General features: G+C 43.0%; 1 protein-coding gene and 1 pseudogene across 3 annotated transcripts; one reads left to right on the plus strand and one right to left on the minus strand.

Annotated features, from left to right (window-relative positions):
• Positions 1 to 14,895: 14,895 nt before the first annotated feature.
• ABCG1 (ATP binding cassette subfamily G member 1) lies at positions 14,896 to 108,876 on the plus strand. Of its 3 annotated transcripts, none has more exons than XM_053310891.1 (15): positions 14,896 to 15,065; positions 23,593 to 23,836; positions 61,503 to 61,620; positions 62,228 to 62,360; positions 67,406 to 67,456; positions 72,183 to 72,328; positions 73,223 to 73,346; positions 82,493 to 82,607; positions 85,570 to 85,718; positions 86,936 to 87,037; positions 87,794 to 87,962; positions 88,729 to 88,829; positions 91,261 to 91,419; positions 96,811 to 96,929; positions 100,219 to 108,876. In XM_053310891.1, the coding sequence occupies exons 1-15, from the start codon at positions 15,024 to 15,026 to the stop codon at positions 100,445 to 100,447; spliced, it is 2,001 nt and encodes a 666-aa protein (XP_053166866.1). In that variant the 5' UTR covers positions 14,896 to 15,023; the 3' UTR covers positions 100,448 to 108,876. The 3 variants fall into 3 exon arrangements, with proteins under 3 accessions (XP_053166866.1, XP_053166867.1, XP_053166868.1); XM_053310892.1 differs by having other exon boundaries at positions 23,648 to 23,836; XM_053310893.1 differs by lacking the exon at positions 14,896 to 15,065 and adding an exon at positions 15,554 to 15,773.
• A 3,695-nt stretch (positions 108,877 to 112,571) lies between these two features.
• Positions 112,572 to 112,690, minus strand: LOC128352616 (uncharacterized; annotated as a pseudogene).
• Between the last annotated feature and the right edge of the window lie 31,489 nt (positions 112,691 to 144,179).

Here is a 144,179-nt window from a genome sequence, read left to right on the forward strand (position 1 = left end):
TGGTTCCATGTAATATTCTAATTTTCTGGGATTGTGGATTTGGGGTTTTCATGAGCTGTACGCCATGATCATCACAATTATAACAAATTAAGGCTTGACTTATCTCGCTTTGCATGTAATGCGTCTGTCTCATATATCAGTTTCACCTTTTAATTTGCATTACTGAAATTAATGGACTTTTGCACAATATTCTAATTTTCCGAGTTTCACCTGTAGGTGTTTCCTATAGTCTGGGAAACATACCAACTGCGATTCAAAACAGTAACCTCTGACTTCCTAGTCAAGCCACTGCGCCATTAGGTGGTTTATTGTGATGTACCTTATTTATTTTGTTACTCAGGAAATGATAGGACAAAGAATAAGGTAGCAATATAGCAGAACTTTTCTTGAATTTATATTTCTGGTGTCACATAGGTGACTTTGTTTATATAGATGGGTGTGTTTATTTATTTATTTATTTTGAAAATATTTATACTCTACCCACCACCTTAAGTGGCACAGCGGAGAAATGCTTGACTAACAAGCAGAAGGTTGCTGGTTTGAATCCCCACTGGTACTATATCAGGCAGCAGTGATATAGGAAGATGCTGAAAGGCATCATCTCATACTGCGTGGGAGGAGACAATGGTAAACTCCTCCTGTACTCTACCAAAGAAAACCACAGGAATCTGTGGTTGCCAGGAGTCGACACCTACTTGATGGCACACTTTACTTTACTTTACTTTACTTTACTTTACTTTACCCATCCAGTACACTACTGCTCAGGGCAGTTCACAGCATGAAATCGACAATTTAGGGTTCCTATGGTGTTAATGTTAACTTTATGGGCCAGTTCAGATGAAAAACGCCCCACAGCAGCCCTACATGTGATAACATTGGGGGCACGAAGTGAACCTGCCACAGCATAACTCAAGGACGTGTTGAAATCGTGTCAGCGTGTTGAGATCGTGTTGAGATCAATGTCAGGGCGGGCACATTCTGTTGGAGATGCAGTTCCTGATGGCATCAACTCTTAGCACCAGCAGTCCTATAGACCACTAGGGGCACTAGGAGTAGAGAGAGTGAGTAAGGAAATCTCTTCTCTGACTACACTTTCTCTACTGTACTTCCCCTTTATTAGACTGATAGTCTCAGGTTTCATTCTCATACCTGAGAAACAGATGTCCTCTTCCTCCCTTCCCTACTTCCCGTATGTAGCTAGCAACCAGACATGTAGGCTTATCTATCTCCCTGATGGATTTCCCAAATAAACTACTTTATTTAGAACTTTAACTCCATTTCTCCAGACAATATTAATTAGCAGTGCTCCCCTTACCTATGCAGGTGGGGTAGATAAAGAAATCTCCCCTCCAAGCTCTCTAACACATTCAGAGATCAACCTCACATGCAGGGCTGCTGCAGGGCTGTTGATCATCTGAATTGACCTTGTGTCAAACTTAGGTAAATAGGAGAAAAGGCTTGAAGCAGGACTGATTGAGTGGGATGGAATATTCAGAGGGGAGACAGAGTGAAAGTTATTCATAACTGGAATGATTGTCAGGGTAAGAAACTCAGTGGTGTTTATAAGGGACAGTTGGTAGGAAGCCAGTGATTTTATAAAGCCTGACCACCTATGAGAAAAGATAGGACTTATCTGAAGTGGTTTTACTATGTGTCAAGAAAGGTTAGTTGTTGGAAAGTTAGGTCTGGATACATTTGTTTGATTCCCCCCACCCCCATAAGCAGCCTGACTGTATTAGCTTTCAGTAAAGTAAATAGACCAGTGCCAGGGGCGTATCTAGGGTGGGGCAGGCAGGGCACATGCCCCGGGTGCCACTTGAAGGGGGGCACAATTTCTTAAAACTAGTTGTTGTTTGTTTTTAAAAAATGACCGCCAAAAACAAAATGGCCAACACACATGCTCAAATGGCCTCTGTGAGGCCCTAGGCCATGCCAGGCCTTGCAGAGGCCATTTGAGCATCCATGGTGGCCATTTTTTTTTTCAGCAGCCATTAAAAAAAAACCCAATTATTTTTAAAAATGGCCACTGCACATGCTCAAATGGTCCCTGTGAGACCCTAGAGGCCAGCGGGGGGAGGGGGAACCTTTGCAGACCCCCCGGCCTTTAGGAAGCCCCCCAAAGGGGCTACAAGTAAAAACTTTTTTTAAAAAAATTAATATAATTTAAGTCACTGTACACATATTCAGATTGGCACTATGTACAGAGAATCAGGGCTTGTGAATACTGAGCCGAAGCTTATGAGCTAGGATTGTATTCATTTGCTCTTACTTTGCTTTTTGTGATAAGTGAGTTAAATGTGATGTCTTAATAATATGGCTATTATTGGTGCGTTTGTCTTTGAATCAGTGTGAAATCCTTAGTAATAAGGCCCACTGGGAGTTTCTTGCTCTCTTTCTCTCATTTTAACTGTCTTTCTGAAGTACTAGAATATATTCCAAGCAGTGACACAGTTTACTCTGCATATCCTTTAATTATTTACGGAGTATCTGGGGAAAGCCCAACTCTCCATTTATTTTTAAAACTTATGTAATAGTGATGCTACAATGCATAGTAGAGAATTAGGCAGGCACTTCTGTTTAGTTTTCCAAGTACAGCTCCACATATTATTTGGGTATTTCATGAGCCCCAGCATACTGAAATTTATAGTTTTCCAGAATTTTTTGGTCTGGCTATGTCCACACTGCTAAATAGTTCTTGAAATATTAAAAGATTAACGAACTTGACTTGTATTTTTCAGATGATATTATAGTAAAGTTATCTGAAAGATGAGTGTCAGATGTTTGGACAGGGGGTACAATTTCAGTGCTTGCCCTAGGTGCTATTTTCCCTAGATACACCTCTGACCAGTGGTTCCCAAACTGGGAGCCTCCAGATGTTGCTGAACTACAAATCCTATCAGCCCCTGCTACAATTTATTGTGGCTAGGGCTGATGGGAGTTGTAGTTCAGCAACATCTGGAGGCTCCCAGTTTGGGAACCAGTGGATTAGGCACTATATTTGTATATACAGTTATCAGATGAACCATTTGTTGTTAAAAAACCCCCAGTAAAATCTGATTATTTGTTTTAAACTGATGCAGAGTTCCAGTTTGCAAAACCCCTGTTAAAGCTGCATCACACTACATAAGGAGAGAACGGAGGCAAAAAGAGAAGCCAAAGTGAGGATGCATGTCATGCCCACCTCCACCCCATAAGTAGTCAGGATGGTGGCAATGAGAAGTTAATTGGGTAAACTCAGCAGTCCTTACAGGGACATTCTCAGCAAAAGGGAAGATAATTGCTGGTCATCACAGTTTCCATTTACATGTTAAAAGCAGAATGAAAAGAAATTCTTTATGTATACATAGGAAGTTGCCTCATTCTGAGTCAGACCATTAGTCTGTCATCTAGGTCACTATTGTTGGATATGGAGTTCCAGTGAATCAACCTTTTGCACCAACTATCCCAATGACCACTAGGAGCATTGGGAGTAGAGACAGTGAGTAAGGATCTCCCTATCTGTCCCTACTCTATGAACCCTGATCTGACTCTTCAGCACTTCCTGTGCTGAGTCACAATCCTTCTTTTCCTCCTAAAGAGCAGATGGAAACATCTCTCTCCCTCCTTAACTATACATTATGTAGTCCTTTAGATTAGGATTAGGACTTTCCTATCCAAATGTACTTAACTAATAAATACTTAGCATTTAGTTCTACAAGAATCTCCGTGTGTTTTCTGTAAATAGCTGCAACAACGAAATCATCCTCTGCTACCTACTCTGTAACTGGAGTGTGTGCTCTCTTCCTTAGTGCTCTTTACCTACTGGGGGTAAAATTAACAGCTGGGAAAATGAGTCCTGGTTTCCGTTGATCCAAGCTGCACAGAGCAGCATGGATCATCTGGGCGCATGGCAGTGCACCAAAGATGGAGTGACAGATTGTCTGGAGGGAAGGTAGGTGAAACCCTGCCTCTCTGCCCCACTGCCTGCCCGCTCATGAGGATAGCCTTAATATATATGTATGTAAGCACAAAAACAGGGAGCCATCTAATGGTGCAGTGGAGAAGTAACTTGCCTAGGGAGAAAGAGGTTGCTGGTTCGAATCCCCACTGGTATGTTTCCCAGACTATGGAAAACACCTATATTGGGCAGCAGCGATAAAGGAAGATGCTGAAAGGTACCATCTCATACTGTATGGGAGATGGCAATGGTAAACCCATCCTGTATTCTACCAAAATAAAACCACAGGGCTCTGTGGGCACCAGGAGTTGATACCGACTCGACGGCACAACTTTACCTTTAAGCACAAAAACAGATGAAAAAATAGGCTTCTTACAGATTGACATTTTTGGTGACTAACCCAGCCTTGAGGCATTATGGGCAAGTCTGTTCACATATAACTGTCTTAGTGAGTGGTGGATATACAACGTATTTTGCTTTCTCTATAAAGGATTTTAAAAAGTCCTTCAGCCCAAATATTTTTTCACAGACAGATCCCAGGGTGGTACAATAAAACACTCAAACCTGAACCTAACTCAGCATAGACCACCCAGGAGAGAAGAACCAATGCTACAAGTCCAGCAGATACAAGTCAAGAAGAGTAGTGAGTTCAACCACTAGCACCTCCTTGCTTTAGGTGGAGCAATAGTATATGTTTGAATCATCAATACGTGCCTGGTTATAAAGATAAGTACATGTACTGAGTTGTTTACCAGCTATTTATGACCTGTAACATCATGTGTGAAGATGTATACTAGAGAATTGTTTAGATTCAACTTTTCTCAATGGCCCAACATGCACATGTAGTCTTGTGCAGCCCAGTAATCAATACCAAAGCAGGCCAGTGCTTGACTTTGTCATGCCAGATATGAGACACCTCGAGATAATTTGGGCTACGCTACAGTTCTGATGTTGATGGGTAATTATGGTAGTCAGTGATAGAATGAAAAAATCACCATCAGTTCCCTTCCTTTAATTCCAAATCACTTAGGCTAAGCTTCCGAAAGTCACAGGGCCAGCGTGCAATTGCACATGCTACACTGTCCCCATTGGCTAATGTCCACAAATGTCCCCATTGGCTAATGTCAATGAAATAACATTTCTGTTTACTTCTAGGCCACCTACCTGTAATCCTTGCATCCAGGTGACTCACTGCAGGGAAGAAACTCTCAAGAGGTAACCTCTACAGTTTACTTCCAACATAACATGGGGGACACACAGCATCCACTCAGGGATAAAACTAATTTTTGCAGGTGCAGAATTTGATTAGGGATAAAGAGGCAAGACCAACCCTTCTGACCTGTTTTACAAGAAGGAACATAGCCCTGCTTCCTCCCTTGCATTGTACTGGGCAAATGGTCCCACCTATCAACCATGTTTAATTAACAATACTTGTTAATTTATTTTGTATTTATTTTATTTATTTTGAAAGCTGAACTATGGAAATCTAGGTTTAATAAACTGTTAGTAACAAAACATACTTCACATTTGTACTGTGTTTTTGAGAACGAAAAGCACTTCACATACATTACATAAGAACATAAGAACAGCCCTGCTGGATCAGGCCCAAGGCATATCTAGTCCAGCATCCTGTCTCACAGTGGCCCACCAGATACCACTCAGAAGCCCACAGACAAGAGCTGAGGGCATGCCCTCTCTCCTGCTGTTGCTCTCCTGCAACTGGTATTTAGAGGCAACTTGCCTCTTAGGCTGGAGGTGGCCTATGGTTATGAGATTAGTAGCTATTGATAGACTTGTCCTCCATGAATTTATCTAAGCCCCTTTTAAAGCCATCCAGGATGGTGGCTGTCACCACATCTTGTGGCGAAGAATTCCATAGGTTAATTATGCTTTGCGTGAAAAAGTATTTCCTTTTGTCGGCCCTAAATTTCCTGGCAATCAGTTTCATGGGATGACCCCTGGTTCTAGTGTTATGAGAGAGGGATAAAACTTCCTCTCTATTCTCTCCACAGGATACATAATTTTAAAGACTTCTATAATGTCTCCCCTCAGTCATCTTTTTTCTAATCTAAAAAGCCCCAGTTGTTGTAGCCTTATCTCATAAGAAAGGTGCTCTAGGCCCCTGAACATCTTGTCTGCCCTCTTCTGCACCTTTTCCAGTTCTATAATGTCCTTTTTGAGACATGGTGACCAGAACTTTACACAGTACTCCAATGTGGCCTCACCTTAGATTTGTATAGAGACATTGTGATATTAGCCATTTTATTTTCAGTCCTCTTCCTAATGATTCCAAGCATGGAATTCACCTTTTCCACAGCTGCCACACACTGAACTGACACTTTCAACAAGCTGTCCGCTTTGATCTCAAGAGCCCTCTCCTTGTCAGTCACTGACAACTCAGATCCCATCAGCATATATGTGATGGGATATTTTTGGTCCCAATATTTTGCCCTTTACCCTTGCTAACATTGAACCACATCTGCCATTTTGTTGCCCACTCCCCCAATAGGGAGAGATCCTTCTGGAGCTCCTCACAATCTGTTGTGGATTTCACTATCCTAAATAGTTTGGTGTCATCTGCAAATCTGGCCACTTTGCAGCTTACCCCAACTTCTAGACCACTTATGAATAAATTAAAATGCACTGGTCCCAGTACAGATCCAGGGGGGAACCCACTTTCTACTTTCCTCTATTTAGAGAACTGTACATTTAGTCCTACCCTTTGTTTCCTACCCTTCAACCAGTTACCAATCCATACATGAACCTGTCTCCTTATCCCATGACTGATAAGTTTTCTCATGAGTCTTTGATGAGGAACTTTGTAAAAAACTGTTTGAAAGCCCAAGTATACTATGTCAACTGGAGCACCTTTGTCCACATGCCTGCTGACACTCTCAAAGAACTCCAAAAGGAGTTATTGGTGTAAACTTGATGTAATTCTTACAACCACCACCCATATTATCCCATATTGCAGCTGAGTCTGAGAAGTGACTTGCCTAATGCCACCTACAGAGTTCACAGCAGAGATGAGATTCAAACTAGGAGTCCTGTTCATCAGCTCAGTCTCTTAGTACCACGCTCCACAATGGGGATTTCTCTTAAATCTCATATAGCATTTTTAGTAGTATTACTCCATTAATCAGCTCACCATTAGGAAGTGTTCTGATTTTTTTAGTCCTACATAAAGAAGTTTGTTTTTAAAACCTGTTTAAAAATCCACATTTTCCTGGTAAAGCAAGAACACTCTCCCATTGGTTGAGGTGATTATTACATCAGTGGTGCTCAGCCTCCCTGATCTCTCCTGCAGAGTGTTCCAGGCTTGTTTGTTTACCATATTTTTATACCGCCTAATATGTATATCTCTAGGCGATGTGTAAAGTAAAGTGTGCCGTTGAGTCGGTGTTGATTCCTGGCGACCACAGAGCCCTGTGGTTGTCTTTGGTTGAATACAGGAGGGGTTTACCGTTGCCTCCTCCCATGCGGTATGAGATGGTGACTTTCGGCATCTTCATGTATTGCTGCTGCCCGATATAGGTAAACACACCAGTGGGGATTTGAACCGGCAACCTCTGTCTTGCTAGTCAAGTCATTTCCTGTTGCACCATTAGGTGGCTGTAGGCGGTGCACAAAATGTAAAATATAAAAAGTAAAAACAGATTAAAAACCCATAAAACACAATTATAATATTCATAATACAAATTGTTAAAAACAAATTATTAAAATTAATTCCAGATAAAAGCCTGCGAGAACAGGTGCATCTTGAGGGTCTTCTTATTTCAAGAGAGAGCATATTCCAAAGCCCCGAGGCAGCCACAGAGAAAGCCCAGTCCCAAGTCGCCACCAAACAAGCCGGTGGCAACTGTAACCGGACCTCTCCAGAGAATCATAGCAGGCGGCAGGGTTCATGACAAAGAGAGCACTCTCTTGTCATCAGTACGACTTGTTTCATACTGATTCAAAGGACTGAAAAAGGATTTTCCAGAGGAAATTCAGGAAATCTTGGTGTTTTCCTGCATGTTAGCATGTTTCTTTGCTGGTAACGAAGTTTATAGGAGTATTAGAGCTGGTTTTATAACTCATAACCCCACCCTCTCTTCTCAAAATCATCCTCTTATATGGCTTGCCAATAGAGGGAAAGCTATTTTTATTTTATCTCCACCCCCTTTTAAAAGAGTGGAGAAGGGAGGGGGAGCAAACCGGGGCTGGTCAGTGTCTCCTGCCCTTTTTTTGTCATTAGCCCTGGAAACAACAGGAAAGTGCTTCTGTCAGGACTGGTGAAATCTGATTCACCCCCACTCCTGCAGGGAAGGAGAAATGTCTTGGAAATAAAGCGAGCATTACATTTGCATAGTTTAACTCATGTCTCTGAGGGATGCTGGGCCTGCTGCTCTGGCACATGGGCCTCAGCTCCTTAGAAGCAGTCACACTGCCATGGCTGTCTCTGGCCTTCTCCTTCATTTTGCATCATTTTACCTTAAAACTTCTGGGCCTCAGAACAGGAGAACCTTGTTATTTGCAATGCCACTATTTGGGGTTTCACGTGGCCGCAGGTGTCTAACAGACACCCATCTCCAGTATCTGTGGATACTAATGGGTTAAAACCCATGTACCTGTGGTTCCTAGAGGGCTGAATGTGACCATGGAGGTCACTTCTGGCTGCCATTTTGTCTTGAGAAGAGAGGAGGCTACAGGAGACGCTGTTTTGTGGGTGGGGGGAGGAGGACTTTTTTCCTGTGATTTTTCATGGGTTTTGGAGGGCATGCCTGGGCACACAGGGGACCCACAGAGCACACCACAGTCAGTTTGGGGGCTTTTTCTGATTTCCCCCTCCACCATGGAACCTACCCGCCTTTCCCCATAGCCCTAATGCCTCATTACTCGCGGTTCTGTTACTTGCGGCAGTAGGTGAGGAATGGGACCCCCACGAGTAACGAGGTTCTCCTTTACTGCCATTTGTCTTCTACCACTCTCTAACCTTGTATCTCATAGTGGGGAGAAACTGCTGAGTTCCTTGTAAAGGCCTGAGGGCCCAGGTCTCTGCCTTGCATGACAGGCAGACATTCAAAAGCTGCAACTTTACCTAGCATAGGATGAAAGCAACACCAGTTGATATTCTGCCTGCACTTGCATGACAGCCAGAACTTCAATAGGTGCAGTTCCAATCTCCAAATGTTAGGAAAATCTCCACCTATTGAGTTTCTGTCTGCCATTCAGCTGTTAGACAAAGGTTTCAAACATAAAAATTACCACTTAAAAGAGAACATTGTTTATTTTTATTTATTTATTTATTTTTCAAATTTGTAGCCCGCCCCAAACTTCTGTCTCTAGGCAGTTTGCAGACTGGAAATGAAGACCTTAAAATAATTTTAAATCACAGTCCAGTTAAAAAGCTTGGGTGAAAAAAATACGTCTTTAGAGACTTTAAAAAAATTTCCAGAGATGGGGAGTCTCTTATTTTAGTGACATTTTGTTGGCATTTGTGGATTGATTAAATATTGCTTAAACAAAACATGTTGCTACTTCTACAAGTGTTTCCCTTAAGCATTTTCCAGCTAGGATTTACTAGAGCTGAGAGACAGAACCTGTTTTCAGTGCCAGATCCAGTCCTTGAAGCTTGCAGTGCAGTAACAAAAGAAGGCAAGTGTGGGAATAGTACACAATACCTTTAAGAGTTTCCTAGATTCATTATCAATTAGAAGAACTGCCTGAATCTGGCATAACAGGTGCCTGAACATGTGAAAAGTGCTGCTCACATCAATGAGTAATCACAAGAAGAGTCCTATGTATCTGGGATACATAGGCCGCTTTTGGACATAACACCAAACCGGAGGTGAAAAGGGCAGAGGTTGCATTTCATGGTTGTCCAAATACATGAAACCGTGATTTTGTCACAAAAGTGACCAAGGTTTCCCTCCCCAAACTATAATTCATTTTGTAGCTTACTTTTCCTAAAAATTGCCTGGTACGCGCGTCTTCAGCCATTTCTGGTGCTATTCCCTGGCGTATTGGCCATTTTGGAGGCCACTGTTCCTGCGCAGTGGGTTCTTCCATGGCCCCGGACCATGCAGGGTCCCACTGTGTAGGCGCGGCAGCCTCCAAAATGGCCAGGGGAATAGCACCGGAAATGGCTGAAGACATCCAAACTGGGTGATTTTTAGGAAAGGGAAGGCCAGCGGGGGGAGGAGGAACCTCTGTGGACCCACCACCACCTTGGAGAAGCCCCCTGGAGGGGGTAAGTTGAAAAAAGGGGGGGAAATAACAAAATATTCATTGAACCCCCGTACTGGGGTGTGTATTTTCAGTTTGGGGTTGAGACGAACCATGAGTAGTTTGGTTCGACCCTGAACTTTCAAATTGAACCAGTTCAATGTCGAACCAGTTCAGATTCGAATCAGTTTGTACACCCCTAGTGGCTACTGCCAAAACCACAGAGAGGGCAGCTCAGACCAGCCCAGAAACATGTCAGCTCTATGCCTGCCGTGCTTCTTGCTGGCTGCCTTTGAGCACTTTCCCCACCTGCTTGCTGTTTCTGCACTCCTCCAGCCATTGCCCACCGCGTTGCCCCACCCCAAGCTTCAAAGCATGTCAAGGGGGAAAACCTCACGGGGTGTGTGTGCCCACTCCTCTCTGTCTCATGCCCCCCCCCTTGGCAGTCTGCAGAAAAAGGGGATAGGATGACAAGTCAAGCACTTTGTGGAGAAGTCTCCACAAATCAGTTGATGAATACACAAGCACATATAGTTCTAGTTGCACCATGAACTGGACAACACGGTTGTTTCCCAACAAAGATAACACGTGACAGGGGAGTGATACCTGGACATTGGGTTGAAAGGCAGCCCCTGGAATTCTTGAGTGGCTCTGCTCTATTTTTTTGTACAAATTAGTAGGGGAAGAGGGCCCTAGCTGCTTCCCCTTGGATGCAAACACACACACTATGGCATCATTACTCATGAGAAGAACCATCTTGAGTTATGCTGGGCTGGATCACTAATAATGTGTGACACCACCCCTTCTCCCAAGGACCGCTCTCTCATGAGAGTAGCAGGCCATCGAGACACGTATGCAGGCCACCACCCAGCATGGTGCTAGGCCCATGGCCTCATTGCAAGCCCCAGGGAAGGGTACCACACCAACACCTTTCCAGGTTGCGGCCACTGATGGAGGTGTGGAAGCACTCAATCTGGCACTATGGTCATCCTTTGGCACATATGCATGTTGATTTTTGCCCAGTACAGCTACCTGGCTTGCCAGGGACTGCTGAAAATAGGGACTCCCCGCACCCACAATTCCTGTGGCAGCCAATCTGCATACGCTGTAATGCTGGTCCAAGCCCAGGAATTTTGAAAGTGTACTAGGAGCCATCATCAATCTTTCCAGACTGAGCCCAGTGGGAAACGGCCGGATACATGGAGCGGCTCAGTCACCTTGGGAGTCTGTAGGGGTTTCGTGTAGATGGGATGGCGAGGAGTATGAGTTCTATTCTTTAAATCAGGGTTTCTTAACCTTGGGCCCCCAGATGTTGTTGGACTACAACTCCCATCATCCCCAGACATGGCCTTTGTGGCTGAGTTAAAAAACCCTGATTTAAATAGATCAGCCGGGGCCCTCACAGTTGGATGCCCTAACTCATGAGGGCACAGTACTACGGAGACCCGAAGCTTATGAAGCCTCTGGTCTTCCCCAGTGAGAGGGCTAATCCCCATCTGGCAAGTTGGGACAGGGACAGGAGTGTTTTGCGGGTTTCTGTGCTGCTTTAATCATGTCTGCCATCACAAGAGCATCCTTTGTTACAGTGGACCAGACCCCAGGATCCTTTGCCCACCCTCATATACAGGTCCCCTCCTAGGAAGTTATCATGGTCAGTTCCTGGAGCAGAAGAAAAATAGTGCCCTTCTACACACACACACACACACACACACACACACACACACACACACACACACACAGACACACACTCTCTTGGCCATGGAGCTCTTGCATGGGCGGCGGTGCAAGTGTTGTGAGGAAAAGGATTTAAATGTCATGTAAAGGGTTTAAATGGCCTTTCTCTGCCAAAAGTAGGTGGTCCATGGTGAAAAGGCATGATCAGCATGCACCTTGAAGATCATTGCCAATGGCTGCTGCTCTGCTAGCAGTCTGGTGACACGAGCGTCATGGAGCATGCTGGAATGCGACCTTGAAGGGGCTCATCTGACCTGAAACCAGAAGTTGCCTGACCCAGGCTGGAAGACAATCTGTGGGACAATTCCCGGTTTCAAGATTTAAGTGCAGGTCCATCAACTTGCATTTGGCATTATGTGTGAAGGCAGCCATACAGACAAAGTAATTTTGAGAGGATAAAGGCTCTGATTCTCATGCAGCCTTTGCACCCCATGATAACCCTGATTCAGAAGCAAAGCTCTGGAAATAGGCCAGGGGCGTGGCAAGGTTGGAGCGGGCCCAGAGACAAGATTTTAAAATGCTCCCCCCTCACTGAAGCTCAGCTTATGAAGTAAAGAAATCTTAAATGAGGCTGAATAGTGCTAACAAAAAGCATAGTAATCATATATATCTATATATCTACACACACACACACACACACACACACACACACACACACACTATGTGCCACAATAGAACATCATCCTAAATTATTTTTTAAAAGGTTTTGTAAAGTGTGGACGATGCAAGTCATTTAATGGTACTAGAGAAAGACATGCTGTTCTGGTAGCTCCAGGTCTTAACACTCAGATCAATTTCGGAGGATGAATACAACTGAAGGAACTCCGGGTTGGTGCGCGGCTGTGGGAGTCAGTCATGTGACTTGCCTCTAGGGGGGCCCCCAAGGCAGTGGGCCCCCAGACAACTGTCTCCCCTTGCCCTATTATAGTTATGCCCCTGAAATAGGCATAGCTTTCCTATCGCCATCCCCAACTCCACTGCAGATCTCAGTTCTGCTGCTCGGGAAACTTTTGCCCACTGGTTCTCTTTGGACCAGACTTCCGGGCAAAAGTCCGGTCCTCTATACCCTCTGGGGCCTCCCCATGCCCCTTGGGGCCTCCCAATTCTAATTTGTCTGCTGTGCTGCTGCCCATCTGCCAGTGAACCCAAGCACGACTGTGAGGGGTAAGGGCAGCTGCAGCCCAATCTCCTCCTGGCAACTGCCTTCCTGATCTCCCTTGCACTAATTATCAGCTGCTCAATTGGTGGGCAGGCTGTTTGGAAGCCTTTCTGCCAGAGGCCTCTTGAAGCATTCCAGACAAGCTGCCTGCAGGGTGCAGGTAGTGGAGAAAAAAGGAGTCAGAGTGGTGGCTTCCTCTGGCCTGTTCACACACCCTGCCTTGCCCTGCCCTTTTGTGCTGAGCCTGTTCCTGCCTTGGACATCAAACTCTTCCTCAGACCAAGTATGCAATTTCCTTTTTGTGGTTATTCCCCCCACTTTGAAGATTAATGGAATAGCTTGCCATAAGGCTTTGATATCGGGCACAGATGTAGGGCAGGTTGGGAGGGCTCTGAATATTGAATTTGAAATGGATTGGGCATTTCAATTATTTTTAATTTTTTATTTTTTTTAAAAAAATATCAAAATAAGTCCTATAAGTAGCTTGTTTCATGGCAGAAAACTACAAAAAAAATTCTGGAACTGAAGCCCCCTCCCCACATATGGAGGAATCTATCCTTTGCCTTCATAAAAAGAGTAAAACACTCCCCTTTTTACCCCACCATTTAGATATCCTGGAATGGATGAGCATAGGGCTTTGATATCGAACACAGATGTGATTTTTATCTGTTTTTATGAATTTTAAATTGTATTATGTTTTAATCTGTACACTGCCTAGGGATTTCTATATTAGGCGGTATAGAAATGCAATAAATAAATAATATTTATTATGGCAGGCTCTGAATATTTAATTTGAAGTAGACTTGTCAATGAGTTGGTTTTTACTCAATTTCCCCCCTACTGCAGTAAAGCTGGCAGAAAGAGTTATCTTTATTTGAGTACTTCTCACACCTTGTGAAAGTGGAACTGTTAACATCCAAATAAACAAACAATATTTTTTTGAATAAATGCCCTATGATCAAGTTAGTTTGCAATCCAGAAAATCTGAGCGAGAACTGTGAAGCAAGGGGCATGTGTTGTGGTTTTAGCTTTCCCCCTTACAAATGCACTATATGTCCAAGCTGGCTTGTGATCCAGGTGTGTATTTGAACTGTGGAGCAAAGGACACATGTTGTGTCCCAGTTGGTTTGTGAATGATCAAGAATCCATTGGGGGTTGCACAGTTGTTGTTTTCCCTTTTTCTTTTTTACAAAAGCACTCTGGCCCATCACCTATGTAATGAATGAGCAAAAAGGTGTGTAATTGGCCAGGATTCAAGTGTTAGGACTCTCAGTGCAAAATATGGTATGTCTGTGCAGGTCCATGTTTAGTATCTTCTGCAGACACTCCCCCCAAAACAAACAAACAAACAAACAAAAACCCCAAAACAAAACAACCACCACCACCAAGTTTCCAGCTTTCCCTGAGCATGCCAGAAAAAATACATTGTAGCTTATTTGGTGGTGGCGGCAGCAGTGCGGGGCCCCTCCAAAGGTCTTTAGGTCTAGGCTCCAAAATTGCCTAGGTGCACCTCTGCCTTACTGTCTTCTGAGCACTGTTGTCTTTTGCTCGCCTTAGCCCTTCGGTGCTGCCGGCGAGGGGGAAAGAAGACAGCATACTTGACCTGACTGATTTCAGCCCCGACAACAGGAAGCCACGCCACGCCACCACGCCACGCAGGGCTGGAGGAAAACAAGAACACGTTTACCTGCAAGGCACAAACCCCGCCCCTCCTGCTCCTCAGCCAATCGAGGGCAGGCGAGAGCCGCGGGAGAGCCAGTGGGACGGCGAGATAGTGCAGCCAGTGTAAACAAGGAGCCGGTACCCGAAGCAGCCCTCCCCCTCGGTGTTGGGGTTTTTTTTTTTTTTTGGTGTTGCTTCTGGTCTATCTTGCCCCAGCGACGGCTTACCGTTAGGCTGCTGCAGCTGCTCCGGGACCGCCCCCTTTTGCTTCTGCGTGTGCCCTGTTCATCTTTTCTTCCTTCTCGCTTGCCACCTCTGGGGCACATGGCATGTCTGATGGCAGCTTTCTCAGTGGGCGCAGCTTTGGTAAGTAGATGCTTCCTTGCCCTCTTTCCATCTGTGACCCTAGAGCCAGAGTGTGAACGAGCACTCCTAATCCGGAGTCCAGACATTTCTGGATCCGACCGTCTTAACATTTTCTCTTGACTCGAGGAGGAGGCGGCGGGGAGGTTGAATGTCTTGGGGAGAATGCAAAAAGGGAGATGGAATCTGCTAACCTGGGTTGAGAGAGAGTGTGCTTGTGTTTGGAAATGCTACCACCTCCTTCCCGATGCGAATTCATGCAGTTTAACCATTTGGGCAGTTTCTGGTTTCTTTGAGAAGGATCTTACTCTTGGGAGCGGGTTTCTCGTTCTGCTTTGGTGTTGTGGTTGAAAACACACGAGCCAAAGAGGAACCTCTGTCCAGATCAAACGTAGCCCAGCTGGTTGCTTGATCGTACTCTAAGCGGAGTACTTAAAAGCGAAAGAGATAATACCAAGGAGGTTAGAGCGATGGGTTAATTCACTGAAGCGAGAGGGGAAGGAGAGAAGGGACACTTCTGCAAAAGTGACCTAGAGCCTGCAAGAAACGGAGTCAGGGTTGCCTCCTTAATCGGAGCGTGGCCGAGATGATGGAGCAGTCCTTCTCTCCTTAAGTGTGTGTGTGTCCACTGAATGAGAAGGAAGAGGAGACCCCTTGTTCTGTTTTGCGTGAATTAAGAAATCTTGGTGCATCAACACTGAAATTGCTTTGGTAAGGAGATCTCTCTATTGTCTTTTGTTTCATGATCCGTGCTTTGTTCCCTTGTCAGTGGCTGTGATTTTATACGTAATTGACATGTGTGAGTATTTTATAGAGTAGAAAGTTATTGGTGTGCCTCTTTTTCCACAGCCCGAAGGACAAATTTTCTGGGGCTCTGAAGCCTCCCAAAGTTGTGTTCAGGCTGTCGTTTTTTGTGGCATAAGTGTGGTCACCTTGCAGGTATAGGCTGGTTAGAACTGCGGGGATTTATTTTGTGTTTGTTTTTTTGTTTTTTGTCATTGACATCATCCTGGATTTGAAGTCAGCTGCACATAGCAGTGTTTGACCGAAAGTTACCTCTGCCTTGAGCTCATAAAAAAGATGGAGCGAGGGGAGGGGGTGGTGGATGGAATTAGATGGTTTTCTGAGCATGCTCAGTCTTTCACAACTGCATCCTATGATTTGAAAACAGATTTACTGAGGCACAGATAGCCTCTCCAGCTTATTATATAACGGATTTGATATAAACTTGAGAAAAGAGAGTGAAAGAGTAGGGGGTTGAAAGTAAGTTTTGGGGTTAAAGGACACAGTTTTTTCATATGGGATTCCAGACTGGTCATTTTGACTGCTCTTAAAGAATGCATTTCTTGCTCATTTTGCTGTCTAATACGAAGCAATTAAAATTCCAAAAGTGAAATTGGAATGAAAACCCTCACAGTAAACTAGATGCAGCCTTTAACATGTTGGAGATGGGTTATATAAACTGAGATTTAGAGCATATGTTTATTGCAATCTGTCAGTTTAGGTATACATTACTTTGAAGTATTTTGTACATATTGGTTCTAAAATTAAGTGGTGAGATTTGAAGAGATAGTGATGTCTGCATTGTCATTTGACTTTTCTAGGCCCCCCAGCATCTCAAAATATTTATTTATTTATTACATTTATATTCCTCTCATGATTATTTTTATCCTCACAACAACCCTGTGAGATAGGTTAGGCTGAGAGATGCATGACTGGCCCAGAGTCACCCAGTGAGTTTCATGGTTGTATGGGGATTTGAACTCGGGTCTTCCTGGTCCTAGTCCAGCACTCTAACCACTATGCTGTGCTGTCATAATAAGAAGCCTCTTGATTTGACTTGACTATGACCTTCTAAATTATACTGGGATAACTTCAGTAATACTTCTGAACAATAAATGTGCTTTGTTTTTTCATCTCACCACTGAACAGAGTTTTATACTGAGGAGAGGGGAGAGAGATTTAGTCACAGAAATAGCCCCTATAGAATATAAATCCCTGAGTTAGTTATTGCCCACTTTAACTGGTATTTTAAATGGCATTATTTCTCAAGCTGTCTAAACATCCTGAACAAATTGCATATCTCCTTCCCCCATTGCCTGATTAAAAACTCTAAACAAGTGTACAAAAATAAACATCAAAAGTATCTGCTCTTGAACATGTTATATTTTTAGAAGGAATTATGAGTAACCCAGGAGCTTTAGAGTGTGTGTATACTCAATAATTTAAGAACAAGTCTCTTGAAGCTGCATAACCCCTGCTAACTGGGCAAGAAGCACCTTTTAAAGTAGCAGCCACCCCTCACTATGCATTCAACCTAGCATAGTGTCTTTCCAGTGGCTGTTGCTGTTGGTGACTCTCTTAGACTGTGAGTGGGTGTGCGGGAGGCCGTAACTCAGTGGCAGAGTGTGCGCATTGCATACACAAGCTCCCAGGTTCAATCTTCAGGTTTCCAGCAAAAGAAATCCCAGGTAGTAGGACTGGGAAAGACTCCTACCCAATTCCCCGAAAAGCAGCCAAATGTCGGAGTATACAGTATTGGGCTAGATGGACCAATGGCCTGACGCAGTGGCTGACATCCAGAGTAATCATGTGCTGATGTGCCAGGCTTTTCCATATCTAGTGTGTGTGTGTAGATCCCTCTTCCCTCTGTAGCTTGCCTGTGCTTTCTGAAACTATGTCCCTGACGGTTCCCAATCCCTTCTCTGTCTCTATCTAAATATGTTCAGTTCCACCTGGATGAAAAGAATTTGGCAGAGGGATTACAGAGAGGTTAGCTAGAGATGGCATTACATCTGTGGCTTACCCTATATCTCTGTGCCCCTCTTGCTTTTAAAATCAGTTGCGCATCTCCCTGTTTTTGTGATAGTTGGGGAACTGCTGCCATCCTATCTAGTTGGGCGCTAACCCTTTAGCTCTATGTTTAATCTTCAACATTACCTTCTTTGAGGAACGCACATGAGTTCCTAGACTAGGGACTGTCAAATTCACAAGCTACTCTAAATCAGTGAGGAAGCCCTCCTGAAGTTTCCCCAAGATAATAACATCAAAAATAACTCCAAGCAGCTCAGGTGACCAACTTCATTCTACTTTCCGTAAGATGGGCAGACTGAAAGAACAGGAAGGAATTGTACTCTTGGTTCTTGTATTCTTGGTTCTAACTTCTAAACATCCAGTTTTGAAAATAAATTCATAAACATTCATGACTAGTCCACAAACAGCTTTACTATACCAAATCCTCCCACAAACCTATATTTGCTATTAGTTGTGCATTGAGGGTTTGAGAAGAAAAACATTCCAGTTTACAAAAGTTCTTCTGCCTAGTTGCCCTGAAAGGATTTTCACTTGCCACAGGTGACCAACTGAGTGGCTGTTTTAAAGCCTGCCAATATCAATCAATGACATAGGCTTCATGTCATGGCACACTTGAAAGTAGACTGAAGTTGGCCAGCTAGGTAATTCGGCATTACAAATTATTGGTTCCCTCCCAGGGATGTCTTCAGACTTTGAGAAGCATGGCCCTTGATGCTGTACAATGGAGCATCAAACTCAAATGAGAGAGCCAAACTCAAACAGACACATTTGCTACTCAGTAATTGCTTCAGGGACTATCACAAATATTTTGCTTTTTAAAAAAGAAAAAAGAAAAGAAAAATATTTTATTCGTATTGTGTCAGAAATCAAACAAACTCTCCCTCAAGTATGGGGTAACACTCCCCCAGAAGGAGCAGGTGCGCAGCTTGGGAGTACTCCTGGACCTAGGCCTCACCCTGGTATCTCAGGTGGAGGCTGTGGCCAGGAGTGCTTTCTATCAGCTCCGGCTGATTCAAGAGCTGTGCCCATTCCTTGAAGAGGATGACCTCAAAACAGTGGTGCATCAGCTGGTAACTTCCAGGCTTGACTATTGCAATGCGCTCTATGTGGGGCTGCCTTTGTACGTAGTTCGGAAACTTCAGTTAGTTCAGAATGCGGCAGCCAGATTGGTCTCCGGGGTAACCTGGAGAGACCATATTATGCCTGTTTTGAAACATTTACACTGGCTGCCAATATGTTTCTGGGCAAAATACAAAGTACGGGTTATTACCTTTAAAGCCCTGAACGGCTTAGGTCTGAGTTATCTTAGAGAGCGCCTTCTTCTGCATGATCCCCACCACACATTAAGGTCATCTAAGGAGGTCCGTCTCCAGTTACCACCGGTTCGTCTGGTGGCGACTCAGAGGCGGGCCTTCTCTGTAGCTGTTCCTGGGCTATGGAATGCACTCCCAGCAGAAATCCGTAATTTGAGTTGATTGCTGTCTTTCAGGAGAGCCCTTAAAACCTATCTGTTCGGCCTAGCCTTCCTGCGTTTTTAAACTGTTTTATATTGTTTTAAATGTTTGCCCTGGTTTTCCAGGGTTTTTAGCTGTTTGAATGTTTAATTGTTTTTATTCTGTTTTTATAGTTTTGATTTTAATTGTTAATTGTTTTTAATTGTTTTTATTCTGTTGTAAACCACCCTGGGCCATTTTGGAAGGGTGGTATATAAATCAAATAAATAAATAAATAAAATAAGTACAGTTGGAAAAAGTAGAAATCATTACCACAGTTGTCATGACACTGACAGCCAAAAAGTATCATGCATATACACATTTGCTTTGAAATAACAGAGTTGAATGCCAGCTTAAAGACTAGCAAACTGTGAAATTCGCTTTCATGGACCAGAGCCAACTTTATCAGATGCATATGGTGGTCACTTAAGTGGATATATACCATGAATATAGAGAGAAGAGCAAAGAAAAAAAATTGCCAGAGGTTAAACAATGCAAGAGATAGTGTATATGTCATATGGTTATGGAAAGCGCAGATTAATACAGACTCAGTCAAATTAACACAAGGTCCAGTGTGATGTGTTTCAGTATCAACTAGTGGTGGTTGTTAATAAAAAAGTAATATAATCAAACATACAGGGACACTGAATTTCTGCAGTGAGTAACACTTCCCAAAGTACAAGTTCCACAGAGTAAAACCTGCTGTTGAATTCCAATACAGTGTCTTCATGCTGGAATCTCCCTCTGAAACTTTTTTGTGGAAGCATGATGAATTTAAAGTCTGCTACAGCACACAGTGGGAAATGACTTTCCTAGCAAGCATGAGGTTGCCGGTTCGAATCCATGCTGGTATGTTTCCTAGACTATGGGAAGCACCTATATCAGCAGCGATATAGGAAGATGTTGAAAGGCACCATCTCATACTGGGCAGGAGATGGCAATGGTAAACCCCTCCTGTATTCTACCAAAGAAAAACCACAAGGATCTGTGGTCACCAGCAGTCAACACCGACTCGAGGGCACACTTTACTTTACAGCATGGCCTGCGAGTCTGAAATAGCCCTTGTGGGTTTAAGTGTTATCGCATTCATCTTGCTGTTCCTAGAGAAAGCGGGCACAAACATCTCCCACTACCAAGTCAGCTAAAAAGAGGGACCAAAACACTCAGCTGTGGCATATAGCATCACTAGCTAGGTCAGTCAGCCCCTTTGGCCTAAGAAAGACAACAGCTTCCTAGTCCTTGAATTGATTCAGTAATTTCTATGGATGTAGTAGGGCTGCCATAGGCCACCACACTGGCAACCCCTATAGGGCTTAATATGACTCACTGGGCTTATGCTTGATATGCCTGCAAACATTCTAACCAAAGGAATGTATTACTGAAGAGCAAACCTAAAATGTTAGTACATATTTTTTTAAAAAGAAGTCTTCAGCAGAATTCTGTTAGTCTTGTGGAATGTGATACTTGTATAGCGATGACAATGCTTACCTGATAGGGATGTGCAGAATGGTTCACAGTCAGAACATTCTGACTGCAAATGGGCCATTTCAGGTGTTCTGAGCTCGGAACAGAATGCCTTTCAAATGAAGGGCTGGTTCTGAGGTCAGAACAGAACAACCCCATTCCAACTTAAAACACTCTAAATATTCTGAGCGCCATTTTGGACTCTAAAATGATGCTCTTCTGGCCTCTGTGCATGCGTGGCAGCCATTTGCGTGGTCAGCACCACCACATAAATGGTTGCTGCACGTGCACTGAGGCCAGAAGAGCACCATTTTGGAGTCCAAAATGGCGCTTGGAACATTCCGAGTTGGAACGGGGTCATTCTGTCGGAACTGGCTTGACTAGTTGTTCTGACAGAATATCTTGCGTTCCGTTCCAAGCTCGAAACAGAATGTAAAATCCGTTCCGTGCACATCCTTACCTGATACTATTCCCCTGGAAACTAAGAATACTGGTTTATGTAACTGGAAGGATTCAAATAAATGTTGACCTTGATGGGTTCCAGTGCAGAGTGTAATATCAATGAGTTTCTGTGGGGAAGAAGCCATCACTCAGCCCAGGGCTAGACAAATCCAGGGAGCTGTGGCACCTAGAAATTTAACCATGGTATCTAAACTAGGACATTCAGAGACAAAGTTTTTAAATGAAATCTTTTTGTCCTAGGTAGCCCTGTTTCTGTTCTAAGTATGTTACTTGTAAAGGAGATAAAGAGAAGTCCATTTACTGCCTCTGCACAATGTCCATCACTAAATCCAGCAATTTTGTCAAGTGTCTATGATCTGGCTCCTAAATTCCTGGGCTGGTTCCTAGATCTAAAGAAAATTTGTCAAGGCCTGACACAGCGAATCTTTTGAAAGCAATGTTATTCTTGTAAAGTGCAAGCCATGCTTTTGGCACTGCACAAACCAATAAGGATTGGTGTATGCCCAAAAATGGCTCTAGGAAATGGCTCAGCAGAGGAAGCGAATTGAACGTGGATTCTCCAACTCCCGCCCAGAGCACCCAATACTGGGAGCCCAGCCCTCTGCCCTTGGTCCCTGCTCTTCAGGCTCCAGCCCTGTAACTTTAATCACCAAGCTGGAAAGCACACCTTCCATGTCTAGATTTGGTTATGGCCACCCGTGGTCCTGACCAAGTTCCCAACACAAGACTCTAATCCTAAACAAGCTTAGTAAAGGTAAAGTTGTGCCGTTGAGTAGGTGTTGACTCCTGGTGACCACAGAGCCCTGTGGTTGTCTTTAGTAGAATACAGGAGGTGTTTACCATTGCCTCCTCCCGTGCAGTATGAGATGATGCCTTTCAGCATCTTCCTATAAGTAAATTATGTTTGAATCAGTGGGTGTTACATCCCAAGTGAATATACTTAGGATTTTGGTACAAAAAGGATGAGAAACACAGAAATATATAAAGGGTGGCTTACTAAAAGTGTAATCTGATTATAGAAGCACATTTTGATATAACATGTGTGAAGTCCCTTTTCTAAAAATATGCAGCTTTGCTGAGAATTATTTTAATTTAGTGGTATAAATGGTAATTTAGATCTTTTTAAACAATTCCTGAAGAAAAAGGAGTGAGTTCTGCTTGTGCATATGACATTTATCAAAGTACAGCCAACTGCACATTGCCAGAGACATCCTCTGAAAGATTATTTTGTGTTCGGCCAGCTCAGTGCATTGAGACAGTACATTTTTCTTCTTCTCATGCGCAGAGCTGACCTCATCCAGCATGCAGTTCTGTGGACAAGCATATAATGCGAACTATACTTTCTCTAGCCATCATGGCCATGATAGGTGCTGCTGGCTGTAGCCCAGGCCTGCTCAAGTTAGGCCCCCTAGCTGTTTTTGGACTACAACTCCCATAAGCCCCAGCCATAGGGGCCAATAGCCAGGGATTATGGGAGTTGTAGGCCAACATCTGCAGGAGGGCCAAAGCTGAGCAGGCCTGCTGTAGCCTGATTTTCATATTACGGTTAAATATCCACAGAACAGAGACACTGGGGACTTCTTGTGCAAATATGAGGCTGTGCACATGACCTCCGGCTGCTGCTTGGGAGAGCTCATACCCGGCAGATGAGCTGTGGCCATCTTTGCCTCTGATACTCTGCGCACCCACATGAGTGGCAGTAGAGTGGAGGACAAAGTTGGGATCGGAAGAAGGAAGTCCTCCCACATCACACAGCGCCCCATGCCAGCAGTGCAGTGGCTGCTCTCATCAGAGCAGCCGCTGCATTCAGTGCGGCCACTCCTCTCCCCCCACCCAGATGGCTACCCAAGATGGCGGTGGCCCGGGGAAGCCTTCTATCCAGTGCTGATTGCCCAGATGATTGCCTGCTGAGGTAGAACAAATTCATGGATCAGTCTACCTTTGTAAAAAGCCAAGTGAAAATATTGGGCTACCCTCGGCTGGAGCAGAAGGCTCCAGGTGGCTGGTGTCATGAAAATAGCCCTTCTACATTGTACAAACCAGCCCTTCATGTGCTTTTCAAGGGAAAACCATAACCAATACAATTGTTTTATGATAGCCACTTGTTGGCACCAAATACTCCTTTTTGTATGAAAGCTATGCTCACCTCTAAAGTAATTTGCAGACATAACATTAGCAGAACTTACACAACCTAGATTTGTTTTCTATTCTTTTTTGACACTACTATGACAGAGCAAATGTTTTCTGGATGCACTTTCCCTGGAGAAAGTTGTGAACACTGTTTTTTGGTCCTCCAGAATGCCAGCAATTCTGCATCTGCTATGCCTGAGCCCAAGTCCGTATGTGTTTCAGTGGATGAGGTGGTCTCCAATGGCACTGACACACAAGATGTCCATTTGTTGAACGGCCATTTGAAAAAGCTGGACAATGCTTTGACAGAAGCCCATCGCTTCTCCTACCTTCCTCGTCGACCAGCTGTGAACATTGAGTTTAAGGAACTCTCCTATTCTATCCAGGAAGGACCATGGTGGAGAAAGAAGGGTAAGAAAACAAAACTTTTACAAGGATATTGAATAGAGTTGATGGGTGCACTTAAAAACATGAATGTTGAAGGTGGGACCTAGTGATGTTGCAAGCCTGCCACCCCTTGAAATCTGGTACTGGAGCAGAGCCCAGCAGTAACGCAATGGAGCCAAGAGGTGTCCCCAAAATGACCTTTGCACCTTGTCCAGCTAAGAAACAGGCAAAAAGCTGGAGGTCATATTTGGTAAGCTGGTAACCTTAATATTGAAGGAAACATTCTTTGTATTGCGACATAGTTCTGAAGTAAACAACATAAGCTTGGTTGATGATAAAACCAGTAGTGAGGGCAAAACATAGATGGTTATAAAAAAACCTGAGCCTTTTATGTTGAGAATTCAGTCCTTTTGCCGAGACATTGCAATGAGTAGCTGCCTTAGTGATTTTCTCTCTGTTCATTGGCACCATGCACAATTTTAGAGTCAAGGAAAATCCTGCTGACTGAATGGACTAATGGAAACGTTGTGCCTCCAACATTCCATTAGTCTGTTTTTTTTTAAATGGACTAATGGAAATGTTGTGCCTCTCTGCTTGACTGCAAGGTGGTAGGCAATAAGATTAACTCCATCACTGACCATGAGACCCTGCTAAACATTAGATGTAATTCCTAGAGGAACCTAGGAGGACAGCCTATGACACTGTAAAGCTCTTAGTAGCCAGTCTTACTAGTAGTGGCTAAGTGGAGAAATCTGAAGATACTAGCTTGTTTCCGTTCCCTATGAAAATGTGCTTGGAATGGTAGAAACAATCTGATAAAGAAAATTATTCAGCCAATGACGGCTACGTGGTTTTGAGAATGGCCCTCAGATACAATAGGGACTGAATTAAGATGGGTTCCATTTCCAAGTGTATGATTGTAGAGTAATTAGGAATGGTGCTTATTAATGAACATCTGCAGCTGGCAGAATAGATCACAGGATTTCTCAGGTTAAGTCTTAGTTCTACAGATCTGTGAAACCATTGTCTGGCCCATCTATTGTTTTCCTGCTGCTTATTTTAGATTTTAGTAAGCGCCTTGGAATCAGGGATCTGTCTATACTGCCTGTGTAACTGGGTAAGGTGCCCAGTACACTGATGACATGGCATGATTAATAAATAAATGAATATTTGAGATATTTTATCAAGTATGGGAGTGGGGTGGGGAATAGCATCACATTTCTAGTCTTCAGAGAGACTGTAGCGTGTTCTATTATGCCCAAGCCACTTACTCCTGACAGAACCCAGTGAAATAAAAGGAACTGTTCTGAAGTAAGCATCCTGTGGCTTGTTTTTTCTTCAGTGCATTTATTTTCATATAAAATCTTTATGGTCAGCATGTGCAGGAAGTGCTCAGTGTCTTCAGACTTAAGTGTATGTTTTCAAATGTACATGCTGATGAGAATTCCCTTGGATTGAGTTAGAGTTTGGTGCAATTGCATTTAGAACTGTTGAATGACATGTGCTTGTTTGAGGTGTGCATGGACCATTTGGTGCAGTTTAGTCTGAATTTGAACCAAATTCGGACAGAACTGTGGGTATGTCGGATGGGCCAGTTGGTTTGACGAACCGGCTCTGAAAGGTTTGACGCAGTTTGTGATCAAACCAGCTTGGGGCGGCCTGGTTTGCTTTCGAATTGGTTCTGCACATCCCTAGCGCTTGTCTCAAGTTTGTTACCCAACAAAATAGAGGAGACAGTCAAACATAAATGTCTCAACAGGATTTACATTTTTCAGTGGTGCTACCAGGAAAAAAGGGGGGGAGGGGCACAGAAGGGGTGAAGTGAATTTATGGGTGGGTGAGCTGTAACCTGAGTATTAGTTGTCAGAAACAGAAACGAAGGGGAAGTTGGGTCATACTACTTGTCAAAGGCAGCACTCCCCCACCCCCCGCTGGAGCTGCCCTTGCCACACCATGCCCTGAGCTGTTCTGTTGGTTATTGTTCTATAACAAGCTTCTGTTGGTGATAGGATACTGTGTGAGATGGATCACAAGTCTGGCCCAGTAAAGGTACTCTTATCTTCCAATGTATTCCAGGGGTTCTCAAACTTGTTCCCAGATATTGTTGGACTACAACTCCCATCACCCCCAGCCACACCGGCTTTTGACCATTGTGGCTGGGTATGATGGGATTTTTAGTCCACCAATATACAGGGACCCAAATTTGAGAACCTCTGGCATATGAGAATACTCTGCAAATTTTTACAACCAGAAAAACATTATCGATCAAAGTATCATTACTGTCATTTGTAGAAACTCTTATGCGTCTGCTTTATCACAGAAGCTTGATAAAGTTTAGGGAGTATTTTCTTTCTTTCTTGCATTTTTGTTGAAAACGAAAAGTATTGTCAGCTGAAAAGATTGGTGGACATATGGCCCAAACAAATGGTCAGAGATGAGTACAATGAATACAACTGTTGCCCAGTAAAAGGGGGATCTCTTGAGTCTGAAATCAAAAGTGAAAAATTCAGGCTAAATTGTGGATTTCTGAGGCTAACTCCTAGTTGTCTAACTTAGCTGAGCATGTTTATTTTGCCAAGGAAAACCTCCAATGTGTAAAGTTGGAAATGAGGCAGCCCATCTATACTATTTTAGAAATAAAATACAAACTATTGGTTCATTACTTAGTGCATATGACTGTGTGGATACACCTGCATCAGGAGTTTCTCCTGCACCTGGCAAAATGCTACTTGGGGCCTATAGAAATGGAGCATTTATCAATGGAGTTGTGCGTGTGTGTGTGTGGTTGTAGTACTCTTTATTGTTTTCATATGTGTATGTTTTATTTTAAAAATGTGAGACCTCCCTCCTATTGGAAACCATACTGTTCATGTGGTGTCACTAGCATCTAATAATGATGATGTAGTAGGGATTTGATTTAAGAAAGTTATTGATTTGCATACTAGTTATTTGCCAACACTGATTGGAAGATGCTGATGGTCAGAACAACACTGTCAGTCACTATTCTAGAGAACTGAAGGTGCAAACAGGAGAATTTTCTATTGAAGTTTTTGTTTCCTTCATGTGATCTGCATCCTCCATGGAAGGAAAAGAGGATGTATATTGGATTCCCAGCAGCAAATGGTTCCACAGAGAAAATTACCCAAGAGAAAAACTGTAGCTCTTGAGGCATTTGTCACATATTTTAATGAAGTAATTAAATTTGCACATGGGATTATCTCCATGATATAAGCTGGCATGGCTGTAAGTTTTCAATTGTATGCTTCATTTTTGACACAAACTGTCTATTTTCAATGTGTACAGCACTTTTGACATGAACTATCTATTTTTTGATGTGTAAATATCAGTGTTTGCTTGAAAGCATACTGAATATTCAGCCATTTTCACTAGCTGCTCCTTTGTGGGGAAATAGGAATTTTCCATAGTTGCTAAAAACCTGTTTCCCTTCTTTTCACACGCAGTTAGTTAACAGAAGCTCGACATGCTGTAGAAGTTGCTCACACCTGGTGAGTTGAAGTCCACTTTGCCTGAGGGATGATGGGAGAGCAAAGTATTTCCTGCTGAGATCTCTCAAGAGCAGACTTATAACAGGGCCATGTTTGGACCTATGTGTTTGTTCCTGACTCACCTGGGTGTGAAATCTCCCTCTTGTAGTGCTACAGAAGAGGAATCTGGGCAGCCTGACCATGACTACTGTTGCCCAGTGATAATGTTGCCCAGGAACACCACCTGGTAGTGGGACAGACCAAACCCAGAAGTCCGACTGTGGTGGCCAGCAGAGATGATGGCCACCAGATCTCTGGAGGGTATGCCCCACTGGGCAAAGATGTAAGAAGCACCGGGGCAGAAGAAAAGTTAACAAACCTGTTTACATAGCAAGAGGATTGAGATAGTTCTCTGTCTAAGATTGTGCACAAACCGAGGCTTGAGCACTGGTTCGGCGCCATGGGGAGGGGAGCAGCGAGCGAAAGAGGAGGAGGCTCCACCACTCCATGCAGCCACCTGCTGAGACGGCAATTGCCCCAGGTACCCACGGGCAGCACCAACATGCACATGGTATCCATGGGTGCCATTTGCGTAGTTAGCAACACTATAAGAACAGCTCTGTTGGATCAGGCCTAAGGCCCATCTAGTCCAGCATCCTGCTTCACACAGTGGCCCACCAGATGCCTCTGGGAAGCCTACAGGCAAGAGCTGAGGGCATTCTCACTCTCCTACTGCTACTCTGGTATTTAGAGGCATCTTGCCTCTGAGGCTGGAGGTGGTCTGTAGTCCTCAGACTCATAGCCATTTGTAGACCTGTCCTCCATGAATTTATCTAAACTCCTCTTAAAGCCATCCAGGCTGTTGACTGTACAAGCTGACCACGCAAATGACCACGCCTGTGCCTGCGTGGATGCCATGTGCTTGCTGGAGCCACACACGGATACTTGCCACAGCAGGAAGCTGCATGGGATGGTGGAGAGCAGATTAGGACCTGCTCTCCTCTTTCTTAAAGCTCCCACTTGCTGCTCCCCTCCCCATGGAGCCGGACAGTTCATACCTTGGCTGAACTAGTGTTCAAACCTCAGTTCATGCACATCCTTATCCCTATCCCAAAGGAGTTCACAATCTAAAAACACAAGAGAGAGACTAACTACAGTCATGGAGGAGTATATTATGCTGGGCTTAGTAGGGGCAGTTGCTCTTTCCGCTCTAATAAAAAAGAAAGCCATTTTAATAGGTGAAGATATCATTGACACAAACAAATTTGCTGCCAAGGTGAACTGAAATAGAAATTGAATTGGCTGGTGCTATATAGTTAGGTCACATAGAAATATATCACATAAAGAATCAATGGCAAAATGCTGTTCAAAAAACGAAAAGATGAGCTTGTCCTTTCAACACAGAAGAAATATCAACAGGTAATATAGCTGCAGGTACTATTAATGATTTAGTCAAGAAGTTAGTGCTCCATTGTAGGGATGTGCAAAACATTTCAACGTTGAATTTTTTTGACTCAAAATGGGCCGTTAAGAGTGTTTTGAGTAAGAAACAAAATGCCCTTTAAATAAAGGTTCTGTTTTGAGCTCAAAACAAAACAACCCAGTTCTAATTTGAAACATTTTGATGATTCAAGCACCATTTTGGAGGTCTGTTTTCCCCTTGCTGATTGGTTTTCTGTCACTGGATTCTGATTGGCTTGTGATCTCTTTGCTTCTTGGTTGGCTTGTTATCATACAAATCAAGTGTTGTCGTGGGCACTGTGCCTCCATTGGATGGGGGAGGGAGGGGGAACACAAAAGGAGAGGAGTTTAAAAACGTATTTAAAGGGACTAGGAGGTAGAGATGTGTAGACTGGTCCGGCGGTCCGGTTCGGGGGTTCAGGGTCGAACCGAACCGAACCATCCCCCCAGTTCCGTCCATCTGGTCTGTGAATTTATTGTTGTTGTTTTAAGTAAATTATTTTTAAAGTACCATTAGCCCCTTCGGGGGGCTTGCTGAGGCCGCGGAGGGGGGGCGGTGTCCGTGCAGGTTCCCTCTCCCCCTGCTGGCCTTCTTCATCACCGCCATGGCCGGGTAAATGAACATTTTTGGCCCTTTTGGGCCTCCGTAGGAGCGTGCAGCCGCCATTTTAGTGGCCGCCACACATGCGCCAATGGCATTTTGTCTCTTATGACTATCTCTGCTCAACATATGTAGGGCACCTCCTCCTTGAGAAAAGCCTTGATAGCAGGGGTTCCCAACCTTGGGTCCCCAGATGATGATGTACTACAGCTCTCCCCAGCCACAATGACCTTCAGCTGTTGTGACTAGGGACAATGGGAGTTGTAGTCAAACAACATCTGGGGATCTAAGTTTTAGAACCCTTGCTTTATAGTATGTTTGTAGTTTTTGACCTCCTCGTTGTGCTTCTCTTCTTCTGTGAAAGTTCTCAACCATGTTAGATCTGAAACTCCATATGTGATGTTTTGTTGTTTGAAAATGTCTGTTTAGAAACTGAGTATGTACAGCTTGGTCTAGTCTTACTGTCTGCTGCTTCCCTATATCTGATGCGCTCGTACCTGTACTTCCCCTTTTGCATGGCAGAATGTTGTAATGTGCATAAATGAAAAATTCTTGTTAAATTATGATCTGTATTCACCCCTAAACTCAAAACATGCTCTACTAAGAAGTTATTTTGCACAAGACCCATTGAAATGAATGGGAGTTGCATAGGAGCAATTCTGTGCAACTCCCATTTGTTTTAACAGGGTTTATACAGGAGAACTTCTCAAATGATTATGCCCATAACCTTTACATGTTCCGTGTCTCTCATTCTTATGGACCAAGCATGGCAACGGTGCACTCTCCTATCTATCAGAGAGAAAGTGTGTCTCCAGTAACCTCAACTTCATCATAAATACTTTTCTTATCCATTATCTTGTTTTCCCATAAGCAAAGAACTGGTATAGCTCACCCTTGGCAAGACAATACATGTTATAGCCTCAACACCAGCATATTAATCACATGTTCATCCAGAAGATCATCAACTAAACACTGCTGTTGATCTTCTGGATGAAGTCTGAGTTTCTTCTACTCCTTCCTCGTTTGGTTCTGATTTTTCAGTACCAAAGTACAGGTGAAACTCGGAAAATTAGAATATCGTGCAAAAGTCCATTAATTTCAGTAATGCAAATTAAAAGGTGAATGATATATGAGACAGACGCATTACATGCAAAGCGAGATAAGTCAAGCCTTAATTTGTTATGATTGTGATGATCATGGCGTACAGCTCATGAAAACCCCAAATCCACAATCTCAGAAAATTAGAATATTACATGGAACCAAGAAGACAAGGATTGAAGAATAGAACAATAACGGACCTCTGAAAAGTATAAGCATGCATATGTATTCAGTACTTGGTTTGGGCCCCTTTTGCAGCAATTACTGCCTCAATGCGGCGTGGCATGGATGCTATCAGCCTGTGGCACTGATGAGGTATTATGGAAGACCAGGATGCTTCATTAGCAGCCTTCAGCAATTCTGCATTGTTTGGTCTCATGTCTCTCATCCTTCTCTTGGCAATGCCCCATAGATTCTCTATGGGGTCAGGTCAGGCGAGTTTGCTGGCCAATCAAGCACAGTACACTGTATAGTTTTCAGAGGTCCGATACTGTTCTATTCTTCAATCCTTGTCTTCTTGGTTCCATGTAATATTCTAATTTTCAGGGATTGTGGATTTGGGGTTTTCATGAGCTGTACGCCATGATCATCACAATGATAACAAATTAAGGCTTGACTTATCTCGCTTTGCATGTAATGCGTCTGTCTCATATATCAGTTTCACCTTTTAATCTGCATTACTGAAATTAATGGACTTTTGCACGATATTCTAATTTTCCGAATTTCACCTGTATATTCACACTTTAGGGTCAATGGACGCAACATCTGTGTGCACATGTTTGGATCTGTATGCGGGTACAGTTATTAACATGTTCAGTGCACGTACAATTGTAACGTTCCTGTCCGTACTCTGCAATAGAGGGGGGCTGTATCTTGGTTCACTTTTTAAATGAGCACATGTACAAAAATAATGCACAGATATCTGTGTGCACATAAAACATAATGTCTGAATAAGCTTTATGTAAATTTCCATATATAAACCAAACTCAAGAATGTTTGGAAAATGATATTATGTTGCTGCATAATAACCATGCCTTTTCTGTCTTAATTCTGGAAACCTAAACAAAAGCAAACTTTCACATCTATATTGACACTGACATCAAAAATATCTATGCTCCCACAACCTTGTCTGTCTATACAGAACACAGGATCATAATAATAGAACTCATTTGGTATAATTACCAAAGAAGACCTTCGTTCCCCATCCCAAAGAATGTGAATGAGATGATAAATCCTTTTATTACAGAGTACTCATATTCAGTTTGATGGCATCATTTTCAGGGTTTGCTTTTGCAGAAGTGAATACACAGGTAACATCAAACACTTGCACAGTTTCATTTACCAGTTGGTATCTTATCATCATGCTAATATACCCATTTGGCAAACTGGTCATGTGCATCACCTTGTTGATGAGAAGAATGTTACCACTTTCCCCCAGATTTCTGACAGGTGTGGATATAGATTACATTTCCCTCATTATTTGCTGAAGCATTAAAGTGGATCAGTTTACTAAATGGTGTGATAAACACCATAGTACATTTCTCTTGTTAGACCATCTTTATGTACTCTTAGTTTTGTGCACATAATTCTCTATGTCAGGAGCCTGCCTAGTGCAGGGGTTCTCAACGTTTGGTCCCCAGATGTTATTGGACTTCAACTCCCACAGTCCGCAGCCCCAGTGGTCTTTGGTTGGGGATTATGGGAGTTGAAGTCCAACAACAAATGGGGACCCGGTGTTGAGAATCCAACAGAAGTATGTTTGTAGTGATACAGGGTCACACTTTTTCTTGATGGACTTTTGATTTGCAAAGGGAAGTCTCAGATTAAATCTATTACATTCATTAATGATGAAATTACTAATCAATGTAATAGATTTAATTTGTCTACCCAGTTGACAGGCCACCTCTAATAGCGATTCAATTTCCAAAAGGATGTTTAGGTTCACTGGCTAACATCCTGACTAATGAAGCACATGGGTAATTAGGAACTGTGGGGGTGTGACTGAGGTCAACAAAATACAGAAGCAAAATGAATATACAAGTTAACAATGTGATCACAGTTTTGAGATCAAATCAACTTTAACCTCAGTATATAAAGCACAAATATATACATTTAGCCAAATATGTATTTTCAAAAATTCTGATGAGTCATCTAGCTCTTTAATCTTTCAAAAAACTGGCAAGTTACACTGCTTTCTGGTGACTTTAAAAAACACACACACCCTGAAAATGGTGCTTTAAAACTGTTGGGGAAATCAGCCTTCACAGTTCACTCATACCCATTGCTGTCAAAATGACAAAACCCATTTTATATGTACCAGGTTACTCTGGGTTTTTGGAGGTACTGTTACAAATTTACTCTGACACATTCATTTAAACAAACACATATTTTGTTGCATTGGTTCCTGCAAGATTCTGTACCCTGAGCCATTTAAAGATGCAAATGATCAAAAATAGGATTTGCACTCAATTATTTGCTAATCCTAGTTAGCAGAGTCAGAAAAAGCCTGTCCTTATCATAGCAGGTGCACTGCAGTAGAGGTGCCGCATGAACCAGCTCTTACATTCGTGCTCGGTTACTGTCGGTCAATGCACTATAGTAACCTCAGACTGTGATGCTCAAGCAGGGAGGAAGCAGATGCTGATTGGCTGCACTATGTCTGTTGCTAAGATGAGAAAGGAAATGAATGTACAATGTTAAGGGCTAAAATTATTGCTAGGAAAAGAGAAAGATTCCTGTTCTGCAAAGCATTTGGATCACATTGTTTGTGCTCATATTGAAGCCTGCATTTTCTAACAGAGCAAATGTATGTATATTTTAGTTGACAAAAATCATTTCTCACATTTCAAAAAGGGAAATAACTAAACCAGTGAGTCTGAATTAACTGCAGAAGCTGTAAATGTCCCTTGGAGATACAGTTTTAAAGAAATTCTTTAACTATATTTTTATTATAAGATATATTATACAAGCTGTATTTCTGTTGTAAACACTTTCATAAATTTTTATCAGGAAAAAACAAAACAATACAAAGCATACAAAAAACAGTAACTGCATGGTAGAAAAGATACTGTGTCATATTACTAAAATGGGACATAGTTTAAAGCTTAATTATATAATGATAACAAAAGGTTACATCACAATTATATCTGACTAAAATGACTTTTGTCTCTCAGGAGGATATTTCAACGAATGGCTCATTGTTTACAAATGAGATTAATGGATAGTAATCATCCATTAAAATAGTCAAAGTCATATCTTATTACAGGCTTGGATTTGCTTGCTTAATTTCTTCCATTAATGCTGAAGACCATACTTGTTGACACCATTTTTCTATTAAGGGGATTCCTGACTCTTTCAGTGGCCATTTAATTTCTGGTCTTGCTGCCAGCAAGAGAAAGACAACATCCAGACTAAGAAAGCACTGCTGCAACTAATGCTGAGTGCACCATGGCGAAGGGACAATTTTCATCAATCTTCCCTTTCCTCCCAAGTCCTCTGTGACTCCTGAAAATAAGCACCTGAGGGCTGCACAATCCTCAGGGACATATTTTCAGAGGGCACAGTGGGCTTCAGAGAGATGGGAGATTGGTGGAATTTGTTCCTCTCCCATAGCATGCAGACAGTGCTAGCATTGCCCTGGTGCTTTGATAGTCTGGGTCTTGGCCAAGGTTTTTGTGCACAGTGACCTGAAGATGTAAAAAACCCCACAAAACAATGTAGTTGTTGGTTCAAGACTATACCGCATAATTTCAATAAAAACCTGTACCTTATTAGTTGTAATTTTTTTTCCATTCTAACCAAAACAAGATGGACACAGCCAGTCTAAAATTGTTTATCTTTGCTAAGAGGGTGCACAGCATTTTAGCACCTAATCTGTATAAACAGGATTCTTTGATCTGGGGAATTAATTAGAATATTGTGTAATTGAGGTAAACTTTGTAGCAACTCTTCCTTCCCCTTTCCTCACCTCAAGAGAAAATGGCCCAAACCCTTGCTCCTTTTTAATAAGAGACATTTTTTTATAAACAGCACATTCTTCTCTTGTCTAGAAAAATGAACAGTAAAGTAATATGATACAGCATCTCAATGGAACAATTCTAGGTCACTAGTCCATTCATGTTGTCCACTGTGTCAAAGGAGAAAAAAGGTTGCTCATAAGTATTAAGAATATGCTCATTTTAAACCACCAACAAATCGAAGAGCCAATTCATACAAATCGGTATGATGAGAATGTGAGTTGATGGGATCAGTGCAAAGTTCAGCAGATAGCAAAACAGCCAGTGATTGTTTCATGCATCCAGCTCACAACTCTCAGCAACATTTATGAAATTGCTATCCAGTACACTTCTTGTAGCTTTGGTAAACATGGTCAAGAGTGAGTTGAGTGCTTAGTAACATACCAGGCTCCACCCTGGTTTGCATTTGAATGGGAGACTACATGTGTGAGCACTGCAAGATATTCCCCTTAGGGGATGGGACTGCTCTGGGAAGACCACCTGCATGCAGAAAGTTCCAAGTTCCATCCTTGGCGTCTCCAGGACAGGGCTGAGAGAGACTCCTGCCTGCAACCTGGGAGAAACCACTGTCAGTCTGTGTAGACAATACTGAACTAGATGGACCAGCTTCCTATGTTCCTAGGTTCCACAAGTTAAAGGGCTTGAGCCACTGGTATCATCTCCTGGGGAACTGATATTGAAATGAAAAAGGGAAAGTGCCCAGTCCTGTTAAGAAGGCACAGACCATAGATGTGTCAAGAGGACACAAGTCTAGCAAGTGGTCTAGAACAGAAGGAAAGGACAGACATTTAATGGATTAGAAGTGTTCAATCCTGGATCAGGACTCACCAGAAGGCTTGTTCTGAAAAGATCCCAAAGGCAAATGACCTATTACTTTAATCATGTCATTGGCCCTGGTGTGCTTTCTTCCCACCCACTCCCACCCCCATAAATGGGTGGAAGAAGTGTATTGGGATGGGTATAGGGTTAGAGTCCACCTAAATAGTGGAAAGCTGGACATATAGACCCTGCTCTTTAAGATGTTATGGAGAGGTCTGCTTTACAGTCCCCTTTGGCTCATCTGGTGACTGTCTGGAGTTGGGCCTGCTTGATGGCTGCTGCTCCTGAGCTCAGGAATGCGCTCCCTGCTGAGCTGCAGGGTTTGACTTCACTGTCAGCATTTAAGAGGACATTTGGTTATGTATCATTGCTCTGTTCTATCGTTTTTATGACTTGGTTTTAATTATTTTATTCTTTTTAAAAATTATTTGCACATTGCCTAGAGACGGCTGTTTGAGGTAGTATAAGAGGACATCTTCTTTGCTATTAGCCCCATCACCTCTTGAAGTCATTTAGAGAGGATTCATCTGCAGTTGCCACCAGCTCATCTGGTGGCTACACAGGGACGGGCCTTCCCTCTTGCTGCCCCGAGACTCAGGAATGCATTCCCTGCTGAAATAAGAGCCTCCCTGTCTCTAAAGACTTATTTTTTTTCATCCAAGCTTTTTAACTGGACTGTGGCTTTAAATTGCTTTGAAGTTTTTATTTTTAGTATGTTTTATGTTGTTGTGAACTGCCCAGAAATGGAAGTTTGGGGCAGTATACAAGTTTGCTAAATAAATAAAACATATACATGTAATGATAATTTAATACATAAAAATATAAATCCCTAACAAGTAAATGATAGAGGTGCTTGGAAGCAGCAGTGCTTCCTGCTAGCTCCAGAAGTGGTTCTACAGCCCATCATGAATTCAGAGATGAGCCTTTGCCTGCGTCTCACTTTGTGCCAGAGCAGGCACTTACCAGATTTAAAATGTCATTCGTTCAGTCATTCTGCTTTTTCAGCAAAATTTACTCAAAGTCATGTAAAGTATTGCAAAAGCATTGAGAAAGTGAGAAGGTTCCCTGTCCAAAAGGGCTCACAACCTAAAAAAGAGAAACACAAGCGGTAATATCCAACGTGTTCTGGTGGCACAACAGCAGTACACGTTGCATCAGGGCAAGTCACACCCCTCCCATCTCCTCCAGCCTACTAAAATTCAAATCATTGCTAAGGGTAACAGGACCTTCAGCGCCACCATGGGATGGCGGGGGGGGGAGGGCTGAAGTGGGAGGGAATGTACCCAGAAGCCTTGAAAGGGTTTCTGGATATTCTCCCCTGCATTGCACCCGATGCCAAAGGCAAAGGCCCCTTTGCCCTCATCAGTGTGAGCCAGTGTGGGGTAGTGGCTAGAGTGCTGGACTAGGACCGGGGAGACCCGAGTTCAAATCCCCATTTAGCCATGAAACCAGCTGGGTGACTCTGGGCCAGTCACTTCTCTCTCAGCCTAACCTACTTCACAGGGTTGTTGTGAGGAGAAACTTAAGTATGTAGTACACCGCTCTGGGCTCCTTGGTGGAAGAGTGGGATATAAGTGTATGAATGAATGAATGTTTCTTGGAGAACTCAGGTAGCTTCAGTGCAGGCGTGGGGTGAGGAAGATGCCCTGTGCTAACACATGATGCACCAGGAGAACTCTGGATGTTGCCCAAAAGAGACCAAAGCAACAGCCTTATTAGGGATATGCATGATTTTAAGTTCTGTTTCTAGCTTGAAACAAAATGGAAATAGCTGTCAAAACAACTGGTCCATCCAGTTGTTTTGGTGGAACAAACATGAAACATTTTGGGTGTTTGGGCCATAGGGAAAAATGAGGGAAGTTGAAACACCCCATTATCCCTCATGGATAGTTCCTAGGGACACCAAAGTGGATTGTGTGGTAGGGCATAATGGGTGCTACCTACCAAATGACCCACAAAATAAGTGGGCAAGTGGGAGATTTTTTAAAACACATTTTTAACCTCTCCTCCCCCCATTGGATCCTATGGGGGGTTTGAGGAAAGGTTCAGATTTGTTCAAAATCCACCTGCTTGCCCATTTCTTTTGTGGGCTGGGTGGTAGGTAGCACCCATCACCCTACCAAACAACACACTTTGGTGTCCTTAGGAGTTACCCATGGGGAACAATGGGGTGTTTTGAATTTCCCAGTTTTTCCCTATCACCAGAACAAGCAGTACTCACAGAGTGCCTGCACACAAGTTTTGCATTGCAAATTTGCAATGCGTTTTGCAGCCCTGCCTTGAAAACACTGCAAAAGCACACAGTAAGAGGGAATATGTCGCTCCCAATACAGAACACATATTTCAAACACAGTTCAAAGACAGCCAAAAAAAAGAATCACTGACCCAGAATCCACTGTCAGCCACAGAGCCTGTGCTGCAGTAACATCATTGGCACAAGTTGCTCTTACACACAACTATGACTTCTTACTTCCTAGCATTGTAAATGCTGCAACAGCAGCAACCTTACTTAGCGACAAGCGTAGCCATAAGCTGAACTAGAGCAAATTCAGCCACATTTTGACTAAGTACAACAGCTTGCAATGCAGACTGTAGAGCAGACCAAAGCAGCATGTGAAGCGCAAGTTAGTCTCAAGGCCAGACATGGAGCTCATCATAGCAATCACCAAGAAATATTACAAAGAGAAAGAGAGAAGAAGAAAAGAACTGCCACTGTCAATTTCTTGCCACAATACTACCCACAACTCAAGAAAGGCAGGCACCCAATGTCTGCCTTTGTCAATCTGAGATCCATCAAAACCCAATAGTTATAGCAGCAATAGCACAGCATATCGTAGTCAGTGCTGAGAAAAGAAAACCACAAAATCAAATCTGCATTTCTCCTCTTCTGATGTATAATCTTCTTCTTCAAGAGAGGCACAGTATAAAGTCTCTCTCTGCCTCCCAGTCCCTTTGAATACATTTTGGAATCCCCTCCATTTGTGTTCCTCCTCCCAGCCAATGGGGGCACAGTTGCCCATGACAGCTCTTGATTTGTATGATAACAAGCCAACCAAGAAGCAAGGTGATTGCAAGCCAATCAGAAGCCAGTGCCAGAAAACCAATCAGCAAGGGAGAACAGGCCTCCAAAATGGTGCTCAAAACATTGAAACATTTTGATCGAAATGAGGTTGTTTTGCTTTGAGCTCAAAATAGGTCCTTTTTTAAAAAAAGTGTTCTGTTTTGAGCACAAAACACTCAAAATGGCCCATTTTGAGTCAAAACATTCCACCGCAGAAATGTTCTGCACATCCTTAAGCTTCATCCTATGCTCGGCTGAATAGTTACTCCCTCCTTGCTTAATATAAGAGACCCAGCACTTTAAAAGGTGCCTCCTCTCATTTAGAAGGGGTCTGCTAACTGCCACGAGTGATGTGGTGAGTGCATTTGTGCACCCACAATAAAAGTGGTGAGAATGATGCTTGAATTGTTCAGTTATGGAAATGACATGGTAATAGCTCCACAAAACAGCACTCTTAACACTGTGAATCTGCCAGAAGCCCGAGCAAAACACTGTTAGTTCTGTGTACTTGAACATGCTGCTTCTCAGTCCCAGTCCTTCATTATCACTTACAGCTTTTCTGACTTTCAGCAGAAATAGGATCATCATCAGCAGAACACAAATTGACACTCCACAAGGCACTTCTGTCTGTGGAAAAGATGGTGATGTAGTAGTCCAACCCTTAAAGCAAAGAGGGGTAAAACGATATCGCAACTTAAATAGATCAACCATTTCATTATGGAATATTATTTCCTCAGATCTCTGTACATTTTAAGCAGTGGTTGGTGTGTGTGTGTTGATGATGGGTCTGAAATGCTAGCACTTCTTCCTCTCAGCACTAATAGTCAGCACTAATAGTTAATTGTGCACACAGTGTGGTGATCGAGGTGCAGGTGCTGTTCTTTGGAAATGAAGGACTGTGAATACCTTCTTTAAAGGGAAAATTAGTCAGTTCAAATAAATGAGTTGGAAACAGAGTTGCACAAATGGACATAATTGCCTCCCGATCCACACAGCAGCTCCTCGTACCCCCACCAAAGGCCACTTTTGAGGGTTCGGGACCCTCTAGAACAGAGTGAGGTGTGGTTAGGGGGCTGCAAGGGAAGGGGAGAATTGCCAAAGATCAAGTAAAAGTACTTTACTCAGAGAAACCTCTGCCTGATTTTCAGTCACTTGCCCTCCTCCTGGAAGGCCCCTCAGCCTCACGTGTGGCTTTTCTAGGGGGTATATGAAACTGCTGTGGGGACGGGGGTGGAAAATCCCCATTACATAAGCAGATCTTTTGCTGACAGCTCTGGATCTCACCTGAAGACGTGCTGAATGTCATCAAAGAGGGGTCTTTTCCATAGTGTTTCCAATAAGATCTTCAAATATTTTACCCGTTGGCTTCTGTCACTTAGGCATCTATAAAAAAACACATCTCATTTATTACAAAGGCCTAAAACATAAGATGTGACCCTGTTTGAAATTGTTTGGTTCAAGTCCACCCTGATCTGAAACTTAAAATCCTTATTTTTCCCTTTAAGCAAAGCTTTATATCTGTTTCTTTCTTGAACTACAGCCTGTTAAGTTTGTTTAGGTTTCTGCAGTCTAAATATCCAATTGATTTACCTCGTTTAGGTTTGCAGCAGTTCTACATTCACTATCCAACCACCCCATTCAGTTTAGGGTTTAATCACATGGGATTAGATTGAGAAGTGGTTTGAGTTCCTGATGAATACCAGCATCATTTTCTAACATTTCTGATTGGAATTTTATTCATTAACTTCAGTAATTTGGGCAATAAAAGAGTGTTTGCAGCTTGAGCCTGAAGATCTTCATTTATGGGAGTGCGGTCAGAGAAGGCGCCTTCTTCTGGGGCCAGGTCTGTATTGGGAGGAGGATGTCTGAAAATGTTCAGAAGCTGACTATAGTTCTGAACCTTGTATATTTAGTTTGAGATACTTTTGCTAGGTTGATGCATAAATACTTGAATGTAGACTTCAAACATTACTTCATGATCAGATCTCATCCCCAGGAGGTACAGTTGTACAACTACTTAGTAATGTTTACATTGCTAAATGCCTTTCAAAGGGTAAGTTTATCAATACAATTTTAAAGAATGTGACTGACATGGTGAGGAAAATTACTCAAAATACTTCCATTGAAATTAAAAGGACAAGTTTGGCAATGTCATTTCAATGGGATTACTTTGAGTAATGTTCCTCATGTCAGCATATATGTATTGATTTGGTTGATTTTCAGCCAGACTGAACTCTGATAATATTTCTTTTAAAAATTTCTTAACTGATATCTCAGATAAAAAATACTAAAGAAGAGAGCATATAGCAGCTCACAGAGGCACCATTGTTCACTTAACAATACATTAACTGGAGATGTAACCTCCATAAAGTCTGTGTTCTCATGACCAGAATGATCAGGGTTAAAGAGTTAATTGTGATCAGCGAGCCTCATATATTCCCATGAGAACCCAGAATTTCCAGGCAATCCTGGTTAACCACAGCAGTTGTGCTGGTTAACCACAGCAATTTAACCAGGATTGCCCAGAAACTCCAAATTCTCACGACATACTCTGCAGCAATGCAACCATGTTTAACTCTTTAACCGCAATCATTCCGGTCATGAGAATGCGGCCCTAAGTACATAATCACAAAATGGAGAGTGGTTCTTGTCTATTACAGTATTTATTGTCTGCTATTCCAAGAAATTATAACCCACATCCCCTTTTCAGCAATTGCAAAAGGAAGAGCAATTGCTATGTATACATATTGTATTAGAAAACTGCAATTGGTGGAGGAAAGTGGAATTTTGCTTCCTTTCAGAATATTTGCCTTTCAGTTGGATATCTAAGGAAGTGTTTTAAGAAAAGTTCTAGAGTGAAAATATTGCTCAACTGAAACAGGTAAATTGGAGGAACCGCCGACTGTGGTGTGTTATAATCGGAGTGACTTTGTACGACTGAATGTCGTATTTCTTTCCGATACAAATACCAGTGCCTCACATCTGGTGGCAAATTCTGCATGGCTGCAATTAAGATCTGCACATGGTGTGTTGGAGGTGGTTAATACAGGCCCTTAATTTTTTAAATTTATGTTTTTGGTTATCTTATTCCATTTTATATTAATTTTATGTAATAGTTCTTAATTGTATATTTATATATACACACACAGATATTGATATTCACTTTTAAGGACCCTTATATCTGGCTCTGAACTGTATATTGATCTATGATTGTAATAAACTGATTCTGAATTTGATTGAATGCTTATTTTGCTTCTCATACACAAGTCCTTTTAAAAATGATCACAGCTTGGGACATGGTAACCTTGATTAAATACATGACATGGAAACTGTAGAAATATTTCCAGTTGCAGTAAAAGTTAACATACTGCTCCCTGGCCCAGCAAAGCCCCCAGGGACTCATGCCTTGCTAACTGAGGTGCTTTTTAAAGTGGTGATTCTCGTATATTTAGTAAGGGGAGAACTAGCCCTTTCTAACCATCGCACAGTATTCCACCAGTGGCTGTTGTTGGTGTCTGCCTTATGTTTCTTTTGAGATTGCGAGCCTTTTGGGGATGGCGAACCACCTTATTTATTTATATTTATATATTTTATCTATCTATCTACGTAAACTGCTTTGAGAACTTCTGTTGAAAAGTGGAATAAACATATTAGTATTAGTAGGAGGAGGAGTGACATGGGGCGGGGCGGGGGAGATTTATACGATCTGAAGAGAAACCAGAGTATAGGAGGGACATATTTTCAGGAAGCACAGTGGGCTTCAGAGGGAAGGGGAGATTGGCAAATAAGGCCTCTCCCTGCACACCAGTGTTGTGTTCATCTGGATATCAGCTAGTCAGGGTTTGTCAGCAGCCCTGGGAGAAATGCTGCCCTGCACTGGCCACACCCTTTCCCCTGGCATTAACCCCTCACCCTCTCCAGCTGGCAAAGAAAGTGGTTTGCCAGCTGGAGAGGGCAAGGGGCCCAGCTCCAGCCACTCCCCCTGTGTTGGTGAGTGACTTGGGGGAAGGTGTGTTGCCAGTGCTGGATATCACACCAACCTCAGCAGTGAGGGGGAAGTATGATGGGGGGAGGGATGATGGAGCGGGAGAGAGGTGCCCTGGGAGGAGCAAGAGGGGCACTTAGCAGTTCCTGGAGCCCCACATCCTAGGGACATTTGAGCCCCCCCCCCCGCAACTTGATTATCCCTATGCAACTGCAGCCCATGTCTTTCTGGGAGCATTTGGAAGCATTTTCCTGGATTGCTTATCCTTGATACAGTCTCTAAAGAACTAGCTGTTTTGCATTAAAATCAACAACCCGAGGCTGCCCTCCTTTCCCAAAGAAGATTCATTAGTGTTTTCCATGCACAAGTATAAATACACTGCATTTATATCATCCAGTGCAATTAATTGCAGGGTCCATCACTCAAACTAGGAAGCTGCTTTTACAAATGAGAGTCAAGTAACATAATCTACCAGGACAGTTAAGAGGCCAGAGTGACTGAAGATAAGCCAGAAATGAGCCTTCTCTTAGATTTAATGTAAGCTAAGCTGACCTTGATTTAGACCTACCTAGTGAAGCAGAATTTCAGCTGTATGTTTGTGCCTACACAGAACGTTCTTGAATGTTACAATTGCACATAAACATGTTCTTACAAATATGTCTACTTCCTAATCCAGGATACTGCTGGAAAAAACAATTGTGTTGTGTGCATTTTGTTGTACTGGAAGGCAGGAATAACAATTACATTTAGAAATTGTCCTGTTATTTTCTGCCATTTGATTAGCCCATGTAATAAGTTGAAATGAAAGAAAGAAGAGTGTAAAGAGGAAGGATTAGTCTTAGGAAAAAAGGAGAGAATTTTAGTAACGGTCCTCAATAGCAGTTTATTGTGTTTCAGATTATAGAAAATATCTCTTCTTTGTTGTCATCCCTCTTGATCAAGGTATTCATCATAATTTGATGTACCAGACAAGAGTCATTCAGAAACTATTTGGCAATAAGTATAGGCAAAAATTCAATAGATCATGTTTTGAAGTCACCATCAGTTTGTTATGTAATGAAGTTTTTTGTGCCATGCTGTGATTTGTTCTCAACTAATATAAATGGGGAAGTGCATTCTTTGGAAGAGTGTTTTTACTCCTATCCAGATGAAATAGGATATTCATGCTTCCTAACAAAGAGCTGCTGACATGCAGAGTTTTACATGAAAGCAGAGGAAGAATGCATAGAGATAATATTTGGTCACAAATATTAAATCATGATACGTCAGGGATATAACTGGCTTAATGGAAAAGATTTTGCAATGTGATAAGGGGTTTGAGGCCACACTCCTCAAACTATTTGGGTAAATATACACCCAAACTCTTTGAAGTAACATTTGGAATCACTAACACCCACTGTTGGATCTGATTGTTTGTAGTTAGGAAGTGGTTTCCACCACCACACCCATATCCGACAGGGGAGGTATTTGATTAGCAGTTTGTGGGACCAGTGGTAGGTGTGTATTCCTGGAGCATAACATGTTGTCTGAAACATGGGATTTTGTGTTTCTTTTTAGACTGTGAGCCCTTCGGGGACAGGGATCCATATTATTTGTTTGTTATTTCTCCGTGTAAACCACCCTGAGCCATTTTTGGAAAGGCGGTATAGAAATCAAATTAAATAAATACAAAAATAAAATAAGATAACTTCCTGTATCTCAGGATATAGCTGTATTTCTTACAGGGAAGTCAGAGATGGGAATTGTGTTGGTGATGATAGGGACAATTGCTCTCCCTTTCCTGTATATAAGGGAGCCACAACAAGAGTATCCTAATATCCCTTGCTCTTGTCAGGCAGACTGTCTGTGAGGCTATTCACACGAGCATTCAAAACCAGGCTAAGGGAGCCCAACCCAGTTTTGCATGCTCATGTGAATCACCAGGATCGCACCCAATCCCAGTGGCCACATGGTGGCAAACCCACCCAAGTAGCCTCCTGCTAAAATGAAGTTAAGGGAGCGAGCTCTCTCTTGACCTAACTTTTTGATCACGTGTCTGCTGCGGCTGCTTGCAGCCGTGCAGGCACACTCGTGGGGCAGGGAGGGGGATCCCAGTAATGCACCGCACACTCGTGTGGTGCATTATTGGGGCTATAGGTGTGGGACGCCATGTGGTGGTGCTTCTCTGCATCTGACTGCCGAAGCTACCAGGCGAGCCACTGGGGAAGCCACTGCTCGTCTGGGCGGGTGATTCGCCTGCCCAGGGAAGGGTGAGTGATCATCTGTGGGGAGGGTTCAGCAAACCCGCTCTCTGTCTCTCCGCAAACTGCCCAGGAGCTCTTCTCCATGATCGTGAGAAGAGCTCCTTTGTGTTGAGCAAAGGAGAGGATTTCAAGCATCATAGTGGGGTCAGGGCTTACAGGGAAGTTTCAGCGAGTGCTGTAGCTGGAGTGAACATTTTAACAGGGCTTTAGTTATTAATGTATAGATCTCTAGTCTGGAGTAACTACTGCTGGTTAATGTGTGCAGAACCCTATTGTTCTGAAGTGAATCAATAATTCATCAGATGTATAAAGATTTTTGGATCAGTGATAAAGCTGAAGTATCCTATTCTGTTCCAGCTTGCTGGGGGTGGGTACAACACTTTTTTTTACATGAATAAGGTCCCAGGTTGAGAGAGACCTGTGCTTGAGATCCTAAACAGCTATTGCTGCCAATCAGAATAGGCAATACCAGGCTAGACAGACCACTGGTTTGATCCAGAATGATGCAGCTTCAAATGTTCATACATGTGCCTGGAGTTGTTCACTTCAGGAGGGGATAGGTGCTCTCCTAGGGACCCTAGATCCAGAAGATCTTCTATTCCAATGTTAATTTTTTGCAACTGCCCTAAAACCCTGTCTGCTTTTCCTTATCTTAATGGTTTCAGAGCGGATTTGCATCTATCTATCTATCTATCTATCTATCTATCTATCTATCTATTTATTTTAGGATAGGGTGGCATAAAAGGTCCCCTCCCCATCCCCTCCAGCCTTTCAGCCTCACAACAGCCCCATTGGGTACATAAGGACAGCCCTGCTGGATCAGGCCCAAGGCCCATTCAGCCCAGCATCCTGTTTCACACAGTGAAACACACCGTGCCTCTGAAAAGCCGACAGGTAAGAGTTGAGAGCATGCCCACTCTCCTGCTGTTGCTCCCCTGCAACTGGTATTTAGAGGCATCTTGCCTCTGAGGCTGGAGATGGTCAAAAGCCACCAGACTAGTAGCCACTGAAAGACCTCTCCACCATGACCTCCATGAGTGGGTTAGACTGAGAGTGAATGACTGGCCCAAGATCACTCAATGAGCTTCATGGCTGAGTGGGGAGTTGAACCTGGGTTTCCTAAATTCTACTCCAGCATTCTAATCTCTCCACCCCACTGGCTGCCCCAGACAGAGCAAGAACAAGGCAACTCCCTGTTTCACATCAGTCTCAACAAGCACTAGGTTATGCCCACTCAGCTGTATTCTAAGAACTTCTTACAAATACCCAATATGGAAGGGTGATTTTCATGCATTCGCTCCTTCCTTTTGCAGCCCCACTTTGTCCTCCGCCCCAAAATCTGCCCTGAGCGTTGTGGATGGCAATTTTCAGGGGTCTGCATAGGGAAAGGGAGATTGGTGAAAATAATCTCTCCTCCCCCTCATATGAATGCAACATCTTCCACAAATGGAAGAAGTTCTTAGGAGACAATCCATTATATTTGCATGCATCTCACTCTTTATATAGGATCAATGTCATCCTGCGCATTTTTATGAGAGTGTTTTTTTATTTGAAAACCATTGACATATTCAATTCCTCCCTTCAGTTTCTCCTGCTTAGTCTTTGAAACAGAAATAATCAGATTAATATGTGTGCAGATTATTTTATGCATAGCGATTATTTTATGCATATGCGTGTCTATTCCAAGTGTATATTGACTTTATTTATCCTTTTTCTTTAGAGTGCTGCTACAGTATATTACAAAAAAGCACATTGGGCCCTTTCACATGATCAGGGACCTGGGTGGGAGGATGCATGGGGAGGAAGGCTACAGAAGCTTACCTCCCCTGCAGACAACCAGGTCCCAGTTGCTGGGCACACGAATCATGCATCCAGATGATCCGCTGCTGCCCTAAGCAACACAGAGATGCAGAGGCCGGGATGCGTCATCCTGCCCCCATGCGTGGTGCATTGTGGGTACCCCCCCCCCGGCGACAGGTGGGCACCCCTCAGCGCTGACTGAAAACAGCTGGTGCTGATACATGGTGCTTGCTCCCTTTACCTCATTTAACAGCCAGGCTTCATAGCTGGGTCTACTGCCGAGGCACTGCCAGGAGCCGTGCGGCTCCTGGCAGTTCTCACAGGCAGCCAAACCCAGGCTTGGCTGCCCATGAGAACAGCCTCATTTAATTACAAGACAAGGCTTTCTACATGTTTATCAACTTTAATCAGCCCAAATAAAAAAATGTAGATCAGCTACAGTTCTTTGAAACTGTAATAATTCAGCATTATTAGGGCTGCTCATTTCTGAATTCTGAACTGCAAAGATGGCAAGTAAGCGTCTGAAACCCACTTAATGCAATTCATTTTCATTTTCCTTGCATGGATGTACTGCACAGTTGGGTTCTTTTTAATCAGAGGAGCTCTTACCCCCAGACATTGGGGCCCCGGTCCATGGCCTCCAAGGTCCGGGAGGGGGGCTTCAAATGTCCGCTGCCACCGTGCGCCTGCCCCGCCAAACCACCAATCTTTTCTTTAATTTCAGCCGCCATGTGCGCAGCCGGGGTGTGTGTGACCTGAGTAGGCCTCCTCCCGCGCCCCCCCCCGTGGCGGCAGCAGTGGTGGGCAGAGCGGCTGCTGGGCCTGTCCATCCGGCCCAGCGGCCCTTGAGAACTGGGAGGCGCTCCAGTATGCCTGCACAGTTGGAATACATCGACACAAACCTGTGATGTTATGGGCTTGTGATGATCTAGTCCAACTGCGCAGGTGCGCTGGAGTGCCTCACAGTTCTCAAGGGCTGCTAGGCCGGATGGACTGGCGCAGCGGCCACTCTGCCCACTGCCACTGCCACCATGGGGGAGGACACCTGCTCTGCACACACACACCCAGCTGCACACATGGTGACTAAAATTATAGAAAAGATTGGCAGTTCAGTGTGGTGGGGCAGCAGCAGACCCCAAAAATACAGGTTTCATTTTTTTTATGAAGGGGGAGGCCTCGTGGTGGTGGTGGGGGGTGCATCATGGCGGGAGTGGTCCGGGCACCAAAATTACCTAGGTGTGCCACTGTGTTTAACGCTTCTATGCGTTTCAGAAGAAATTATGATGGTTAATTAGAATAGTTGAGCTTTTTTTTTTTTTAAAGCAGATTCTATGTTTAGTCTGTCGACAGTGAAAATATTTTCATTTCTCAGACTTCATTTAATGCAAATAATTCTGGGGAGAGCTGAAAACACAGTTGTAAATGTTCTAGACCTAAACCAAAGAGCTGGAAGAAATCCATAGCTTGTTGCCACATTTGTTCGAGGGCTTATTTTTAGTATTCAGGATCACAGATGCTACGATTGCAGTAATTTTTAGGAAATTGGCGGGAAACTACCCATTTCACCAAGCCTTTAGTGTCTCAGTTTTCTGGCAGTGATGATGGTGGTGCTGGTTTTGAAGGGAATTTTGTTTAACATTGTGGCTATCTTAATTGCCTTTCATGATGCCTTTTATCCTTTGTCTATAATGCTGGACATCTGGATAAGTGGGGTTTATACATTTAAAATGTATTAAATATAGTGAAATGGCTGGCAGCATGATTGTCATAGTCAGGTTTCTGTTTCATACCCAGCGTTTTGTTCTACCCTCATGAAGATTTGAATGTGTCACACATGGGTGTGAATATGGACATACCTGGTCCAGAATGACTTCTATTGATAAACAAACTGAAGAGTCTATGGGGAAAAAACCCTCTCAGATTTCTAAAAATAAATGCCTACAAAATATTTGTGTAAGTCTTCATTAATTTGAAAAGAATTATTACAAATTCACAGAAAATATTAAAATAATGAACCATGCAAAAATGATCTCACGTTTCTACTTCTCTGGAAAAGAACAAATGAGCAGATAATGTTTTTGAGCAAAACACATGATGGCTCTAATTCTTCAAACTTGTAAGCATGAGGATAGCCCTGTGGAATACAGCATATACACATACTGACTCACATGAAGTCTGGTAGGAGCAGGGTTATTATCGTTCATTGACCCATTTAAGAGGCTGTCTCTCCAGGATGCAGGCGTGTGGCTGTACCTGCTTATATCGAAAGGCAGAGCCTGGCTTTATATTTCTCACACAATCCTATTGTCTGCTTTCACAAGTCAGATTCCAGCAGAATTCTTTAGAAAGGATTTGCCTAATTAAGAGTTTTGTTTCAACAACTCTTTAGGTAGAATTTAATGGAGATGTATATCTGTTTTGGTTAATGGGTTTTTATTTTTTAAAAATCAGGAAGCTTGATCATTTTCAGTCAAATTTTCAAAAGAATTTTAGTGCCATAGTCACAGCTCAGAAGATCTAATAAAACATGATTTGTTGGATTATGAACACAATCTTAAGGAGCTCCAAATCCATCACTCTGCTGCTGCTCCCCTTTCCTCTTCCTCTTGCATGCCCAGCTACAAGGGAGGAGTCCTTGTTCATTAAAGCACAAGACTGCATCTTGTTGGAACTCGGCTGTTCTGTAATTATGGTTTACAAACCAGGATAGGAAACTGGGATTTTGATCACCTACAGGTGAAACTCGGAAAATTAGAATATCGTGCAAAAGTCCATTAATTTCAGTAATGCAAATTAAAAGGTGAAACTGATATATGAGACAGACGCATTACATGCAAAGCGAGATAAGTCAAGCCTTAATTTTTTATAATTGTGATGATCATGGCGTACAGCTCATGAAAACCCCAAATCCACAATCTCAAAAAATTAGAATATTACATGGAACCAAGAAGACAAGGATTGTAGAATAGAACAATATCGGACCTCTGAAAAGTATAAGCATGCATATGTATTCAGTACTTGGTTTGGGCCCCTTTTGCAGCAATTACTGCCTCAATGTGGCGTGGCATGGATGCTATCAGCCTGTGGCACTGATGAGGTATTATGGAAGACCAGGATGTTTCATTAGCGGCCTTCAGCTCTTCTGCATTGTTTGGTCTCATGTCTCTCATCCTTCTCTTGGCAATGCCCCATAGATTCCCTATGGGGTCAGGTCAGGCGAGTTTGCTGGCCAATCAAGCACAGTACACTGTATAGTTTTCAGAGGTCCGATATTGTTCTATTCTACAATCTTTGTCTTCTTGGTTCCATGTAATATTCTAATTTTCTGGGATTGTGGATTTGGGGTTTTCATGAGCTGTACGCCATGATCATCACAATTATAACAAATTAAGGCTTGACTTATCTCGCTTTGCATGTAATGTGTCTGTCTCATATATCAGTTTCACCTTTTAATTTGCATTACTGAAATTAATGGACTTTTGCACGATATTCTAATTTTCCGAGTTTCACCTGTACAGAGCAACATTTTAACAAATTAATATTTCTCCATCATAACTCTGTAGCTGAGGAAAGGGGAAGAAGGACCATGCAGTCTCAGAACTTCTTAGACTCATGTTGATGACCCAACAAACCATGGTTTGTTTGATCATCTGAACCAAGTTCTACTTTTTCTCCATCAAGCTTCTATCCCTGCAACATACTTTATCTATCCCTTAGCAAGATAGTTAAGACACTAAGGCTCTCCATACGAGCAATGTGGAGAGCCTAAGAGGATTCTGCAGGGAGAGTGGGCTTGACCCGTTCTCCCCGCAGATGAGCAGGCAGCTCGCCCTGGGTGGTCAGATCGGCTGCCCACACAGTTACTGGTTCCGTCATGGAGCCAGTTGGGGTGGTAGGGATCGGGGGCTGCCTGGCCTTCTGAAGTCCCAGCATGCCCTGCGTGAGTGTGCAGGGCATTCTGGGGAGCCTCTTGACGCCGGGAGGCTTGTAGCCTCCCAGTCAGGGGGCTGCTTATGAGTCGCTGTGGCAGAGAGTCACGGTGACACACGGTCAAATATATAGAATTAGTGGAGCACACACTCTGCTAGCCTCATTTAAGCGGGAGCAATTAAGCGGGCTGTGGTTGTGGTTCCCAGCAGGCCACACTTGTGGTGGAAACCAGTCTGGGCTCCCTTAGCCCGTTTTCCACCAGGCGTGAGAATAGCCCCCCCCCTCTATCTCCGCCCCCCCCCCCCACTATGGTAGAACTGAAGCAACTAATAGATACTTCTTGACAGTGGCCTGAAAGAAGCAAAAGCCGGTAGTGTCAGTCAAGCCTTGTTTGTGCTTTACAGATACGTGAATTGTGTGTTTCTGATTCCCCACTTCATTTCACCTGTAGCACCAGACGACCCATGGATCTTACTGGGTACGAGAAATTTCATGACTCCTTAGCTCCACTTATTACACAAGTGCTGTCCCTGACAACTCAACCCTATGCATGTTTACTTGGAAGAAAATCCTATTGCGTTCCATGGGGCTTACCCTAGTTAGTGTGCATAGAATTACAGCCTCAGTTACTTCTCAATAAAAAGAAGTGATCGATTTTAAACTATTATATATTTATGTGTTTATGTGCTTATATTGCATTATGCATTATGTATTTTAGTGCCAGCCATCACAGTTATGGCACATCCCCCTTCAGTCAAACAGCACCATAAACATGAGCACCTGGCTGTAGTGATAGCTATGGAGTGGGGCTTCTTCCTTGCTTCTGCTGCTGCAACTGTGAGTGCCATGGCACTCGGTAATGTCTGAATAGGGCCTTAGGTGTCTGTCAGACTCAGTGTCCAATCTAAACAATATTGCTCTTCTCTGTTCTCCAAATTATTATTTTTTTAAAGTGCAACAACAACAACAACAACAACAAACCAGGTTAAGAAGCACTTACGAAAAAACGTACATTCATTCATTCATTCATTCATTCGATTTCCATACCGCCCTTCCAAATGTGACTCAGGAAATTGATTCTCTGTTTCTTTTTGGTGGTGTTAGTCCATCCCAATATGATTTATGGGTGAAGATGTTTAATTCTCACCAGAAGATGAGATGCCACTATTTCCTCCCCCAGTTCCTTTTATCACTGATAACACTGACTGCAATAACAATGGGAGTTAATGTGATGCTGTGGTTAGAGAAACTAAAGAGATGTGACCTAGCCTCCCACACAGGGCTTTTGTAAGGATAAAATGGAAGAGGACAATGTATGCTGCCCTGTGCTCCTTGGAAGAAGGATGGGATACAAATGTAATAAATAAATAAATAACCAATTGCCTTTTTTCTTGTTTTTTAATGTGTAAGGTGAGAGGAAAGCTGAGCAGCTTTCTTCAGGAGAGCTGAAAAGTTTCATGTCTCAATATTTTTTAATGAAATTCTGCATTGGAATATGTGCACGCCTCCCTCTTTGAAGTAATCTCTGCGGCCTGTTCGGACATTATGTAATGAGATTGAGAGTGATCTTTGGGTTCACCTGTTGCTTTCCACCTCCTTACTGTTCACAGAAGGCAACATCTAAACTGGGAGATCCCATGTTCGTTTGTGTTTTTTTGAAGGTGAGATATCCCTTGCACTGGATAGAGCAGCCAGGTCTTCCAAGGGAGATCTTGCAAACAAATCCTCATGCGATCAGACATTACTTACAGTATATAGTGAGGAGAGTGGAAGAGCAAGTACATTGCACATAGTGATGAGACAGAGGCCAAACAGGCCCATACCTCTGAAACATCATGATTTGCCACCATCTGTTCACTTCTTTTCATTTTACTTAGTGAATGGGTTGATATTTTGTCTCCATAAATATTATTGTCTGGAAATGCCTTATAAGTTGAAGTAATCTTAAGATGCCAAGCTTAAAAAAAAAAAAAAAAAAAAGACCTGAAGGCCATTGAATTCAATTGGAATGAAAGTACAGAAAACTGCAAATCCAATCAAACCACTATTTATTATGTCAAATACCAATAGGTTGCTTAGCTGAAAAGCTAAGAGTCCTTTCTCATGACCAGTGAGAAAGGGCAATAGCATTAATGGGGAGGAAGCCCTGAAGAGCTTACCTCCCCGCACATGAGCAGCTTCCTCTCCTTGGGCAGGCGGATTGCCTGCCCAGATGAGCACCGGCTGCTGCTTGTGAGTCCGAGAGTCGGGGCGCTGGGATGCGTTGCCCGCCACCCCCAGGAGCTCCGATAGTGCTCCACACAAGTGTGCAGTGCATTATGGAGATCCCCCTTCCCCTCTCCAAGTCTGCAAGCCGCGTCTGCTTGCAGACAGTCCAAAAAACGACACGGCTGACAGACAATCTGAAAAACGAGGTTAAGGAAGTGCTTTCTCCCTTAACCTCAGTTTAGAGGAAGGCTCCATAGGTGGGTTTGCTATCATGGTGCTGCCTGTCGGGATCGGACTGACTGATCCCGGCGGAACACATGAACGTGCGAAACCGGGTTGGGCTTCCTTAGCCCGGTTTTGCATGCGTGTATGATTAGCCTCTAAGAGAGGATGGAAGAATTACATCAAAGTTCTCTCAAACAGTGATCTGTGAAATCTTTTTGCAAGGCTCATTTTATGAAACCTATCTTCTTTTCTTTCCAAGATGTTCTGGTCAGATTTAAAATATGGAATGCACCTGGAATCTGAATTTCAGTCAAACCTTTGAGAATGTTGATATTATACTAATCTGAGTTGTCACTTTCCTCAAGGTTGGTTGGGTGCGGGGACCCACAGGCAGTGCACTTTAGCATATGTTAGATAATTGGAATAGGCAACACTAACATATCCAGTGGTCACATTTCACGTTGAAACTTAAAAAAACAACAACCCACCACCCTAAAACTGTTAAGAGAAAATGCAGGCTGATCAGAAAGTGACCTGGTAGAAGTTCTGAAGTTGCAACTGAAACCTGTGTTGTACATAAGTAAAAGTCATATTAGAATGACAGATTGAAAAAGCCAAACTTTCACATAATAATCAATTTTCTTACTGTTCTGTTGATTTTGAATAACTGCAGTGAAATTACTGATATACTATGTATAGGAAGCTTTGTAAATTGTTCTAGAATAAGGACTTCTAAAGAACTTCATGTTTCCTCAGGGGATGAGTTAAAGTGCGTATAAAATCCTAATATGAGTGAACAATTGATTTGCAGCAAATGACATGTAGCAAGGCAGAAAAAGTGAGGTCACACCATCTGCTAAATTTTGCAGCTACAAATACTGTAGTGTTAAGGGTCTAGCTGCCTAGTGAGCTGTCACGTCTCATTAGCTTCTCTGAAGAAAAGCATTATCCAGTTATTAAATTTATACAATGAACAGACTGCTTTTCAGGGGGAAAGGAATGGCGTACATAGCTTTAGGAAGAACCATAAACCTTATTTAGTGAAGACTTTGAGAACACAATGCAATCTGTCAGATCTAATGCCTCGCTGATGTATAAGATTTAATCTGTGCCTCTGAGAGAACAATCAAGTTAAGTCTATCAGAGTTTCTGCAGTCTATATTCTAGTTCAATTAACTATTTTAGCTGCATTTTTCACTTCAAGCCATATTTTGTTACCTGCCTGATACTTACTGTCAGTCAAGGACATATATATTGCCTACTAGTATTATACTGTACTAAAGTCTTAATTAAAGGATCAATGCATGTAATCTTACTCTAGCTTTCCATCTCTTGAAGGTAAATAGCCTGCCTTGTGAAAAATGTTGGGATACCTTTTTCATTAATTGTTTTCTCCACTGGTAATCTAATCATTTGATACCCATGTAAGGTTTAAGAGTTCTGAGGAAACTTTCTCACAAGAAAATTCTCTCCCCGGCTTGTATGCTTCTGGTAAGGGCTGGTGTACATGCACAGATACAGATTATTGTCAAGGCTTTCATTCTGAAATGTGAGAAGCAGAGGCTTGTTTGCAAGGTAGTTTTATTACATTAATATTGAGGAGGAAGGTAAAACACCTTATGGTGTCTCTTCCCCAAAATTTGACCATTCCAGTTGGTGCTGTTTTAGCAATGCAAGATCTGCTCAGGTTCTCCAGCACCAGATTGTTGCTTCCTGTGTCATCCACCAAGTTATTAACTCCAGGAGTATGTAAGTTGTTCCTCCATCTTTTTTCTAGCTCTTGTGACGCACCAAAGATTCTTTTTGAGTTTGAAGTTTGAGCATTTCACTTTGGAAAGCCCTGACTTAGAGTGCCTTATTAAATATCCAGTCCAGGTTAAATAGCACTCAAATTTGTTTGCTTGTTTGCTTGTTTTCAGTAAGTATGTATTTATTTTTCTCATATCTATACCAGGGTGTGTGTTTACTTTCAGGGTAGAAGTGTGCCATGTCACAAATAACACTTCCCATCTTGTTGGCTGACATCAACATATCAAAGGAGACATAAGGACATGGGTGTGTGTGTTTGCGTGACTCTGAAGCAGTGTCCTCTAATTTTTTTTCATCTGTGTGTGGAATGAATTTTGTTCTGGGCGGGAGTATCAAGGCAGTGTGTGCACACATGCATTCAGAATGAGGCCTTCCTGATTCAACCTGAGCGGCATCTAAAATTGAGTGAGCGGACAGCAAAAAAACCTTGTGAGCGCGCGCATGCGCGCACACCTTAGAGGGAACAGTGCTCTGCAGATAGCCTAGGAGATGGTGCCTTTATTAATCTCATTTCGGATGCTAAATCTTAATTATTTTAAGTAATTTAATAACAAATCTTCCCCAATACATGTTAAAGCATAAACATCTGGGCAATGCGGATTCCATCATTTTTTAATTTGAAAAATCAAATGTTTTAGAGCCAGGTGCATTAAAAATAATACATATCCTTGAATGAAATGGTAATATCACTAGATATTTACATATTTGGTAAGGGCTATAATGTATTTCTTGTCATTTTGTGCAAGCTATCCAGGATTGCCTGGCAAGAAATTTAGTGTCAAACAGTGGTTGCTATGTACATAATTCTGGTTATTGTTTTAACAGTAACTACAATATATATCTTTTCTAGAATTCTTTCAGTAACTTCATGCTGCACATTAATAAAAAAAAATACTGAAATGAATAAATGACTGTATTCAGAGTCTCCATATAAATTGATTTAACATCCTTCTAAAATAGAATAATAGTCTTAGTCTTACACCAGGTTCCAAGTACTGTATGAATTTGTTTTGTTTTATAGATAGGCAGTAGCTTTATTCATTGCCACCAAAGGTGTGGCTGAAAAAATCTTTCCATTCCCTACATGCGTTACCTGCAAAACCATTTGAGAGAAAAAAGAAATAAGCTACTAGGGTTATTGATAAAATTTACATATCTAGTCCAAAATGAAGCAGCCTCCTTGTCTTGATGATGTCACAGAGAAAAGTTGATTATCTTGAAACACCTGAGCTAAACTAAAGACGACTCACGTTGGAACAAAAACACTCTTGAGTGTTACTTTCCTCCTTGCTTGAATTAGAAGAAACTCTTTCTTCTAAACATTGAACAATGAGTTATTTAAGAGAGCAGTACTTTTCTTACAGTGGTTCTACGTGACCCATGTGTTCTTGTCTGCCTGCCTGCCTATCAAATAAGGTTTGCGTATCTCCTTCAGCCTTTATGCTCCCTGTTACAGTTTTAAGTGAAATGCTTAAAACTTCATATACAGTGATTGTGACTTCTTCATTTGGCTATGAGGACATGTATATGGTTAATCCATGCTTTCTTATGATGTTTGCTTCATCTCACAGAATGACAGTTCTGTTACAGGCATTAGGCAGAATGGAACTGTTAGAGATGCATTTGTTGAAAACAACTGCTTGTTCTAGTCCCGTCCTGGAGAAATCGAGGGCCTTCCTTGCAATATTAGTGAGATCAAAATAAATTAGCCTCAGTGATTCTGAAGCACGGAAAAAAATTGAATTTTATTTTCTTGAGAATAATGGTATGTACTAAGCAGTGTTCCCCTCTAACAGGGATTCCCATATGTTGTTGACTACAACTCCCAGAATCCCCAAAGGCCACTGCAGCTGGGGATGCTGGGAGTTGTGAACAACACCTGGGAATCCCTGTTAGAGGGAACAATAGTACTAAGGCAGGGCTGTGCAACTTCACTCTTTCAGCTGTTGCTGGACTACAGCTCATCATCTCCGGCCACAGTGGCCACAAGTCAGGGGTGCTGGGAGTTGTAGACCAACCTCTATAGGAGGACTGGACTTGTGCAGCCCTGTACAATGTTTTCAAGAGAAGGTAGTGCTTTGAACAGAGTAACTGGGGTGATTGGATGGACTAGTGCCTGAGTGCAATGTATTCCTTTAACATTTTGTTGCAAAAATATGACTGCAGTAAATGATTGCAAACAATTGGGTTTGTAGCAGGATGACTTTAATTTAGCTATTTTCAAACCTGCTACCAAATAAATAGCATGCGTCTCACAATGATATTAAGCTTCTCAGGTGACATGGTTATGTGATTCCTCTCAGAATCTGTTTGCACAGCAACTGCCTACAATGCTGTTATATTTATAGGAACATAGGAAGCTGCCACATACTGAGTCAGATCACTGGTCCATCTAGCTCACTATTGTCTACACAGACTGGCAAAAGCTTTTCCAAGGTTGCAGGCAGGAATCTCTTTCAGCCCTATCTTGGGGAGGCCAGGGAGGGAACTTGGAACTTTCTGCTCTTCCCAGAGCGGCTCCATCCCCTAAGGGGAATATCTTATAGTGCTCACAAATGTAGTCTCCCATTCATATGCAACCAGGGCAGCCCCGGCTTAGCTAAGGGGACAAGTCATGCTTGTTACCACAAGATCAGCTCTCCTCCCCTGTGATTTAGTACTGTAGTTCACAGTCAGAAATGTTTTCAGGAATATTCTGGGCTCTTCCTAGCTCTGATCAGGGATGCCCAACAGGAAGTTCTACATAAGAACAACATAGCTGGCACTGGTCTCATAATCCTATCTCTCCATCACCTGTGTAGATAGGAGGGAGACAAATAAGGTGACAATGGACCACTCACTATGCAGAACAGTTGCATTAGACAATATTATACAGATGCGATGGTAGAGAGAAAGGCTTTGCTTTCATCACAACAGTGTGTTTGTTTTGGATTCTGCTTGAGTTGTCTACCCACTTGCACCTTAATAGTCTTCTCAAGCTTTCAGAACCCTTAGATTGGTAAATCAAGCAACAGTTCTTGATGATGCCATGGGAGAGGATGCTTAGAAGCTATTTTATCAATGGTTGGCTGGAGCAACCAAGTCATCCACAGTGAAAGGTCCCAGCATTTTTTGGAAGCCTGTTGGATCCTTGAGTTGCTTAAAGTGGACCATTCTAGTAGGTACATTATCCCTGTAGAAGGTATTGGCTGGTTTTATTCAGATCTTTAGAAATACTTTATTTGTTATTAGTATTATAAATACTATACTACCTGATAGTTTATCTATCTTAGGTTTGGAACAATGTGACTCAAATGAATTAGGACATGAATGTTCTATTTTCTTCTTACTGGAATATGACACTGCTCTGGAAATCAGTATCTTCATGAGAAACATTCGTGTTTCCAGATATATAATCAGAGGAAGTGTGTGTTGCCAATATAGAGTTTATCGGTCAACAGATTCTAAGGAAGATTAGCCTCAATGTTCTGCAACCGAAAAACTAGTTATTTATGTCTGAATATTTTTAATCCTTGATGAGGGATTTATAAAGGCCACAGTGCTGTTTTTACATAGGCAAATAACCTCTACTTGATTGATGACCTTCATAAGCAATGAGACCTTTCACCCATTTCCAGATGGGATAATGTATGTCATTGTATTTTAGGGTATCAGTAGCCTGAAATGTTAATTAACAAAATCCAATTCTGCCATTCAACCTGTGACCTTCTCCACTCATAAAGAGTGCTTTTTATTTGTGCTGTATGTTATGAGGATGATTTGTGGAGATTTAGCCAAATGGGTATTAAAGTAGCAGGGTATGAGATGCTTAATGTGGCTAGGCTACTTTTACAAACTAGTAATACAAATACAAATATCTAAGGGTTTTTGTTGGGGGTGTGTGTGCTTGCGTGAATGAGTGAGTGAGTGAGTGAGAGAGAGTATTTAAGGCCATTTCCAAGCTAGTGAAGGTTTCTGAACAATGGTTATATGTTGCAGTCCCACACACAATTCTTGCTCAGAGGTGAATATCGCTGACAGCTTTAGTTGTAAACCCTCTTTTTTAACTGGCAGTTTAGCTCAACTTGAAAAACATACTTCAGGCTAACACTTTAAAATGGTTCGCCATTAGGACTGTGAAGGATGAATTGTTTTTTGTTTGTTTTAAAGAGTGTAGTCATGGAATGAAATTTTATCTTGCTTTTATTACCTTTTCACACTGCAAGGATTTATAAAAATCAGTGATGGTGTGTTTTCAAAATAGCTTTGGAACTGAATGCACTGGAAACTTGTGACATCTTCGTAAAAATCTGTTTATTTCAAGAATGATAGGAAAGCAGCTGGCATTTCCACACACACACACCTCTGGGCCAATAATTGTTCCATGGCTTATTCAAGATCTGTTCCATTCACCACTTGGGAGGTCGTCTTTTGGCTTGATGTGCTGCTGGCCAGTGGACTTTTATTTTTTTCTCTCTCACTCAGCTAATTTTCCCTAGCAATTGAGAAGTAGGGGAAATTGGCTGTATGAGATAATGAGAGATAAAAGTCTGATGGCCAGTAGTAGTTCCAAGGTGATGCTCCCAGCTTTCCTCAAGCATTGACCAACTAGAGAACTCTCAGAATTCTCTACCATCAAAGCATGGCATCAAAGATAGAGATGGGGGTAGCTTGGATCTAAGCAAGTGATAATTGGGTGCCCAAGAGCAGGGCATATATAACCACATCATCCAAATGCCACACTACCCCAGCAAGCAAGAATCCATAGCTTTTTGACAAGCCTCTGGGGCACTTGAAAATCCAGTGGAAACTTTACAAAATCTGTAACAACTTCTCTGTGTAATAAAGGTTGTCGAATTCCTTGACTCTGGTGCAAGTTCCACTTGCCAAAAGCCTTTGGTAGGATCTGACTTGGCAAAAATCTCTGCACCTTGCATAGCATGTAAGATATTATCTAGGGTTGGTAAAGGATGACGCTCTTGCACCACAGCTTTGTTCACTGCTCTCAGATCACTTCAAAGTCTGATTTCATTGTGGTCTTTCTTTGGCACAATCATATTTGACACCCAGTAACTACCTTCATGTACTTCTTCTATAATGCCATTCCCCAACATCATGTTTAATTCACCATTCACAGCTTCTAAAAGGGCATATGGTAGATGTCTCAGATTCTGAGCAACAGGTGAAACAGACTCATCTACCATAATTTTGTGGGAGTATTTTATTATCTGCCCATGGCTGTTAAACAAGAAGCTAAACTGACCCACCAGAGCCAAGCAGGACTGGAAATGAACAGCTGCATTTGCAGTATAATAAACTGTGGCTGCATTCGCATGTAAAGCGAAACCAGAGGTCATTTTTTAAACTGTGAATCACATAGCAGAAGGTTGTCCAACTGTGGTCCGGCAACCTCTGGATTTAGGGCAACCCCTCCCTCTTCCTGGTCCACCAAGGACGCAGCCCAACAAGCTCCATAGCACTCGCATTGCCAGCACGTCTCCAGGGCAGCAGCCATTGGCCACAATCTTCAAGGTGGTGTGCCAAACATGATTATGCCTTGTGAGTGAGTGAATGAGTGAGCATCAAAATCTCCTTTGGGTGCGTGAAAGGTTTCCCAGGAGAGGAGGGGTGAACCTCCTCCCAAATTCTAGTTCAAGGGAGGGGGGCAGATACTAGTCCCCTCACAACCCTGAACAACTCTGTTGGATGTGAACTCGCAGAGGCAATACAGGCAGAAAAGAACTGCTTCTTTGCCACACGTATTGCCTGAGCATAGATCTTTAAATGTGCTCTATGCCGCAATTCGTCGGATTTGAGTCGAGTCTTTCTCCACGTGCTCTCCAGTCACCTGCTTTGCCGCTTCAGCCCATGTAGATCTTGCGTATACCAAGGGGCCAATTTTGAAGCGGGTTGGAGGGGACGCTTGGGAGCAATCGTGTCTACTGCCCTGGTGAGTAAGTTTTCCAATTCTCAACCAGGGCATCAACAAGATCACCAGCAAAGCCAACACTGAAACCCTCTAAGGCTTCTTGGAACCTACAGGATCCAATAATCTCTTCAGGTGGACCATTCTAATAGGCCCCTCGCCCCTACGGAGATGGGAAGTGGGTTTAAGTCAAACCTTAACCAGATGGTGGTCTGTCCATGACAATGGGGAAATCACAGGAGTCCCCACCCATGGAAATTTGCCCATAACATGTGGTTGCTTTTTGACCTGGTTGTGTAATGCATCCTTAGTTTTTGTTTTTTCCCCCTGACAGACATAAGCAAATGCCCACCTTTTTTTCATTATAAGCAAGTAGTATTCAGGACACCACACTGTTCTCTACTATGGTTCAATAAGCCACAGCAATAACATGGCGTGTCTGTACTTGGCTGATTCCTATCATGGAATGCTGTGTCCTTGGAAGTTCTAACAGATTGTTTGGTGTTTACTTGATGAGTGACACAGTTAACAGATGTGTTTGCAGAGTCATGACCTGGTGCAGACGTTAAGTGGGTTTCTTCTTGAGCACTTGCATACAGCTTGCCCATTTTAATTGCTTTATCTAATGTCAGATCATTTTGCTACAAATATTTATCTCGTAGATCTTTGTGTATGCATTTCCCCACTACTTGATCCTCCCAAACCATATCGGCTTCTAACTCTCCATCTTCACAGGATTTAGCTAATTCTACAAGTGCATTAATATCTGCATCTACAGATTCATCAGGTAGTTCCTAGTGTAGCTGGTACTTCCTACCTCTGCTGCACAGACTGCTGGGATCAGGAAAAACTGTAAGCAGTTATACTACATCAAACACATAGATACCTGAAGAAACAAAATCAAGGAAGTCTTGAGTAGTAAAATGTGGTAGTAAAAGGACAGTATGAACCCACAATAGGAAAGAGATGCAGATAACATGTTGAAATTTTATCCACAACAATTATGTATTCCCAATTTAACAGGAGTTTTTGCCCTTCTCTCAGGTTTCAAGACCCTATTGAAAGGAATTTCTGGGAAGTTCAGCAGTGGAGAACTTGTAGCCATTATGGGCCCTTCTGGAGCTGGGAAGTCAACACTCATGAATATCCTGGCAGGATACAGGTCAGTAGAGAGAGACCAGTGTGATCGTAAAAACATTGGAAACGCCTTCAGTTGCAAACCTGAATTTGGTGTCTTGTATTGTGTAAAAGAGTTCTGTGTCTCATTTATGTCTAAAAAATATTTCCACTTCATATTTATAAGACATTTGTGTTTCCTAAAGCTTAATGATGTCATTTCCACTGTAAAAATCTGTTCCTGCAGACTAGATAGTTCTCATTTTCATTGGGTTCCTTAGTTAAAATTCTTCATTAAATCACTGAAGTTTCAGTTCTGCAAACATTTTCTCCAAAATGTTGCATGTACTCTAATAATTCTAGAGATACAAAATAAAGTGCCATGGTTTTGAGGGCTGGCTTGCACGTTGTTGTTTGTGAACATAGGACTTATCTACAGTCTCATGTTTTCCAAAACAGAATTGGCACTGTTGATGAGACAGACACATAGGTAATCATTTCACACATAATTACATCTGTTTCTTACATCCGTAGAAACAAGCTTGAGTCACCCATCTGTAAAAATGTAATATGCAAGTCACTTTTTAATTTTTCACAGCCAAAAGAATGTGAGATTAAAATCCAGCCTATTTCATTTAATTGACTGATTGCAGAGAGACTGGGATGAAGGGTGAGATCTACATTAATGGACAACCTCGTGATCTGCGTTCTTTCCGCAAAGTGTCCTGTTACATTATGCAAGATGACATGCTGCTTCCACATCTTACTGTTCAAGAAGCCATGATGGTAAGTAAATAAATAAATCCTTTTAACTTGAACTCTTATTTTCACCATGACTTAGTGTTGCTTCACACTTTATTCAGCATAACATCAGAAGAGCCCTACTGGATCAGGCCCAAGGCCCTTCCAATCCAGCATCCTGTTTCACAAAGTGGCCCACCAGATGCCTCTGAAAAGCCCACAGGCAAGAGGTGAAGGCATGCCCTCTCTCCTGCTGTTGCTCCCCTGCAACTGGAATTTAGAGGCGTCTTGCCTCTGAGGCTGGAGGTGGCCTACAGGTGAAACTTGGAAAATTAGAATATCGTGCAAAAGTCCATTAATTTCGGTAATGCAAATTAAAAGGTGAAACTGATATATGAGACAGATGCATTACATGCAAAGCGAGATAAGTCAAGCCTTAATTTGTTATAATTGTGATGATCATGGCGTACAGCTCATGAAAACCCCATATCCACAATCCCAGAAAATTAGAATATTACATGGAACCAAGAAGACAAGGATTGTAGAATAGAACAATATCGGACCTCTGAAAACTATACAGTGTACTGTGCTTGATTGGCCAGCAAACTCGCCTGACCTGACCCCATAGAGAATCTATGGGGCATTGCCAAGAGAAGGATGAGAGACATGAGACCAAACAATGCAGAAGAGCTGAAGGCCGCTAATGAAGCATCCTGGTCTTCCATAATACCTCATCAGTGCCACAGGCTGATAGCATCCATGCCACGCCGCATTGAGGCAGTAATTGCTGCAAAAGGGGCCCAAACCAAGTACTGAATACATATGCATGCTTATACTTTTCAGAGGTCCGATATTGTTCTATTCTACAATCCTTGTCTTCTTGGTTCCATGTAATATTCTAATTTTCTGGGATTGTGGATATGGGGTTTTCATGAGCTGTACGCCATGATCATCACAATTATAACAAATTAAGGCTTGACTTATCTCGCTTTGCATGTAATGCGTCTGTCTCATATATCAGTTTCACCTTTTAATTTGCATTACTGAAATTAATGGACTTTTGCACGATATTCTAATTTTCCGAGTTTCACCTGTATAGCCACCAGACAATTGATATGCCTGTCCTCCATGAATTTGTCTAAGCCCCTTTTAAAGCCATCCAAGCTAGTGGCCATCACCACATCCTATGGCAGAGAATCCCATAGATTAATTATGCACTGTGTGAAAAAGTACCTTTGGTTGGTCCTAAATTTCCTGTCCTTCAGTTTCATGGGATGACCCCTGGTTTTAGTGTTGTGAGAGAGGGAGAAAAAAATATCTCTGTACTCCATGCATAATTTTATTCACCTCAATCATGTTGCCCTGTAATCCCCTCTTTTCAAACCTAAAAGGCCCCAGATGTTTTAGCCTTGCCAACAATCATGCTTGTCATGGATGGATCATTGTTACACCAGTATACTTATGGCAAACATGAAGTGGTCCTTAAACACACACAGTTATCCAAAACCATTTATTTTAAGATGGAAATTAAGAAGCTTTGAATTTTCACTAATGTTCTAAACAGAATGGAAATTGTGAGTTACTTTGCCCATCTTAACTTCTGCACCATATAAACTGGAATGACTTTGTACTATCTTGTCTGTTATGATGGCTTTAGAAATTAGGCTCCATGCACCCACACTTTGCCTTCCTCTTTCAACTGGACTTTGGAATGGGGAGGGATGCAGCCAGGCAGATAGTTAACAGGTGCAGCTACCCCACACTTGCTAGGGATGCCTCAATGGATTTTTGCCTGGTTCATCTCTTTAAAGTACGTTTCCCCAAAATACCACCTTGGTAAATGTCCAGACAGAAATTCAGCACTTCCCCAACTCAGCCACAATAACCTCTTATAAATATACCTGATAGATTTCTGTCTGGTGCTTCAGGTACAGTTCATCCCCCAAATGCTACGAATTATTTATTTATATTTTTAACTGCCCAGGGGTCTTAGAATGAAGGGCAATATAACAAGCTAAAAACAATAATAAAGTTTCAATTTAAAAACCCTGAAGATAAAATAAACACAGCTACTTTTAATGAAACTGTTCAAGAGTACTGCCTTAACATTCCAGTTGTACTTTTGGACTAGTGTGAGGAGTCAGCATGACTATATGGAATGATTCATTACAGTAACAGTTTGTGCAAAGTTTTGGTCTGAAAATGATGCGAAGACAGAAATATGGTGCAAATCGGATTTATTTGGGGATAATCAAGGGGCAGTAAAATAAAAAGATTGATTAGGCAAGGTGAGGAGGCAATAAAATATTAACCAACAGTATTAACCAGAGTATCGCGTAGAAGTGTTTTAGCTTAAGGTCCGAATTGTCAATGAATCCGATTAAGGCTTTACTTGAGGAAAGACCCAGATGTAGACTTAAAGAGGAGAGAGAAGGGAGCGAGGAGTTTTAAAGGCATCGATGGTTAAGTATTATTGGTCTCAATCCATTAGTGCATTGGGTGCACTTGCAGGTTGGAGTGCACAGGTAGATTTTCTCCGAGTTCTCTGTTGTGTTTTCCCTCCTCCTCTTTCATCTAACCATGTGTTGGACTCAGACATACAAATTGGCAAAATCATGCCTTGGGGTAATGCAAAAGTCACACTCCCTGACTGCACGGGCTGGAACCCGCATATAACAAAGAAGTTCATGTCTGTATGAACCAATCAAGTGGGTGTGATCTTTAAGAAACAAAAGATGGAATGGCTGGTTGAGAGGTGTGTGCAGAGTACTGAATGTGTGAACCCAAGAGCTTTAAAGAGCCCCTGGTGCGCAGCGGTAAAACTGCTGCCCTGTAACCAGAAGGTTACAAGTTCGATCCTGACCAGGGGCTCAAGGTTGACTCAGCCTTCCATCCTTCCGAGGTCGGTAAAATGAGTACCCAGAATGTTGGGGGCAATATGCTAAATCATTGTAAACCGCTTAGAGAGCTCCGGCTATAGAGCGGTATATAAATGTAAGTGCTATTGCTATTGCTATTGCTATTTATCTTAGACTGGGGCATCTCTCCCAGGGAGAGAGAGAGAGGTTTTATTTTCCTGTTAACAGTCCTACGTTTGAGTCCTGGCAAGAGGTTGTGATAGGAGACTGGGGGTGTGCCATACTTATCTGGGTTGTTGTACAAACTTTTCCTGGGTAGCCTTTCCTCCTACCTTGCTTCCACACAATGAGGCTGTTCTCACGAGCAGCCAAAACCAGGCTAGGGTCACTAAGCCCGGGCTTGGCTGCCTGTGAGAACCACCAGGAGCTTCCTGGCTCCCGGCTGTGCCTCAGTGGCAAACCCACCTACGGTTAGGGGTTAAGGGCCTGAGTGCAACCCGGGCTAACTGCTCGTGTGTCAGCGCTGGCTGCTCATGTGATGCATTGTGGTATTTTCAGGGGCCGGGATGACGCATCCCGTTCCTCAAACCTCTGCGCTGCCCGAGGCAGCCGCGGCTCATCTGGGCGCACAATCCACATGCCCAGCAACTCTTTTAGATCATCTGCGGGGAAGGTAAGCTGCTGCAGCCTTCCCCACCACCCACCCACAAGCCCGCTCATAGGATTGTGAGAAATCACTTCTATCCCTCAATGTTTCCCCCTCAGTAAGTTCTTCTATGCTTTACTGGGGGGCAGGGAAAGGGGAAAGGAAAAGAACATAGGAACATAGGAAACTGCCATATACTGAGTCAGACCATTGGTCTATTTAGCTCTGTATTGTCTTCACAGACTGGCAGAGGCTTCTCCAAGGTTGCAGGCTGGAATCTCTCTCAGCCCTATCTTGGAGAAGCCAGGGAGGTAACTTGGAACCTTCTGCTCTTCCCAGAGCGGCTCCATCCCCTGAGGGCAATATCCTGCGGTGCTCACACATCAAGTCTCCCATTCATATGTAACCAGGGCAGACCCTGCTTAGCTATGAGGACAAGTCATGCTTGCTACCACAAGACCAGCTCTCCTCTCCCAAGGTTGCAGGCAGGAATCTCTCTCAGCCCTATCTTGGAGAAACTTTTCCAAGGTTCCAGGCAGGAATCTTTCTCAGCCCTATCTTGGAGAAACCAGAGAAGGAACTTGGAACCTTCTGCTCTTCCCAGAGCGGCTTCATCCCCTGAGGGGAATATCTTGCAGTGCTCACACTTCTAGTCTCCCATTCAAATGCAACCAGGGTGGACCCTGCTTAGCTAAGGAGACAGTTCATGCTTGCTACCACAAGACCAGCTCTCTTCTCACAACCAAATTTTTTACCTAGGATCTTTGCTGGTCCTGTTTCTCTTATATGTGTTTACTTAGAAATAAGCCTCAGTGAAATAAAAGACCTTACTATTCCGTAAGGTCTTCCAACCTTTGCTAAGGGGCTTTGCTTCTTCACCACCTGCCTTTGGTGGAGGACAGAGAAAGGGATCAGAGGGAGAAAGCAAATGCCCATGAAAGGAAAGGGAACAATTCAACTATACAGTACAAGTGCCAGAATACTTGTAAGACTCTCCTTATCAGGCAGTTGTGTTCAGAACCAAGAAGTCATTCTAGAACTGGCCAGGACTTGTCCTTTCCATCTCAGACTTTAGAACCCATCAGTAGGCAAAATTGGCAATAAGTACCCTTAGTTCATTTAACCTTATGCTGTGGGCTTTAAACAGTAATTACTCAAAAAATACTGGATAGATGTTTTTCAAACAAGCAGAAGGCACTAGTCCAGTGTGGACCTAAATTATTAGAGAACATTAAAGAGGCATTAAAAATTTAAAAAGGTACATTAACTGTGGTGAAGAAAAAGTAGTCAAGACTTCAACCCCTCTTTTTAGGAGTTTATATCTAAGCTGCTGTATCCCTGCCAGTGGAGGGATGGTGTCTCTTATCACCTATAGTTGATGTCTACAAATGGCCAGGCAGATTTCACAGACAGTTCTGATTTTTGTGACCAGTAGATTAGACTATAGCTCCTCAGCCAATGGCCTTACTCAGTTTTGTATCCTGTTTAAAAAGGACTTTTCTCAGCATCATGTAGATTCATGTCATGATAGAGTCACCCAGAAATGACTGTTTTTAACAAGCATTATATGTGTGCTCATATTTCAGGTATCCGCTCACCTGAAACTTCAAGAAAAAGATGAAGGCAGGAGAGAGATGGTACGTATATTAGTTTGCTCATGGGATACATTTGATACAATTTGTATTTTGTAAATGTAATTATAGAGACCAAGCTGAAAAGCGGCAGCTCTTATCTTGTAAGTGAAAAAGATATGCAAGTCACTATTTATAACTGAAACTAATGGAGAGCCGGTATAGTGCAGTGGCTGGAAACACTAGGATCCCTTCACGAAATGCACTGGGTGACCTTGAGTCAGTCACTCTTTCTCAGCTCAACCTACTCTACAGCATCCCTAGGAGCTACCCATGGGGAACAATGGGGTGTTTTGATTCTCCCTATTGTTCCTCATGGCTAGAACAATCTACACTAACGAAGTGCACTTCACACAAGTTTTGCTTTGCAATTTGCAATGCAATTTGCAACCCTGCCTTGCAAAACTCTGCAGAAGCATACAGTAAAGGGAAATGTCTGTCTCTCCCAACACAGAGCACACATTCGAAACACATTCCAAAAATGTCCAAAAAAGAATCACTGACCCAGAATCCACAGCCAGCCACAGTGCCTGTGCTGCAATAACATCACTGGCACAGGTTGCGCTCTCGCACACAATTATGACTCCTTACTTCCTAGCATTGCAACAGCTGCCACAGCAGCACTCTTAGCAGGAAGCATAGCCATAAGCTCAACCTAAAGCAACTTCAGCCACGTTTTGACTGACTACAACACCTTGCAATGCAGATTGCAGAGCAGACCAGAACAGTGAGTGAAGCACAAATTAGTCTCAAGGCCAGACATAGAGCTCATCACAGCAATCACCAAGAAATACTACAGAGAGAGAGAGAGAGAGAGAGAGAGAGAGAGCTGCTACTGTCTATTTCTTGCTACAACACTATCTCACAAACAAAACAAACCACTACTCAAGGCAGGCACCCAAGTTCTGCCTTTGTCAATCTGAGATCCAGCAAAATCAGATAGTTATAACAGCAGCAGCACAGCATATTATACTCAGTGCTGAGAAAACCACAAAATCAAACTTTCCTTCCATCCTGCCTCTGCCACAGAGAGACAGGAAGACAGAGCAGTCATGGCTTGGGCTGTTCAGCTCTGAGCTCAGCTATCTTAAGACTCTGAGCAGGAATAAATGTGAGCAGCACTGTAAGTTATTCCCCCTGGGGGATGGTGCCGCTCTGGGAAGAGCATCTGCATGCTTATGTGCATGCAGAAGGTTCCAGGTTTGCTCCTTGGCCTCTCCAGATATAAGGCTGAGGAAGTGACTCCTGCCTGTAACCTAGGAGAAGTCTGACTCTTGTGTACTGCAGACAATAATGAGCTAGATGATCTGACAAGAAAGAAAGCTTTTTGACTCTTACCATGAGAAGAACTATGAGGGCTCTCTCTATCTCCTAGTCCTTTTAAATACATTTTGCAACTCCCTCCTTTTGACTCCCTCCCCCTAGCCAATGGGGATACAGTTGTCGACAACACTTGATTTCTATGACACCAAGCCAACTAAGAAGCAAGGAGATCGCAAGCCAGTTAGAAGCCAGTGCCAGAAATCCAGTCAGCAAGGGAAAAACAGACTTCCAAAATGGCGCTCGAAATGTTGAAATGTTTTGATCCAACATGGGGTTGTTTTGTTTCAAGCTAAAAACACTCGAAACAGCCTGTTTCGAGTGGAAACATTTTGCACATCCCTATTTAAAAGCACTCTCAGATGTTCACATGTGATAGATGTTCACATGTGATATCTGGAATCAGCATTCAGTGGGTAATAATCATTGAACAAGAACAAAAATGTGGGGGCACAGATAGTATGCTTAATTAAAGTGTTCACAGAAGTGCTTAAGCACTTTTGGGGATGTTTAATTTAATGCCTGGATATTGTATGCATAGCTAGATTTGCCCCTCAGGTTTTGATCTTGAGTACGGTCCTCATCAGATGATTTTCTCCACATATTCAGTGAACATGTAAGGGGAAGAGTGGGACTGCATTCACTGGCTACACCCAAGATATCAACATGCCCTCTAGTTATGCCCCTAGTGTCTGTGCACTGAACTCATGGACATCAAGGATGTGGCCAGAAAGCACATGGACATTAAGGATGTGAGCACTCCTTTCCCCCTCAATACACTCAACAAATGTGTGGAGGAGATTGCATGAAGTGGGCTAAAATGGCATTATAACTGCTGGTTAGAGATAAGCTCAGAAAGTTCTTTAATATGCAGTGGACAAGGATGTTAGGAGCAAAGCACCAATGAAATTAAGATCCCTTGTGCTGCCTGGAGTGACTTGTTCTCTTTTCTAAAGAGACTTAAAGTGGGACATGTAACTAGAAATTGTTTGGTAAAACTGAAGTGATCTTTTTCTCTAAGAATAGGTCTGCATGATAAAAGATCATACTGAGGGGAAAATGCATTGAAAGTTAAAGTCCTATTTCATCAAAAGGTTTCAAACCAGGGGCGTATCTAGGGTGGGGCAGGCAGGGCACGTGCCCCGGGCGCCACTTGAAGGGGGGAGCAATTTCTTAAAATAAAACAAATTTTAAAAAATGGCCATCAAAAACAAAATGGCACTGGGCATGCTCAAATGGCCTCTGGGCATGCCACTCCTCACAGAGGCCATTTGAGCATGCACGGTGGCCATTTTGTTTTCAGTGGCCTTTAAAAAAAAAAAGATTATTTTTAAAAACGGCCACTGCACATGCTCAAATGATCCCTGCGAGGCCCTAGAGGCCAGCGGGGTGAGGGGGAATCTTTGCAAAAAAACCCAGCCTTTAGGAAGCCCCCCAAAGGGGCTACGGGTAAAAATAATAATAATAATAATATAATATAAGAAACTGTACACATATTCAGATTGGCACTATGTACAGAGAATCAGGGCTTGTGAATACTGAGCTGAAGTTTATGAGCTAAGATTGTATCCATTTGCTCTTACTTTGCTTCTTGTGATAAGTGAGTTAAATGTAATATCTTAATAATATGGCAATTAATGGTGAGTTTGTCTTTGAATCAATGTGAAATCCTTAGTATTAAGGTCCACTGGGAGTTTCTTGCTCTCTTTCTCTCATTTTAACTGTCTTTCTGAAATACTAGAATATATTCCAAGCAGTGACACAGTTTTCTCTGCATATCCTTTAATTATTTTCAGAGTATCTGGGAAAAGTCAAATTCTCCATTTATTTTTAAAACTTATGTAATAATGATGCTAGAATGCATAGCAGAGAATTAGACAGGCACTTCTATTTAGTTTTTCTAAGTACACCTCCGCATAATATTTGGGTATTTCATGAGCCCCAGCATACTGAAATTTGTAGTTTTCCAGCATTTTCTTGGTCTGGCTACATCTACTGCTAAATAGTTTTTGAAATATTAAAAGATAAACAAGCTTGACTTGTATTTTTCAGCTGACATTAAGGTAAAGTTATCTGAAAGATGGGTTTCAGATGTTTGGACAGGGGGCGCAATTTCAGTGCTTGCCCTAGGTGCTATTTTCCCTAGATACGCCTCTGTTTCAAACTAAAGCTAACTCCACAGTGCACATGGTATTCTTCTTTGCTCTGCTTTCTGGATTGGAAGTAAGCCGTCCCAGATTGGACAAAGGCATCCAGGGAAGTGGTAAAGTGAGCCTTACTGTGGTACTATTTACATAGACAAAGAAAGGAGTACTGCTTAATAGTTCTCTTTAAAGAGGACTCTGTGGTCTTACTTTAACTACTTTACTGGGAATAGCAAAGGAGTTAAAGTGCATGAAAATCTATTAATTAGTTTAGCATTTGAGAGGGCACTGGGGTGATCTTGCTCCTTGAAGACCAGAAAATCCATTTAATTTCATCCTTTAATGGACCCATCCCACATATCTTCTCATTTTTCTTTGTGTATGCCAGGGGCATCGCTAGGGGAGAGGGGGACTGTGTTTGCCCCTCTCCCTGGCGGCTCCTCCGAGTGAGGGAGATAATGAAGAAAATAGTGGAGCTGGGGGACCCAGGTTCTTTGAACCCATCTGTTCAATTATAGCTACACCCCTGGTGTATGCAAACATTGGCTGACATCCAGTCTAGGTTTCTCAAGAATACTACTCAAGAGTTACTCTACTGCAGGGATCCTCAACGTTGGTCCCCCAGATGTTATTGGACTTCAACTCCCATAATCCCCAACCAAAGGCCACTGGGGCTTGGGATTATGGGAGTTGAAGTCCACTAGCATCTGGGGGCCCAACGTTGAGGATCCCTACTCTACAGGGCTACTTTACTCCAATAAGACTACCCAGGAGCAATTTAGTCTGGCTGTCAGCCAATTTCTCTTAATAAAACAAAATACAGGTACTCTCAGGAAGCTAATTCTGTTTTAGATTTCATATTCTATATTTTACAGCACCACATATGGACAATACATAGGAACATAGGAAGCTGCCATATACTGAGTCAGACCATAGGTCCATCTAGCTCAGTATTGTCTACACAGACTGGCAGCAGCTTCTCCAAGGTTGCAGGCAGGAATCTCTCTCAGCCCTATCTTGGAGATGCCAGGGAGGGAACATGGCATCTTCTGCTCTTCCCAGAGTGGCTCCATCCCATGAAGGGAATATCTTACAGTGCTCACACTTCTAGTCTCCCATTCATATGCAACCAGGGCAGACCCTGCTTAGCTAAGGGGACAAGTCATGCTTGCTACCACAAGATGAGCTCTCTTCTCTTGTGGAAACTGTTTGGAATATTATTGTGGAAACTGTTTGGAATGTTCTTATTCTGATGTTCCTTTCCCCAGGTAAAGGAGATCCTGACAGCTCTGGGTTTGTTGCCTTGTGCAAACACTAGAACTGGAAGTCTGTCAGGAGGGCAAAGAAAACGTCTTGCTATTGCTTTGGAGCTGGTGAATAATCCACCAGTTATGTTTTTTGATGAACCTACCAGGTAATTTGTGTTCTTAAAAAACAAACAAACATAGATGGTTGTTTTGGTATGCGTTTTAAGATGTATTATTCTCTTCAGCACCCCAAATATATGAAAACTGAAACCTCACTTTAAAATCATTGACTTCAGAAGTGTGAAAGATCTTCCTAAGAAAATGTAGCCATTTATGAATGGAGACATAGGCTCATCTATGTTCCACAATGTACGTGTGTGTGAGAGAGAGAGAGGGAGGGAGGGGAGTTGATAGCTACTCCATGCTTTATCTTTTCTGTTCAACTGAGTGCAAGGAGCTATGTGGACTGTAATTCCCGGTGTTTGGGGCATTAATGTGTGGCAGTAATGGCGTACACACCCCTTCCTCATATTTCACATAGTTTTTTTTATCAGCATACCAAAAACTCTACTGAAATCAGAAGGCTTTGCATGACTCTTCTAAAATGTGTGCCATTTCTTCCAAAGGTCCTAATCCCAAAAGCAGAATTTGGTCTATTGTTTAATAAATTATAGCCCATAGCCATACATTTTCTGCGATGCATAAGGCACTTTGGAAACTGGATCTTTAAAAAAGAAAAGAAAAGCGGGCCATATATTATGGGCTTACAAGCATACAGCAGAAAAAAAGCTAAAAGGGAGAGTACTTTAGGGAACAGAAATGGTTTTGCTGTAACAAAACACAGTAAGAACAACCTTGTAATTGACAAGGTAAAATGTGAACAAAAAAGCGAGCCAGTGGTGGTGCTGGGCACCATCCAACTGGAAATGTCTCCCACTCAAGCCAAAGTGCAATTGCAGACTTCCATTAATTTTGCTGGGACTTGGGAAGGAACAATTCCAAGGGACAACTGTGAACATTAGTGTGTGGCAATCAAGACTGACAATGTCCTTTTCCCCCAGTGGGCTGGACAGTTCATCCTGTTTTCAGGTTGTATCCCTGATGAAGGCTTTAGCACAGGGTGGACGGTCCATCATCTGCACGATACACCAGCCCAGTGCCAAACTCTTTGAGCTCTTTGACCAGGTATTTTCCTTTTATTTTCCTTTCCTCTACTTTGATGTGTATGTTGTGGTCACAGCATCCTTCCGAGGCCATATAATTTTAATTGGTCTTATCATATTTTGCATGCATCTTTTTTCACATTAAAACTGTCCGCTTTCAAGTCTCAGTTCATCATCAAAGTATACTCCCGTCCTCTTTCTCTTCCTGCATTAGCTTCCTGTTTTAAAATTCTCACTGTATGTGAAGCTTTTCAGAGTGTCTTTCTCCATTACGTATTGGCAGGCATCCCTGTGAGATATCAGAGACAAATCCTTGAGAGGACTTGAAGGAAGGAGAGAGCAGGGAAGGCTATAGCTGCCAATTGCAGCCCCCACCCCCGGAGCAAAAGCCGTTCGTGGGAGGGATTTTCTTCAGGTCTACAGCACAGTTAGAAAGGATGAACCTCCCTTTCATTCACTATGGTCCCAGATTAGGGCTCCCATGACTGCTATTTTAAATAGAAAAATGAAAATATAATGACATTCTTGGTGTCCTATGTAGTTTGTCCTGAAATCTCCCAAGGAAAACAAAGTCCAGAATTTGGGAGTAGTTTAAGTGCCACCAGGTGTAGTAAAGCCAATTAAAATCTGTAAGGTCTTCTCATGTGACATTCCCTAATTAAGCATTACCTACAGATTCAGGTGATATATTCATGTATCTTGAGGGGGCAGAGAATTTTGGGTTCTCAGAGGGCCTAATTAAACATTACCTGCAGATGTATGCAACTTAATCTTGATGACTGGCTTATAAAAAGAAATAGAAGCCTTTGAGAGGGAGGGAGCAGTTTAGAGCTGAGAAATACACGGAGGATGTCAGTCCTTCTCCTGCAATTTGTTTCTGTGCCTGAAATCATCCCTTGCCCCATCAGCTGCTTTTTCCTCTGTGGTAAATACATGATTGGAATCACACAAGGGGAAAGAGGTTGGGGGTGTGGGAAGGGTGAAGGATCAATCATCACTTCCCTGCTCTAAATTGCCTCCTCATTAAGCTGCTTTAAAAAAACAAAACTGTTGAGGTTTAGTTCCTTACTTCCACATGATATGCTTTTTTAGCAGATGTGCCCCCAGGGATAAATGGAACACATTGCACAGAGAAAATGTCAGATGTCTGAACTGTTGTAGGGCAGGGATTTAGCTATCCCAAGTATACAGATCCCAAGTGTGTGAGAGAGGAACCAAGCCCAATAAGAGTATCTTGAGACAGACATTTGAGGTCCAGATGCTTGTAAAGGTTTATTAAGGCAGTTACATACTTGGACTGAAAGCCTGTGTTTTGGACTGAGCTGTGTTTGGACTGAGTTGTGTTTGGACTGAGCTTTCTATATATTCATAGTGCGAGAGCAGAACAAGGAAGAAAGTGAGAGTAAAATGCAACAAGCAGGCAGTGGAGGTGGTTTCAAATAAGCAATAAACAACAGATTTAATTGTACCATCACAGAACTGGACTATATTGGCAGGTTTTTTGGGGTTTTTTTTTGCTCTTAAAACCCCCCAGCCAGTCAAGTCAAGTAAAAAATACAGCTAAAAGCAAGAGATCTGGATCGAGATCCGTCAATACCCATAAGAATGGGTTCTGCGCCTGCGCAGGAGTCACGCGGTAGCCATGCCTGAGCTTGTCGAAGCGCCGAAGCCACGCCCCCACGCTGAGCGTTCTATATAAGGCGTGTCTTTGGCGCGAAGTCCCTCAGTTCTTTTCCGACCGCCTTTGCGTTTGGACCTCGGTCTGCCGCCTCAGCTGTTGAAAAAGTTCCTCTCTATATTAAGAACGAGTTCATCTTTTACTGATTGATTTTTGGTTTTGACGACGGACTGGAAAGCGACCTTTGTTTGGATTTTGACTCGGACTGGTTTCTCGGTTTTTCCTGGTTCTCGACGCGGACTGATTGACGACGATCCCGGCTCTTCGACCTCGGAACGGACTCAACTACGAGCGTGAATATGACTGAGGAGAAAAGATCTTTTAAATGGTGTGAAGGCTGCAGGGCGAAACTCCCCTCCAAGGACCTTCACGACCTTTGCTTATTATGCCTCGGTGAGGAACATAATGTCGCCTCCTGCAAGATTTGCCTCTCTTTCTCGAAGCAAACGAGAAAAAACCGAGCGCTACGCCTTCGGGCCGCTATTTATGACGAGGTTCTGAGCCCCTCCACTCCGGGTACTCCTCGTCCCTCAACGTCGACCTCATCTTCGAAATTACCCCCGAGGGCGGAGTCGGCACCTCCATCAACGTCGAGCCACCACCGAAAGTCTTCCTCAGTATCGAAGAAAGTTGATTCTTCGAAGCCTACTTCGATGCCGAAGAAACATTCTAAGTCGAAGGAATCTCCAGCTCCTTCGCGTGTATCCAAGTTGTCGACTTCGACATCGAAACCGGAAAAGTCAGCATCGACGTCGTGTACATCTTCTTCGTCTTCCCCGTCGAGACCGGATCTTCGTTCAAGAGGGCGTACCGACTCTCCTTCTGGGCGTCGAAACACAGATCGACATGGTTCTCCACCTAGAAAACGTCGAAGATCCCCAGACCTGCTTCCTCGTACTCCATCTCCAACAAGAGTACAATCTTCGCAATCATCGAAGTCGTCGGCTTTACCATCAACATCGGGGATTCCATCGACCACTACAGTGCCACCGATGTCGACTGATCAGTCGGCGCTACCTGCTCCCTCGATGTCGACAGCTCGGTCGATGCCGACAAAGCCTTCGATGTCGACGGCTCCTTCAGCGTCGACAGTTGCCTCGATATTGACTCCTGCTGTTCAACCAGTGCTTGCCTCGACGTCGATTTCGATGCCGATTGCTCGAGCTCTATCACCAGCTCCGACCCCGCTGGCCTCGGCTTCGCCATCTACACCGACGGTCGGTCTTCTTGCTACTGTACTGCACACCCCGGTCCTTACTTCTCAGGTGACGCCACGCTGCCCATCTCCTGCTTTCGAGATCATAGACGTCGATGCCGAGGATATTCTACCATCAGCAACTCGCTCACTGCTCTCGCTATTAGATTCGACGTCGAGTAGACGGACAACCTCTACCTTTAAGGGTTTCTTGCCAACAGATGCAGGCCCATCTCAACCTTCAGACTCCACAGCACACTCCTCCAGACCTCAATCCGCCAGCCAAGGGCGCTCCCCGCTAACATGGCACACCTGTGAATACCCCCATGATCCCATGGGTACAGCTTCACCTGGAGAACCATATGTGTTTGATGACACCGGGTCTCAACGATTGCCACTGCATTCTGTGTCTACTGTATCTACCCAGACGCAGTGCCCAGAACTATTTCACCGCGCTTCACAGACTTTTCCTATGAGCACGAGATCTGCCTCCATTCAAACAGATGCCCTGCCACACTCATCTGTCAGTACTGAAGAGACACAAACCATTGCTCAAACTAATGTAAATGAACCACCTCCTTGCTCCCCCTCTGAACATTATGGTTCGTCCGATTTTGAGTCGGATTCTGATGAGGACAGTAATATTGTGGATCCTCCAGTGGATGTGGCTCCACCCACGTATGTATCTCCAAATGATGAGCTAAAAGCTTACCACAAGCACATTCGTGCGATGGCAGATTCCCTGGGGTTAGACATTCGCTCTCCTTTGGCAACAATAGACGATCCGGTATACAACTTTATGCTTCAGTCTCAATCTACCGCTCCGGTGGCACTCCCTATGTTACCAGTGATCACTAGAGCTGCTAAATGTGCTTGGGAGGTACTCCACACCTCCACGCCAACTTCCAAGAAACTTGAGAGCCTCTACCGAGTACAAGATAAGGACAATGAATATTTGTTGAAACACCCGGCGCCCAATTCTCTTGTTATTGATTGCGCCACTTCTTCCAAGTCAGGTAGACGCCATACAGTTCCTCCGGATAAAGAGGGCAGAAAACTAGACCTTTTAGGCAGGAAGATGTATTCGACTTCATGCCTTTCGATCAAAGTGGCCAACTATGCAGCCTGCACCGCCAAATACACACATGGCCTCTGGGAACTTTTGGAAAAAGACCTGGAAACTTTGCCTATACATGAGTTTAGAGCCAAGTTCCGCCAGACCTTGGAAAACACTGGGGATTTAACTCGTCGCCACTAAGCATTTCTAAACACCTAGCGGAGAGTGAGTCCAGGGCCATGACAGCGGCTATCACTCTACGCAGGCATGCTTGGTTGCGGTCCACTAATCTACAGATGGACATGAAAGAAAAGATCGAAGGCCTCCCTTTCAGTGGCTCGGGTCTTTTCAGCACCACCACAGACGCCACAATGGAACAGTTAAAAAAATCCAAGTTCACGGCAAAGACCTTCACCGCTGCCCCATCATCCTCCGGGCAGTCATCAAGATACCGACCCAATTATGGAAAATACCGGCCCAACTATCGAACCCAAGATCGCCAGGATTTCAGAAAGCCATATACCCCATATCAAAAGCGTGCCTACCAGCAGAGGCATAAAGCTTCTCAACCCCAATGTTCCAAGACGCAGGACAACCAAAAGCGTCTTTGAAAATTGCAATTGCCCATTGACACCTCCTCCTTTCTCCCCTTCCCAGCCAGCGGGGGTACCGTCCTCACCACCGACTATTCCGTCCCAGCCAACCATCAGACTGGCCAGCCATGTCCCCGCATGGCACCATATAACATCAGACAAATGGGTCCTGAAAATTGTGAGCTCAGGCTATGCACTCGAATTCAAGACCGTTCCTCGGTTTATGGGGATGAAGCTCACTCCTGCATCGGATCTCCTGAGGGAAGAGGTGAAGGATCTTCTTCGCAAAGGGGCAATATCCCCGGTGTCATGGGCAGACAGGCTAGACGGGTTCTACTCCCGTTACTTCCAAATTCCCAAACGGGATGGGGGTATACGACCCATTATGGATCTCCGTCGCCTGAACAAATTCATTCGCGTCCGAAAATTCCGCATGATGGCGTTGCAGCACATCCTACCTCTCCTTCAAGGAGAAGAGTGGCTTGCAACGCTGGACCTCAAGGACGCCTATTTTCATATAAGTATTCGACCTTGCCACCGAAAGTATTTACGTTTCACCGTCGGACGGGAAGTGTACCAATACAATGTATTGCCCTTCGGACTGTCTACCGCACCGAGGGTTTTTACAAAATGAATGGCTGTGGTGATTGCACACCTGCATACCAGAGGGATTGCTATCTATCCATACCTAGACGACTGGCTTTTGGCAGCGAAGACCAAAGAAGAGTTACTTTCGCATATCCGTTATGTGATAGATCTTCTCCACGACCTAGGTGTTCAAATCAATTGGAAAAAGTCACATCTACAACCAGTTCCAGTTATCCCCTACATAGGAGCAGTTTTGGACACCAGAGTGCAGAAAGCATTCTTACCAGAGGACAGGTTCAACTGTATTGGAGACCTGATTCATCTCTTCCAGCATCAACCTACCCAACCAGCCCTTGCCGTCCAACGCCTCTTAGGGCTGATGGCCTCGTGCAATGCGATTATACACTTCGCTCGCCTAAAAATGCGCAAGCTTCAACTATGGTTTCTTTCTGTCTTTCACCCATGCAGGGACAATCAAGACAAACGCTTGCTAATACCTCCTCAAGTCCTTCGTTCTCTAACATTGTGGACGCGCCGGGACAATCTGCTCAGTGGGGTCCCCTTTCAAAATCCCTCCCCTACTGTCTGGCTGACCACAGATGCATCTCTACAGGGTTGGGGTGCACATTGCAACGGGCACAAGATCCAAGGCAGGTGGTCTCCTCAACAAGCCCTACTACACATAAATTTCCTAGAGCTACTAGCAGTTTTTCTGGCTCTGCGAGCTTTTCTTCCAATCATACAAGGCCAGATTGTTCAAGTCCAGCTCGACAACACAACTGCACAAGCATACATCAACCGTCAGGGCGGAACGGTGTCTCGGAGCCTGTGTGCCCTCAGCGTCCAGCTGTAGCACTGGTGCATCCAACACCAGATTGCCCCTATAGCAGTACACATCAAAGGCCTGGAGAATGTATTAGCGGACGACCTCAGTCGGGTCTTTTTGAAAGATCACCAACACGAATGGGAACTACATTCAGAAGTCTTGACCCCGCTCTTCGACCAATGGATGTTTCCCTCCATAGATCTCTTTGCTTGTTCCACGAATACAAAATGTTCCCGTTACTGCTCGAGAGCGGGCCACGATGCTCGTTCTCTAGGGGATGCCTTTCAGCTGAACTGGTCCGAAGAGACTCCGTACATGTTTCCCCCACTCCCACTGATACCCAGGGTAGTGGCACGTCTGCTGTCTCAACCGACCACCGGGATCTTGATTACCCCGTGGTGGCCAAGACAACCTTGGTTTCCGCGGCTACGCAGACTGTCCAAGAACTGTTACCACCACTTACCTCGGCACCTAGATCTGCTGACACAAGACGACGGACAGATCTTACACCCGGACATACTCACTCTCCATCTGACCGCCTGGCGGATACTCTCCTAAAACGAATTCTGCTCAACCAACGGAAGGCATCCACTCGTAAGAATTACCAGAGCAAATGGCACCGTTTTAAAATATATGCAAGGTCAAGAGGGTTTTTACCCAAGCAGGCTTCGATCAAGGAAGTCTTACGTTACCTAACGATACTAAAAACTCAAGGTCTTGCAAATGTCTCCCTTAAGGTCCATCTAGCTGCCCTCTCCGCACAACACCCGGGCAGTGGTGGAAAGACTTTGTTTTCCCATCCGTTGAGTAAGGCCTTTCTAAAAGGTCTCTCGAATGCGTACCCGCCAGTTAAGCCTCCTGTAGAACCATGGAGCCTATCTCTGGTTCTTTCATCCCTCACTCAGCCTCCTTTTGAGCCCATGGCCACATGTTCATTAAAACTGGTCTCCTGGAAGACTGCTTTTCTGATAGCAATTACTACCGCTAGAAGTGTCAGTGAACTCACAGCACTCAGGGTAGACTCTCCTTATACTATCTTTTATCCAGACAAAGTCCGAATGCGTCTGGATCCTTCATTTTTACCTAAAGTAGTGTCTTCCTTCCACCTCAATCAGGATATCATCCTGCCTACGTTTTTCAGACTTCCTTCCACTTCCTTAGAGAGATCCTTGCACACTATGGATGTGCGCTGTGCTCTGCTGTTCTATATGTCCAGAACACAAGACTTTAGAGTCTCCAAACGTCTCTTCGTGTCATACCAGGGCTCTTCCAAAGGCTCCCCAGTCTCCAGACAACGACTGTCGAGATGGTTGGTGCAGGTGATATTGTTCACATACAAGCTACAAAACAAAGCACCTCCAGAAGCTATACGGGCCCACTCCATTAGGGCCCATGCTTCCTCAGCTGCACACCTAGCGGGGGTTTCTTTCACGGACATCTGCAAAGCAGCTACATGGTCCTCTGAGTCCCCATTTATCAAACACTATGCCATAGATGTACGTTCTGCTGCAGAGGCTTCATTCGGGAGAAGCATCTTAAAAAGGGTGCTGCCTTGATTCCTACTGCTCCCCTCCTCCTTTTTTTGGAGCTCGCTAGACACCCATTCTTATGGGTATCGACGGATCTCGATCCAGATAAACAGGTTGCTTACCTGTAACTGATGATCTGGTAGAGATCCGTCGATATCCATAAGACCCTCCTGACCTCCCCTCTGCAGTAGGACTACCTTTATCTGCATTGCAGTGTGCAGCCCTTTGCAACGTCCTTTATTGAGCACTTACCTTGGATGAACTCACCTTCGTCTTCTGGATGGTCGTCCTCCACGGCGGTCGTCCAAGAACTGAGGGACTTCGCGCCAAAGACACGCCTTATATAGAACGCTCAGCGTGGGGGCGTGGCTTCGGCGCTTCGACAAGCTCAGGCATGGCTACCGCGTGACTCCTGCGCAGGCGCAGAACCCATTCTTATGGATATCTACGGATCTCTACCAGATCATCAGTTACAGGTAAGCAACCTGTTTATGTGCATGAAACAGATTTTGTGTTTTGTTTCGAGCTCGAAATGAAGTGTAAATGCTCAGAATGTTTTGTCAAAACAGCAGCCAAGTGGGCTGGTTTGATGAAACAATCTCAAAATGTTTCAAGTGTCATTTTGTAGGGCTTTTTTTCGGGGTGGAGCTAGTCTATCAATTAGGATCGGCAGGTAGACCAGACCTCTGCTCTGGACTTAGTGGGTCATAAGAACAGTTCTGCTGGATCAGGCCCAAAGCCTGTCTAGTCCAGCGTCTTATTCCACACAGTGGCCCACCAGATGCCTGATTTTAAAAGGGGTTAACATAGGGATGGATGGACCTCCCTGTTTCCATTCCAACTACATTTTATCTGTTTTTCTTTGCTTTCTGTTCCATTATTTTAAGCTAAAATTCCAGGGGGTGGGATATGGGGGTACATCACAAAAGGTCTGCATTTAAATGCATATTTAAATGTTCATTAAATAATATTTTTTCAAATGTATTTGCATAATTGCTGTCCAAACAGTGGGCACAATAGTATGTTACAAGATATGCATTTAAATATGTATTTTCCCATACCTGTAGGGCAGGCTTAGAATCTGTAGAAATCTCTGTGTTTTATAACACCCCATCTTCTGGGATATGTGGGATGCAGGAGGTGTCCAGGTGTTTTCTGTCACAAACTGTGGCAAAAGTGGAATTTAATTACATTTTTAAAATTAGCATGGTATACTGGTGCATATTAGCATGTACAAGCTGTAATATGTTTGTGTTTAGGAATGATTTACATTTACTTTAATCTGGGTCCTTGGAGTATAAAATGAGTTTGCAAAGTCAGTAGCAAGGCCAATAGTGAGAAGCACAGAGCTGCGGTTTGACCCCTCTGTTCAGTGGTTTCATTTTCACAGGGGGGGAAGCCTGTTTTCCAAAGTATTTTGAAGAGACAAGTTAGTGGATAAAATGTCAAATGTTTTCTAGAAGTTAAAGGTGCAATTCTAGAAATTCCTTTACTTCTCAGAAATTGCACTGCTTCCTGGTGTAGAGTACTAACTTCCTACAGGTGTAACTATGTTACAGTGCTCCCTGATTACAAATTTTAGCAAGAAATCTTGCTACTTTTTTCCTAGTCAGATAGCAGTTCATGGAACAGATATGTACTCTGTGCTCCACTGAATAATCCTGAAGCCACTCTGAAGCATTCTTTCATGATTTTCTTTCAGCTCTACGTCCTGAGCCAAGGGCAGTGCATTTACCGTGGGAAAGTGTTAAATCTTGTTCCCTACTTGAGAGATTTGGGTTTAAACTGTCCAACATACCATAATCCAGCAGATTTTGGTAAGCAAAACGTGTGTGTTTGTGTGTGGGGGGGGGGTTTCCCTCTAAAACGTGCTTCTCTACATTACACAAGCTTTTTCAGAGTGAAGCCATGAGATATCTGTTTCTTGTTAACTTATACCCTCTAGTGGTAGATAAGGTTGTCAAATGCGATTCAGGATAGGACACTGCTTTAATAACAGGTTCTTCTGAAGATGAATTTGGGCAAACTTCTGTCCATCTTCACAGAGCTGCAGTGGTTTTTAGTATCCACAACTGGGAAATTGTGACTGGTTTTGTCAAACATGACCTGAGTATCTGCAGTGTGGCGAGATTTTTTGGTGATTGGGTGGGTGGGGGGTCGCAATTATGCAGGTTAAGAGGTTCAATCTGCTCATTCCTCTTGCTGACCCTGCCAACTACTCACAATTTAAAATTACTTTTAGCAATGGGGGGGGAGGGTTTCAGAAGCAGTGTTCCCTCTAACAGGGATTTCCAGATGTTGTTGACTACAACTCCCAGAATCCCCAGCTGCAATAGCTTTTGCTTAGGGATAATGGGAGTTATAGTCAACAACATCTGGGAATCCCTGTTAGAAGGGACACTGTTCAGAAGCACCTTTTAGCGATTTGAGGAGGGGGTTCAAAAAATGCCCAGAGGTCCAATCTGCTCACTCCTCTTGCTGACTCTTGGCTATTTGGGGGCTGTTGTTGTTTTGGCACTTTTATTTTATTTTTAGCTGGTTTTGCATTTGCAGTTCCCCTAGCTTCCTGTTTCCCATTATTTTCCATTGCTTACCAACTGTGAATTTATACAGCACAAGGTTTTCCTAGAACGGAGCCATCGCAATTGGCAAAGGATGACTGTACATAGACTCCCAGTCCCATTTTGAATCCCACAACCCTTGTGGTTGGACCTGCTAATAAGTTATAACCTTCATGTTTTTTTAATTTTTTAACTGAATTGTAAACCAACCTGTACATATGTGCGCACAACTGTTGCTGGGTTGTATGCAAAGAAGTTAGCCATGACTAAGAGCCATTAATATTGGAATTTACTGCATAAGTGAATATTGGAATTTACTGCATAATTTACTGCTCTTGTCTAGAGGCATGCTTGTCTGTATATGTTTGTATTTATGTTTGGGTGGAGACTAAGCTCCTCCCTCCTTCTAGCTTCTTACTTGCTGACTTGAATTCAAAGGTTCTCCCTCTCTCTGCATAAGAGACTATTAGTCTGTTTATTGTTTTCTTAGCCTATGTTTTTAGTTAGTAATAAATATCAAACTCTTTGTTTCTCAGTTAAAGTTGGCTTCCTGTTCAATTACTTATAAAGTATAAGTAATTACTCTGTAATGGTTAAGACCAATGAGACAAATTTAGTCACTACTTACTTAGAGTCCATTAATTTCCATGAGATTAGTAGCACAAGCCTATACATGTCTTCTGAGAAGTAACTCAGTGGGACATAATCTAAGATAGGTGTGTATAGAATTGTGAACTTAGTCACTAACTTTCTTTGGATACAACTCAACTGTTTTTACCATGAATATGAAAATCACTGGGATTACATTTGCTATTCCAGCTGGACAGTATATATTTTGAGTTTCTACTTTTCTCCTACAAACATTTAATAACTAATTATGAAGGATTCAAGTATTAATCACTTTAATGAGTAGATTGTTAATTAAGGCCAATATTATTCATTCAGTTATTCATTCATTAGTTAAATTTTCTTATATACCACCTCCTCCAAAGACAATATTACTAACTCAGGGCAAATTTTTAATTTGTGGGGCTGAGAATAAAGAATACAGTTGTTTTTGTTTTTTTGAACTATTTAGTTCTGGTATGTTACTGTGATAGAGAATGAAAAATAAAACATTGAAGTAGTCATCTTTTTTGACAATGACTGGTAGCTTATGTTTTCTTAAAGGCATCAATATTGACACTTTGAGAATATAAACTTTTAATTAAATATAATCAATAAAAATTCAACTCACTAATCAACTAAAATTATTTAACTAGATGACAGTCTGAATTATTAGCTATATTTAGTAGGTCTTCATCTGCAGGGTGCCATGCACCCACCCACCCCAGCTCTGTTAAGACTTCACAGAACTGGGATTGTGCAAGATTGAGCCCATAACAAGTTTCAAAGCTGTAATAATTACAGTATTACACTTTTAAGTATTTCTGTGGTACCACTTTCTCCTGAGGTGCTGGGTGTGCTATGTATTGCAAACCTGACGTGAAGACATTTTCATCCAGGAACAATTATTTGTTGAGTGCCCACTCACTGGGTGACTCGGGCCAATCAATTTTATCTTAGTCTAAGCTAAGATGTGAACCTTAGACTTGTACCCCACCTCCCCAAAATGTTGCACTTTCTGAGGCAATTCCAAAATGCGGTTAGTGCCTCAATAGCTGCACTTAGATAGTGAAATAATATTATATTATTTCCTTCCTCACTGTGGACACAACTTCACATCCACAAAATTCCATGGGATAGAAGCCTAATCTAAAACAAACAAGAGTTCTGTGGCACCTTAAAGACGTAGAGACGTAATGTGACATAAGCTTTTGTAGACTAGGCCCCACTTCCTCCAGTGCATGGTAGAAGACAGACAGATGGATGCCTAAATCTACTTATATATAGGTACAGAGAAAAAATGTTCATGAACTATGGAGCTAATAGATCATAAAATGCAAAGTAAGATGGTAATTGTCACATTTTTGTCACTTGCAGAACCCAGATATATACAACTGTATCCTGTACAAAGAAACATATATATGTATTTGAATTTGTTCATGGCCTCTTAACCTTGCTGTTTGCCAACTGGTGTGTGTGTGTGCGCGCGCGCGTGCGTGCGTGCGTGCGTGTTGGAAATTGGAAATGATGCTTCATGCATTCATTTTGTCTCTGGCATGAATAATTCACATGAAGATGAAGTAAGTGACTCTCTTCTGTATGCTCTGTTTAGTGATGGAAGTGGCCTCTGGAGAGTATGGAGACCAGAACAGCCGGCTGGTGAGAGCAGTCCGAGAGGGAAAGTGTGATGCAGGTTACAAGAGAGACAGTGGGGGAGAAAGTGAACTTAACCCCTTCCTATGGCACAGACCATCTGAGGAGGTAATTCAGAAGAAAATTGTTATATTGAAACGGGAAGAAGATTGAGAAATGGCAATCAAGCTAGTTCTTACAGTCCTCTGGGCAGCATATTGTGGGGTAATGCCAATGATGATAATGGGCTCCAATCAGCAGTTCAAGAATAACAAGTGTGCATGACTCTTGGTGTCAATGAAATAAACAACGAATAGAAGCATGCTAAAAGAATGAACCCCAAATGGAAATGGGCTCTGTTGCTCATGCTTTGTATGACTCTTTTATTATTTAGAGTCAGGGCTAGATAAATCTGGGGGAAGTTTGCAAGCAATTTCTCCCAATGAATTTGTTTGTGAACATTTGAATTTATATTCTCTTAGTTTGATTTCCCCTCAATATTCTAGTATAGTATATTCAGGATACTAATATAGTCAGGGTTTTAGCTGGGTGGGCAGGAGTTGTACATTTACTGAACTGGGCAAACTGAGAATAAAAATTTGTATCTTAAAATGAAACCGCATGATTTAAAATTGGGATTTATTTATTTTAAAAATATACTTCAGAGTTGAATTTCATAAGTGAAAATTTAACACTTTTCAACATTTTAAATGTAAACATGTGCTGAATGATGAGACTTTGTGAAATTTGTTTCATTCAGAATGTTTTCTAGTGTTATTGTTCATTCTAATTTGAGACAGAAGGGAAACCAAAGTCCCACATAGAGACAAAAGAACGCACTTCTTCACACCACGCATAATTATTCTCTGAAATTCACTCTCACAAAATGTGGTGGTGATGGGCACTGGTTTAAGATGGTTTTGAGGGGGAATTAGATAAATTGCTGGAGAGTAGTTTGGTTAGCAATTATTAGGGATGAGAGTTATATGGAGCCTCCAGGTTCAGAGGCAGTGCCCCTCAAAATATAAGTTGCTGAGGTGGGGACAAGCAACAGGGAGGGGCTATTGCCTTTAGGCTTTATTTGTGGACTTCCCAGAATCATGTGGCAGCCCACTGTTGTAAACAGGATTTGAGATGAGATGGATCTTTGTCCTGATCCAGCAAAGTTCCTCTTATGTCAAGAATGTATTACTTCCCCGATGCTTCAGGGTGAGTTTGTGGCAAGATGGGAGACTGTGTGCAGAGATCCACATCCAAGCTCTGTGTTCATTGGTGTTTCTATTGCAACTTGAAAAACAAAGAAGGTTCAGCATGTAACTTCATGGTGTGTGTGTGTCTTCCATCAGGATTCTTCATCCACGGAAGGATGTCATAGCTTCTCAGCCAGCTGCCTTACTCAGTTTTGCATCCTGTTTAAAAGGACTTTTCTCAGCATAATGAGAGATTCGGTAAGGCTGGTTTTAAGACTTTCTTTTAAAAAATCCCAAAGATGTATTATTAACAATTTTGAAACATAACACTACATTGTCCATACTGTGTGCAGAACATGAGTAGAACAAAAAAAATCAGTTTGTTGCCTTCAGTTCTGATTGTTGCATAATCTAAGTTAGGGATGTGCATGGAACCGGCTGGCCCAGTTCAGTTTGAGTCCAAACTGGTCTCAAACCTGACTGGACCAGTTTGGTCCGGCACCCCTCGACCTCCCCCAACCCCCCAGTTCGGTTCGGTCGGGGTAGGGGTGTTTGTGGATATTTTTATTGTTATTTTTTTTTAAAAAAATTAACCTTTTCTCCCCTCCGGGTGAGTTCCTTGGGATGGTGGGGGTGTGTGTGTCTGCGGAGCTTCCCCTCCCCCCCAGCCCGCCGGCCTCCGAAATCACCGCCTCCGGCCAGTTTGTCCTGGGCCATGCCAAGCATCTCAGAGGCCATTTGCATATAATTGCACATTGCACAGAGGGCTTCTAGGAGAAGGGAAGATAAATGAAAATCACCCCATCCCACCTCCGCACATGAGCAGTCATGCTTCAGAAGTGGAAATACAGTCCCTGTGGTCATGCATCCTTTGGTTGCACAGCCACAGTGTGTGGATGTAGGCCACCATCTGTATACTACATACCTACCTACACAAATGTGTACAACATGTCTTGCAGCAGTTGCTGAACCTAAAATGATGTCATCAAAAACATAATTTTGCCTTCCATTCAGGTCTTGACGCATCTGCGGATCACATCGCACATTGGAATTGGGCTGCTTATAGGACTGCTCTATTTGGGGATTGGAAATGAAGCAAAGAAAGTCCTGAGCAACTCCGGCTTTCTCTTTTTTTCCATGTTGTTTCTTATGTTTGCTGCTCTCATGCCAACAGTCCTTACATGTGAGTAATAATAGTGCTACTCTATAATCTACGATAAAGGCATTGGAGATGACATGAAATAAAAAGTTGGGGGCTTCTAACTCACAGTGCAGTGTTGTTGCAATTTGTGGGAATTTTGCTAATTTGGTCAGCTGACTTGGCTTGCATTCTTAGAATATTTTGAGCGTTTTAATTGATTTTGGGCATGCCAATTTAATGAACATTATTGTAGTGATTATTTTCTAAAACCTACCAGTTGGACATTGTTTTTATTCAAGGTCTACCACTTGGTCTGATCTAGAAGCCTTTTCAGCCTTTCTTCCTTTCTTCCTTTATTTATTTATTTATTTACTTACATTTTATATCCCACTCTTCCTCCAAGGAGCCCAGAGTATGTACTACATACTTAGGTTTTTCTCCTCACAACAACCCTGTGAAGTAGGTTAGGCTGAGAGAGAAGAGAATGGCCCAGAGTCACCCAGCAAGTCTCATGGCTGAATGGGGATTTGAACTCGGGTCTCCCCGGTCCTAGTCCAGCACTCTAGCCACTACACCACACTGGCTTCCTCCAGTGTTTTCAACCTTTAGTGTTTTCAGCCTTTACTAATCATTTTTCTGCTGGATAAATGAGGATTGGGAAGTATTTCCTGGGATCTGCTGCTTCCTGCTGTCAGTGAAGAAAGATCAGTGGGTTAGCACACACAATCAGTTGTCACATGTGCAGTAATGTAATACAGTATTGCTATAAATTTGACTTATTATTATTATTTTTAATTATTTGATGTAGTTCCTCTTGAGATGGGTGTTTTTCTTAGAGAGCATCTGAACTACTGGTACAGCCTGAAAGCTTACTATTTGGCTAAAACGATGGCTGATGTCCCTTTTCAGGTAAATATGGTTCTACATTCCACAAATGTACTTTTGTATTATAACAAGACAGATTATGGCACTTCCTAAATGCATTCTTCTGATGTGTACTGAAAGTGGTGAGGAAATGAGTTTGTTCATCATTTCTTACATGTGAGCAAACAGCCAGTTCCAGCCTCTCAGCTGTATATCACTGCTATAAGTTCTATTACTTGGTGCCTCAAGACTCAAGTGTCTTGAGTCTTTCCCATAAAAAGATTTAAACCCCTCAAAATCCAAAGTTGATTTTTTACAGGAAATACGTTCCCAGCACCTATTTGCTTGAAATGATGTGGGCAATATGCCCTCAGAAGTGGGTACCAGTCCTTGCTATTCTCATTCCATTGTTAAATAGCAAGAATGAACTACAGGTGAAACTCGAAAAATTGGAATATCGTGCAAAGGTTCATTAATTTCAGTAATGCAAATTAAAAGGTGAAACTGATATATGAGATAGACGCATTACATGCAAAGCGAGATAAGTCAAGCCTTAATTTGTTATAATTGTGATGATCATGGCGTACAGCTCACGAGAACCCCAAATCCAGAAAATTAAAATATTACATGAAACCAATAAAACAAGGATTGTAAATAGAACAATATCAGACCTCTGAAAAGTATAAGCATGCATATGTATTCAGTACTTGGTTTGGGCCCCTTTTGCAGCAATTACTGCCTCAATGCGGCGTGGCATGGATGCTATCAGCCTGTGTTATGGAATCAGCCTGCTGAGGTGTTATGGAAGACCAGGATGCTTCAATAGCGGCCTTCAGCTCTTTTGCATTGTTTGGTCTCATGTCTCTCATCCTTCTCTTGGCAATGCCCCATAGATTCTCTATGGGGTTCAGGTCAGGCGAGTTTGCTGGCCAATCAAGCACAGTAATCCCATGGTCAGTGAACCAGGTTTTGGTACTTTTGGCAGTGTGGGCAGGTGCCAAGTCCTGCTGGAAAATGAAGTCAGCATCCCCATACAGCTCATCTGCAGAACGAAGCATGAAGTTCTCCAAAATCTCCTGATAGACGGCTGCGTTGACCCTGGACTTAATGAAGCACAGTGGGCCAACACCAGCAGATGACATGGCTCCCCAAATCAACACAGACTGTGGAAACTTCACACTGGACTTCAAGCTTCTTGCATTGTGTGCCTCTCCATTCTTCCTCCAGACTCTGGGTCCTTGGTTTCCAAATGAGATGTAAAAGTTGCTCTCATCAGAAAAGAGGACTTTGGACCACTGAGCAACAGACCAGTTCTTTTTTTCTTGAGCCCAGGTAAGACGCTTCTGACGTTGTTTGTTGTTCAGGAGCGGCTTGACAAGAGGAATACGACATTTGAAGCCCATGTCCAGGATCCGTCTGTGTGTGGTGGCTCTTGATGCACTAACTCCAGCCTCAGTCCACTCCTTGTGAAAGTCCCCCACACTTTTGAATGGCCTATTCCTGACAATCCTCTCCAGGCTGCGGTCATCCCTGCTGCTTGTGCACCTTTTTCTTCCACACTTCCACATAACTTTCTATTGATGTGCTTTGATACAGCACTTTGGGAACATCCAACTTCTTTTGCAATTACCTTTTGAGGCTTTCCCTCCTTATGGAGGGTGTCAATGATGGTTTTCTGCACAACTGTCAAGTCAGCAGTCTTTCCCATGATTGTGATTCCTAATGAACCAGACTGAGAGACCATTTAAAGGCTCAGGAACCCTTTGCAGGTGTTATGGATTGATTAGCTGATTGGAGTGGGACACCTGGAGCCTAGACTGTTGAATCTTTTCACAATATTCCAATTTTCTGGGATTGTGGATTTGGGGTTCTCATGGGCTGTACGCCATGATCATCACAATTATAACAAATTAAGGCTTGACTTATCTCACTTTGCATGTAATGCGTCTATCTCATATATCAGTTTCACCTTTTAATTTGCACTACTGAAATTAATGAACTTTTGCACGATATTCTAATTTTTTGAGTTTCACCTGTATAAGGCTTCCGCCCTCAAAACTTTAAAGTTTATTTTTAGGAAACCCTGTACCTATTTACCTGAAACTTTGCAGGCTTCATGCCCTCATAAGGGACCACCCCTCCTGCTGTTTTCATCCCATTCTGCCAAAATAAAAAATATATATAGAGAGAGACCTATTTTTTTTCTACAGATTACTTAATATCAAAATACATTAGTACGCATGGAGAAGATGCTAGTAAACACTGACAGAGCAGGGCAGGTATGACATATGATGAGATGTTAAAAGGTCATAAGCATCACTGGATATTGGAAGGAAAGTTGCTATCCAATCAATATTCTAAAAGAATGGATATACCAAATTCATTTTGCCAAAATAATGACAAAAGTATATAACTTTTTATTTCACTTGTGACATAAATAACAGCATATTCACTGACATTCATTTGTTTGTTTCAGATTATGTTTCCTGTTGCTTATTGTAGCATTGTATACTGGATGACAGCACAACCATCAGATGCTCTACGGTTTGTCCTGTTTGCAGCTCTGGGGACGATGACATCACTAGTGGCTCAGTCATTAGGACTTCTGATTGGGGCAGCTTCCACTTCACTCCAGGTCCTAGCTCTGGATTTTTGGAACTCCTGCTTTTTTAGACAATTGTAACTTAAGATTTCATGCCATGCTTTGGAATTCTGGAAAAAGTTGTCTATAAAAAATTCTGGGAAAAGCTTTGAAAAGGGAGAAATGCTGTCCCTGAGCTAACCTAAAAGACCCTTTTCAGGGAAGTTCCTTAGCCGGACTGTTCCAACCAGTATATGCACTTTGTTTAAACTCATCCCTGGTCTGTTTGACAATGTGCAAGGCCAGAACTTCTGGAAAACATACCGAGATATCATACACTGCTATTGCCATGGAGCCATGGTCTAATTCTTAGCGGGGGGACCTGCGTTATTTCACTCTGAAAAGCACCAGATAACACTGTAAGCATGATTGCACCCATTTCCATTATTGGGAGACGGGGTACCCCACACTCCCAATCACAAAAACAGGCACAGTCATGCTTACAGTGTTCATCTCTTCAGAAAAATGCTGCTGTAAGCATCAACAGGCTCGGAGTGGCCCACAGGGCAACAGGGCATATTCCTGGTGCACCCCACCCGTGGGGTGCCCCTGCTCCCTGACTCCCACCCTTAATTACCCATTCTGCTCAAAACCTGGCACCCTCTTCATATACAATCCACCGCCCTCTCAGTGCCCCCAGTCCGGCCCTGAGCATCAAGAGTGGGAACAGGAAGCTGAGTGATAGACTGGGGGTGGGGGAGATTCTGCCCCACTGTAAGCGTGTACAATGGGAGTTCGGTGAACACCTGAACAGGGCTATAAAGAGCAAAGAATTCACAACAGCCCATGAAGAGCAGCACTGAAGTGCTCTTGTAGTGCAGGGATTATCAACGTTGGGTCTGCAGATGTTATTGGATTTCAGCTCCCATAATCCCCAACCAAAGGCCACTGGGGCTGGGGATTTTGGGAGTTGAAGTCCAAAAACATCTGGTGACCCAACATTGAGAATCCTTGCTGTGGTGTAATGAAATTGCATCACCCCAAAGGAAAACCTGGAAAAGTAAAAGCAGAGTACTAGATATCTGCAATGGAAATGTCATTTCTAAAGCCATCACCACCCAACTGTCTGTAATAGGATCAGGGCCAGGCTCAGATGAGGTATTGTGGATAGCCAAACCAGAACAAGTTTGTTCATTTTAGACATTTATCATTCATGGAGTGTCTAATGAAGCTGAAACTAGAAAACAGGTCAGGAGTAATTAATCCAGTAGAAAAGGCATGTTGGTAAGGTAATGAGGAAGATGGGGATCCAAGCAAGAACTCAAGGAGACTTGTTGCATGTGAGAATTGTATTTGGAAGCTGAATACTGGCAATACACGAAAGCTGAACTGAGTTCTTGGGATAAGATATAGACCAGAACTCTGCTTCTAAGTTTATTCCTGTACAGAAGCAGCGAACACCCTGCAAACAAGAGCCCAGAGGAAGGGGTGGAGCTCTTAAGCTGCTGTTCTAGGGATGTGCAGAATGTTCAGGGACAGAACGTTCTGAGCTCAGAATACGCCATTCCAGGTGTTTTGAGCTCAGGACAGAACATCCCTAAAAAGGGGGACCTGTTCCAAGCTCGGAATGGAACAAATCTGTTCTGTTTGGAATGTTTCAAGTGTTCCAACTTAATTTTTTCTTCTTCTTTTAGATAGAGCAGACCTGCTAGGTGGCAAGAGGTGCCTTTAACATTAAATTAATGGAAGCACTTACAGGTACTACAGGTACCTTTTAAAATTAGATTAATTGAAGCCTTCTCTTACCACCAGCGGTAGCACCAGCACTATGCAAGCTGCCGCAGCACTCTTAGCAGCATTCCGGTAACGCCAGCACTGTGCAAGCTGCCGTGGCACTCCAGCCAGTGTCCCGCGCAGCAGCAGCATGTCTCTGACTGGAGCTCACCTGGCCTCTGTGCACGTGCCGCCGCACAAGATGCCAACCGGAGCACCAGAGGGGCTTGCACAGTGCCAGCATTACTGCTTGCTGATGGTAAGAGAGAGCTTTGATTAATTTAATTTTAAAGGTGCTTGTAAGTGCTTCCATTAATTAAATGTTAAAGGTACCTCTCACTGCCCCCCAACACCACCCTTAAAGGTAAATTGTGCTGTCAAGTCGATTTCGACTCCTGGCGCCCACAGAGCGCTGTGGTTTTCCTTGGTAGAATACAGGAGGGATTTACCATTGCCTTCTCCCACGCAGTAGGAGCTGATGCCTTTCAGCATCTTCCTATGTTGCTACTACCCGATACAGTACCAGCGGGGATTCAAACTGGCAACCTTCTGCTTTAGTCAAGCATTTCCCCACTGCGCCACTTAAGGTGACAACACCATCCTTACTATCTTTAAAAAACACACAACATTTTAAGCCGCAATGCCTTCCACATGCAGCCTACATGTGAGAAAACTGATTGCTGAGCAAACTTGAGATGAGTGTTGCACCAGAGTAAATCCTTCTCCAGCCATGATTTCCTGAGTTAAAAATCCACTCAAAGAGGTTGGTTAAAATTGAAAAGAACAAAAAAAGAAAAATAAACTTTATTCAAAATACTACAGACTGTTTCCATCGGAGGCAGCTTTTAGTTACAGGTAAAAGGAACACTCAGTAGCTGCAAGAATACTTCTAAAAGCACCCTCAGATGATATTGGGGTAGCACACTTTAAAAATCATGGTTACCCAGCCACAAAGTACATCGATGTAAGAAAATACAAAAAGCACCTTTTAAGAGTTTACAGAGACTTTTGCAACACCCTGTTGGAATGGCGTCAGTTCAGCATTTCTTAGCTTCATTGCATTACAGATAAAACACCATAGAGTAGTTACAAGGATTGGTAATGCACGCCGAAGGAAAATAAGTTTCTCACGCGAACTAACTAGCAAACTGTTCCCTAGACTAAATCCCCTTTTCCTTGAAAACTCACTCCTCATTTTATGAGCTTCAAGTATCCTGCAATCCTGTGTCTCAAGGATCTGCATTCCTTTTCAGTAACCAACTCCATGGCTACCCATCCTGTTGCAAGCTGAGCCTGGTTTCAACTGAACAAAGGGGAGTTCTCTTCTTGCCACATGGCCCACAAGCTCCCACCCACCGTGTGCTGAGTGGCTGATCCCTAGCCTGTCAGTCAGGACAGGGTACACTTCCGGTCCATTCTTTACAGGAAAGGAAAGGCTGTTACTGCCTGATCGTTACACTCACTAAGTTCCCAGCCTGAGGATGCATTATACAGTATCCATGTTACACAGTATCCATGTTACACAATATCCACGTTCTGAGGTTTGGAAGGGAAGATACCATGGTAAAGTCTTAGCAGCAAACTAGATGTAGTAGTAGTACAGTTGGCCTTCGCCAACCGTGAGGGTTCTGTCCCGGGAAACCGTCGCAGTTGGTGAATTCGTGGTTGTGAAGCAATAGGGAATCACTGAAAATGGGGTTAGGGGAATCATGGTCGCAAAACAACTGAAAAATACAGTAAAAAGTAGAAAAAAAATCACTCCCTGACCACCAGAAATGGCTCCCCGACCCCCCAAATACCCCCAAACATCCCAATTAAAAAAAAAAATGTTGCCAGACCATGGATACTCGGGTTGCAGTTGGTGAATTGGTGAGGGCAGACACAGTTTCCCTGTTACAGATACTCAAATCCGTGATTGAGAAAACAGCGATTGGCAAGGGATGACTGTAGTAGTAGTAATAAAAATAAACTTTTGTTAGCCACCCCATAACAAATTGTTCTGTGGACAGCACACAACACAGCATTAAATCGCCAAATAAAAACACATAACACATTAAATCATAACAGACACAAAGGGGGAAAATAATTTTTTTAAACTTTATTAAAAATCAGTTTTAAAAATCAAATCAAAGATGTGTGAATACATCTCAACATCTTTTGTGTTTTGTTCTGCTAAAAGCAGCCATGCAGGGAAGCCATTTAGATTTGGGCTGTGATTTGGGCTGTGAGGGGGGTTAATCTTTTCCTGCCATATTAATTCCCCAGTGCAAATCATAAACACACATACACCTTAGAGCTACTATTATACATTATGGAAAACATGCACACTGGTTTTGTGGGGGTACATAAGAACAGCCCTGCTGGATCAGGCCCGAGACCTATCTAGTCCAGCATCCTGTCTCACACAGTGGCCCACCAGATCCCTTTGGGAAGCCCACAGTCAAGAGGTAAGGTCATGCCCTCTCTCCTGCAACTGTTCCCCTGCAACTGGTATTTTGCATTTTGCATCTGAGTTGTTCCCCTACAACTGGTATTTTGCATTTTGCCTCTGAGGCTGGAGGTGGCCTATAGCCACCAGACTAGTAGCCACTGATAGATGGATTTTTCTAAGTTCCATTTAAAGCCATCCAAACTAGTGGCCATCACCACATCCCGTGGCAGAGAATTCCATAGATGTATTATGCACTGTGTGAAAAAAATATTTCCTTTTGTCGGTCCTAAATTTCCTGCCCTTCAGTTTCATGGAATGGCTTCTGGTTCTAGTGTTGTGAGAGAGGGAGAATTTTTTTTCTTTGTCCACTGTGTCTATTCCAAGCATAATTTTATATATCTCAATCATGGTTCCCCATAGTCGCCTCTTTTCCAAACTAAAGAGCCCCAGATGCTGTAGCCGTGCCTCATAAGGAAGGTGCTGCAGGCGGTCAGAAGGGTACATTTTACCTTCTGTGGCTAATAGCAGGTTGGGCAATTGATATGGAGAAAAGGGTTAAATCCTCCCCCTCCCCCACATCAAGGCCTCAGGCGCAGGGGAGGAGATGTCAGGACATGCATTCACTTATCCCCACATCACATCTAGGTTGGTTCATAACGTAGAGGATATTGTTCATTGCTTGGAGAATGTTTGCTGAATTAAGCCTCTTGCAGTTATTGAAGATGTTTAAAAGCAAGAACTATATTGATTCTCTTTTGGCTGGTTAATAAGCTGTAATTAATATACTGTATCTGCCAGCAAATAAAGATTTTAGTTAAGTAAATATACTGCTTACCAATGATTAAATCAATTTAATTGATATAAACAAACAGTGATCTGAGGTTATTTTGAAGTTAATTATTGCCGAGAAACCCAGCTTAAGTCTGCAATCTGGCACACAATCTCATGCTTAGGCCCCTCAAATGTCAGAAGTTATTTATTTATTAAAACATTTTTATACCGCCCAAAACTTACGTCTCTGGGTGGTTTATAACAGAAGTTATCTGTGCATAGGTACTATGCATCTAACTGATACCAAGGTTAGACCCCAACAATTACCTTGTGTAAGTAAGAAATGCATGAAGTGTTTACAACAGATACCATTGGCACTACAAAGTCTTTCAATAAGGATAATTCCAACAAAAGCATGACACATTTTTTCATGGTGAATCTTTTGTTTTCTGCCTGTTTTCTTTTTAAAGGTGGCAACATTTGTAGGTCCTGTTACAGCCATCCCAGTTCTCCTCTTCTCAGGATTCTTTGTCAGCTTTGATACCATTCCAGCATACCTTCAATGGATGTCCTACATCTCATATGTCAGGTATATTTCAAGGATGACTGTCACTTCTTCAAGTATACCTGTGATAAGGTTTTACCATTGTGAAGTATTCGTGTGTTTGGTGCTAACACTTTTCAAATAAGATATATTTGTTAAGGGATGGTTGGAAGAAAAACTGAGTGTAGTTTGACTTTGCAGCAGCTATATATGCCCAAGTCAGTTAGACCCAGTGGGTAACATATTGTGCTTGGGTCTGAGATCTCTGTGTTCAAAACTCAGCTAAGTAGACTCCTAGAGTGACCTTGGGAGGTGGCACATTCTCCATCTGTATTATGCAGATGCACAAGTTGGGGTTTTCTGTCTCATAGAGTTTTTATAGAAATTACATAGAACAATAGTAATGGCCCCAGTTTACAGATCCTTGCATATTTGCCTCAATTCCCCAGTGAGGTTCACCTGGCTTCATCATTTTGTTCTTTTAGATGCCAGATGAAGACCTTTTTGTTCACTCAGGCCTTTACATTTTAAATTTTGATCTGATTTTTAAAATGTCTCTTAAATTGTTTTGTACTGTGCTTTGTATTTTCTTTCTCCTCTTTTTTTTTTGGTCCGTTATGATTTAATGTGTTGTGTGTTTTTATCTCATGTTTTAATGTTGTGTTGTTAAGTCGCCCAGAGAACAATTTGTTAAAGGGCTGCTAGCAAATAAAGTTGTTGTTATTGTTATTAATCCAGTCCTCTCACCTGCAACTTAGTGCTGTTGAAGCAGAATTCATTGGCCAGCTGTTTAGTGGGTTTACAAAGCATCAATCCAGTGAGGATGTTGTTTGTGCAATCCTGGATATGGGATTTGTTTTGGTTTGCATGCAGCACCTATTTGTACATGTGAACTTCACCAAAGTGCTCTATATATGGAAGCTGCCTCTGCATGTAGATTGCGCTTACTTAACGGCAGCATCTAATAATATTTGTTGATCCCTCCCCCCATTTTTTTTTCAAAATACAGAGGTCATTCACACAATCAAAAACTGTATTCTACCTGGGTTTGGGAACTATGTGTGCTCCCAATTTTCAGTTGTGTGGAAGCAAGGTAAGAGGAAAACCTGCATAGCTTTTCATCCTACCTTGCTTCCACACAATCACTTCTACCCAGGTTTTCCTCTTACCTTGCTTCCACACAACTGAAAATTGGGAGCACACACAACCCCCAAATCCAGGTATAACATAGTTTTTGATTGTGTAAATGACCTCACAATGTTTCAGCTACCTATTACTGATATTTTATGAGTTTGTTCCCCATTTTACCCACATTGGTGGAGCCATAGCTCAGTGGTAGAGGATCTGCTTTTGGATGAAGAAGACCCTAGGTTCAATGACTGGACTCTCCAGTTAGGGCAGGGAGAAACTCACTCCCAGAAACCTCAGAGAGCTGCTTCCAGTCAGAATAGAGGCTACTGAGCTAGATGGACCAAAGGTCTGAGCTAGATGGACCAAAGGTCTGAGCTAGATGGACTAAAGGCAGCTTCCTATGAAATGCCCGTGAATAGCTTAGTTGAGGACCAAACTGCACATTAAAGGCACACACACACACACACACACACACACACACACACACACACACACAGAGGCAACCCAGCCTGGGTTAGGCTGCGTGTGTGAAACATCGGGAGTGAGGTTGCTCCTGGCACTGCATTCACTCTAAGCCCCACTTTCAAACTTGGCGTTTAGCCAAGTTTAAGTGAACCTGCGGTTTGCTTAACCTTGGCTGACGATCATTTGGGTGATCACTGCCGGATTAAACAACTTTCCCCTGGCCCACCACCATTTTTGACAGTGAGCTGGAGGTGGGAGGGAGGAGCAGCTGCACTGAGCATGGAGAATGCTCTTAACTAGAGCAGCTGCAGTGATCGTGCTCTGGGGCACCCTGGGATGCAGGCAGGGGAAGTCTGCCCACTCCCAGCGTCTTCCTCTGCCACACCACTGTTCATGAGGGCACATGGTTTGGCGGAGGGGATGATGGTAGCTGCGCATCTGCCAGGGAAGGCAGGCAAGCTCATGTCTTCCCTGAAGCCTGCCCACCGATCCCAACAAGGTCATGTGCACGGCCTCATTATATTGATAACATGATTCACCCTGGAATGCTTGATTTTTCTTCCCTAAATAACCCGTTGCAGTGGGTTATTTCTGGATCAGGGCCATTACATGCGGAGAGTTACTTTAACCCGTTGCTCCTGCCACAATCTTGACCTAATCCCTCCTCCATGGCTGCTATTTAGGGAAGCAAAAGCAAGCATCGTGCCATTTAATGTAATTTGTAGATTTGTCCAAAGTTTCACAGTGAGCATAATGATTGAGCAAGAGTTTGAAACAGCATCCAAGCCTAGCACTGTATTCCCACTATGCCACATATGGGCATAACAACAACATTGTGGTAACAACCGCCAGCAGAAATTAAGCCTACTGGTATTATCATTTTGACTTTTGTAGCTTGGGTTTGGTACTATATGCAGATCCTGGCTGATGTAAATATAATTAAGAATATGGCCAAGCCTTCAAGCAAGAATCAGTACATGCACTATTGCTATAAGATCTTTGCTTTTTGAAAAATGGTATATACCTCTTGGATATTTGTGGGAGTAAGGCAGCATGAGAGTATGACACTAATCCTGTATGAACTGTACTGTTAATCTATAGCACTAACTTTTAACTTGTAAAGCACTCCATGATCTGAGGCTGGGTTGCCTTAAGAACTGCCTCACCTAGGTCAGGGGTTCCCAACATTGGGTCCCCAGATGTTGTTGCACTGCAACTCCCATCTTGCTGTAGTCCAACAACATCTAGTAACCCAAGGCTGAGAATCCTTGACCTAGATGAGTATACTTGTGGTTTATGATTGGCCTCTCATGCTCTCCTCTCTAGCTATTCTGATTTCTGTTCAGTTAGCAGCTCGCCCTGTGGTATAGGGCAAAGGGCTCTATAAAGGTATAGGGCCCTGTGTTGTAGCGGAAATAGCTGCTATAAACCTTTCTCCCCAGAGAGGTTCAGTAGACTCACCCACCCACCTTACCTGCTTTTAAATGAACTATTAAAATGTTACAGTTCCACAAGGCTTTTAACTGACTCTACTTTTAATTTTATATTTTATTGCAACTGTTTTACATAATCCTTTTGTTTAGTTGCTTGTGGTTTTACTGTGTTTTATTTTTGTTAGCTGCCTTGTGAGAGCTTGGTCTGAAAGGCAGGATAAAAAAATCATTTAAGTACATGATACATTCAGTAAATCCCTTGGTCTGCTTTGAGTTTAACTTACGCACTTTCTTTCTTTCTCTAGATATGGGTTTGAGGGTGTCATTCTTTCCATCTATGGTTTGGATCGAGAAGATCTCCACTGCGACAAAGATGATACTTGCCACTTCCAAAAATCAGAGGCTATCCTCAAAGAGCTGGATGTAGAAAATGCTAAACTTTACTTGGATTTTATTGTGCTTGGAATTTTCTTCATCTCCTTACGCCTCATTGCCTATTTTGTCCTCCGATACAAAATCCGAGCAGAGAGGTAGAGAGGAAGCAAATGCAATTTGCTAGTAGAAAGAACTTTAGACATGCAGTGATGGACTACTGTTATTGTCTGATTGTGGCAGACAAGTCTCCAGTGCCCAGTCGTAAATGATGTTGTGATCTAGCCATGTCCTGTTGGATTAGTGGATGCCTAGCTATGGTAATCAGTCCAGTTGGGTTTGATCATGATTTTATTATACTTTCTAGTTTTATCTAGGAAGAAGGGAATTTTTAAAATGCAGTTTAGAACCTGAAAAAGTGTCACTACTGATCTCATGGAACGTATTTCTCTTAAGGTAGCTCTAGTTCTTACAGAAAGGTATAAAATGGCTGGGCATATTTCATTATGTTCTATCAGCTACCTAGTGGAAATGTGAAGAATGTACAACAATCTCTTACTTTTGCATCCAGACTTCATCTTTGCTCATTACCTGAATTTCTGCAAGTCTTTTCCCCACAAGAAATCCACCAGGAAAGCAGAAATCTACAAATTTTTCACATGCTAAGAAAAATACATTTTTTAAGAAGACACAAGTAATTTGATATTTGTTCAGTACCTACAGAGTTCTGGAGCTTTAGTCTCATGAGCTGGTCTCATATGGCACAATTGTAATATGGGGATAAAACAACAAATTCCAAGTGAATGCTGTAAAAGAATTCTAGAATGCAGAAGGTATGCCTATAAGCAGTCCACAGGTGATTCCTTCTAATATTCTGTTCTTGCAATAGCTTTTCAATCCAGTTTTCTTGTGGTATTTTAAATATTCATTATCTATATTAACTACCTCCCATGAATCCAGAAGAAACTAAGAATTCCACTGCAGGCAATTTGATGCAGTCTGGGGAAAAGAAATCAGACCTCAAAGCCTGTTTAAATGTTTTATAACGCAGGTCATGGCAAATGGAAGGACTGTCAGTGGTCCAATGTTATGAATGCTTGTGGAATGGTAAAAAGTCCCTGGGCTGTTCCAGACAACACTTCCTTGGCCCATGTGATTAAAAGGGGGACTATTAACCCAGTTCTTACCCATTTACAATTGGTTTTCCTTCTAAACGAAGTCAACTTTTCTCATAAAGTTGTTGCTGAATAATCAGAAGAGTCTGTATTCTGATTTCAGCAAATCTAAAGTGCCTCCATATATTCTGGCAGAATTTCATTTTGTAATTATGGCTTTTCACAGCAGTTTAATGGAGATCATTATCTGGACAACTAACACTGTAGGAGGAGAGCATGGCACCCTAGATTTGGAAGAGATCCAAATGTCACATTTACCTCAACCCAATGCATTCAGGCTGGGAAGCTGCATGATATTACGTTGACTTTGTTAGTGAATCAAATAAAGCTGCTCTTTGGTGGAAGTGGTTTTATTTCAGCATCCCATTCAGAATCTAGATAAAATGGCTAATTTGAAGAAACCGGATCACAGTGTGGCAGGTATTTAGATATCCTCTTGTACACCTAACTCAGCAAGCTATTTTGACCATTCCAGAAAGATCTCTGTTAACTGCTAGAGTTAAGCCAGATTTTTTTTTCCAAGTTAGAAGACTGAAGGTGAATTGCAGGCTCCCAGGGAGGTTAATGGTATTTTTTAATACAAATTGAACTATTTTGTGAAATCCTTTATACTGTTAGAGGTTAAATGTGGTTTGCCTTTTATGTATGAGATGATCCATACCTACACCACAAACCAGAGACTTGTAGGCTGACATCCAGGAACCCTGAAGGCCTTGTTTATTCAAAATAAACAGTGATCTGTTTTGGCAGCATATCCCCAAAGTCGTGTACTCCAGAGTAATTACTATTGCTTTAGTGTAATCTGATTATTGCAAATGAGTTGGATGTCCCCAAATCTATTTTCATAAATAAGGTGAAATGGTGATTTAAAAAAAAATTACATCAGCAAGTTATGTTAAAGGCAGAACCTCTTCAACTTAGTTATTAACATAACAAGCTGATTATTGTACATATTATTCTCACCATAATTATCTTGGTGATGCTGTTTTCTCCCCATTTAGTGAAGATCAACTTTCCAGAACCTCAGACTTCTATAAGTGCATCAGATTATTGTGACAAGAAAGTCTTCTGTTTTGCATGTCATGAAAATCCATTGTGTTGGGTTTTATTCCAGTGCCTCCTTTATCAGAAAGCTGTAGAGGATTTTTAATATGTTTAAGGCAGCTCATATTCTGAATGTAATAATCATATTAGATTGGAATTGAGGAGTGTGTTAAATCCTCTAATCCCCTCCCTCCAGGAAACAGTCTGATGAAAAACAGAACAGGTACACACCAACATGCTAATAAGAGAAAAAGTAGAAATGTAGGCATCTCCTAGGATACGTTGACGTTCAAAGTTGATGTTAGACATTTCTCTTTTCTCTTGGGGTCACTTCTGCGCTTGGTTCATCGGGGCCAATAAATCTCTTGTCAGTGACAAGAAAGTCCCAGTTGTCCTCTTTATCCATGTATTTAACCAGATATGATTTATCGTCATGAGCATCTTAAGGCTCCTCTTCCAAGCATAGCTAGGAAGAGGCAAAGGGCTAAATCTCCCTAAAGCAGTAGAATGTGACAAGATGGATAACATAGAAGACAACTTCTTTTAAAATTAGCTTCTTATTTATGGAACTTATTTTTATAGCCCTTAGTTGTTGAGCACCTAACTAAAAGAATGCTATGGGTCACAATCCAGTAGCCACAGCTTCTATGCCACTCCCATTTATTTCAGTGGGGGTTGCAAGGGATTCTATCCCAACTGCATCAGAACAAATTCAGAATGTGCTGTAGCAGTGCATGATGATGTATGCCTATGCTGTGTGAAATGTAGTCATTTGTAGTATTCATATTCCCTAGCTGCTGTCCAGTCTGACATACTTGCCATCCTTTTTGGTGTTGCTGCTGGCAGAACCTTGGGCTAAGAAACTACTGCAGATCTTTGCTAACTATCCTGAATATTTTTTTTATTTTGTTGTAGCATCATTCTATATAGATTCAGGAGCAAATTCTCTCTTCACCCTAGCGTCTATCATTGTACTGTACTTTTGAGTCCACGTGCAGTCACAGAAGGTGGCAAATTGGGAGGCTGAGCAAGATAAGAATGGGACAATCTTTGCTGAAAATGCTAAGGGGTGCAAAACAACGCCCACCTCCTTCAAGCCCCAGTCATGCTTGATGAGTGTAGGTTACACTCTGCTCATGTTACTGTAGAATGTTCCTTGCAGCAGATGGTAGTGCATAAGTACTAGCCCTGGCCCACAACGGAGGGCTTAGTGTCTACCCATTGCCTTGGCTGAGAAGAAACAAAGAGCAGCTCACTGTCCCTCAGCCAGTTGAAGGAGCCAGTGGACAAATGTGGGGAGGCGGTACTGCTGCTTGTACTGCACAGCACTGGCCTTCCCAGCATTCTCTTACCTGTTGGGTAAGGAATGGTGGGGAGGAGAGGGGAGGAGCAAAAAAGAAAACTTCCCCCTTTCTTTGTTCTGCTTCCCCCTCTCCCCACAAAATCCTTCTCTCTCTTCATGTGCCTTCTCCAGTTGGGGTGTTGGCGGCCAGCAAAAGCCATGGATCATGGTCCCTAGAATCATGGATGATATCTTCTGTGTCCATTTCTAGCCATTATTTCCGGTCACCCATCCATCCCTCCTTCTTTCTCTTGATCTTTTTCCTGCTAGCTTTCCTTTTGGCATTAGTTGTGGTATTTGGTAATTTACTCCTCTGAGAATATGTCCACAATACTCCTGTTTACATCTCAATTATCTGTATTATTTGTTTATCTGTTTTTGCTTTTCGAACTACTTCTTCATTTGTTGTTCTGCGGATCCATTTAATCTTGAGTATTCTTCTGAAACACCCCGTCTCAAAAGCTTCCAGTTTTTTATGTGCTTCTTTCTTGATGGTCCAGGTTTCACATCCATACCGGAGAAAAGACCTGATGTAGCATTTCATCATTCTGTTATCTAATGACAGAAAATCCTTGAAAGCCCTTATTTGTATTTGTCTAAATTTGATTCACATGACTTCTCAAGGCTATTCACACACATGTGTAAAACTGGGCTAAGGAAGCCCAGCCCAGTTTTGCACACGCGTGTGAACCACCGGAATCGGGCCTGATCCCATTGGCTCTACAGTGGCAAACCTGCCTATTTGGCCACCCTGTAAACTGAGGTTAAGGGAGTGAGCGCTCCCTTAACCAAGCTTATTTGCTCATGTGTCAACTGCGGCTGCTTGCAGCCATGGCTGGCACACTCGGGGTGTGTGTGTCCCCCACTCGTGCAGTGCATTATTGGAGCTCCAGGGGGTGGGGTGATGTGTGGTGGTGCATCTCAGCACCCCAACCCTTGGAGCTGCTGGGAGCAGCTGCTTGTCATCTCAGCAGGCTATCTGCCCACCCAGGGAAGGGGAGACAATCATCTGCAGGGAAAGTAGGTTTAACCCACCTTCCCCACAGCCCACCCATGAGCCCTTCTCACTGATTGTGAGAAGAGGCTCTACATCTACCCACAAAGTCCATAACCTGCATTTCATTTTGGCTTTGTGTTTGTTAGTGCAACAACAAGCATCATCTTAAGGCAGATGTGATAATGTCTGAGAATGAGCAGCAGTTTCTAGAACCCATGGGTTCCACAGGTATCTATTGTAAAAGTAGTCCTTAATGAGTTCCTGTTAACACTTGTTTTGGTGTTTTAGATTCTCATTCACGATGTACGTGAGATTGCAGGGATGGCATTTAGAAAATAGCATAGCACTGAATTCCTTATTTTATTTTAGGGTGTAATTATGTATAATTTGTGTTAGAATTTGTGTGTCATTATCACTTTTCAGCCACATATCCATCAAATGTACTGTGAATGCTTCCAATAATTCTTTCTGAGGGGTGTTTCAGAAAGAGAAAAAGTTATTTGTAAGTCTTAATTGGAAAATAATTTCTTCAAGTCTTTACTGGAATGTCATGCCAGGGGCACAACGAGATCAGGAGCATCCAAGAAAATTTCTAAATACAGAGCAAGCACACAATTTAAAAAGTCATTTTTTTGTTATGTGCTTGCTGGTGAACCAGATGCTTGTGTCAACTGCATACATTTATTAAGCAAGTGTGGAACTTATGTGTATATATTTTTCTATTTGTGAAGCAACCCTGTATGTGTATTAGCCATTGTTTTCCTCACCAGAAGCAAGGTGGAAAGACTATGTTTATTGAAAAGTGTCTTGTAGGAGTCACTGTCCACAATTTATGAACCATGAGGGAAGAGGTCTCAGTCCCAACATTTTGGTGTTTGCTGACAGAGCACATTGCAACATATTTGTCAGAAACAGATACTAGCGGCTTGGAGGTCTCTGTTCTTCTCAAAATGCATTTATCTCATCCATGGAAAATGTTAGGAGCTGCCTACTCAATAGTCATAATATAATCGTAGCACACAGAACCAAGGATCCTCCACCCCTTGTTAACTGTGAATTAAATGATGACATTAATTTACATAGAATGGAATTAAACCTTTTTCAATTGGCAAGAACTGGCTTCATGGTGCTTTATACTACAGCCTGTATTAACTTTGCCAGTATGCCCATTCTATATTTTCAAAATTAGAATTAATGTTTGGGGTTTTTCCCCTGCATTCATTTGAATGCTTTAATTTCCCCAAAATATAATACAGTATATATGTCTGGCTAAACTTATTTCATGGCTAAAAATGTCATTTACTCAGCTGCACCTCTGTAATTGGCAGAGAGAGAGAGAGAGGAGGCAGAACATCTGCTTCGTATAGTAAACATGAGACCATAATCCTGCCTTCATTGAAAGTTATATTTTTCCATTGATCACAATGTTAGTCAGGACTTCAGGACAGTAGTACTTCTTTTAACTTTTATCTGGGATTGATATAGCCTACCAGCTCTCTTATGGGGGCTTTAGCACAAATACATAGAAATGTCAATTTTGAATGTACCTTTTAAACAAATATTTAGCACTGTCATTCTTGATCCTGGGCTGTTAAACCCACTGGCAGCCATGATTCTAAGATTATACATGCCCTATATGCCCCTCTACACCAGCCGTTCATCAGTTGTATATACATCCATCAGTTGGACTGCTGACTAAGAAGTAGTATTGTGTTTTCCATTCATTTGGCAAATTGTATCATTTGAATACTCAGTATGTGAATCTTGCTCTGAAACTCTGTTATAGGAAGGTTCCTGGTTGATCAACTAGTGGACTGGAATAATTCTGCTTGCATTGCAATAGTAAAAACTGAGAAATGTGTATAAGAAATCAAATACTACTAATTGTTAATTACACCTATCAGCCCCCCGCCAAAAAAACCCACAAAACCCAAACATATACATATTTTTTTTCTCCCACTGCTGGAAACAATGCCTGTGAAGTTACAGTAACTATCACAGTTTCTTCTTAGGTGTTGAAACATTTGCTCCATGGTAAAATTTGAGCATACCATAGAACACTTCAAGGCTGTGGCAGTTGATTTTGCAACCAGTCCTGGTATGAATTTTCTAGCATCAGTGATATTACACCTGTCCTTTACAAAGGACACAATCCAGCTCATGTTAAGCACAAATTAACTCCGAATGATTTCAGTGGGAGAAATTTAATAATATCCTTAATTCCCAATTAAATCAACAGGACTTAAAAATGCTTAACTTGGACTGAATCGTGCCCAAACTGCATGTTGTTGTTTAAAAACAAAAACCAAAAAAAAAACAAAAACCAGCAGCAAATATAGCCAAGCATGTCTTGCTGTTTTGGACACAAAGAAGATCTTGAAACTATGAATAATCTGATCCAAACTTTAGTTGAACTGATGGGAAACGAGCAAGACTGTAGATTATGAAGTGGGCCATATGCTTCCCTACCTCAGCAAGAGTTCAAACATTTGAAATGAAAATAGGATGAAGACTGCTGTGTAGACTTAACAATGGTAGCTGAACAGTTCTTATTCATTTATTTCCTCCCATTCTACTCAAACCCAAAAAGTGCTTCAACAGAAGCCTTTCACATATGATCAGTGAATGCATGGAAGAAGGGAGTCAGGATTGTGCCTGCAGTGCCCTCTCCTGAATTCCTGCCAAAGATGCGAATAGAGCCTATAATTCTATGCACATAGGCTCTTTCTGTAGCATTGTGAACCTTGCAAAAGGCAGTGTCTCGGACCATGCATTTGTGCATAGGCTCTGTTCAGACTTTCAGCTGAACATGCAAATACCAGGGGTGGGGGCCAGTGGTCTGGATCCCACTCCCTCCAGAACACATTCAGCACTTGCATGTGTGTCATGTGAGAAGAGCTACGTATTTGTGCTTTTCAATGGTAAAAGGCAAAAATTAGGAAATTGTGGTTCAAAAATCCTTAAAACGTGTGCATTCCATATATAGGCAGTCCCAGATTCTCAGCATTTTCTCAGTTTAAGTCTTCAAAGCCAGTTAAAGCCTCAGTGAAGCCTTCGCAACACTCATGACTCAAAGCTCTAAGCTGTCTGAAAACATACTGAGGCTGCTTCTGACTCTAGATGTGATGAAGTGTACATTCTCAAGGATTCCACCCCCCTATCATATAACGTTGATACTATCCTTCTCCTTTTAGGAACCCGCCAATACTACATAGTCTGATGTGTTCCTTCCCTTTTTCAAGATTTGTCAAAATTTTACTAACCCAACAAAAGAGATACAAAAACCTCATCTCTGTAGCTTTAAAAGGAACACAGAATTATTGAAAAAAGAGAGTGTTTCTTAACAAGGAGAAGGTCTCCTCTGTGTGGGGTACAGTGTGACAGTATTGCTAACTGTTTGGTTGTTTTTCTTCCCCCTTTCTTAACTTGTTTCAAACTATTTGTGCAATACTGGCTCTCGGTTGTGGTGAACTGATGCCCTTAAAACTTATTTAGTGATTTAAGATATCTGTATGTGTTTTTTTTTAATTCTTAAACAAAAAGCAAGAGTCAATGCAAGTAATTTGTCAAAAAAAAAATCAGCGTGCTGAAGTGTGCATATGTTGTATATCGACTAGTTCTTCTCGGATGTGTAATGCACACTGCATTACTTTGGATTCCTGTTGGTTTTGCTGTTCTAGAGAACTGCTGCTGCTTGCACGCTGTGATATATTTGCACTGTTGTAGATATATGTAAACACTGTCCTTTTCCCCAGGTGGCTTGTTTAACTTTTGTAGTTCAGACAATGTAACTGATTGAACTACGTGTACCTAATTCATGTACCTACAGAAAAGATTTAGGATGTTGGGCATTCTAACTCTATACTTTAAATAAATTAACATTAAAGGCGTTGTACATTTCTGTATAGTTAATTCCTATAGGATATTTGTATGTGCATTATTTTCCAAATTAGAGCTCTTGTTTTCTGAAAATGGAGAACACTTATAATGTAATACAGAATGAATAAAATAAAGTATTGCTATTTTCAGATTATTACCTTGGTTCCTCTTTTCATCTTAATGTGAAATGGCTATATAAAATACCCCTTGGAAAGTACTTTTCAAAACTAGAATCTATCTTTAGTACCATTTTGAAACATGGGACCCACAGTGAGTGTGTGTGTGTGTGTGTGTGTGTGTGTGTGTGTTCTCTTTTTCTAGCTCTTTCCTTTCCTTTCCCTCCACATTTTTTCCTCTTTATTTTTCTCCTTCTAAAAACAAAATCCCTCCCTAAACAAAAGGAAACTAGTACTGGTGCTGCCTACACACAACCCAGCTTAAACTGGTGTGTGACCCACTTACGGTTCCCAAGCAGTCCACCAGCTGAAGAGCCATGCTCTAGAACAGTGGTTCCCAACTCCCACCAGCCCCCACTACAATTGATTGTGGCTGGAAATGATGGGAGTTGTACTCCAGCAACATCTGGATGCCCCCAGGTTGGGAACCACTGCTCTAGAACATAGTTTCTCAACCTCTAGTACATGTACCCTGGGGGTACATTAGACACAGGCAGGGGATACAGCTGAAGGGCAGAGAGGAAAGAGGCCCAGCAAGAAGGGTGGAGAGAAAAATGACTGTTTGCCTTTGCTTCTCAAGCTTGGCTGCTGGGTACTGCCTAAATGTGAAGAACGGGGTCTTGGGGTAGAAGGGCGGTAACGTTAAGGATGCTCCAACCTATTTCACACTCCTCTCATCTCCAAGCTTAGCTCAAGGTTTAGAAACTAGAAACTGGGCAACAGGAAGCATGGCAGTTTCTTTCATGATAGTTAGAGATTCCTATCTATCTATCTATCTATCTATCTATCTATCTATCTATCTATCTATCTATCTATCTATCTGTCTGTCTGTCTAATTCTCCTGGGTGTGCCTTGGAATGTGCGCCCTGGCGCCCAGCTGATTGGCTGAGATGCACCCAGGAGGATTGGTTGCTGGCAGGCCAGCCGTGGAGGCCAGGTGGTGGCGGACCCAACCGGAGGTGAGGCGCCTGTTGGGGGCTGGGGCAGGAGGGAAACAGGCAGTGGGACTTCCCTGTTCACCACCCGGGAGGAGGAACGGTGGTGGCGGCCTGCCCACTGCCTGGTAAAGAGGGTCTGTGGTGGCAATGAGGTCCAGCTGGAAATGGCCACCCACCACTGTAAAATGCTTAGTGCAGGTGGAGTGGGAGGGCGGGCAAGAGAGAATGGGGCAGGGGGGCAGGAGGGAGGGAGGCAAGAGAGAGTGGGGCAGGAGAGGGGAAGGAGGGTGAGAGAGGGGTGGGAGGGTGAGAGAGAGAGTTGGGTGGGAGAAGGAGGGAGGGCAAGAGAGAGTGGGGCAGGAGGGAGGGGTAGGGGGCAAGAGAGTGGGCCAGGAGGGAGGGGGGAACAGCTGGCCCCAAAGAGAACACAGATGCTCTGTACAGGCTGGCTAGTATAAATTAAAATGCCTAGCACCTCCAAGAAGCAGGAGTGCAAAAATGTATAATCTCGCAGGAGCCAGGAAGCAATAGCTGTTGTACCAAATGGCCTGATCAGGTAAGCAAAGATACTAGCTCTGGTCTAAAAGTATTTCCCCCATCAAATGTTTAATCTGAATCTATTAGTCTGAATCTACCATCCAGGGATTTCCTGGGAAATTAGATATTGAAATAAGCCTAGTTAGTTTGCTCAAAAACAATAACTTCATTGAGATATTTTTTTAGGAGGGTTCACTTGAGTAAACCATCCAAAATGGGAAAGGGAGCTCCTCCCCACCTTTACTATCCATAATTTCCCCTCAGTTCTAGGGGTGTGTATGGAACCAGTTTGGCCAGTTTGGTTTGAATCCAAACCAGATTTGAACTGACCTGGCCCAGTCCAGTACCATATATGCCTAAACCAAGTCCAGTCTAGTTGAACCACAGAACTGGGCCAAACTGGTTATGGGGGTATACTTGTAAAGGGGGATCCAGTGAGGATTCTCCTTTACAAATAAAGGGGCATTCCCTAGGTGCCAGTGGTAAGAGAGAGAAAAATCTCCTGGCCAGTTGGCACAGCCGCTCACCACTGCTCACCCTCCCAGTGTGACAAGCATTCTCCCCCTTCCTTTACTGAACTACCGGTTTGGCAGTGGCTTGGTTCTGGACTCCATGTGTGCACAGAGGCCAGAAATGAGCCACTGACAAACCGGTGACTTGGTAAAGGATGCGGGAGAGCACTTGCCGCACCAGCTGGCTGGGTAAGCAGCTTGTTTCCCCTCTCACTGCCCCCATCCAGCTCCCCTGTCTGTCCCAGACTGCGATTTAATCTCCAAACCAGCTCTGGTTCAAGTTGAACCAGTCCAGGATGAACCATTCATGCACACCCCTACTCACTTCCCCTCCTGTGGCGCCCATGCTTACAGAGGCTTAGAGCCTTTGTATGAAACAGTGAAAACTATAAGTGTGATGGTGGGTGCTTCCGTGATCAGCGGATGCAGGATCCCGCATCTCCCAATGACAGAATCAGCCCCCATCATGCTTACATCCTTCACTGCTTCAAATGAAGTCTATAATCCTCTGTAAGCATGAGCGTCGCAGGAGAAGGCATGAAGAAAAATGATGAACCGTGGAGGTGGGATGGGACTTCTGTTCCAATTTTGGGTGTTGTACTCAACTACAACATCCTTAAAAAGAATGAATCAATCAATGAAGCTTATTAACAGCCATTCCAGGAGTAGTTAGTACCTACTGAAATGGTTCGCACACTTTGTGCCCCGCACATACCACAGCTTTTATTTTCTTATTACCACAGTGAGTTTTAGAGCAGAGGTACAGAAAGTTGGACTAACATGGATTCCTGTGTAGTACTGATTTTCTCTCCTGGGACCGCTATGTTTAGTCTGTTCCATTATCCAGTACTTACAATGGAGACTTCACTCAACAGATTTAGGACAAGTATATCTCTTTGGGCTCAAGTCACTTTTTGCCTTTAATTTTTCTATGTCTTAACTTGGTTCTCTTTCTCTTATTATACTGTCTCTCCCCCCCCCACTTCCACCCCACCCCCTACATGAATCTCTGTGTGTGAAGCACATTTTATTCTTCTATGATTGATTACACCCATAACCAGGCAGTGGAGGAGCTAGGGCAGGTCTGCCCCACTAAATTTTATCTGAGAATGAATTTTTTTTAAATAAAATTAAATTTATTATTTTACTTATTGATCATATTTTATACCACCTGATATGTACATATGCAAGCGGTATAAAAATATGATAAATAAAATAATAAATTTAATTTTTGTTTTTTAAAAATTCTTCATTATGGAAATGTTAGACAAAGTGGCTCTGTAGGAAAGGCCTTGGAAAGAAGAAAGACCTGAAGTTTTTCTGGACTATTGTTGAACTGATGGCATATGACCAACTTTTAAATTCTGGAATTCAATGTCTACTTAGGAACATAGGAAGCTGCCATATACTGAGTCAGACCATTGATCTATCTAGCTCTGTACTGTCTTCACAGACTGGCAGAGGCTTCTCCAAGGTTGCAGGCAGGAATCTCTCTCAGCCCTATCTTGGAGAAGCCAGGGAGGGAACTTGAAACCTACTGCTCTTCCCAGAGTGGCTCCATCCCCTGAAGGGAATATCTTCCAGAGCTCACACATCAAGTCTCCCATTCATATGTAACTAGGGCAGACCCTGCTTAGCTAAGGGGACAAGTCATGATTGCTACCACAAGACCAGCTCTCCTCACCAAGCCTACAACACCTGGTATTCCCAGGTGGTCTCCCATCCAAGTACTAACCAGGCCTAACTCTGCTTAGCTTCCAAGATCAAATGAGATTGGACACATTCAGGGCAGTGTGGCTTGAGTTGCTATAATGCAGCAAAACCTGGAATTACTGAAGGTCTTAACTCACATATTTTCTGACATACTATATAAGGGTGCTAGATCTGAAGACATATGATGCAGCAGTCTTGTTGGTGCTAACCATGTCTGGGTCTGGTCAGGGCCTGTGTCTGTCATCTCTAACCCCATGAAAAAGAAAAATGTAATCAGCCAATGCACAAGTTCTGTATTTCTGAAGAGTGCACACTCTGCCTACAGTTGCACGATGATAGAAAGTACTTTTGGTATGGGGGCTGGCACAAGTTTCACGCTACACAGGTAACACAGGATTTATTTCTTTTGTTTTTACAGAATAGCCTTCCCATTTGTCTGGTTCCTTCCCCTATAACCACGAAGGCCAGGATACAACATGGTCCCTAAAACTCTTTTTATAGCCTAGGAGGATACCTGGCTTGACCCAGGACACTTCATACAGTATGTTCTGACAGCAATCTGTAGGCTCTTGCTAGAATTCGCTTTGTGGGTTGTTTTTTGTTTTGTTTTGTAATAACATTCTAGTCCTCAGGCTTGTCAAAGAGAGCCTGAAATGCAAATGGATGCAGTTAAAAAAACTTATTTCTATGTTAAAATTAGGAAAAGGTTCCACCTAGTCCCTGACTGTATAATAATCCAGAGGGGGAGTATAAGTTCCAGTCATAAGTATAAGTTCCAATCATACAGATACCTATGTTTAGAGTTTTATTAGTATAATTGTTTTAGTTATAGTGTTTGTACTGATCTATTATTTTTAGGATCCAGAGCCTCTGGGTGGGGCAGTTTATAAATGTAATAAATAATAATAACAAATAATAATAACAACTTTTGTCTCAGCATGGAACTGCATGTGTCTATGTCCTTATGTCTTTTTATTCCTGAACTAAAAGTCCAAACACTACCTTCACTTACTGCCACCAGTGTTCATGTAGGCATGCCCTTTTTAGAACAAAAGCAACCACAATCTTCCTACCTACTAAGAGCCATTTCCACAGTTAGGAAGGATTGTGTCACCTGATCCCCCTTTCTCTCCCCTGCTGTCTCTGCACAATCCCCACTTCTCTGTCCTGCGCGCTCGCTCTCTCCCCCCGCCCCATCTCTCTCACTTTCTTCCCATCTCTGTCTCATGACTCTTTCTCCCTTCAGAACTTTGGGGGAAGGGGCAGAATAGCATGCTGCCCCTTGCACAGTTCAGGCCTCCTGAAGCATTTCCAGATGGGGCTTTTAGCTCACTTCTCCTGCAGAATGGAGGATGTGTGTTCACAGATCGGCCAGATTTACCCCAAAGTCCCTGTAACCTATCAGGGAGCATTCCAGACACGATTCATGTTTTTCATTGTGTGTTAGAGCATAGACCGATTTATGTCCAGGGGTTAAAATAAATAAATCCATTTTTTGCATCAGTTTTTTGGGGGCATATTCGAGCTCGCAGTAAAGCCTATTGTCTGAAAAAAACTTCCGGATGCGGCCAATCTCGCTTCTAGCCAGGTGTGTACTTGAATTGTATACCCCACCCTCACTAGACTGGACAAGTGTCACATCATGGCCCTTTGTTCACAGCCCTTCTTCCAACACATGGTTCACATAACTGTAAATATAAAATCCACTGGAAAATGGGAGGACCTGGAAAAATTTAGAAGTTAGGGGCAGGGGTGTAGCAAGGTTGAAGTGGGCCCAGAGACAAGATTTTAAAATAGGCCCCATCCCTCACTGAAACTCAGCTCATGAAGTAAAGAAATCTTAAATGAGGCTGAATAGTGGTAACAAAAAGCATAGTAAAATTGTATATATATAAAGTCATTTAATGGTACTAGAGAAAGACATGATGTTCTGGTAGCTCCAAGTCTTAACAATCACATCAGTTTTGGAGGATGAATACAACTGAAGGAAACCCAGGTGGGTGCACAGCTGGGGGAGTCAGTCATGTGACTTGCTTCTGGGCCACCCGCCCAAAAGGCAGTGGACCCCAGACAACTTTCTCCTCTTGCCCTATTATAGTTACTCCCCTGGTTAGGGGTACTCAGAAGTTTGAGAAGCTCTGGAAGATATATGCCACACTCACACTGCCAGTAATCATTTATGTAAACAAAGGGAGCACCTTCTATCTTAACTATAACCATAATGTTATGTTAGTCCTGAGCCATTCTGGAAGAGTGGTATATAAATCAAATACATACATGAATAAATCAATTTTATAGCTTAATAACTATACAGCCACAATGTGGGAAGGAACTTGTGGTAGGTATGGGGGCGAAGATTTTTCCCTAAGCCTTAATTGCAGTCACTTACAGGACCCTAGTTCCAAATGAAGAAGCAGAGTGGTGACATTACGTAGATCAAAATTGTGGAGATCATTATGTAGATCAAAATTACATAGATAAAAATTGGAGGGGGAAGTGTCCACACACACACACACCCACACACTACAAAACACATACACACACACATACAACTGCAAATCTCAAAGGCTAAATTGGAGGGGGAAGTGTCCAAACCCCGCTGCCCTCCTGCCACACACTACAAAATTGGAAGGGGAAGCATCCACCCCGCCCCCCCCCCCTACACCTGCAAAACTCAAAGGCTAAAATTTCAACACTGGTAGACATACTTAAGCCCATTGAAATCAACTGCAGTCCTTCTGGTTGCACTAGAAGGAGCTAGTTTTCGTTCTTCTCAGCTACTGCTGGAAATGTTACAGAAACCTGCACTATCTGAACATGTGAACTCCATGCGATGGTTACTCTACTCTAGTGTCTTCCCACTGTGCAAAATGGTTTTTTATACAAGGTCCTGTTAAGCAAGGAAGGCCTATCAGTTCTATTGCTATCTTTAGGCTAATCTGCTTCCTTATTGCTTTGAACTCTGAGCCTTTGGCTTTGCTTTTGTTCTGGCCAATTTCCTTACAGTCTCTTAAAAGGATGTTACTAATTATTTAGGGAAAATTAAACAAGAACTGAGCTTGAAAGACCAAAGCAAGATATATTGCAAGACTGCTATTCCGAAAAGCTAATTAAAAGAAACCTTATTTGATGAATAGTTCTGTGCCGTTCCAAAACTTAAACTAGCAGCAATGATGCAATAAAAAAGATCCCTTTGCTTGTTCTCCATTTTCAGTAGCAATAGGCTAAATGTGCAACAAGGAAGTCTTTTACACTAACAGAAATGACCCAGTAAACAATTCCCCATTGCCTAGCAGTAAAGAACTCTTTCTCCCTCTTTATGCTCATTTTTCTCTTTCTCAGAACATAGTCAATAACTGTTCACAATAAGTACACTAGAGGGTGCTGTGACATTTTGATTTCTACTCTAAATACAGTGGACAAATAAAACACAGTAGACAAGTGAGTTCATGGTTAACCTGAGAGCTCAAGCAGGACTTTCCAAGCTCATCACTCAAGGCCATGGTGCATGGAAACCCGTGTCACATAAATGCAGCTACAACCAAGGTACTGTTTGCTCCTTTTATTCTCTAGGCTGTGGTAGCATGTTGTAGATAGAGTACATGCTGTTGAAAAGCAATGGCAAGTTTCATCAATGGAAGAGCATGTGTGAGTGCACAGTTTAAAGATCAGCTTTATTTTTCTTCTTGAAGACCATTGGAACAGAGAGACAGATTTGTGGATCACATTTATATTAGAGGATACACTCTGAAAACAAAATGGGATAAAAACCATATTAGTGGTGAGGCTTAAATACCACAACACACAGTTACTCTGGAGTAAGTCCTATTGACCTGAGTAGGATGTTCTTTTGAATAAATTTGCATAGGATCAGGTGGCCAACTGAAATAAGCTGATTCCATTGTGTGGTCATGTCAGCAAATATGATTAGCACCCTACTTCCTGTTCAAAAATCCCACTGAGTCCCATTGAGACTTGGAGTCTAATCCATTGCATGCTTATTTAGAAATATGCCCCACAGAGTTCAATGGAACATCTTATCAAGAATATATTCATAGGAGTGCAATCTAAGTGACTCATCTCAAAGGATTATTCACTCCACATAGAATTTGCAGTTCTAAAATTGTGTTCTTAGGGATCTGTCTCATGGGATTTACAAAAGCTAAAGACACCCCATCTTAAGGATGGACACACTTTAGTGTCCTGTAGCAGAGCACGTAAGATCTGTTTCAAGCATTCTGGGTGCTTCTCAGTCACTGGCTTTGCACATTCCTGAAAATTATTCAATGTGGTTACATGTCTGCTACATTGAGCAATAGTTCTCAGCAATTCCCAGGAATCCTGCTATGTGAAGATGAGAATTCATAACTAAACTGCCTTTCTTGTACCTCAGAAATCATGGAAGTTGCTGCGGCTGAGATCTGTCAGCTACTGGCTCACGCATTGGGTTGCTGAAGCCAATTGACGAGTCCTGTGAGGGACAAGAAGAGACCCAAAGTAACATGTGAACCATGCATAGGGCTTTCCTTTCTAATCTAGCTTCACCCACCATCCTGTAGGCACACAGAGCCCTATTCAGACACTGAGGTATATGTGCATACAGGTGTCTGGAACACATGTAGATGTTTTTGTGTGCATTATTGCACCTGGGTTCATTTTTAATGTGGACTGGTATAGGCCCTTTCAGGGCAGGGTACAGTTCTGAACTGTACTACTGTATGCGCATTGAACATAAATGTGTGACGAATTGTACATGTGTACACGGTAAGTACATGGGCTGAACATAACATGTGATTTTTGTGTGTAACCCCTGCTAACTTGGCAAAGAGGCACCTTTCAATGTGGTGTGATTCTCTTTATTTAGCAGGGGGAGAGTAACTGGCCCTATTCCACCCCCAGCACAGGACCTCCAGTGACTGTTGCTGGTATCTGTCTTATGTTTATTTTTAGATTGTGAGCCCTTTGGGGGCAAGGAACCATCTTACTTACTTACTTACTTATTATTCCTCTGTGCCATTTTTGGAAGGGCGGTATAGAAATCAATCAATCAGTTAATCAATCAATCATGTGATTTGAATTTCTCCTACTGAAGGCTTGATTCTCAAATAAAATCACTAGGAGTCTGGGGAAAGTTAAACTTCTTAATAAAGATGGGAGATTCCTCTCTCTCCTTCTTATCCATTCCCAGTGACTGTCCATTGCCCTGCTGGCCAATTAGACAGTTAGTACAAGGACTGGTATACACATATACACCCCCATATTTTCCTTTGGTGGCAGCTATCCTGTACTTCTTAAGAACAGAATCTGACGTACTCACCGTGAAACTACAACTCTTAATGTCTCTCTATACAAGTTCATCAGTGCTGTGGCCTGATTGAAGCTAAGTGGATCTCTATGGGATCAGTGCCTGAAGAGTGCTTGAAGCACAGGATAAGGGCCAAACTAGAGCCCTATACAACCTGCGTGCAGTGTACACAGGTACAGATCTGTAGGTACAGTTATTCACATGATAGGCTGGATGCAGCTACAGCAGTACACCTCCTATCTGTATGCTGCATTTCAGGGACCTGTACCCAGGTGCACTTTTAGAAGGAATGTAGTTCAGGTATTCACATCAAAAATATGTAGTGTGTACAGACATCTCAATGCAAGTACAACATAATGTCTAAATAAGGCGTGATACATTCAATGCATTATTGTCTATGTTGGTGTTTATTTCTGCATCAAAATAGCAGCTGCATAGGGGCCTGTTGCAGATCAAGACCAGAGTAGGGGGTGCCTAACACTTCTGTGTCATTTCTCTGTAGAAAATTCCCCTTCAAGCTGCCATTTGCTGCAGTGGCACCTTCAGGGATCCATTGTAGCGTGTGGGGGCGGGGGCTGGAAGGTAATGAAATGGAAGGAAAGGGTTAAACACAGGGCTGGCCCAAAGCTCAGGGGTGCCCCAGGTGAAGCCCACTCTGGTGACCCCCCCCCACTTGCCCTGGGACTCCCTGCCACTCCTGTCACCTTCCCAGACACCCTCCTGGCCACAGCCTCGACTGCAGGCAGTGGGCAGGAGGGTGGTCAGGCGATGGAGAGCATGCACCTCTCCTTCTCCCTGCTGCTGTCTCTACCCAACACTTGTGGTGGTGATAGCAAAGAGGGAGGGTGGGCAGGCGGTGGATGGGAAAGACCCCCTTGCTCGCCTGCCCTCCTCATCGCCACTGCTACCTCTGCCTCCACTCATTATGAAAGCAGCAGGCAGAGGTGGCGGCAGTGAGGAGAGAGGTCAGGTGGGCCAAGAGGCAGGTGTTCCCCATCGCCCACTGCCATGAAAGCATAGGCAAGGGCAACAGGAGGTGGCAGAGGGCGGCAACCCTGGGCCCCTTGTGACCCAGGCTGCTGCCACCCCTGCCAGCTTTGTGCCCTAAATGGATGCTGCTCACTTAATGGGCAGGCCAGCTCCAGCTAAAAAAAACAAACCCTATCCCTGCAGATCTGTATTGGGCCCCTGCGCAGCTGCTATTTTAAAGTAAAAAATATACCCCAAACTAGACAATGATGCATTTGACATCTGACCTTTATTGGCCCTAAATCTAACAAACAGATAAATCTCAGCAATGCTGGTCCAAAAGTTAATGGTTTGCAAAATGGCAAAACCTGTTTGCAGAAGCATGTGCGTCAATAGCCCTGTTCAGGCATTCAGAGAGAAAGCAGGTGAACATGCTTACAAGGCTGAAAGGGGGATCAGACGAGGGCCTGACTCTTGAAGAGACAAATGTTTTAAGCATGACTGCCTCCATTTCCTGATTACGGAAACTGAGGCAGTCACGCTTACAGTGTTTCTCTTGTCAGACAAACGCTGCTTTAAGTATGAACAGCAGACCAGGAGAGTATGTGACAGGGGGAGGACTTTTGACCCCCTTTCAGCCTTGTAAGCACATACACTAGCATTCGCTCTGAATGCCTGAACAGAGCTAACATGTTTGCCATGAGCAAGGAACTGCTATGAGCCAGAAGGAAGTTACTGGCAATCCTGTACTGTGCAAATGCCCAACGTGTTCCTTCTGATGTATGAACTGAATATACAGAAACCCACAAGGGCACATTCTGATCTCCAGAAATGTCTCAGACCTACAGAAGATTTTTCTGTCCAGCTACTCTATGCATGACTGGATTGCATTCAAGAAGCAATCCTAGTTTGACTGATACTTGGGGAAGGGAGGCAAATGGATACCTGTGTCATCTCCAGGAAAGAAGCACCAGATGACTCCAGCAATACTTGAATCATAACAGCATCCTCTGAAATAGCATTCTTGGGCACTGATTGCTGGGTAGCCACAGTTCACTCTGGCCTTAGGCTGAACTTCACATTGTCCTGGGGCTGTTGAATACAAAGTCCAAAGTAATCTATTCTATGAACTTCCTTTGTGGAGAGTAGGGCCATGATTCAATCTGAATTTTAGAAATGTGCACTCCAGTCAGAACACTGGAATCCTTATAGGGACATCAATTTTCCCTGCCACTGCTGTCACTTAATAGCAGCCAGTTAAGATGAAGGTATTATTTCCTAGAAATTGAATTATATTATTTGCTGAGGGAAAGGCTCTCTGGCATGGCACAATTTGGCCCTTCCTGCTTTCAGCTTGCAGGACATTATATCATGTCATACTAAACAATGTGGACGCTGGGGGCTGAGTGACTCTGCTGCAGTGGGCATCTGCACTCAGCCATGCTCATGAGGTGTGTGGGTCTTCCCCAACAAATCATTAGGCAATCAGGCAGCAGAATCAGCAGCATCACCAAAGGCTTAGGAGAGTGGTGGGGCCATGAGGTTTCCATCACCAAAATGATGGAGCTGCCCTCACAGGGAGCTGGTCTCACAAGATTCGAGTTCCCCTTCTTAGCATGGCTGCAGTAAATCTCAGGCCATATACTGAAGAACAAGGAGGCCAGTGGTGAGGTGAGGTGAGGCGAGCAAGGCAGTCAGAGAGCACAGCCAGCACAGGCTCTCTGGCAAGCTCAGAAACTCACTGAGTTGACAAGAGAAGAAGATGCAGGAACATCCTTACTCCCTATTAGCCCATTTTGAGGTCACTAGAGCAGAGGAAAAATGTATGGGGCTAAAAAGGGAGCCCCACAATGGACAAGCATAGGTAGTATTTAGATTTTATTTAATTTTCAAAACAATCTTACATACCACTTACACAACCAACCCCAAATCCCACCTTTAAATCCATACCCCCCCCCATAGTGATCCCTCCTTCTTCTCACAATCCCACAGACTTTCATCTGTATCTCACACTTCCCAGAACTGAGGAGAAACAGACCGAGGAAATTCTCTGATGTTTCTCCTTGGAGGAGAAAAACTCTGAAATTCTCTTCTGAGTTTCACTTTGGAAACATTTCCATTCCAACCCTATGAGCTGTTTCACACATACTATGACATCCATGGCCACCACAGTTTTGGGCTCATGCCTTCATATCCCTAGCTAGATGGGAACGTGTACATGCTACCATTAGCTGTACACTCAACTACTCTGCCTGACTCACAAACCTGGGCTGCAACTTTGTAGCCCCAGTTAGAGTTTGAGTAGCACCTATCAACTGTTGAATATTGAGAGCGGAAGGCTAAATTCCATACCCCTCCCTGCCAACCCAGACAGCTGCCAGCATTGCTCCATCTCTCACCAAGATAGCATACACAGAGCTTCAGACTAGTATCATAAAGTAGGAAAGGGAGATCTGCAACTCCAGACACCTGGGGCGTGCCTTGGGGAGCTGCAATTGGCTGCCATTCCCTGCACATGTCCTCTAAACTTGAGAAACCGTCTTCCTTTTGCAACTTATTTCAGCAAACCCTAATGTTAATGGTGGCACAGTCATGGCAAAAGGGATGCTGTGTGAAACAGCTCTAGTTTGTGTTTTCATCTGGCTTAATATGACCCAAGGAAAAAACGAACAGTTCCACTCACAGAGTTGGAGGATAAATCCACTAGTCAGGTTGCTGAGTCCTAAAATCAGGACAATGGCCACTAACAAAAACTTCTTGTGCTCCATGGCAGCTTGCAGTCCTCTGGTCCTGAACCTTCGGGCCTCAGTTTAAAAAAAAAGATTAAAGTCCAGGCAGAAGATTTGCTGAAAATAATTTTTATACTAACCTGTTTGTTCAACTTTTCCAGATAACATTTATCTTGGGAGGGGTATTTTAATGACATAACTCCACCCATTGTTTTGATTTTGATTAAATTTGGTCTATATCATATATACCAGAAGCATTATCAAGCAGCAGAAATGATGGCTTGACTGTTAATCTTAGTGGGCGGATTCTGTGGCAAAGATCAGCCTTGCGTTCTTTCCTTATGAATCATCTCTAGTCACTCTTACATTAATCTATATTCTTTCAGGGCAGAAATTCGGCCAACCATATCAATGAATACCTATCAGCAAATTATGATATGCCATATTATGCAAGGTCAATGAAACTTGGAATGTGTACCCTCTGATATCTGTGGAGAGCCATGGCACCACTATTCCTTCTGCATCCCAACCACGAATAAAAAGGTTGATGTTCTGAAATATCCTATTTGTGAAAGCATCAGTTTCAGAAGAAGACAATTCTACCCACCACAACATCATTCTATTCCTATTGAACCTTACATCTGCCACACACTTCTCAAATAGATGCTTGTATGTGCATGCCTCTGCTCCATAAAAGAGACTGATGTGGAGCTTTTCATATCACTTAGGCTACACTGGTGGATCTCTTTCTTCTTGATAGTGTAGAATCTGCATTTGTCCCCTACCAAAGCAATAGGTCAGTTAAGATGTAATGGGGAACCATGTGAGCTTGAATGCTATTATCTCCTCACTCCCTTTACCTCCCTTAGCTCTGTTGTAGAGCCATGATGTTTCAGTCCTGATTTCTTAAACCTTCACACAAGCAATGGTTCCGTTGCTCATGCAAAACCAAGAGCTGTGGTTTAACTCTGGCTTCCAAATCAAGATGCGAAGAAAACTTCAGCCTCTCATTTCATATCCTGGTTTGGAAGCCAGAGTTGAACCACAGTTCCTGGCTTCATACAAGCCACAGAACCATGGTTTAAAGAAGCCAGGGTTCTCAACCATGTGAGCTGAAGAGATAAAAGGGAGGAAGGAGGGAATGCACAAGCCAACAACTCTTAAGTACACATTCTCTTAGTGGAAATCTATGGTTTCCCATTAAGTCAGAAGCAATCCAATGTCCCAAGCCTGCTGTCCTTTCTCAGTTAAAATCAACAGGAATTTTGTTGGTTTAGGCTTACTGGACAAGCAATATGCAACCAAGAACAGTAAAGGAGTTTGGATCCTGATGGACTGCTAGTACTCACCTACCTACTCATGTTAAGAGAAACACATTTCCCCCCTCTGCTAACATATTAGATTCTTATGCTCACCCATATACATATGACATCTTTGGATTAATGAGAGCACCAGAAAAAAAATTGAGGGGGAAACAGAAGGGGCAAAATGCACTTCTGAGTGGGCGAACTGTGTCCCACATATTAAATTTCTGAAACAGATATGGGGGGAGCCACTTAATGCCCTTCTTGAGCTGCCCCTGCTGTGGAGTCCTTAAGAGAGGTTTACCCCTCTCCTCATCCTGACAGTCTAGGTGGTCAGTGGTAAGCTAGATAAAATAGGGTCTAGTTACACCAGCTTTACTGATTGGATGCAAGAGCTTTTAACAGAAGAGCCATATTAGTCTAACTGGCCTATTCTTCTAGTGTCTTCATTGTCTTGCCCCTTGAGCGATTTGCTAACCAAGTTTTCCTATCAGTAAAGTCTGGAGTTAGTAGCTGTCTTCCTAATTGTGTGCATGTGCTCCCCACAAAAGCATGCCTGCAGTGCTACTCTCCCTGCTTCAAAGTGCAGGCACTCTTGTGCATGAGTGCAGTGATTTTTGCTGCTCTTCCCTTACTCCAGAAGTGCTCTTTGACAGCAGAAACACATCTCTGAGGGCCGCACGACCCTCAGGGACATGTTTCCTCAGGTCACAGAGGGCTTCTGGAGCAAGAAGAGAGTGGTGGAAATTGCTGCACTCTTGTGCAAGAGCATTCGTGGTTCAGAAGCAGGGTAGGTTATGCTGCCAGCATGCTTTTGTTATAAGCACTCATGCACTGTTAGAATAGCAGCCACTATCACTATTAGTCTGAAGACCTTGTAGGAACAGACTTTACTGACAGGAGAACTTGCCTGGGAGATCATCAGTCTAAGGCAATTAAGAAGCTAGAACAATAGACCATATGGACTAATATGGCTCTTCTGTTAAAAGCTCATGCATATGGGTTACTATGAGGAAGGGTGAGAAGAAAGAGCTCATTCTAAAACTGAGCAGTTCGAGGTAGGACCTGGCAAGGCATATCCAGGCTTGTCCCAGCTAGAAAATACACACTTGGGGTGATTCGAGGATGTCATCAAACAGCAGATACTTGCAGTCTGGTCCCTTACCAATGGAGACAGTCTGGCTCATGCAGATAGAAACCTAACAGAGGCCTATATTGAACTTGGGCAACATAATACAATATATTCTACCACTACGTAACACCTATACTTTAAGATTACAAATGAAAATAAAATTGATATCGCACTGTGAGTAATTAATTGACAAAAGGTGTAGCTGATAGAAATGACTTGCTGTGATTAATTTCACCAGATCTCTAAGAAAGTGATAAATGCACTAAGCTACCGATAAGTCTCTCGTGCATTTCATACATAGGTTAGATCAGTGCCTCTCAAAATGTGGCAAAGTGGAGCCCTGTTCAGGCATTATTAAAAAAAACCTGTAAATGCTAAACCGTAATGCTAAATGCTATAGTGTCCATGGCAGCGTGCTAGCATGACCTGCCCCCATGCCCGCTTGCTTTTAAGCCACACTTGCACCCACTCTCCATGCACACAGCATTTGTTTCAATGAAAAACCCCTAATTGGGGTGGGGGGTGGGGAGATCCGCCCCATGACAGAGAATGGTGAACATCCAGCACTGTCAGTCTTGGAGAGGTTCTCTCCCGAAGCAGAATGTTTGTTTCTGTACACAAACACTGGAAGCATGGAGAGCAAAGAGTAGATACGTGCCAGGGGTGGGGTCTTGCTGGGACTTTCCCTTGGGTGGTGTACAGCATCCATGAATGTAATACCTGGGTGCTATGTAAAGGGGTACCTGGGAACAGCATCCATGAATATAATGTCTGAAACAGGGCTTTTTATAAGAACATAACAATTGTATGCCCTCTGTGTTTTCAGTTATTGACCCCGCTAAGTTGCTGCCTGGAGGTGATATTGGCTGGATGTGAGGTAACAAGCTGAAGTTGAATCCTAACAAGATGGAGGAACTGTCTGTAGGAGGTCAGGATCCAAGAGATGGTTCAGATCTGCCAGTTTTGGATGAGGTTACATTCCTCCTAAAAGATCAGGTTCATAGTCTGAGAGTGCTCCTGGATCTCAAACTCTCCCTGATTTCTCAGGTTGAGGCTGTTGCCAGGAGTGTTTTTTACCAGCTTTGGCTGATATGCCAGATAGGTCCATTTCTGGAGACAAATGACCTTAATATGGTGGTACATATGCTGGTAACCTCTAGGCTTGACTACTGTAATGCATTCTACGTGGGGCTGTCCTTGTACGTAGTTCTGAAACGACAATTGGTATAGAATGCGGCAGCCAGATTGGTCTCTGGGTTTACCCGAAGGGACCATAAACACCAATTCTAAAAGAACTGCACTGGCTGTCAATATGTTTCCGAACGAAATACAAAGTGCTGGTTATTACCTATAAGGCCTTTAACAGCTTAGGTCCATGGTACTTAAGATAGCACCTTCTCTGTATCACCCAGAGAGGTCTGTTTATGGTTGCCACCAACTGATTTAGTGGCAACTTGGGACTGGGCCTTCTCTGTGGCTGCCCCAGGGATTTGGAACACACTCCTTGCTGAAATAAGAGCATCTCCTTCTCTGTTTGCTTTTAGGAGGACCCTGAAGACGTACCTGTTTTCCTAGGCTTTTAACTGAAATTTAAATTTTAAATTTTAATGTGTGTTTTAATCTATTGTGATTTTAATCTATTTTTATGAATTTTAAATGTTTTATTTTATATCATGTTTTAATCTGTACACTGCCTAGAGATTTTCATACTAGGTGGTATAGAAATGCAATTAATTAATCGATTAATTAATTCTTACAATTTTAAGAATTAATCTTAAATAAGCCACAATTAAGAGTGGCTGTAATACAATACTTCTTGAAAATTATGAGAATCAAATGTAATGTGTTACTACCTCTGCTAACTGGGGCAAAGATGTGCCTTTTTAATGTGACGGCTCATTTATATTTAACAAGGGGAGAGCAACTTCTTTTCAGCCCAGCACAGCATCTTATAAATCACTTTGAGAACTTTGAGAACTTTTTGTTTGTTGAAAAGCAGTATACAAATATGATAGATAGATAGATAGATAGATAGATAGATAGATAGATAGATAGATAGATAGATATTTTGTCAAGTTGTGTCTAGAGGCTACCTCAAAGGTATCTAGAGGATGATCTATAATCTCAAGGGTATCTAGAGGATTACTATCTAAATTATATTCTACATTATTGTGGTGTGTGTTTTAAGGAGGGTGGTTCATTTACATTAAAATGGGAAAGGACAATGAATGTAGAATGCTGTGATAACCAATGGAAACATATCTTTAGTTCCAATTTAGCAACCTCATCATGTGTAAATATCAAGGAAAACCTTTACAAAATGCTCTGCCAATAGTACCTCATATGCATCACTATAAAGAGAAGAAATCATTTGCTTGTGCAAGGTGCTGGTGATGTGGAGTCTCCAACTTTCCAAAATGCTTGTACAGAGCTCACACATGCTCAAAGTCTGCCCTATTGACCTTGCAGCTCCAGCAGCTTACATCAGGTGAATGATATGTTCTCTGTAAGTATACGGGTGTGTTTGAGGTACCATTGGAATGAGGTCTATGAAGTACCATTGGAAGCTTCTGTTAAATCCCTAAACAAGACCACTCCTGGATTTAGGCTTAACTGATACTCTGTGATTTCTCTTACATATCATACCAATACGACAATATGACATAAGGCAAATATTTATATACTACTTTTCAAGAAATGTTCCCAAAGCGAGATATATATACAATCTAAAAAGAAACAAGAAATAAGATAGACACCAGCAATAGCCACTGGAGGGATGCTGTGCTGGGGATGGATAGGTATTAACTATGTTATATAAGAGAAATCATAGGGCATCGGTTAAACCTAAACCCAGGAACAGTCTTGTTGGGTTATTTAACAGATGTATCTGAGAGCTGTGGTAGATTGCTGACGCATAACCTTATATTAGCAGCATGCATCTTAGTAGCCACTACCTGGAATTCTAACAGCATCCCTTCCATTTCAGAACGATTGCACAAAATATGCCATATATCAAAACTGGAAGAATTGACAACATAAATTAAGATAAAAAAGATTTTAAAAGGATAATTTTTAGTGTTGGCAGTCCCATTTATACAGTACTGGATGGTACAGTAACAGTTGGGTAACCTGAAGCTATAATCGATGTGTGTTATTGTTCAATTCACCCTTTGTGAAATTCCTTTTCTGTTTCATATGTTTTGTCTTACTCTGAACAGTTGTATGAGATTTATACTCTACTTTTTGTTTTTCCTCTGCTTTTTTCTCTTCCTTTCATCATGTTTTATTTATATGTCACATATCTCTGATACAAAGTTTTGCATGTTTTGTACACTTGTATATATGCTAGGTTAAAAAACAACATCAAGACATTAAACGCTCGCTAGATCAGTTCAAAGTCTAGCTAGGCCAGGATGCTCTCTCCAAAGGTGGTCAGACATGATGTGCAGCAAATATCCCCTCAATTCCCCACACAATTTTGGAACTGTTTTAAAAGTTTGTTAATATTTAAATGTGTGAAAAGACATGCATTTACATTATAGCCACACGGTACTGTTTTGCTTTTTAAAAGGTGGAATACGAATCCTCCCTCCCTCCCTTCCAGTTCAACCTTAGAGGGCCTTTATCGCTAGATTAAAAACTGCCTCTATCCAGATTAGTAAATTTCATCAAATTTCTCCTTTGTATAGGAATGTGGTTGCAGACAGGATAGAAATTGGCAGGCTTTCCCTATGGCAAAACTATTACAAAAGGGTAAACGGCAGGGGGAAATCTTAGAATTAAGAGGTTATCAGTGCAACTGACCAGCTATTGAACTTGATATAGACATGTAGTTACCATTTGATTACAGATACCCAAAGTCAGCACAGGGAGCACAGATCATCAGCCTTCAAAACAAGAACAGAGAGTGCAGAACATAGGGCTGTAACGCTGAGTGCATGTCATGGAGTTGGGTGTGTGGGGGTGGAGGCAGAACTGATCATCTGACTGACCTCAGAAGGAGAAGCTGAAATGTTGCATTATGCCCTTTGTGGATTTCAACTACAAAATATCAGTTTCTGTTTGTAACTCCACATAAGTACGCATCGAAACCAAAGAAATTAAATCCCTGTGACTTGGGTGGCAGCTCTATCACCTACTTTGTTAATACTTCAGGTTAAGCTAAGGATCTGAGCTGAGGGGGAAAATCAGGAAAGAATAGCTTCCAATTTAACATAGGAAGTCAAATTGGCTAGTGACAGCAGGGGTGGGGTGGATTGCCTTCCCCTGCAGTTTAAAGCTTGCAAAGCTCAAGAAATTTGTTGGGTCTATTTGCTTTGCAGATAATTTTCTGCAAGACTCTTGTTCTCTCTTTGTGATATACAACGTGTCTGAATTGCACAGGAGGAACTCAAAGGCTGGAGGGATGATGCGTAGATAGGGTTGCTGACCTTTCTCCCCTACAAAACTTCCTGTACCTTTGATTACAGAGTGTCATGCAGAATTTCAGCAAGTGAAGGCTGTTCCATTACTGCATGCTGGGGGTGGGGGAATCCCCTGCTACGTTTCTGGTAGGCATGCAGCTGTTAAACATGCAGGAGCCTTGCCCCAAAGAAGTTGACAACCCTACGTGTAGATGATTGTGAATCTGATCATCAGGCTTGACCCCATGGCCTTTGGTTCCTTACAAGCTTATGAAAATGGGCAAAGCTGTTCCCTTCTAAATTCATCAAAACTCGTTACCAACATTCTGTCACACTCCAGTGGGACCAAGAAACAGAGCTAAGGATAGGACTATTCAGATGAAAGGACGAGGCCAGGCCATGCAATTAGAAGTCTTTTTCTCAGGGGATAGGGTCTGCAGAGAGCACCTTTATCTTAGTGATGTGCTCCTCCCTTACTACTGAGTCATTGCTATTCATTCCTGTGGAGAAAAGTAAAGCACTGCTGTTGGGGACAGTGTTGTGCCAAAGACAAAATTGCCCTCCACACGTATACTGACTGGCTTCATGCCCATTGGCAGAGATCTTGCAGGGGTCCTTGCAGGATCAAGTCTTTCCTCAGCACACATTCAACAAGTCATGTGACATCACGCACATGTTGATATCTAGTGTTGCTCGATAGCGGTGTGCATGGAACCATTTATTGTCATTCAGTTCGCATTCAAGCCAAATTCGAACAGAACCACCTGTCCGCGAACTGGTTCAGTTCAATTGGTTGAATCAGGTCAAACTGGTTCAGCGGTGGATATCCGGTGAGGATTCCCCTTTACAAGCAAAGGGGTGGGGGAATCCTTAAAAAGGCCTTATTGGTCAGACAGCAGCCGTACCACCGCTCCTAGAAGGCCCCCGGCTCTCCCTAGCAGTCTGCCATATGGCATGGCTCCAACATTGACTGGCCTCCATGCATTCTTCAGCACGATTCATTTAAACAGTTTTGTTTTTCATACACAATGACCAGCAAATATCACACATGAAAAATAGTATAGACCCAGGAAGACCCAGGGGACTAACAGTCAAATTCCTATGGGACAGTAACGCATTCTGGTTCCTCACTAAGTCCTTGTGGGCTTTTCTGACATCATCTTATGAATCCAAAATAATTATCTTTTATTAGCTTTTGACCCACAACTGTAGACCTATTCTGCTCCTATCTTCTTTCCAAAATGTGCAACTGTATAGAACTCTGCAGGATCTCAACTCCTGTTCCTTTGCTTCTTTTAGCCCAAGTTGCTTTGCTAGTACATTTCCATTTATGACAATTTTCTGATGGATTATTCTTCACTAGCTTTACTTTAAAAAAATGGCCCACAGGGCTATTGGGTCAGTAACTTGAAGCCAAATTAGATGAGATTATAGTGATGCATGAATAGTTCTCCAAAGTCTTTAATTCCCCCCCCCCCCAAAAAATAATAATAGCCATGGAGGAGTCATCTGGATCCAGACTGCCATGAAGGGAGAAGGGAGGTTTAATTATTTCCCTTCAGGAGTCAAGATATCAAACGATACTTAAAGATTTCATAGAATCAATAAAATGCAATCGTCTGTATCAATTGCTAGCCACAGATTTTCCACCAATCCCATCATGAAAGCTTTGGTACCCATTGATTGATTGACTGATTGATTGTGTCATCAAGTTGGCATCAATTCTTAGTGACCACATAGATAGATTCTCTCCAGGATGATGTGTCTTCAACTTGGCCCTTCAGGTTTCTCAGTGGTGCATTCATTTCTGTTGTAATAGAGTCTATCCACCATGCTGTTGGTCATCCTGTTCTCTTTCCTTACCCATACCTGATCTGAAACAAGACTGCTGTGGACCTAGGAATCTGATATTGGGCAGCTTAGCATGATTGCCCATAAGTAAGACCAAAACAGGAACAGGAGGTTCCTTCATCATGTTCTCCCAGTGAGTATGTCATCCGAACCACCTGATTAATGACTTCTGTCTGAGATTCTGCTGAAAAGCTCTGCCCAAATCTAGGTGTCAACTTGGGCAGAGATTCACTGCAGAAACTTGAGCAGAAGTCAGTAACTGATCATGTTGGCAGGTCAGGAGTGTGTGCGCCATAGGAATCTTCCATTCCTTCCTACTAACGTTGTGCTTATGGGTGATCACGAAAACTTGTCCATTGACTAGGTAATCTGAAGCTGCACATTAACAACCTAATCCACAAACTTTTCCAAAGATGGGCTGAAAATCCAGCTAATAGCTGGCCACAGAGTTCAAGTTGTTTTCCTGAGCAAGCACCAAACAACTACTATTTTACAATGGTCTGCACCCTCCCCCCCCCCGCTTCTGGAAGGGTAAGAATCGACAGCGCTGACCAGCAAGGCCCTCAGCTGGTCTTCACCAGCCAGCCAGACATGACTTGTTACCACAGTTGGCAACTCTACCCCTGCCAACTTTGTTCCATGAAGCTTAGATACCGGAAGCAGAAGTTGCCACCCACAGTTCCAGTTGACCTGATCTCTGATCCAGGACCTGTGCAGGCCAAGAGTCAGGTGTACATTTTCACATACTGAGATTTCTGCTAGTAGTAAATACAAAGCAAGGAGATGTAAGATGCTAATTTGATCATAGACATGCCACATAACTAAGTGTTAACCTCTGGGTCTCGATAAACTGTAGATACTTATCCATGCTTGTCAAGAATTACTTATTTTGCCTACCTGGTAACTGCAATTACAAATGCTCCCTTAATTATCTAGTTGAATTTTAATGGTAGCAACACATTTGCACAGTCATATTTCTTAAGGTAATGCCCATGCATCAAAATCTAGGTCTCTTCTCATTTTTAATGTTTTAAATGGGGGGAGGGGGAAGTACTCTGCTATGAATAAGGCATTGACAAAAGGTGTAACTGATGGGCACTGGTTGTTGTGATTAGTAGCATTAAATCACCCAGCATGGCACAAATATAGTAATCTCTTGAGTCAGTTTCCACTGATAAGCAAGAGGCATTTTTCCACAGCTGTGTTTTCATTATCCTCCCTAATTTGAGATTAAATGCTCGGAGACTGCAGTGCTTCAGCCAGAGTATGGTCAACCAGACTATGTGGTTGCCCTTGTCCCCAGAGCAAAACTATGCACGGTTTTTAAATGGTGGGAAACAAAGCATTTGGGTTTGTTGTGGGTTCTACTCTTCTGAGCGAGGGACCCAGACAAGTTGTTTTGCTGGACCTCACTGTTCAGCAGAAACCATACACAAAGCCACATAGCCACCATAGTTACCTTTGTTAAGAGAGGGCAGGCCAACTTATTTGTTTGTTTGTTTGTTTGTTTGTTTGTTTGTTTGTTTAACTTGTATACTGCCCAAACTTTCGTCTCTGGGCGATTAACAATGACATTAAAACAATTAAAACAAATATAAAAGGTGAAAACAGTTTAACAATTTAAAAACAGTATAAAATTAAAACCTACAAATTTAAAAAGCTGAAAAAGCTTGGGTGAAGAAATGGGTCTTCAGATATTTTTTAAAAATAGTCAGAGATGGGGAGGATTGCATCTCAGCAGAGAGTGCATTCCAAAATCTTGGGGCAGCAATCGAGAAGGCACGTCTCTGTGTGGCCACCAGACGAGCTGGTGGTAACTGGAGACAGACCTCCTCAAGTGACCTCAGTGGGTGGTGGGGCACATAACGAAGAAGGCGTTCTCTTAAATACTCAGGGCCTAAGCCGTTTAATGCTCTATAAGTTATAACTAGCACTCTGTATTCTGCCTGGAAACCAATTGGCAGCCAGCATAGCTTCATCAGCAAGGGAGTAATGTGGTATCTCCGAGATGACCCGGAGACCAACCTGGCTGCCGCATTCTGAGCCAACTGAAGTTTCCGGACTATGTACAAAGGCAGCCCCATGTAGAGTGTATTACAGAAGTCCAGTCTGGAGGTTACCAACAGATGTACCACTGTTTTGAAGTCATTGATCTCGAGAAATGGACGCAGCTGATGTATCAACCAAAGCTGATAGAAAGCACCCCTGGCCACCACCTCAACCTGAGAAACCAGGGAGAGGTGTGGATCCAGAAGTACTCCCAGACATATGAGATATACAAGTCTTCCACTGGCAGCAGAGAAAGCAAAACTGTGCATCTTATACTGATTTCTGCATTCCCTAGTTCTTCTGTAATACAGGAAACAACTCCCAGCGGAAAAAGAAAATGAACAAAGTGTGAACTGTTAAGTACTTCAACACTTTCCCCCACTAGGGGTTGCTGACAGGATATGTGTAAGATTACCCTTATGGAATGATCATGGTGGCAAATGTGTTTTAAGAAAAACAGTTCAAACACTATGAAACCAAAGAGTCTGTCCTTAAATCAAAACAGAGATTAGACTGACTCACAGCTCCCCATCACAGGAATACATAGAATATAAGAACAGCCCTGCTGGATCAAGCCCAAGGTCTATCAGATCTAGCATCCTGTTTCACACAGTGGCCCACCAGACGCCTCTGGCAAGCCCACAAGCAAGAGGTGAGGGGATGCCCTTTCTCTTGCTGTTGCTCACCTGCAACTAGTATTTAGAGGCATCATGCCTCTGTGGCTGGAGGTGGCCTATAGCCACCAGACTAGTAGCCATTGACAACTGGCTACTGGCAATGACTGCTATTGGCAATGACTGCTCAACGGCAATGACTGCCATTGAGAATCAATGGGAAGCTGCCTTAAATGCTGAATTTTCTAAGGACTGCTGTATAACAGTGATCCCCATGCAACCAGCTCAGGAGTATCACACATGTAAATGAAGAGCAGAAATTCTGATGAGATGAAGCACTCACATGGAGGCTCCAGTTCACACCAAATGTTATTTCAGGATCTTGTTAGGGAATACATGTGAACATCATAATGACCTGGGTAACCACACTCACACTGCCTGCAATGGGTACATAACCACTTTCCCAGGGTTGAAACCAACAATTCTTTAGTGGATGGGAGAGCCTGCCTTCAGCATTGTGTGGTGCTTTGCTGGCCAGGGCCCAGCATCACACTCCATTTGTCCGCCTAGCCTCACATTTCACTTCTTCAACCACAATCATGCAGCTTCTCAGTTCTCCCCTTCCTTAGTAAGGCTTAAAGCGGCTTAGTAAGGCTTCCAAGCTGCTTAAACAGCTCTGAAGGTTAACATATAAGGAAAGCCAAACTTCTGCTGGAAGGAGAGGGTCTGGCTCCTGGATTCCAAACGCATGGCTTGCTGGTTCCACACCACTCAATTAATTCCCATCTTTCCCTCAGTCTCTTGCCCACCAGCTGCAGCTGCCACCCTGCAGCTGCTCCCCACTTTTGTACCCCCTTTCTACTAAACTCACCAGCCACCTCACCACTTACAGTATAGGGAGCCAGTAAAAGAATGGGGGTTGTTTAGCTTAGGGGGGAAAAGTATATTTAAGCCTCTTTCATGGAATAGAAGCTGCATGTCAATCCATAGGCTTCTTTGCACATGCTTTGCAAGCAGATGTGTGTTTTTTTAATGTTAAATGAATAGTCTGATCAGGGCCTTCGTGGATATGTTCCTGGACACAAAAATGGAGGGGAAGGAGGTGAAAATCACTTTCCCCTCCCCTCCTCATGTGTTGCAGCTGCGAAGCAAGTCTTGAATGCCGTTAGATTCTTGAGAGGATGGGGCTTTGTGCAGTCCATTGTAGATCCAATCAATGTGCACCCATGCTGCTGCGATCTGCTCAAAAACCACTGGCAAGTTATACCTAGAAGCATGGACATAGCTAGGGTCGTGGGGGGCTGTGTTTGGCCCCCACCTCAAGCATCCCACCCCTTACCCACATCTTGTTGCTGCTCAAGCTGCCTATCCACCTTTCTCTCCAGCTGCCGTGAAAGCTGGAAGCAAAAAGCTGGAAGCAGGGAGCCGGACATAGGAAGGGCTCTTCCAAATATCAATGGCTACTAGTCTAAGGGCAGCCTCAGAGGCAAGATGCCTCTACTACCAGTTACAGGGGAGCAACAGCAGGAGAGAAGGCATGCCCTTAGCTCTTGCCTGTGGGTTTCCCAGAGGCATGTGGTGGGCCACTATGTGAAACAGGAGGCTGGACTAGATAGGCCTTGGATAGATAGATAGGCAGAGCTTTTCTTATGTTCTTATGGCTGGCACGTGGAAGAGGAGGAGGCAGGCGGGTGGACAGCAAAGGAGGCAGGCAGGCAGCTAGAGTGGCAGTAGAGGAGGAGGAGGGCAGGCAGCGGTGGTGGGTGGGTGGCAGTGGCAGGCGGAGCCTCTAGCCAGAGGAAGGAGGGAGAAAGCGAGTGAGGCAGCTCCCAGAACCGGCGCAGCTTATGTTCCAAGGACACCTTGGAATACTGGTGGTAACTCTGCCCGTGCCTAGAAGAATGGCAGGCCATGAATATATGAATGTGGCCAGAACTAACCTTAGTTTCTGGATCATATTCCTGTTCTAAGATATTTTTTTTAAGCTATGTAATGAGTTCAGAAAAAATATGCATAAGGGCTGGAAGAAGAGAAAGTGCCAGGGACATTAAAAAGAGAATCCACAGCGTTCCAGTAATGCTTTAAATTTTTAATGCACTGATTGCTAAGAAATACACTAAGCAGCAAATAAGAGGTCAAGAGGAATTTCTACATTCTAAAGAAAAACAGCAGTGGTTATCAGTGCAGCATGAGATTATCAAAGCAGGTAAGCTTATGTACCTGTTGTGGGGAAAATTGCTATTGCGAGAGTATTTTTGATATTGAGAAGTCATGTGCTGTTCCAATCTATCTTATCTCATCTCTTACATGAAAAAAGCAACAATTCAGGAAAAAGCATCATCATCATCATCATCATCATGAAGAGATATACTGTATGTATATGCCCATAACCTTTTTCTCAGAAGGATTCCATTGTTGCTGGGTTCTTGCTTTGGTTTCATTCAAGTTCGCTGAAGGGAACGAAAAAGAAGACAGTTTTAGAAGGCAGAATTTCTTTAGCAAAATGATCAGGAACTTGAAAAGGACTTAGAAGGAACTTCGGTGATGTTTACAGGGGCAGGGGCAAATTATTGCTCTGGTTACCAATCTGGGCCTCTCCCTATGGAGGCTATTTCCTGTCTCCTTTGATCTTCTGCTTCTTCCCTATGCCTCTTACTCTCCCCATCTCCTTCTGTCATTGGATTGTTTCACTCCCATCCTTGCAAAACAAAGCGGGGGAGGATTCTCCTACAGAAAACCAGCTTTTTCTGCTAGCCTGCATCTTAATAGTGGTGCTTACCCTGGCATCATCCACTTGCACTTCCCACTCCCGCAGGCCCAGAAATGACAGCCCTTGCTCTCAGAGGAAGTAGAAGGGCTTCTCCCCAAGCCTGAAGGAAACTTCCTAGACCCTTGTATGATCTCATAGAGGTAAGACTGGTGGCAGTTCCTTCTGACTCAAGCAGGAAGTAAAGCATTTGGGACTGGGAGGAAGTGTGAACAGCTTCTGCTCACTGCCCCAAGCCCAGCCCAGCCCAGCTCCAGATAGGTCATCCTCATGGCCTGTCAGGATGCCATGTTACCTGGTCGCTTGGGTGGCCCTGTGGAGGCTGGAGAAGGGTGTGGCATCCCTCCTCTGAGGCTTTTGTTCCCCTTTAGGTGTGTGCACGGAACCGCGGATCTGCGGTCTGGCACTGGGGTGGGGGGTTCCTTTAAGGGCGGGGGAGGGTTTACTTACCTCTCCGCCGCTTTCCCCTGTCCTATGCCCGTATTTTCTTTATTAATTGAGGCGGCAGGATACCTCCCTGCTGCTCCTTCTCCTGGAGCTTGGCTGCACTCACTGCAGTGCAAAAGGCTTTTAGAAGCTCTCTGTGTGTGTGTGCATGCGCAATTTCTTCAGTAATCAGGGTGGCAGGATACCTCCCTGCCGCCCCTTCCCCTGCTTAGTACAAAAGGCTTCCCCTGCTGTGCAGTGCAAAAGGCTTTTAGAAGCCTTTTGCGCCCACCCGTACTTTCTTCAGTAATCGGGGCGGCAGGATAACTCCCTGCTGCCCCTTCTCCTGCTTCGCTGCAAAAGGCTTTTAGAAGCCTTTAAAAGCCTTTTGCAGCGAAGTGGGAGAAGGGGCGGCAGGGAGGTATCCTGCCACCCCAATTACTGAAGAAATTGCACGCGCGCGTGCACAAACACACACACACGGCTTCTAAAAGCCTTTTGCACTGCAGTGAGTGCAGCCAAGCACTGGGAGAAGGGGCAGCAGGGAGGTATCCTGCTGCCCTAATTACTAAAGAATATGGGCTCAGGACAGGGGAAAGCGGTGGGAGGGGTAAGTAAACCCTCCCCCACCCTTAAAGGAACCCCCCCCAATCCACCCGAATCCAAACCGCTCATGTCCAGACTGGTCCAGAGGCCTGTAGAATGGCCTCCGGAACGGTCCGGGCACATCACTATTCTTTTTAGGTGGCAGCAGGGATGAGAAGGGCCCAGACTGGTTAGATCCCAGTGGGGTTGAGAGGGCAAGGCAGGGAGAGCTGCAGGGAACAGCTCTAGGGAGACAGCTAGGTTGACTGTGGCAGGAAACAGGAAGCAAGGTCAGGGATGAGGCGGGGCTGGAAGTAGGTTTTGAGCCCTGTCAGCTCTGCACTGGGGCTGAGCTTTTTGGAGTTGCTCCAGTCATTCTGGAGTTCAAGAAGGGCTAGGAGCCCACCTCATCTCCTGGGAGCCTGACATGGCCCTTGCTTGGTCTCACAGAGATCTACCAATGACAACACACAATCTAGCCCAGTAAATAATGTCCATGTAATAGGTCTAAATAGTAATCTTATTACTAACCTATCTGCTAACTTTTCAAAGAGGCACCTTTTAAAGTGGTATCTCTCCTCTATTAAGAAGGGGGAAAGCAACTGTCTCTGTTCAGCCCAGCATACCATTTTTCCAGTGGCTGTTGCTGGTGTCTGCCTTATGTACCTTTTTAGACTGTCAGCCCTTTGGGGACAGGGAGCCATCTAAATTCTTTTTATATGTAAATTGCTTTGAGAATTATGTTGTTGTTGTTGATGATGATGATGATGATGATGATGAAGAAAAGCATTATATAAATATTTGTTGTTATTGTTTATTACTACTAGTAGTAATAGTTTTTTGTTTTGTAACTTCACTGAGGGTCAAACTGCACACTTCAAGTGCTTGGTTCCCCTGCCCCCAAATAGCAGTTTCCAGGGTATGAAGATCTGGATCAGAATGACAGCATAGGATAGGGGACTTTAGCCGTATACCCCAGATTGGGGATCCCCACAGCTACTTTCTGCCCCAGGACGGAAGTGTCAATGGTAACTTCCATCTTTTGGCAACAGCAACCACAGGGATGAGGTTCTGATCCAGACTGGGATCACAGAAGCAGACAAATAAGTAAAGCCTACTTCCCCACACTGCGGTCTTGATCTAGATTGCCCCACAACTATTTTTAGTGGAAAATAATATGCTGGACATAATATGCACTTCTGTCCTAAGTTGGAAAAAGTCTGTTTTGTCAGCAAAAATATTTCACACAAATGGATTACCTCACGATAGAAACACCATTTGGTATTAGGGGTACGATGGTTAAAACAACATCTTCTTTCGTGACACTCCTCTCTAGAGATCCCTGGATAGCCACAGTCTCTTCTCCTATATGGAGGTATATTGCATGTATAACGGGCTCCTATTTGATAAGAGAGATACAGCCCTCATTGAGAATTGACATCATTTATGTTCAGCTCAATGAGAAATAGCATCATTTATGTTCAGCTCAATGTTAAACATGAAGATCTCAAAGCAAAAGGCAAAAGGCATAGGATGTAATCAGATCACCACTTCCCAAGTGACGACTGAGCAATGGCATCATAAAGCTACTCATCCTAGCAGGATCATTTTGTTTATAAATAATGTAACATTCCATATAACCCCATTCCTCAATTCTGTGTGACTGCCATAATCAGAGAATGTCTTGTGCTTCACCACCTACTCAATACTTAGGCATCTGGGGGCTGGTAATTGTCTGAGACCTCTATTGAGTGATGTTAGTGTAGTGAAGTTCAGAATTTAAACTCTGCCCATTCTTAATGCTCTGTTGTATTATGAATCAAGCTTTCATAAGGACATATGCAAAAGTATATTATGTGAAGGGGAGGAGTACCTGCTTTTGGACAGCTAAACAAATCACACAAGAAGGGAGAGCATTTCTCAGCCTTTAGCTGAAGCATGAAGCTTAGTATTTTAAGGCTCTAGGGAACGTGACATTGTTAAATTGTGAGAACAAGAAAGTTGTGCATTCCCTGATCCTGTCTGACCAAACACAGAGAAGTTCTCAACCCAAATGAGATGCAGCAGAGACAGAAGCTACAACATGCCCTCTGAAAATCCTTTTCCCGGTCCTTGTTTTCTTGAATTTTTTTTTTTTAAACTTATAATGATACAAAAAACTTTCTGCGGGCTCATTTAGTTGAGACACTGGCTGCATCAGAGACAGGATTATCAGTGACAGATCATCTTGTCATGTGATCAAGCCATGATCACACTGAAAGTATGTCTGCCCTGACTTCTGGAAGATGTCCTGTCTCACTGTAGGAGCATCCCTTAATTGTATGTGTGTGTGTGTGGGGGGGGTGTTTCATCTGAATCACCCCTCTACACATGCTCCAAAACCACAGGATTTTGGAGCATGAATACAGAGGTGATCCAGATTAAACCCCCCTCACATGATCAACAGACACCACAACAGCGCATCAGGATGTCCTCCAGGGATGTCAGGGCAGGCATGCTGTCATTGCAAGCGTCTCCTGATGGCATGTTGCAGCTGGTGTTTTGTCCGAACCGACTTCCCTGTTGACCACATAACAGAAGCAAGAAAAGAAACTGGCACAAAACATACTCTTTTAAATGCAATTGCATTGTTTTCCATCTCTGGACTTTCCTCCTCAGAGCATCAGCATTAAATGAAAATGAGGGCCAAATGACAAAATATGTTAAACCTCTCATAACGCAGCCTTAACACTGGAAGTGGGTGCTTTTCATGTCTATATGGCATTTATAATGCTTTGCCCTGTAGCACCTTGTTTGTCCAATCTGAAGGAATCCTGAAATTGTCAGCTGCATTGAGTCTTGGCCTTGATGCTAACTTGGATCTGATATGATGGTCCTCAACTCGCCACCCTGCCGGAATTTCACAGCTTATGCATTTGAGAATTTAGTCCTATTTTAGTCAGATTTGGTGCTAACTTAAACTCTTTCAGGACCAGAATGCTTACATGACAATCCCTCATAGTGTATACAGAAGTGCTGTAATAATATGGATGTACACAATTAGAATCACTGAAGTTACACCAGGCTCAGCGTTAGTGCACATTCTGATCTCATATACATACATACATACATACACACATACATGTATGTATACATGTAATAGTAACATACTGTTACATGTATACATGCTATTACATACTATTACATGTATGTACGTTACTTGGAGGGCTGTGGGGGCCACCTCCAGCCTCAAAGGCAGGATGCCTCTGAGTACCAGTTGCAGGGGAGTAACAGCAGGAGGCATGCCCGCAACTCCTGCCTGTAGGCTTTCAATGGCATCTGGTGGGCCACAAGGAGAGATATACGCTTCTTTCTATAAATATTCCGTCCAGGGAAAGTGTCCAAGCCAGCATCCTATTGATTTTTCAACAGCTTTTTAAGCTGTAGCAAAACCGTTACTTACTTGGTGATGGTCTTCTGGCATCCGCCAGACTACTAAATCCCAAAATCAGAACAACTGCAAAGACCCAGAACCATTTGAAGTTCATTTTTAATTGTAGTTGTCACACAGTCTTCCTGGTCAAAGCGTGTGTGTAGTGGTTCAATTTCCTATCAAGAAGGTCTGAAGAAACTGGTAGTCTAGGATTTTAGGGGGAAAAAGACAAGGAGTGATATAGTAGGATTTATAAAAGTTTGACTAGAAAGAGAAAAATGCTCTATCCTAGCCCAGCCACACAGTCTCAGCACAATTTCCCCTCTCCTTTCTCTTTGGATTTAGAGCTAATAATGATGCAGCATTACATGTTAAGAACATGAATCAGGCCCAAGGCCTATCTAGTCCAGCATCCTGTTTCACACAGTGGCCCACCAGATGCCTCTGAGAAGCCCACAGCCAGGAGGCTTTTTAACCCTTTCTCTTGCTGTTGCTCCCCTGCAACTGGTATTTGGAGGCATCCTGCCTCTGAGGCTGGAGGTAGCCTATAGCCACCAGTCTAGTAGCCATTGATTTACTTGTCCTCCATGACATTGTCTAAACCCCTTTTAAAGCCATCCAAGCTAGTGGCCATCACCACTTATGGTCTTCTAATGATAAAATGTGATAAATAAATAATGTTGCACTGTGCTTTGCTCCAAAAACAGTGGGAAGTGGGAAATTCATGTATAACTGAGGATGAGGAAGGAGTGCATGAGTTCATGAGATTCTCCCAGTCTCCCAGTCATAGTTAGGAGATTGGGAATGTTACATGATGAGCCCAGCCATGCTGACAACAACAATTAGGGAGACAGCAAGCTTCCCTACAAGTATGCTGGCAGCAGAAGAGCTAGCAGTTTCTTATACTGACATGTAAACACAATGGTGACAGGCAGGACACACAAGTAGGGTTGTGCATTTTTTATTTTTTCTGTTTCAATTTGTACCAAATCCGAATCAACCCCATTTTGTATTTTGTCCAAAATTAAGCCTTCCGAATCACCCCAGTTTTGTTTTGTATCCAAATTAATCCTAATCTGAATCTGAATTAATTCAGAATTAAAAAATGGGTCACATTGTCAAAAGAGTGGTGGGGGTTATAGTGCCCAGTGAGTGGAAGCTGCCACAAAAATTTCAAAGGAATTGGGCAAACTGCTGATTTTTGGTGAATTTTTGAAGTTTGCGCATCTTTCAGATTTTCCCCATAGGGTATGATGGAGGTTTCAGAAAAAGTATAGCTTCACATGGGGGGGGAGGGGGGCCAAGAGTGGAGTGTGGTTGGTGGTAGTGCCCAGTTGGTACAAGAAAGCTACCACAATTTTTTCAGAGGAATTTGGCAAAGGGCTTATTGTTAAAGAATTAATGAAGCCTTTCAGATTTTCCTCGTAGGGTATAATGGAGGTTTCTGCAGTCCCATAACTCTAACTGAGGGGCACTGGGTTAGCCCAGAGCAAGTGGCGGTGTAGTGCACATAGGGTGCCAACCACCCACATGGGTTGCCAACCCATGAAGTACAGGGTTTTGTTGTCCTAGAGGTGATCTGAGAGTAGATTCTCTAGTACCATATGAGAGAGGATTCATGTTTTTTCATTTTAAAAAATCTCATTTGCTACCAGAGAATCTGAACTCAATACCTCAGAAACAACAAAGCCCAGTACCCCAATGGGTTAGCAATCCAGGGGAGTGATTGGCACCCTCTGTGCACTACACCACCACTCGCTTTGGGCCTTCCCAGTGCCCCCCCCAGGTGGAGTTATGGGGCTGCTGAAACCTCCATTATTCCCTATGGGGAAAAATCTTAAAGACGTGTAAACCTCAAAAATTCCTAAGAAATCAGCCCTTTGCCCTATTTGTAATCTGGGTGCACCATCCTTGGGGCACTGCCACCCAACCCACTGTTTTGCCCCTGAAGCCCCACATAAACAAGTTGAAAGAGTGAAGAAAATGATGAACAACAATGACACAATTTTTTGGCACAGTTATTTGAGAAGGGCGGGGGGTGTGAGCCTGTCCCTGTGGCACTAGCACAGCAGCAGCACCCATTTGTGGATTCAAGCAATCTTTCAATAAAAACACTCCCTCCCTATGGAAGAGTGACCACAGGTCATCTGAGATAGCAAGATAGACCAATGAACTGCCTTGGTACCATGGAACAACTTCAAATGTTCATTTAACTGAAGTGGAGTAAGCCAAAGCCCAAACAAATCAGCCTACTGTTCAGAATTGTTGAGATTTATCCTCACTGCATTTAAGAAAGTGCAAAACCATGGATCATGGTTACAAGAAAGAGAGAAGTAGGGATGTGCGAAACATTTTGGATACAAAATGTTTTGTACCCAAAACAGCCTGTTTCGGATGTTTTGTAGACAAAACAAAACACCCATTTTCCAGATCCAAAAGTTTTTTATACAAAACAAAACATCCCTGTTCCGGCTACAAAACGTTTTGTTGTTTCGGACCTCCATTTTGTGGTGATCTCTGAGTCAGTCTCCATTTTGTGTTTGACATCTCTTTGATTTTCCCACCCTTCCAGCCTTCTGATCAGTGACCTAAATCATGGGCTGACTTGCTGACAATTCCCTCCTTGTTCCCCATTGGCTCTTTTGCTTCTTCCCACTATTTACTGACCCCACATTGGCCAGGGGAAGGGTTGCTAACCTATGGGGTGCTGGGTTCTGCTGTTTCTGTGGTGTTCTGAGTGTAGATTCTCTGGTAGCATATGAGAGTGGATTCTTGTTTTTCACTGAAAATCTCATATGCTACCAGAGAATCTACAGTGAACACCTCAGAAACAACAAAACCCAATACCCCACAGGCTTGTGGGTGTGGGGGTGGTTGGCACCCTATGTGCACTACACAACCCCTTGCTCTGGGCAACCCCAGTGCCCCCAAGTGGAATTATGGGGCTCCTGAAACCTCCATTATTCCCCATGGGAGAAATCTTAAAGACACGTAAACTTCAACAAATCACAAAAGATCAGCCCTTTGCCCAATTCCTTTGAAATAATTCTGGAAGTTTCCTTGCCCCATTGGGCACTACCACCCACCACACTCTGCTCTGGGCCATCCCTTTCCCCTTGATTTGAAGTGATACATTTGCTGGAATCCCCATTATTCCCTATGGGAAAATTCTTAAAGATGTGTAAACTTTAAAAAAAATTCACCAAAAAAACAGCCTTTTGCCTAATTCCTTTGAAATTTGGATGGTAGCTTCCACCCATTGGACACTACCACCACCACCGCACTCTTTTTGCCCTGGGACCATTTTTAAAAATCCAAATCGATTTGGATTCAGAAAATTTGGCTACAAAACAAAACAGGGCTGATTCAGATTCAGAAAATTTGGGCACAAAACAAACCGGGGATGTTTCGATTCAGATACAAATCGAAACAAGAAAATTCCAAAATGCACACCCCTAGAGAGAAGCAACTAAGATTCCTGGGGATGTCAATAGATTGACAGGGGTATTCCCCACCCCTCCTCCTTTTGTCTCCTGTAGTCCCATGTGGATGACCTGTCCCTGCAATGGCAAAAGTTGTGAACCACTGGCTTAGACATCATGTTCCACCAAATTACATTGTGGCCTAAATTACATTAGACTGCTCAACTGCTCCCCAGTTTTTTGGGGGGCAACAAAACTTAGACACCACTATAACTCATAAAAATCAGAAGAAAAACAAAATAGCTCTTCAAAAGACCCCTTAACAAGTCTTTCTAAACCTTTGGAAAGAAAAACCTGTGTCATTTCAGAACTTTCCTAACCAGTTTCTCGAAAAGCTTCTCCACACAATTTAAAATTTTATACCATGGCTTTTAGCAAGAGCTTTGGAATTGCATTGAGCTCCCAAAGTTATTTGGGTATTTCTGTCTCAGAGTGCTATCTTCCAAATCCCTTTGTAAGGTCAGTTTGCATTTCAATCACACTGAATACAACACATAGTTAACTAAACCATTCATGAGCTTTTTGCATATCTTATCTTCTACTAATCACTCTG

The sequence above is a fragment of the Hemicordylus capensis genome, chromosome 3 (assembly GCF_027244095.1).
Source record: "Hemicordylus capensis ecotype Gifberg chromosome 3, rHemCap1.1.pri, whole genome shotgun sequence".
NCBI classification, from domain to species: domain Eukaryota; kingdom Metazoa; phylum Chordata; class Lepidosauria; order Squamata; family Cordylidae; genus Hemicordylus; species Hemicordylus capensis.

Excerpts from the sequence above, each read along its gene's own strand:
- ABCG1 (XM_053310891.1), top strand. The coding sequence starts at position 15,024 with ATGGCATGTCTGATGGCAGCTTTCTCAGTGGGCGCAGCTTTG. Across the intron at positions 62,361-67,405 it reads CTGTTCAAGAAGCCATGATG|GTATCCGCTCACCTGAAACT; the intron begins GTAAGTAAATAA and ends CTCATATTTCAG. Across the intron at positions 72,329-73,222 it reads TTTTTTGATGAACCTACCAG|TGGGCTGGACAGTTCATCCT; the intron begins GTAATTTGTGTT and ends CTTTTCCCCCAG.